The sequence below is a fragment of the Pinus tabuliformis genome, chromosome 1_2 (assembly GCF_031772625.1).
Source record: "Pinus tabuliformis cultivar Carrire ecotype Pingquan chromosome 1_2, CPIR1, whole genome shotgun sequence".
Classification (NCBI taxonomy): domain Eukaryota; kingdom Viridiplantae; phylum Streptophyta; class Pinopsida; order Pinales; family Pinaceae; genus Pinus; species Pinus tabuliformis.
The window spans coordinates 1,286,860,387-1,287,004,565 of record NC_142298.1 but is presented as its reverse complement, the minus strand read 5'-3'; positions in this window follow the sequence as shown (position 1 = coordinate 1,287,004,565).

The following is a 144,179-nucleotide window of genomic DNA, read 5'->3' as shown; positions in this document are numbered from 1 at the left end:
TTCCGTTTGAAGAGTTTTCCACTTCACGTAGTTCCAAACATCAAGGTGATGGCATAACCCATTTTTCACATAACAACATTCTAAACCAAGTTTTTAGTGATTTCAAGTACTTCCCTCGTAGTCCCTTGAAGAGCCTACACTCTGCTTCACTGTAGCTGATAGTTATATCGATTATGAACTTTGTCACAAATTCTTTGAGTGTTTTATCAATCTAGTGATCAACGGCCTGCCCGATGTTGTTTTTTGAAGCTTCCAAGTGCCTCACCAGTTCTGGAGTCCACACAATAGGGTCGCCAAGTCTCCATGTACCTTGACTGTCTGCTAATCTAGACTACCATTTGTGCAATTTGCTAGGGAAGAAACAAAAAAGTTTTCAGTTTCGTTTGAGTATAGGTATCTACTCAACCAATTCTCCTTGGATACCCACAAATGTCTATTCTCCTAAGCTGCAAAAGTGTGTTCCTTTTGATCGAGACACTTCTCAATTTCTTTCTTGGTAGGGAACTACTTATTCGACAATACACATTCCTTAGATTGATCTCAAGTCATGGAAACAAAACCATTTGTTGACTCAAGGGGGCCTGACCTAGGTTTAGAGTTATTCATGCCAACCAAAAAAACCCTAACTGCTGGCCCTTTTGGCAACAACCTACGTAGTGTAGGCTACAATCTCACCTGAAGCAGTATTGGGGGATGCTAAAACTAGGTTTCTACATCCAGAGGCTTGTGTGATCGTATTCCTGAAGATCTATAGCTTATATATTCCTTCACGCATATCTTGTTAGAAAATGATATATTACAGAGAAATGGAACACATAAAATATTTCAGAAATATAAACACAGAAAATGCATAAAACAAGAGAGACACAAATATACGTGGTTCACCCAGTTTGGGCTACATCCACGGAGAAACAACCAGTCCTTCTTTAATTATATTATCCAAAAATCAATGGAACACATAAAATATTTCAGAAATATAAACATAGAAAATGCGTAAAACAAGAGGGACACAGATATACGTGGTTCACCCAATTTTGGCTACGTCCACGGAGAAACAACCAGTCCTTCTTTTATTATATTATCCAACAAACTGAAGAGATACAACCTACAACAGATTCGTTGTAACACCCTCTTCGCTCTAATTCTCCTCTCTCTTCCTCACTTAGAATACAGAGATGCATAAACACAATACAATTCCCTCATATATAGTGAGGGGTTGCCTTCTAGGGAAAAAAAAACCCTAAATTAAACATAACTTCTACCATTAGATCATCTCCCTAATGAACGACCCAGATTGACTAGAAATTACTAGAATTTTACAAGGCAATTTTACATCTACTTTTAGCTTTGGGGGCATTTCCCCCGAACCCCCTTCAGCGGACCACTGGCCCCCAAACCCCCCAGCTGGGGGGGGATTATCCCCCCCGCACCCCCCTACGTGGAGGGGTGTACAATCTTCCTTGGGTATACATCCAGTTGAGACCTTTGAATACAGAAGATAATAAAGGTCCACACCCAACAATCTTCCACTTGGAGACTGATTATAGTAACTCCACCACTACTTCATTTGCTAGATAATGACTCCACTTTGGACCTAGTTATTTCTCATGTTCTTCATTGTACTTGAAGACCAATTGAAATCGAGCAGATTCTCAATTTCTCCCTGGTTACAACTTTTGTTAACATATCTGCAGGATGCTGGCTAATGTGTATCTTTTCCAGCTTCAACTATCCATCTTCCAATGCTAACCGTATGAAATGGTACTTGAGCTGTATATGTTTAGTCTTGGAGGGGTGTATAATCGCATGGTCTGCCCCACCACCCTGTGTGGAGGGGTGTACAATCTTCCTGGGGTATACATCCAGCTGAGACCTTTGAATACAGAAGATAATCAGGCTCCACACCCAACATATCTATTCCTTCCGGCTGTCAACTACTACAACTCTTCAGATCTTTGCGAAGGTACATGATTGTACTTAACTTGCATAAAAGGTACATATTCAATAATTTCGCGCAATAAATCATATCCCTAGACTTGCCTTCACACATATCTACTCTTTTCCAAACAATTAATTACAACAAATATATCTAATACTTCGTGAAGGTATTTACTTACCCTTATCATGCATAATTATTATAGATCCCACAGTTTCACACAGTAAATACACTTTAATTCATAGAAAACAGATTATTAAGCAAAGATTCATAAACTTAAACAAAAATATGGAACAAGGCACAAATGCAATAGATTTGATCCAAAACAATCTTTATTAGATTTATCATTCAATTACAGACTCTTTCTGCCTTGCGCAATCAGCTATAGGGGCCTGTGCACTCAGCTGCAGGGGCTCACGTACTTAGCTGTGGACTTACCAAGGTCTTCTCACACTCAACTGCAGGAGCCTTCCTCTTTCGCCTAAGTAGAAGAAACACAATTTTCTTGCCTTAGAACCTTGCCCTTACAACAATTATCTATCAAATGTTATTCTCCAAGACTCGCTAAAACTCAACTATATATAACCTTTTCATTACAATACCATGGCCCGCGGACCATGGGTGAGTCTCAAAACCAACCTATCACCTACCCATACAAGGGACTAATGCCCCTTTGACTCTTACTTAGCTTCACGCTCTGCTTCCTCATTTCGCGGAGACTTTACATTCTTTTACAAAAACTATTACAAAACTTGATGTCTATTGACAAAATTTGACCCTAGGGATCCCATCCCAACAGTAACTAACTTTGAAAGAATGAAAATTACAAGATCATTCTTATCATTGTGACACTTTTTATTTATTTTTGGTGAGTTGAATGTATAGTCGGGTAGCCACATAATTAGGCTTTTTTTTGTTGTATGATTAGTTTATTGTACCTTGACCTGGAGTAGACCATAGTTGGGTGAAATCATTAGGTCCGATGGTTTGAAAAAATGGAAATGCAGAGGTCGGTAGGTTGGCCAAAACTCCAACAATGTCGAGGTTGGCAGGTCCCCCGATTATTTAAAAAGAAAATTATGGCCAGTTTGAGTTCTTGGTTGTGTGGTTGGAAGGTCGGGTACTCGGGAGCTTGTATTTTTTTTACAAAATTTTCCTGAAGGTGATCTGCAACTTAAGTTTCCAAGGATTTTTTTATTTATTTAAGGCTTTTGTTTTTATTGATTTTGTGACACACAAAGGGAAAAAAATCTTGTTGTAAAAATGACAACAAGAATGCAAATTATTCAGTGAATATTTAGATTATAAGTTTCATACCAAATAATTATAGAACAAAGAAATATAGAAAACTGGATTTGCCTCTGTCCAAAATACTTTGAAAATACTTTAGTATGTGCACAATGGAAAGTGTTTTCTTGACTCTCAGCTGAGTTATTGATATCATAAGTCTATTTGGTATATGACAAAATAAAGTCTTTTTAGAATTTCAGTAACTAGTTCTTAAAGGCTATATTTCTTGTATGTTTGTGTGTACATTTATATCTCATTACAATTGTATTTAGAGAAAAACCCCTGAGACAATTGAATACAAAAGCATAGTATAGCCATGCCCAATCTATTTTAGGCCTCTTGTTGTTGGGAAAAGTATCCAATACGGAATGACCCTATCCCACTCTAAGGGTGATAGTACCTCAGCAACAACTGAATGCAAAACTATTCGAGATTACTTCTTTATGAGATGTAAGAGAGGGAAGAAAGAGATCCACTAACCGTTGTCTTCCGCTAATGATTGATCCAATCTTCTCTCTTTGCTGCTTGCTCCCAGCTCCTTGCTCTTTCACTGGCCCAGCTACACAAAGATCCTGCAAAATGGCAAGAGAAGGAAACTACAAGACGCATACATTCATAACTGATTCAAGGATTAGAATAAATCAAATATACAAGTATCAAAAAGCCATTAAGACACATGCATATAGAAGAACCTCAAATACTTTATTAATGGAAGAAGTAAAGTTCTGAGAGTGTTACAACCATAAGAGGCCCAATCCAGCAACACCTCCCAGCAGAAAGAAATATCCTCTTCACCTCCTTCAAGCAAATCACCCAATAGTTCTATACTCAAACCAACAGCACTTCTTTACATTCACTAGATTCCAGCCCCATTAGACCTCATGAGAGAGCTCTATATATAGGAGTTTTGGAGAAAGGATGAGTCAGCTTGAGCTTGGCATGGAGCTGACTAGTGTCCTCTCCCACTTCAGTTATTCTTCAGTTCTTGAGTCCACTTGGAGTTTCTTGCTTCCACTTGGAGATCTAGATCCTCTTACTCATCACAAGGCGAATTCCTTGATCCAAGTGTCATTTTAGAAGCTTCCTGGGCATTTGACACCTTGCAGAATGACTGTGCCACTTGGCCAATCTCGCCTAGCGCAGGTAGCCTTCATTAGAGTTGACATTCAGCGCAGGTACAGAGTGGAGCAGTTGACATTCAGTGCAGATGCACAGTGGAGCAGTTGACATGATCCAGAATTAGCTTGTTTTTGAGTGTTTTCAGGTGGAGAACTGATATTTAGTGCTGTGGTTTTCTGACCTTGTTCCTCTAGGGGTAGGAACAACATGTTTAGGGACTTTGGATCCCTTAGATTATTGACATTTCATGCTTCATGCTGTAAGGCACAAAAATGTCTATAACAGTTGCCCCCTAAAGTATGAGGTCGTTTATCGGGTGAAATGCTTTATCAGGAGGATCCGAAGTTCATTCAATCGCTGAGAGGTGTCCTGTAATAACATACAATACAATACATTATGATTCATTCTACTTTCATGATCTAGCTGAGGCGGGCATTCCCATGCTCAGCTTTATAAATTCATTTTGGTACATAAAACAGACGATCGTCTGATGATAGACTGATAACTCTCTGCTGAAATTATCATCCTTTGAGTAGGATGATCATCTGCTGCAATGATGTACATATCAAATGTCTTTATATTTCCTGAATATATATCGCAGCCCGGATGGATGAAACTAGATCCAGGGTCTTCAAAACTCGTTCGATCTTCACTCTAAGTACAAGTCGATCCATGTGAGAATTGCGCTGAAGTCGAACATGGAAAGACATCGCTTGATTACCGGTCAATAATGTAAACCGTTAACAAGCGCGAGAGGAATCACCGATAATGATAATGACCCTCAAGGTACTGCAGTACAATTCACGTGGTGTGAATAAAGGATTTGGCGTCGAACACCACGCAAAATCTTCTGGTCGAAGGTCATTGATGTATTCCTGTCGCCGGAAGTGAGAAACTTGCCATTGAGGCATGCAAGCTTCAAAGTACTGGGGGGGGTTGTTCCTAGATCAACTTCTTGGATAATGAGATGGAGTCGACAAGAAGCGATCCGTCAAAGGAGGGCCTTAATGAATCCGACATCAGTGACATGGAACGGAGCTAATTATTTTAGTGGAGGTGAAAACAATCTGTGAGATATGATTCAGGGTGGCGATCATGGGTGGATGAAGGATAATGTATGGCAGTGGATGGGACACGGTTGACTCTTTCTGAACAACATCTCTTGAACATCTAATGACACTGATGTGATGGATCGGTAGCATTACCCCAAATGTGGATGGTTTGGCGAGGACCATGGTGATGAGACCGGTGAATGAAACAACCCAACCCGATGTGATACGGAGGACAAAGTGTCATGTTCAAGAGCGACTTGCTACCATTAAAGCTTTGAGGTTCTCCCAATTTTTCCCCAGTCATTTCTGACCAGTACCTCTTTATTTTTGTCAAGCTTGAGGAGGATAACATATGCTTGTTCTATAACCTGCCCTTCGGGCAAGCCCATCGCTATGTTTTAACGAGCCTAGCGATAGGGAAACTCGTTCTCGTCTAAAGACAAGTTTGTCGCTATTTAATCATTTTAACGAGTGTAACGACAAGGAAAACTCGGTCCTTTTCATTTTTAGAGAGTCTGAAAAGGTACAGAAAGTCAACTCCAAAATTCCTTTTTCGTCATCTAATCCCTTAAGTCCGAAAAAGTATAAAACAATACAGAAGGGATGAGTTTTCGATAATTTTAACGAGCCGAATAAAACAAGCGCTCGACCTTTTTGTGCAATAATCCCTTAGGTCCAAAAAGATTAAAATCTAGAGGAGGGATAGCTCTTCCGGTCAATTTAACGAGCTGGAAGGCCAAAACTCGGCAAACTTTTCATATTTTATGAGTCAGGAGAAAAGAGCTCAAAGAAGACTCGTCTTTTGAGGAACGAGTGATAAACAGGGATAGCAGCAGATTCCAAGTACAGGTTGGAATTTTCCAATCACGGTAGTGTCACAAGGATGGCTAAATGAAATCACTCTTCGCAGCTGTTCCTCAAAATGGGTAAACAATCATATGGAGGTAAACGATCGGCCAAATGAACGGTGGAGGTGATGGCTGCAGCAAAACACGACCAAGGTCTTTTTACGGTTGATCAGGGTACATTCTTAATGGTTATTTACCGGGAAGTTCATTTTTTAACGAGCTTAAACTTGCTCAAAAGCTTATGTTTATTTTTTAACGAGCATGAACTATGACGCTAAAACTGCTCGGATCTCGCTTTTCTATTTTTTAACGAGCATAAATTCCGCGGTAAAACTGCTTGATAATACCAGTCATAAGATAAGAAATGTCTCTTGCAAGATTCCATTTTTTATAGAGCTCGCACCTCACATAAGCTATGCTCCAACTCCTCCTTTCTTTATGCAAGTTCGGAAACGGCTAATCCCAAAAACAGATAAATAACCGCTCTTAGCTTGCACTCCAAAAGGTTTGCATGCCCCCAGGTATAAAGTACAATTTCAAGGCTGCCCCTACTTATCCGATAAAACATTTGTTTTAAAGGGTGAGGCTTGCCTCTTCCTGGTCACCCAAAGATTGTTTTGTTAACACCATCAAACGAAAACATCTCCTCGGCACTGTCTACCGAAGTAGACAATGGTGAATGACCTTTGTCAAACAAGTAACCTTATCAAAAGAATCATGTTCTAGAACAACCCCTCTTCCATCCACGGACGGGGTACGAACTAGTCATATTCTTTCGCGAAAATTCTACCTTATACCCAAGGTTTCCTCTGCCCGAAGCAGACCAGGATGCATGCCCCCTGGGTTCCAGTCCCATCTTTCCGAATCACTCGCACTCATCGGGAAGGAGGACTGGGGGTGGAGACATTTCTTGGGTGAATAGACCATTGAGGGTTGGTATGTGACTATTTGCGATGCGTGATCCCGGAAATGAAAGTTGGTCTACGAGCTTGACCATTCTTCCTTCGTGTGGAAAACACATTACTCTAAAGAGTGAGGAGACTATAGCTCCCATGCAATATATATAGTCTCGTCCAAGGAGTAGGTTATAATCCAAGGGTCCTTGAACAACCATCACGTTCATTTGAACGGTCTTCCCTTTCAATGTAACAGGTACATTGGGGAGGATCCCTAATGGTCGACTAGTTCCTTTATCAAAACCCGAGAGATTTCTTATCTCAGGCAAAAGCGCCGGGGAACCCAGTGCTTTCCAAGAAATATAGGAAAGGATACTCACAGATGCCCCTTCATCAATGATAGTTCCAGCCATTACCATTCTATAAATTTGGACGATGATTCTGAATGGTATACTGGCTGGTAACCGGGGTCTTCCTAGTTGGTTCCAATCAAAGGACACAACCAGGTTGCTTGGTGGTGGGACCGAATATACGGCCGGATATGACCCTGACGATGTTCCTTCCTGCGATAAAGGAATGGGCGCATTGCCCTGATGCTCATCAGAGTCTGTGTTGATGAAAAGAATCTGGATGGTGTCATCCTTATCCTCTTCAGTGAGGGTGTCATTTGAAGATGAATCTTCAGTGACGGTGTCATTTGAGGATGAAACCTCTGAAGGAAGAACCGGGTCAACTGCCATATCGACCTTTAGACTTTCGTCTGGTCTAGATTCAGTGGGTTCATTTTCAATGACTAACTCTTTAGCTGACCACTTGAGCGGGCCAGCTGTATTTTCAACCAACGAAGGACTTGGCACGAGTTTTTTGTATCCAGGAGGAAGTATTACCGGTGAAACCGGACGATCTTCCAAAACTCTCTTCGCTTCGTCTAAGAAGGGACAACGGTGGATGGCGTGATCGCCTTTACACAGTTTGCAGGGGGATCTTGCTCCCCCTCTTTGTCTTGAACCTTCACTTTCGCTGGTTGACGGTAAGCATTCAACATGGCTATCAGAGGTTGATGCTCCCAAATTGTGCAACCGAGGGGACCAGTCCCTTAGTATCCGGGGAATACAGGGACAATCTCTACAGAAGTGGTCTCCCCTACATATGACACATTGCGATTTAGGCCCGGTCTGTGCTGTGTGTGGATTTTTGTCAGATGTCCTTTGCTTGCCCCCAGGCGCCTTAGGCTCCTTCTTCTTCTTCTCCTTCTTCTTCTTCTCCTTCTTCTCCATGGGAGCTTGGCTTTTGCCGGCTCTACCTTGCGAAGATGAAGGATTAGAGGAAGAGTTATAGGAAGTGGAAGGCTGGTGGGCAGCTCTAGACTCATCTAACTGTTGACTCGACTGTTCAGGAACCATGGTGGTTTGAACTACATTGGTTGAGAATAGCCAAATAGGCAGGCCAATTGTCAGTCCTGGAAGCGACAATGTGGCTATGTGGGGCGCACCAACTTCTCCCCAAGAGGAGAAAGGACTAGGATTTCCATCATGTGGAATTCCTTGGTTGGGGTGTTCCATGTTCTCAACCTAAGATCAACGCGGGAATAGGAGGTGATTATGTTCCGTTTAAAATAAATTTTATAATGACGCTTAGACACAACTTGCTTTTTCACTTTTTAAGAGTCGAGAAAAAGCTAAAGATGACTCTAGTCTCCTTCGATGTTTTAACGAGCCCGAAGTGACAAATGCTCGGATGGACTTTTTCAGTTATAGAGTTTGAAAAAGGCCAAAAGAAACTACTCTGGAGTTCTAGGCAGAGGGTGTGCCAAACTTTTCGCAAAACCACAGAATACGTTTTACGGTACGAGTGGTTGATCTTCGTGAATGCTGTGTTCACTGCATTGCGATCAGTAGGGCGGCCGACACGGTTTCCTATGGATAAAGGCTTTATTCCTATAGGGGTCTCCCAATATATACGCGACGGTACGCGGGAGCACAAGTCCGTATTGATACTTATCGCTTCACCGTGGAGGAATCACCCAACCACTCAACGCTAAGATATCACGTTTAACGACGCCGGAACACGTCTCTAGCTTAGACCTCTATGTGTTTGCGTTATGTTTCAATGCGTTGTTATGTAAATTCAATTTATTTTAAGGTTGATCTTGTTTAGCAGTTTGCCTTTATGGATCACCACGAGATGTATGATAACACTCCTAAATGCAGTCTAAGATGATAAGCAAGCTTTTCAATCTTTCAACTTTGAAAATCTTAACTACTGAGGGAAAAGAAAGACAACATCTTTTCACACAGATCATAGAGCACACACTAATGCACTTTTCCCTAAATCATCATACAAGCTGTCATAATGCACATGCACAATGCAAGTATTTCTTTTCTCTTTCTTAATGTTTGTGCGATACAAAAAGAAAGCTGTTGTATAACTTTGAATTCAATTTCAAGCGAAAGCAAACAAGCTTGTCCAAAATCAAAAGACACCTTAAGATTTACTTGTTTCGACACTAGAAATATATAAATTCAAACCATATGACGAAAGCAAAAGCTCAATCAACTATGAACAGCAAACAAACTAACTCTTAAGATCAAAACGACACTTTATCACAGGTCTAGATCTAAGAGGCCACAACAAGACTAGTTCACTTTCGTTATGGGAAACTGTAAATGATACAAGAAATACAAAAAGAACAAACACAATTTATTTATACAACCGAGGCGGAATAGTGGCAAGGAAATTTGGTTTCAGATAGGTACATTGACTGGTAACAGGCAGCAAAAACAAGAGTGAAAACAGGGCAAGAAACAGCAGGAAACCCCAGTAGCACAAGGCAAGACTGGTCCAGCGCAGGTGGTACACAGGCAGTTTTACCTTCAGCGCAGGTAGCCCCTTCGGGAACTGCGCTGAAATGCAGACAGCCTTCACACAGCCTGCACTGAAGAACGAAACTTTCGTTTCTCTTGGTTTCCGGGTCACAGATTGCTCAAAAATTCACAGTTTTTGGCCAAATCAGAAGCTATCAGTCAAGGACACACTAAGGGATGACAAGGAGGATGAAAAGCTATCACTAAGAGCTTATTAGAGTCCTTGTGGATCAGCTCTTCAAATCATAAACTTGCCCAGAAACTGAGCTAGAGTAGCTGCCCTTTACTTTGCATTTGAAAGATCCAAATGCAGTTCGATTCGGTACTCCCTGTGTTTATGAAATGAATAGCAAAAACACAAACAACCAACAAGATACGATCCCCAGTGGAGTCGCCAATTTGTTGTTGGGAAAAGTATCCAATACGGAATGACCCTATCCCACTCTAAGGGTGATAGTACCTCAGCAACAACTGAATGCAAAACTATTCGAGATTACTTCTTTATGAGATGTAAGAGAGGGAAGAAAGAGATCCACTAACCGTTGTCTTCTGCTAATGATTGATCCAATCTTCTCTCTTTGCTGCTTGCTCCCAACTCCTTGCTCTTTCACTGGCCCAGCTACACAAAGATCCTGCAAAATGGCAAGAGAAGGAAACTACAAGATGCATACATTCATAACTGATTCAAGGATTAGAATAAATCAAATATACAAGTATCAAAAAGCCATTGAGACACATGCATATAGAAGAACCTCAAATACTTTATTAATGGAAGAAGTAAAGTTATGAGAGTGTTACAACCATAAGAGGCCCAATCCAGCAACACCTCCCAGCAGAAAGAAATCTCCTCTTCACCTCCTTCAAGCAAATCACCCAATAGTTCTATACTCAAACCAACAACACTTCCTTACATTCACTAGATTCCAGCCCCATTAGACCTCATGAGAGAGCTCTATATATAGGAGTTTTGGAGAAAGGATGAGTCAGCTTGAGCTTGGCATGGAGCTGACTAGTGTCCTCTCCCACTTCAGTTATTCTTCAGTTCTTGAGTCCACTTGGAGTTTCTTGCTTCCACTTGGAGATCTAGATCCTCTTACTCATCACAAGGCGAATTCCTTGATCCAAGTGTCATTTGAGAAGCTTCCTGGGCATTTGACACCTTGCAGAATGACTGTGCCACTTGGCCAATCTCGCCCAGCGCAGGTAGCCTTCATTAGAGTTGACATTCAGCGCAGGTACAGAGTGGAGCAGTTGACATTCAGCACAGATGCTCAGTGGAGCAGTTGACATGATCTAGAATTAGCTTGTTTTTGAGTGTTTTCAGGTGGAGAACCGATATTTAGTGCTGTGGTTTGCTGACCTTGTTCCTCTAGGGGTAGGAACAACATGTTTAGGGACTTTGGATCCCTTAGATTATTGACATTTCATGCTTCATGCTGTAAGGCACAAAAATGTCTATAACACCTCTATCATGCAGTAACACATTCCATGCCTTATACAACAAAAATGGAATGATCCATTACAATTACATTTAAACAAATTTGGCAAAAAATTGTATGTCTTATCAAGCCAACAAAGTTAAATTTGTTCACAAACTTGGAAATAGATTACTAAATACACAACAAATGTCAAGTGGACAAGCAATGCACATAGTTTTGTGTTTGTCTTTGTATTCAACTTCTAGAAGAACAATTTTCATGAACACTGATCAATCTGAAGAAATAACATAGGTTCTCAAAAGACGTACTTTGTTAGAACAACAAGATGATAACTCTACCTTCTATAGTTGCAGTTGTACAGAACTAAGTACTTACTAAGTACTTGACACAAATGAATACAATAACATAGTAATTGACAAAGAAGTTTTTGACAAAATGTACAAGTATTTTCTCAATTCCTTTTGTTAGGTTTGTGTATAATAACTCTTTTGTTGTGACTCAGGGCATACTCAATGTGAAACCAAAGTTCAACATGGAATTGACTATCATGCTGTGGCATACCAATTTTCATGGACATATTGACACAAATACATAACAATAAAAAACAATGCAACGAGAACTACTGGAATGTATCTTGTTGAGGAGACATGTATAACAATGCTCAAACGAATGGTAAGTTTAATGTGCCATATACAATGACAAACATTTTAACAAGAAATATATGAGTTTGCTATATTATAAGCATTGTGAATGTAAAAAGTGATCAAGATACAATTATGACTAAATAATTAACATGCTTCCTTTCAATCTATAAAATAAATTGTTCATAGGTGGAAAAAATCCTCTTGGAACAAGTCAATATGTGCTCGATCAAAGTTTTTTTTTTTTGAAGTGTGGTTGCATAACACTTGCAACAAGGTCTTGTTGTTTATCTAAAACTAAAATTTAACTAATATCTATAGTTCAATCTAGCCATTGATGACCATGAATATAATATTTTGCAAGATAGTCAAAATTTTGTATGTGGAAAATTAGCGCCACTTTTGTTACACAACATAGTAGATATCATAACTTCAACAATTGAAGAAACTGGGCCATGCAAATGTGCATACGAGTTCTCACTTGTACACTTTGACATATTTTCAGTTGAGAAAATATTACTTGAACAAGGTTTGTAGATCTATGGACAAAATATCAATGACTATGGTGACTGTTTGTTTGAGTCTATTTGCACACCTGCACTATGTTTCAATATGTCTAATATGAAAAAAAAGCAATTGCACAAGTTTTTTTATAATTGTTTCATTTGTAGTAAGAATACTATTACCAATTGCTTAAAACATCTCGATAATAGAAACATTGAACAAGAGAAATGTATCAATGATTCACAAGCTTATACTATAAACTAATTACTGCCATATGCATATTGACATATAGAGGAAAAAGGTTTTGCAATACAAAGAATTTGTGAACTATTTGATGTTAACATATATATCTGTAATACAGAAACAAAATATATTTTCTTGAAATTATGTTCATCAAACACTTGCTCCAAAGTCCTGTACATTATGTATGTACCAATATCAACTACAATGTTCATCTAACAAATGATTTAACAAATCTAAATACCAACAATCAAAGGGTTTAAATGAGCATAACAGTACACATAATATCATGAAACATAAATTCCTAATTGGAATTGAATTCACAAGATTGAACAGATAAGTTTTCGCTGAACATTTAAATAAAAGCTCCAAAAATATTTTCAGATTTTGATACTATCCACCCAGTTTTTTTTTTAGTATTTTCTGGAATATCTACAAATGCATAATTTAAAGTAGATTAATAACAATTTCTATGTCATAGAGGAGAGAAAATTTGCCTATATTTGAGTATTGTACTCCAATGATAAACTAGGAATAATTCAATGTACAATTTTCTAATTTTTGATTATAAAAAGATGTAAATTGAAAATTTTTCATAAGGAATCTTAAACAAAGTCATCAAACACTCATTGGGAATCAAACAACACAAGTCATAGAATAAAATCAGAAACATTTATTAAGTAATTAAAACCATGCACTAACATAAATGCCACTATTCATTACACATGAGCATTGAAAATGGTATTGAAAAAAGATGGCATTTCAAAATTGATTAAAAACATTTAAGTCCGTAGTCTTCATTGATTCTGGGCCCTTTGCAACAATGCATAATTGTATATAAATACTGAAAACAATAAAACAAAATAGGTCTTGGAACATGTTATTCAATAGTTTTTGATGAAACTAAAGATTGAATTCTAAAATGTTGTTTTTTCAATTGAAATTTGGAAGGCAAGCAATTATTTTATCCTCATCTTCAGAGTCTTCGTAATTGATACTAAGTAGAAGGTCAGGTGCATTTACTTCGACATAAGCTTCCCATTGTGAATATATGTTGTACAATGCAGAGAAATAAATGGGAAGAAATTGATTGATGTTGATCTAACAGTTGGCAATTAATCCTTGTGCCTCTTTCTTCTTCCTCTAATATTTGACCTCAAACTTGGCAATAAGCCTAATTTTCTCAAAAGGCAGTTGCATAAATTTTTGGAAACTTTGTTGTGTCCAAACTGTAATGTTTTTTATTTCTACTCGGTCCTTGGCAACAAGATCTTCTGTAGGAAATTTTAATTCTCCTGGAACTTCTTCCTTTAAGGACTTGCTGCTTGATAGGTCAAATTCTTCTATAAAGTCCGTTCCCTTTTCCCAAATTGATAAACATTGCTCATATGCCATTTGTATACATGCTCTTATTTTATTTTTCTCTCTCCTTGCAACTTAGCGAAGAAAGTATCAACCTTTTGTCTCTCTTAGAAACTCTTGGAATTTCAGTAGATTGAAATTCATTTTCCAAGTCAAGTATAAATAGTAAATTTATTTTAATTGATTTGTCTTCTTCTACCAATGAATCAATTCTTTCACTTAAATATTTAATTTCTTGATAAACCATTGAGATTTTATCCATTTTTTATAGAACTTTTCTTGATTCTTCCTTAAAATTAGACAAATTTGTAAAGCTTGATCTTTGAAAATATTGAGACTCTATGTTGCCTATTGATTCTCATTCACTTGATATCTAAGAGATTCAATTTCCTATTTCAAAGATGCAACAATAATGGTAGAATTAATTTCTGCTTCTTTCTAGATGCAGATTTGATCTTCATGTAATTTTCTCAATTGCTGAATCTCTTGTTCATGTTTTGCGTTTACTTGTTCCAATTGTTTTTGTAAATTGTTTTGTAGGTTTTCTTTTTCTACAGTAAATCCTTGAATTAAATTAGCAAAATGCCATTGCCAATTTTCTTCACTAAACAATTCATTTTTCTTCAAATTTTCCTCCAAAACTTTAATTTTCTATAAACTGTCATCATATGAAGTTGCAAGCTCATTCAAATATTACAAATTGTAATTGACAGAAGCTCCTAAAGCTTGGGAAGGTTCCTAAGCTTTTTCTTTTATGTCTCCCCGATCCTGCCAGCTGAATTCAGATATAGTTTCCAGAGTATCATAATTTTGTTTCTTTGTTCTTTGGACAACTGATTTTTTCTGACTATTAAAATAATAATCTATCAAAGATGGAATAGTATCTACAATTGGCTCTAATTCAGAAACCAGTTTAAACAAGAATGATTCCCAAGGAATCTTAGTAGAAATAGGTGTTACTAATTCCTGAGGAGATACAGTAGCTATAATATCCACTTTGCTATATGATTCCATTTTTTGCTCATTTTCCTTGGCTCTGATTTCAGTAGATACCCGTTTTTCCTTGTCCTTAGGTACTTCCATTTCTTTGATTTTTGCACTTTCTGGCTTCTCTTGCTTTGTTCCATCAAGAGAACTAATGAAAATAATATCATGTTCAGTTGTTTCTTCCTTTTTTTGGAGACTTTTCTCTTCCTGTAGTTTCATGTTCCTCTTTCAAAATTTGTATTGATGTGGATTCAACTTCTTCACTTGTGACAACAAAACCTTATAATTTTTCAATTTCTATCTCTTTTCCCTCCTAAGAAACAATAGAAGCCTTTGAAGTGAGTTCATTGAAATTAAATTGCAAACATTGAGTAGACTTTGACTCTTTAATTGAAATGTTGAGGTGTAGAGCCTTTTCCTTTGTAAAATTTACATACATTTCCTCTCTATATTCTTGCAATTGTCTTATTGACTCGTGATGTAGAAGTTTGCCTCTTTGGACAACTTGCTGAAAATCATCAATTTTTGGCATTATGAATAATGTGTTTTCCTTGATGGCAACCTACTTGATGAAGATGTCAATATGATGTGTCTATATGTGACAGAAATATTGGATAAAGGAATATCACTTCAGAGATAGAGGAATGATAAAGATGAAGTTTGAAGAAGTATACGTGGGTTCTATGAAGAAAAGCTGCATACACATGCTATGAAGAAGAAAAGGCATGTACAATTTCTGCACCATGGTATTCTATACCAAGGGTCTTTACCATGGTATTGACCCATAATATTGAGCTCAACAACAAATATTTGATCGCGTCAAAGAATACCTTTAGCATTAGCGTGATTTTGACCTGTGGTATTGGATAAGGGCTAAGCTATATAAGGAGATGAAAATCAAAGTGTTTGGGTGTGAAAGTGATGAATATCTCATGAATAGTTAGATATGAAGCAAGTGTGGATGTATTGGGATATTAACGAATAATTTCATCTGAAACAAAGTACGCACCCAAGAATTTGATGATGGATCAAATCCAATAGATTTGAAATGACTATATTGATAATGGATTGATTTTATTTGTAATATTTATGTTTGAAGCATGTTTTATTATGAATGCTAAGAGATGGGCTTGTTTTGAAGGTCTGATGTGCAATGAAGCTATAAGTCAATAGTTGTAGATCTGTAAGGAAGATTGATAACCTAAAAGGCACGTACATACGCAGGTTTAATACTGGTAAGTCGCGTATCAATTTTTCACTTTGGACATATCTGTACACGGGTTTGATTCCTGAAAAGTGCGTATACACACAAAAATGTTTTATGGTAAGAACATATATAAGCTAAGGTTTTGCTGAATAAGATGTCTGATCAGTTTGAATAGTCTTACTGTGTTTCTAATGTCTGTCAATGAAATCTTACTTGATGATCTAGGTTTAATACTAATGATTGAAGTTGAATTGATTGATTGAAGAGTGATGATGCTGCTAGTTTTATGTAATTTAAGGTCTATGATGGTTCTGTGATTATTTTAGAGAAATTCAGTGGTTCAGGGTGTAACTCAGTGTTTATTTTAGAATGACAGTGATTCAGTTTTAGGGTTTAATGTTTTGAGATCTGTACGCAGGTATGCTTCAAGGAAGTCGCGTATACACACGTTTTTGCTAAAGTAAAGTAGCATATATATTCTAACATTTTATTGATTAGGGTTTTTTTAGTTGGTTCACTGAGTTGATGTAATGTTTGGGTTCAATATTGGTATTTTGATTAGAGAAATCTAACTTCTTTGGTTATTCAAGAATAAGTTGATTGACTTGGGTCTCAGTTGGTTCAATGATTGGTTGATTTAGTTGGTTCAATGATTGAGTGATTTGTTGTAGTGATCAATTTTAGTTTTGATACTTGATATTGGGCTTAAATGATGGTAGTGGGTTAGTCTAAAAATTTAATGAAACGTGGCCCACAATTGTGATGTTTTGTATCAGGTGGATCCAATGTGAAAATTTATGAAACCCGATCCATGGTAGTTCATGGGGTGGAGCTCCCTTCCTGTGGGTTCTGGAGAACGAGAGAAGGTTGTATCCTTCTACAAGTGGGTGCCTTCATGTTGGTATGAGCCTGTGCTAGTACAAGACTATAATAATTATTTCATCATAATAAAAAGAAGACAAAGACAACAATAAAAGTGATTTCTTCCCACATTGGGTTTCCACCTAAAAATTATGGTGTTCATATGTGTTGCTTATGCGTGATGCATTATTTTATTTTTACTGTAGATGGTTACTGTATATCTAATGCTGATGAAGTACTAACATACTAATTCAAGATAAAATTGACTAAAAAACTAATTTGACTAGATAGACGCTAGTTGTCTGCATAAAAGTTGCATACATATACAAGTTTACTTCAGAATAGTCACATACATAAATCAAAATAAGAAAATTAAATCTAGTTTTGTGTAAATACTGATTCACCCACCCTCTTAGTATTTTTCCTAACAATTGGTATGAGAGCAGGTCCTTTAGAAGAATATTGATTGCTTGAAGGACAATTCATCAAGAAGGGACAACATCTATCAGGCCACCATTGTTCAATGGAACTAATCTAGTTTTCTGGAAGGTAAGAACAAGAGCTTACTTACATTCACTTGGAGTAGATGTATGGGGAATCATTGAAGGAGGCTATCAATATCCATCCTCCATTCCCACAGATGAAGCAGAAGAGAAGAAATATGAGACCAATGCAAAGAATATCAATGCTCTATTAGGAAGCTTGGAAAAATAAAAAATTGTCAAAGTCATGCAGCTAAATACGACAAAGGCTATATGGGACAAGATCATCCAAAGCTATGAAGGGGACACCAAGGTAAAAGGTGTCAAACTTAAAACTCTTAGAATTCATTATGAAACTCTTAGAACGCACAATGATGAAAGTATCACAAGTTTCTTTCTTAGGGTAGATGAGATTGTGAATTCTATGAGAAATCTTTGTCAAGAAATAAAATAATCATCACTTGTTGAAAAAATATTAAGGTCTCTAACTCTCAAATTCGATTCAAAATTTTATTCCATAGAATAAATACAGGACTTGAAGAATCTTATTGTTGAAGAACTTCATGGGATTCTAAAAATATATAAAATGAGAAAAGTGGGCTCCTCAGATATCATAGAAGTTGCATTCAAAGTAACTGCAAAAGGAAAATAAAAGGAAGAATTAGGTTATGTATTAGAAAAAGAAGAGGAAAAATTTGTAAAGAAACTCCAAGTGGGTACAGGAAGATTCATAGGTAAGCTTCCCTTCAAGTGTTTTAATTGTGGTAGAGTTGGTCATTACGCTGCTAATTGTCCATATAGCGAAAATCATGAGAAAGGGAAAGAAGTTGCAAAAATAAATAGGAGAAGGTTTGAAAACAAGAGAAGTTTTTATACGCATGAAGATAGTGATGGTCTTTCAAATGGTGAATAAGTTGAGACTGATCAAGAATGTCAATTACTTATGGAATTTGAAAATAGAAGTAGTAATGAGTTTGATGATAATTTCATGGATGCCCTATAAGAAAAGGAATTTTTTATTGAAGAAATAACTCAACTTAAGATTTGTTTAGAATAAGCTAAATTAGTAGAGGAAACTTTGTAGAAATAAATCATAAAAAAGGAAGAGCACAATGAAATTCTAGAATGTGAAATAGTAAGTCTAAGGAAAGAACTTGAGAAAGAAAAAAATTATTAATCTTAGATTTGCTAAAGGATATGAAACCTTGGATGAAATCATAAAAGTTCAACACTCTCCTCTTATAAAGATAGGTCTTGGATACAGTGCATAAACATCAAAGACTGTAAATGCTTCTACAGAAATAGGAAGCTATCTCAATGCAGTAAAAAGAAGCAGTCAACAAAACTCCAACCTACATCAAAAGAATAAAGGACCAAATACTTTCCAGGTTAATTCTCCTCAGTTCAATCAAAAGGAAAACAACGCTAGAAGGTACTATACCACCAAAAACTTCTATTTAATGGAAAATGTTTCCCTTGTCACAATTTTGGTCATAAGGCTGCCCAATGTTTTGCTTAAAAAACTATCATGATGAGAGAAGCAAGAAAAAAAAAGAATTAGATTGGGGTAAAGAAATACTCTTACAATTATTTATCTCCTCTTCAATATGAAACTGAATGGTCCTTTTTCAATAAATTTGGGCATAAATATTCTGAATGTATGAGCAAAGGACAATCAACACCTCGGAATGAGAAATGGAAACAACATCTAAGGTATGGAAGAAGAAGACCATCGAATTAGATAAATGTGGTCTAGCTTTATATGCAGGAGATCAAGAAAAACTATAGTACATTGAGAGTGGATGCTCAAAACACATGACATGTGATAAAGATAAGTTTATGTCTTTTAATGAAATAAAGAAAGAAAAGAATGTAACCTTTGGAAATAATTCACCTACTGCTATCAAAGGAAAAGGAACTGTTTTGCTAAAAGAAAAAGTTAAAGCTAGAAATGTTTTATTTGTTGATGGGTTGAAGCATAAATTGTTAAGTGTTATCCAGATGTGTGACCAAGGGAATGAAGTTGTTTTCAGATCAAATAATTGTGTGGTTTGAAATCTCGATACAGGAAAAACCATAATAAAAGGAACAAGAACTCCAGGTAATGTCTATGTCTTGGAAGGCGGTCTAGAACAATGTTACTTAAGAAAAGCAGAAGAAAGCTGGTTGTGGCACAAAATATTGGGACATCTAAGCTTTACTCAAATACATAAGACAAGAAAGCTAGGAGCAGTTCATGATTTTCCCAACATCTCTCTACTAGAAAATACTATATGAAAATCATGTCAATTTGGTAAGAAAACTAGGGTACAATTCAATGCCAAAGAAGGTTCCACAAGTAAGCCACTTGAACTTATTCATACTAATTTGTGTGGGCCAATGAGGAAAAAGTCACCTAGAGGTGAACAATATTTCATCTTATTTATTGATGAATTTACTAGAATGTGTTGGATTGGTTTATTAAAACATAAAGATGAAGCATTTGATAAATTTAAGGTCTTCTAAAATTTATTAGAGAATGATTTAGGCTTAAAAAGCAAATGTCTTAGATCTGATAGAGGAGGATAACTCATATTAGATGACTTTTTTGACTTTTGTGAACAACATGGAATTAAGAGGTAGTGCTCTATAGCTAAGACTCCTCAACAAAATGGGGTAGCATAAAGAATGAAGATAACAATTCAACAAATGGCACGTGCCATGCTTGATGAGTCCAAGACACCTCATACCTTCTGGGGAAAAGCAACACATACAACGGTAACTATTCTCAACAAAGCTCTTACCCGTGTAAACAATGATAAAATTCCTTATGAACTTTGGTTCACTAAGCCTCCAACTGTCAAGAATTTTACAGTCTTTGGAAGTAAATGTTATATAAAGGATAATAATGATAATCTTAGAAAGTTCGAAGCTAGAGCAGATGAAGGAATTCTACTTGGTTATTCCTCTAGAAGTAAAGGATACAAATGCTACAATAAAAAACTTCAAAATATTGTTGAATGTATTGATGTTGTAATCGATGAAGCATGCACATGTTCCAAAAGTGAAACACCAGTAGATGATGAATGTATTTCCACAACAATCCAAAGGGATGTAAGGGAAGAAACCAGTGAAGCATCAAAAGAATGAATTAACAACACCGAAGCATCAGAAAAGACTCCATCCAGGTATGTTCAGAAAAATAATCTAGAATATCAAATCCTAGGTGAAAAGGAATTTGGAGTACAAACTAGAAGAACCCTTGTTGGAACTCCTAGTTATCTAGCCTTAATATCCACAATTGAACTGCAAAATGTGAATCAAGCAAGCAAAGATGAATGTTGTGTTAAGGCTATGAATGAAGAACTTGACCAAATAGAAAAGAATCATACATGGGAATTAGTACCTAGACCTCATGATAATAATATTATTGGGACAAAATGGGTATTCAAAAATAAATTGAACAAGAATGGAGAAGTAATTAGAAATAAAGCAAGACTCGTTTGCAGATGCTATGCTCAACAAGAAGGAATAGAATTTGAAGAAACATTTTCACCTGTAGCCAGACTTGAAGCCATAGGATGTTTCTTGCCTTTTCAAGTTTTGATCGTTTCCAAGTCTATCAAATGGATGTTAAATATTGATTTTTAAATGGTAACATAGAAGAAGAAGTCTATACTGATCAACCTAAAGGGTTCATTCTAGAAAATGATGAAACACTTGTTTACAAACTCAAGAAGGCATTGCATGGGCTAAAACAAGCCCCTCATGCATGGTATTATTGCCTTGATAGGTATCTTCAACAATAAGGCTTCACCAACGGGTCTGCAGATAACAACCTATATATAAAGGTGGATGATGGTAAATTTTTAGTTGTTGTTATTTAAGTGGATGACATCATATTTGGTAGCAATGAAGAATCCATGAGTCAAAGGTTTGCTTTTGTCATGCAACAAGAATTTGAAATGTCTTTACGTGGTGAACTAACATACTTCTTGATGTTGGTGGCCACCTGCCTATCCCACTTGGACCCCCAAAATACCTCTTTCAATTTTTCTGTTTCCTTAAATGTAGCACAATTTACTATTTTTAGCAGTTTTTCGGGTCCTAAACTTCTGGAGCCGTTTTGAGGCCCTAAACGATGTTTTTCGGGAAAAACGAGAGCAACATGGGTCCATGCATTAATGTTTCTCATCCCATAGTTTTACTCCTCAGATAGATCTTTCTAACGAGGTATTGCGCATGTTAGACGGAGATCGTATTTCAAAGTTATGACCCTGGGAAGTTGATGTACCAATTTACCCAAAACAAGGCCCATAGTTTGGCACTTCATCTCCTAGGGTTAGGTTTTTGGATGTTTAGGGTTTTCCATTGTTTCACAACAATAAATAGGCCTTCGAGCTTCATTGTAACACAGTTCAGAGGCATGTAGCCACCACATCTCTTCTCAGAGATAAGCTATCATTGTCCTAGCTGGTTTATTTCCATTTCTGTTTGTAAGCATATTTTAGTATTTTACATTAATGAAATGAACTATTATTTCTATTACATCTTTGTATTTATGGTTATATTTGTAATTTGTTGCATTCCTGTTTAAATATAGATCAGTCGTATTAGAGGGGTCTTCTTTTTTCTCTAATTTTCTTTGATATCTCCAACAAGATCAAGATATAAGGAGTTAGGGCTGGAACTAGTCGAACCTTCGCAAGACCAGCCCCGCAAAACCCAACGGCCTTCCATGGCAGAAGAAAATAAAGATGAGGGGGCAGGAGATCCTACCAAAATCTTGCTCGAAGAAGCCCTCGAGTGACAAAGGAACGCAATGATGGAAAACTTTGCCCAGATCCTTCAACGATTACCCATAGGCAATGTAGCTACTTCCAGTAGCTACTATGGAAACACCACACCATTTAAGGTACAAGTTAACTTTGAAATCCCCATATTCGAGGGTCAGATAGATGCAGATGTCATAGATAAATGGTTAAATCTATTAGAAGGTTATTTTTATGTCCATGAATTTTCCAGCCAGGAAAAGTTCACTTTTTCACTTCTCAAAGCAGCCCCCCACGTCAAGGACTCGTGGGAAACCTATTGTGAGCAGAAGGATGAAGGTATAGGCTCACTATTTTCAACTACACCCACTTGGAATTCATTCCAGGATGCCATCAAGGAGTAGTACTACCCTGCCAAGAGCTATGAGGACAAATACATAAAGTGGACCACACTACGGCAGGGAAGGGACCAAGATGTGCCGGAGCTCACAACTATTTTTCATACCCTTCACAAAAAGTTAGGTATTAAGGATTTTGAGTTGCATTTGGTACTCAAATACCGTGGCTACCTACATAGGTACATCCATGATGAGATGAAGTTCCTGAACATCTCCTCGCTCGGCATGACATATCGATACGCTGTCAAAATCGATCAAAAGTTTAAACAAAAGAAGCGAGACTTTGGATCTGCGAATCTGAAGAACAAAGGACAAAGCCAAGGTGGGGTGACCCAAGACAACCTGTCGAAGCTACAAGAAAAGAACAACACCATGAAGTCAAACAAGGACACAGGAAAGTGGTGTGAGTTCCATAAGAGCCCCACTCACAACACTAGTGAGTGTCGGACCAAGCAGTCGCTAGTGGTCGAGCTGAAGGCATTAGAATCAGATGTGTGTTCTAACCTTGAGTCATAACCTCACAAGGGGAATGGAAAAGGGAAGTAGATCATTGATGCGGAGCCCAATGCCATTGTTGCCATCACCAAGATCCAGAATAATGAGCCAAAAGATCCAAAGGAGGGGGAGCGTCTTTTCCACTCGTAGATGTGGGTGAAGGGTTCACCGCTACAATTCATTATTTATAGTGGGAGCCAAAAGAACCTCATTTTAGTAGAGGTCATGAAGTGGCTGGGACTACCGACCATACCACACCCACAACCATATAGCATCGGGTAGCTTCACCAAGGATGAGATCTCCGAGTTCACCAAAACTATCGCCTTCCCTACAACATCAAGCCCTTCATAGACAAGGTATTGTGTGATGTTGCACCCGTGGATGTTTGTGATGACATATTATTAGGCCAACCATACTTTTGCAGGTGACATGCTGTGTATGAATCAAGGCCTCACTATGTTATTATTTCTTTGTGTTATTCACTATATAGGATACCGGAGGTAGTTCCACCTACCACCACTCCTTTGATCTCTGCTAAGAAAGGCAGTAAGATCATCTCCCAGACTAGGAAATTTATTTCTGTCTAGTTCGCCCTCAAAGTAAGGGGAATATCGTAGCCACATCCATGGTCCCCGGGAAAGGTTCCTCCATACAGCAGAAGCATGTGGATATGGTCATGAAAGAAGGCAGGGACATCTTCTCCTCACCCATAGGGGTACCATTGCACTGTGAGGTCAAGCATTCGTTCAATCTGACTCTCAGATCACCTCTACCCAACATGTTGATATATCACCACTCGATTGTGGAAAATTCCAAGTATAAGCAGTGGCATGATCAACATCAGGTGCCATGCAAGTTTCAGGTGGGTGAAAAAACTTGGTTGCACCTGCAAAAATAACACCTTACAAGAGCCCATCAGAAGCTCAGACCACTTCGATATGGTCCTTACACCATTACCAAGGTTGTGGGAAATAATGCTTTAGAGCACAACATTCCCCCATTCCTTCACTTCCACTAAGTGTTCAATGTGGACTGCCCTCGCCCATGCTTCCCACCATTACTGGACACATCAGAGGTTGTAGAATAGCTCACTAGGGGCCAAGTTCAGTAGAAGTTTCCTCATATCATGGAGGAACTCAATGCCTGATCTGGAATTTATCCAGGATAAAGAATTAAAGGTATTACAGACTCATGTGCATGGATGTGCCTATGTTACTTATGCAACAGATTGATAAGATTGCTAGAATACATAGACACTAAGGTAATCAGAGAAAAACTTAATAGTCAAACATGTAAACAACACAAGTTTAATAAGGATTTCACCCAATTCTCCTGGGCTACGTCTCTTGGTCCAGCCTTTAGTGGTGGCCTCTCTATTATGTTTTCAAGTAGTGTTTTACGACAGTGAACTCAAATCGAGTCTCACTTAATAGATATAAGTCAGTAGGACTGGAGTACACAGACTCTCCTTACCAAACTCAACCTCTAAGGGTCACAATAGTATGACAAGCCTATGCTGAGGAGTTTTCTTGAACCTCTCAAGCCTTTTGGAGTACACATACTTTCTAACTCTCTCTAGCTCTTTCTGGCTCGATGCTGCCTTCAGGTCAACTCATATTCTATTCTCTGCTCTTAGCTAGCTTCGTATAACTAACTCTTGTCACTATCTCTCTATTTGTTTTCTCAGTTTCTGCCTCTGTCTGCTTCTGTCAGTTCATGGCTTTTAAAGTCAATCTGTTCTTTTTTACTATTCGCTTCCACTTCCCAGCCTTCTAGTTTCCCTATCCTCTGTCTATTCAAATTCCTCTGCTCTGTGTCATCATCATTGGGTAAGCCTCGCAGGGAGGTGTGTTATAGACATTTTTGTGCCTTACAGCATTGAGCATGAAATGTCCATAATCCAAGGGATCCAAAGTCCCTAAAAGAGTTGTTCCTGCCCCTAAAGGAACAAGGTCAACCAATGATAGCTTCTCCCAGAAGTTCTCCACCAAAAACCACTCAGAACTAGTCAAATCAGGATCAATTCAGATGCTCTACTAGCTACCTGCGTTGCAATGCACCCCAGTACACTAGCTAGGTGCGTTGCAACGCACCTAAATGCACTACCAGGGTGCACTGAGCGAGAAATTCCAAATGATAGTATCATTCCGCGAGGTGTACAGACACTGGAAGCTTCCAGAATCTTCCTCAATGACACTTGCCTCAATGAATTCGACCAGTGATGAGTAAGAGGCTCTCAGCCTCCAAGTGGAAGCAAGAATTGGCAGAGAGAAGCCACAAGTCAAAACATAAGCTGACTCATCCTCTCTGCTTACATCTATATATGGATCCCTCATCCAAGAGATCCAGAGGCTGGAATTTTGTACTTTGCAGAGAATTGCTGTTGGTTTGAGATTGAGATTAGTGCATTGGGTGATTTATGCTTTGTTGGAGGAGAGGAAGGGATTCCTTTGCTGGGAGGTAGATGCTAGATTGGGACTCACTTGGTTGTATCTCCTCTTGGACTTTCTTATTATATCAATAAAACTATTTGAGTTTCTCCTATATGCTTGTATATCAATGATGCTTTGTTATATTTGCATGTTTAGTTTCAATCTGATCCTAAACTAGTTATGAATGTAAATCTATGTCTTTTGTGTAGTTTCTCTCTTTTGTGATCTTGTAGGAACTTGGTGAAGCTGGACCAGTGAGGGAGCAGGCAGCGGGAAGCGAACAAAGAGGAGAACGAGTGGATCAACAAACTAGCGAAAGACACAAGTTAGTTACATCCTTCTTCTCCATTTACATTTCATAAAGAAGAATACGAAGATAGTTTTCCTTGTTTGTTGCTAAGGGACTATCACACCTTAGAGTGGGATAGGGGCATTCCAAATGGATAATTTTCCCAACAACAAATTGGCGACTCCGCTGGGGATCGTATCTAGTTAGTTTATTTGTGTTTCTATTGTTGTTCTTCTCATAAACTCAGGAGTGCCGAATCGAACTGCATTTGCCATTTACAAATGCAAAGTAGAGACCTGCTACTCTAGTCCATTCACTGGGCCTGTTTATGATCTGAACAGCTGATCCAAAAATGCTCTAATAGCCCTTTGTGATAGCTCTTAGTCCTCCTTTAAATCATCCCTCTAATTGTACCTAATTGATAGCTTTTATCCGGCCAAAAACCATAGATTAAACTGCAAACTGTGACCCAGAACCCAGAGACAATTCTCATTTCTGCTTCAGCGCAGGCTCTGTGAAGAGGTTCTACATTTCAACGCAGGTCCCGAGAGTTCCACCTGTGCTGCAATTCAGTTTCTCTGTGCAAGGGGTGCGCTGATCAGCCTTGGCCTTGTGCAACTGTGGTTCTCTGCTTCTTTTTGCTCAGTTTTATCTCTGTTTTTTGCAGCCTGTTATCAGTGTGTGTACCTATCTGAAAACCCCTTTTCTTTGCCTTAATTCCGCCTCAGTTGTATAAAAGAAACTGTATTTGTTTTTGTGTATTTGTTACATCATTTGCAGTTTCCCATTACAAAAGTAAACTAGTCATACTGTCGCCCTTAGATCTAGACCTGTCGTAAGTGTCGTTTTGATCTTAGGAGTGAGTTTGTTTGTTGTTCACAGTTGATTACGCTTTTACTTTTGTCTTTTGGTTTGAATTTATGAATTTCTAGTGTCGAAACAAGTATTTACTTCAAAATCATAAAGTGTCGTAATCGTCTTTTTGATTTCGAAAGAAGCTTGTTTGTGTTTTTCACTTGAAATCGAATTCAAATTTGTACAACAGCTTTCTTTTTAGGCATCAATATTAAGAAAGTGAAAACAAATACATGCATATGTGCATTTGCATTTTGACAGTTTGTATGGATTGATTTAGGAAAAGTGCATTTACAGTGTGCTCTATGCTCTTTGAGAAAAGATTGTGTCTTTCTTTTCCCCTTGTAGCTAGGATTTTCATTGTTGAAAAGATATAAAAGCTTGCTTATCATCTTTAGACTGCATTTAGGAATTGTATTATACATCTCGTGGTGATCCAAAAACGCAAACTTCTAAGAAATATCAACCTAAAATAAATTGAATGAACTTAACAACGCTTTGTAACTTAACGCACAACATAGAGGTCTAGGCTAGAGACGTGTTCCGGCGTCGTAAAACCTGGTCACTGGTCGCCTCACTGATGGTTGGGTGATTCCTCCTAAGAGACGATAAGTGCCAGTACGGATTGTGCTCCCACGTACCGTCGAGTATATATTGGGAGACCCCTATAGGCATAAAACCTTTATCCATAGGAAGCCGTGTCGGCCGCCCTACTGATCGCAATGCATTGAACACAGCATTCGGGAAGATTGACCGCCCGTACCCTAAAACGTATTCTACGGTTTTGCGAAAAGTTTGGCACACCCTCTACCTAGAACTCTAGAGTAGTCCCTTTCATTCCTTTTCAGACTCCCTAACGGAAAAGGTCCATCTGAGCACTTGTCACTTCAGGCTCATTAAAAATCGAAGGAGACTAGAGTCATCTTTTTCTTTTTCTCGACTCTTTAAAATTGAAAAAGAAAGTTGTGTCTAAAGCGTCTAAAAATTCATTTAATTTGGAAACAAACTTTCCCCTTTTGTATTTTAGTTGATCGAGTAATCCGCACTCGTGGAAGAAAGTCAATTGAAACCCCGTCGTTCACGGAGGCTTACGAGTCAACCGTCTTTGTCTCCGGAATCGAAAACAGTACGGACGAAGCGAACTCGTTTAACCGGTTCAAAATCTCCTATCAAAGTTAGAACAAGTGTTCCAATGACATCCGAGATTCCGGTTACTCCAAACATTTCTGGAAACCCTGCCTCTACAGAAGAAGTTCAACAGCCACAGAGGGACAGTGATACTGATCCTAGTCTGAGAGCAAACACTTGTGTTACCGAACCAGTTCTATCTGCAACCGGTTCGGAGAGTCTTGTTCCTCAAACATCTGTCGCTGTCGATTCAACCCCTTCTTCGGCACCAGAAATATTTTACGGACCTGACGGTCTTCCCCTTCCACCTGGTTTGATTGCGATAGAGGAAATTGTAGAAGATCTGCAAGCAAGTACTCCAACACATTTTGGAGTCGGGATCACTCTATTTCCTTCAACATCGGAAGTTAGTCTACCACCCGTGGAAGTTCCTGTAGAATCGCTAGGTAATCTTTTGGATAGACTAAAAATGTTTGAACAACCGTCAACATCTAGGACTGTGTCAACTGACACAGCGATAGCAGAACTCCCTGCCGTCACTCCAACAATGTTTTCCGGCGTACCATCTGTCCCGACTAGCTCACAACCGCTAGAAGGAGTCCATCCAGGGACTATTTCGACAGTATGGTCCGTTCCTGTTTGTTCCTCCGGAATAATATCCGGCAACTCTTATGTTGAAACTCGAAAAATTGATCCATTTGGAGGTCAATTTGGGCAATCTAGTCCCCAAGGGCAAACTATCCCCTTGAGTTCCGGATTACCACCGTATGGGGGGTAGTATGCCCTTTCATTACCCCCTCCAGGAGGATATCCATACGGGAGTTCACAACAGTATTCAGGTTATACTGGAGTTACGTCAAGTGGTTGGGTACCTATACTACCCCAACAACCAAGGGTTGTATATTCGATGCAACAATGTGTACCTATGTCGAACATCCCGACAACACCAGCTATTGTAACAGTGTCACAAGTTCAAACGCTGCCTGTTGTATGTCAACCTCAGATTTCTCAGGTTGTAATGCAACAGCCCCTTGACCCTGTGATTCAACCACAATCGCCAACTGGTGGGACAACACAGGTCCAAACGTGTACAATTACCCCACACCTTGGTCCAACGGTTAGTATAGCGCAACAGAACATGGCTTCACAACCGTGGCTGGTGCAATACCAACAACCACAATTCCAACAAGTATACCAAGGTTCTGAGCAGCAGATCTTTGCGAACAGTGGACAGTCGTACATTCAAAACAGTCAAAATCAACCACTTTACAATGGTCATGTCCACCAACCGTATCAGTCGTACCAGCATCAACTACATTATGTTGGTATGCAAAGACCAGCTACTCAGGCAATTCCATCGTACCCTGGGTATGCTTCACCTAACCTGAATCAACAGTTACCATTCGTGGCAACTTTAGAGTTACCTGATTTACACCGGTTAACAAACGATCCAATCTCTTACGCCCCTTGGTGGCCGGCGATTCCTCACAAACTTCCATCAGATATTCCTAAATTTAATGGAAATCCAGGTGAAGACCCATCGAATCATGTGATGACATTTCATCTATGGTGTTCATCAAACACCATAAACGATGATTCGATAAGGCTTCACCTTTTTCAGAGGACGTTAACAGGTCCAGTGGCAAAATGGTATATTGAATTTCCTAGAGCTTCGTGTGACAATTTCAGCACCTTAGCCACGACTTTCTTAACCCATTTTCAATTACCGATAAGGTATGAAATGGGAACGAAAATCTTAACCAACTTCAAACAGACAACGGCCACTCACATATCTGATCATATACATGAGTGGCGACGTCGTCGTAGGATGGTAAAAACGTACGTTCTCGATCAGCTATTAGCTGAATGGTTTATCAAGTCGTTACTTCCTGCCATAACGGAAGATGTGGCGAAGGGGGGAGTCGTAACGGAAGAGCAAGTTATCACTCGTGCGCAATATCTAGACTTGGTCTATACTCAGTCTAGCACTCTCTACGACAAAATACCTGACGCCCCTAGACTGGAATTCTCAATTCCTCCTCCTCCTAAATCAAACAATGACTCTCACGCCGGCGATGGCGTGATTGGCACGACAAACGCGAAATCGACAAAGGCTACATCCAAGAAAGCCCGTAAGATTTCAGATCAAAATGCAAAAGACGAAATTCTTTCTTCGAAAGTAAATTCCGTATCAGCAGATAAGGGCAAAGAAATCAAACAACCAAGAAGCAAGAAGAAACAAAGCAAAGGGAAGAAGAAGAAACAGGATGAATCATCTCCTGAAAAAACTTCTTCAAACCCTCCTGGAAATAGGAAACCGAAAAATCCATGTTATATATGCGATGAGGATCATTAGACAACAGATTGTCCATACAGAGCTGAGCTTAAGAAATTCTTTAAAAGTTCAAAAACCTCAGTAGTGTTAACTGATCCGTTTCCAAATCCGGGAACAAATCTGGTTGATAGTGGAAATGCTTCCCCATCGCAAGTGCTAATTTTGTCAATTTCGAAGCAGCAAAATGATGCTTTGATTTCGACAAGGAACAAAGATTACGGGAATCCGCAGCTGTCGAACGACAAGGATAAAGATCAACCAAGTAGTTCGACAACAACTTCGACGGAAGTTGTACCACCCATCATTCTTGAATTAAAAATAAAACAGCCAAAGGGAGTAGTACACAAGTCGACATTTAATCCCCGCGCTAGAGTGGCGCAACATTATAACATAGTGGAAGATTTGGCCCAATCGCCATCCGCTATGTCGACTCTTGAAGTACTACAAAATTGCCCATCCCAAAGGCAGGCTTTGTTATCAGCCATTGGTGGGGTTGATCCAAGAGATTCCAATCTTGTATCCTTTGACCATAAAGGATACGATCCTCAGTTACCAGCTCAACTAGCTTTCCTTATTCAAGTGAAAGCCCTCAACAAAACTGTTCACCGAACGATTATTGATGAGGGGGCATCTACATGTATTATGTCGATGAGTTGCTGGAAAACTTTAGGATCTCCAAACTTGTCGCGATCCTCAACAACATTAAAAGCATTCGACGGAAGGACATATACCCCATATGGTATCCTAAATAACTTGAAGGTTGAACTAGGGGGAAAAATAGTAGAAATAGATGTTGAAGTCATCGATGGGAATCTTGATTACAACATCCTACTAGGAAGACGGTGGATATATGCCATGGCAGCTGTTGTGTCGACCTATTTTAGAAAGATTGCATTTCCCTTTCAAGGAGGGATTACAATCGTCGACCAACAAAACTTCCTCCCCAATGGTTCACAAGTTACAAGAAGCATTACCATGATCCATGGAAGCCCCCATTCGCTTCAGAATATTGGAGTAGGCCTACTAAAAGATCCTATACTAATGGGAACTTTCGCTCTTCCACCTCCAATCAACTTGGCGGAAGTAGTGTCGATAGGAACCTGCAATATGATATCTTCCACGAAGATCTCAGAAGACAATATCAACATGGATCATGCAATGGTTTTTCCCCCAAGCCCAATAGAAATATTGTAGCAATCAATGTTTCTGGCATGGGAGGTGAACCCAAATCAATGCTCATCAAGCGTTTGGGTAGATAGGTCTAGAGAATATGGTACCCCTTCAGATCCTTAGTCGCGAGTGCATGGAACCGACGAAGGAATTATACAATCAATGTTGATTGAAGAGACACCATGGAATGATTGCCACCATCGTTCCCTTCTTCCGGATTATGAAGAAGATACCCAAGATGACCTTTATCATCCTTCAGTTTTTGAATTCCTATCAAACACTGTAAATACGGTGGATTCCGAGCGAAACTTATCCAATATTGAAGAGACTATAGCCATAAATATCTCGACTAAAACGAATGTTGTAGAGAATATTTATGTCGGCAAATGTTGTTCTCCTTCAGAACTAGAAATATATGACGCTCTTTTCACGAGTTCAGAGATGTCTTTGCTTGGTCATATGATGAAATGCCAGGCATTGACTCGAGTATTGTTGAACACGAAATTAAGATGTATCCAGATGTCAAACCAGTATGACAACGGCTCAGGCAGGTGCACCCCAAGAAAGCCGCTGCCATTAAAGCAGAAGTTGAAAAACTTCTCCATGCTGGTTTCATCTACCTGGTTCCTCTAACCGATTGGGTATCGAATATTGTCCCTGTTATGAAGAAACAAGGGACAATTAGAGTGTGTGTCGATTATAGGGATGTAAATCAAGATTGTCATAAAGACAACTACCCTACACCCTTCATCGACCAGATAATTAATGAATGCGCCGAATGCGAAATCTTTTCATTCATGGATGGATTTTCCGGGTATAATCAAATAAATATCCGCCCACAGGACTAGTCAAAGACTGCATTCATTTGTCCGTGGGGCACGTTCGCATATCGAAAATTACCCTTTGGTTTAAAGAACGCAGGGGCAACCTTTCAGAGGGCAATGAATTATGCCTTCCATGACATCAAGAACATTGTTCAACCATACCTCGATGACCTTCCGGCTCATTCGCGAAAGCGGACTGATCATCTGCAACATTTAAGAGCGATATTTCTACGTTGCCGACACTACAAGATACGACTCAATCCGCACAAATGTGTATTTTGCGTCGGTTCTTGTCGTTTACTTGGCTTTGTAGTCTCCAAGGATGCGATTCGTCTCGACCCTTGTAAGCTCCAGGCAATCATAAATTTGCCTCCACCTTCAAATTTGCTTCAGATTTAGAAACTCCAAGGGAAAGCAAACTTTTTGAGGAGGTTCATTCCAAATTATGCTGAACTTGCTAAAGGTTATACACGTCTTTTGAGAAAGGAGGTACCCTTTGTCTGGGATCAGGTTGCGCAAGCTTCCTTTGATGCTTTAAAAGATTCCTTAATAAAAGCATCATTAATGTACGCAAGAATTTAACCTATATCTGGCTGCAGCAGATACAACCATCGCAATGGTTTTAGTCCAAGAAGTCGATGGAATTGAACACCCTATATATTATTTAAGTAGAAACTTAAATGATACAGAAAGCAAATATTCTTATGTTGAAAAACTAGCGCTTGCAGCTGTTCAAGCGATACAAAGGTTTCGACACTATGTCCTCTTTCGGAAAACTACCATTCTGTCGGATTGCAACCCCATGACTTATATATTGTCACAACAGTTGCTGGGGGGCAAATATTCAAAATGGATAGCGATCCTTCAAGAGTTTGATCTGGAATTTGTAAAATCCAAGTCAAAGAAAGCTCTAGTTTTTGCAGAATTACTATGCGATTTCCCATCATCATCCAACGATGAAACATCCGAAGAATCAATCATGGATGAGAATTTGTTTCTGATATCTACAAGCAATGAGTGGTATGGAGATATAATAATTTATCTCCAAACCCAAAAATTTAGGCCTAACACCTCTCACTCTGAACAAAAACGTATACGATACCAAGCAAAAGACTACATGATCGTCGGTGATACGCTTTACCGTCGTGGTATCGATACAATTCTGAGAAGGAGCCTCACCCATGAGGAGGCCGAAAAAGCCCTGAATGAGTGTCATTCAGGCGCGTGTGGGGGGCATCAATCTGGATATGCTACAACACAAAAAATCTTATGAGCAGGATACTTCTGGCCAACCATGTTCAAAGATTGCATAACTGTAGTCAGAAGTTGCCATGCTTGTCAAATTTTTGATAGCAAAACCAGAAGACCTCCCGCACCTTTACAGCCAATAATTTCTATTGGGCCTTTTGCCAAATGGGGCATCGATTTCATGATATGTAACCCCACCTCGACCGGGGGGCATGGGTATATTATAGTCATCGTTGACTACTTTATCAAATGGGCCGAGGCGATGCCTACATTAGATAACACTGGTGAAACAACTGCCCTTTTCTTTTTCAATCATGTAGTCGCCAGATTTGGCGTACGAAAGGCTATAGTCACGGATCATGGATCGCATTTTCGCAATCACATGATGCTCAAATTAGCTGCCAAACTAGGATTGTCTCACGACAGCTCTACTCCGTATTATCCGCAAGCCAACAGACAAGTTGAAGCGATCAACAAAGTCCTGAAGCGTATGTTGCAAAGGATGATCAGAGTTCACAAAAGAAGATGGCACCTAATCCTGTACTCAGCCTTGTGGGCTTACCGAACATCGGTAAGGAATGTGATCGGGTTCACACCCTTCCAACTGGTATATGGCCTGGAAGCAGTCTTACCAGTCCAGTGCGAAATCTCGTCTCTTAAACTCGCAATCGATCTCCTCCCCGGAACTTCAGAAGAAGAGGCCCGTTTCTTGGAATTAATCCAATTGGATGAAACCCGTCGTGATGCCGCTTTGGCTAACGAAGCCCATAAGAAACAAGTCAAGGCGCAGTTCGACAAGAATGTCAAACCCCATGTCTTCTCAGAAGGTGACTTGGTCTTGCTTTACGACCAAGAATCCGATAAATTGGGAGCGGGTAAATTCAACTCTTTATGGATGGGCCCCTATATTGTTAAACGAGTGTTAGCAAAAGGAGCCTATGAGTTAATGGATTATGACGGAATTCCACTGGCGCAACCTCGCAATGGGTTGTACCTCAAGCGTTACTATGCTTAAATAGTAACCAGTATGCTTTTGTTGTATTTTGTTTTCGCTAAAGTGGTCGTTTTGGTCGAGTAATCCACCTTTTTACATTTATTGCAGATTTCAAACCTTTTGGAGGCATGTGTGGGATATGCCGACGGAGCGAGTCGTAGTTCGCGGAACCTGTCCTCCGCAGCCTGGGCCATTTTTTATCCAAGCGGTGAGTTAGTAAGTTTCAGAGGTGTATGTATTGGTCAATCAACGAATAACATCGCTGAGTATAGCGCGTTGATAGAACTTCTCTCTGATGCCATCACACATGGTATACGCCGACTAATCGTCAGGCTAGACTCACAACTCGTAATACTACAAATCAATGGTATATATTCCGTCCGAAACCCAGCTATTTATCGCATGTTCCTAAGGGTTAAGATTTTGGAAAGACAATTTGATTTGATTCAATACCAACATATTTCCAAAAACTTAAACACATTAACCGACTCATTAGCAATCTATGTGTTAGATAGACATTTGCGACATTTATAAAAAGAAACACATCATCAATGTTTTACATGTGGATCATATAACTCAACCAGAATAAAACCCCGAAAATCAAAATATATATATATATATATATATATATATATATATATATATATATATATATATATATATATAACTGTTTATGGTTTACATATAATGTTCTGTAACCAAGACAAAATCGGTTACATGACCCAAAAACTCAAAATGCTAGGGGGCACCCTAGTCTAATGATGCTCGTGATAGCAAGTCACAGCCTCTGCGATCATGCGTAAGAGACGAGTCCATCGTCTAGGCACACCAGTAGTATGCCACTGCAACTGTAAAGGTAACTCGTCGATCCTCACATCTGGGATACCGAGAGTTAGGCTCTCAACCTGCTCCTGCACAGCTGTAAGAGTCTCGGCCACATCATGGTCATGAAGGATAACCCTCCCAGCGGCCTCTCCTGCTGGGGCAACGGCTGGCACTCTCAGGCAAACTACTGGACGAACAGGACCAACATCTGCATGCACACATGAGTTTGATTAAAGTCTTGATAGAATAAAGCACAAGGACATTATAAATAAAAACAGTAAAAAATGATATGGTCGAAGATTTTACCAATAGCACCCCACTGCTTGCCATCCGGCAGTACTAAATCCGGATCACCCCGGAAGTCCATGCCAGCATATGGATACTCAGAATAGACCATCTCCTGACGATCAAACCACCTGAAGAAGGTATCAGAAAAAGAAATCTGAGATTGACCAGTATTCCTAGACATATGGTCAACCCATCTCTGCATGCGTGGTTCAGTAGGAGAAGGTAAGTCAAGAGCAATGTACTGCGGCTACATCAGTGGTATCTTCTCCAAGGCAAAGGCGGTCAAAATAGAACCGAACCCAAAGTTCTTCAACCTCCCGTCCTTTACCTTGGTCAACTGACTCTTCATCACAAGAAGTACTGCATCACACCAGTTGAATATTTTCGATTGGAGGCACTCCAAGGCATGCTGCATATAGGATCTGTTGGCTACATGAAGAGACGCACTTCCGGCCATCCTACCAAAAGTATACAGGATAGACCTAAGGGGCCTGTCAGTAACATCACGGATGACGATCTTGTCATCTTTACTCGGCTGAGATCCTTCCCTGCAATACTGGCGGACATAATCTCTCACAGAGTCACTCACCCGGGCCGATCCTGACAAAGAGATGGGGGCACCCCGCCTCGACAAGCCAGTCAAGAAGTAAATGTCTACTGCGGTCAAGGGGATAGATTTGCCCCTAATCTGGAAAACTTGATTGATAGGATCCCAAGCATCGAGCAAATACTGCAATAGGTTGATCTGCTGTCTCATGCTAGAGATGCGGAAGAACTTCAGCAGACCACAGTTCCGCAGCGCGTTCACCGTAACCGGATCATGTAGGGCAATCATGTCCTCTTCTTCATGTTCTCGTTCTCGCCATGTAAGGGTCATTTTGCTCCAAGATCTCTGAAAAACAAACATGAGAGGAGTTAGATCCTGGTTTTGATGAGAAACAGAAAAAAAAAATTCATCAAAAACTGTGCAACAAAATCCTTTTCTGCGCCCAGCGCACCTGCACAGTGTTCCACCTGCATTGAAGGTCAAACTGCCTTCATACTGATTGACATTCAACGCAGGTTTCGAGTGCCCAAGGTGTGCTGATGGCAGAACGACCCCATCAAACCCCAGGGGCTCAGAAAAGTAGGGAAGGAAGCACATAATGCAGAAAGGAAACCATGAAATGAAAGAGATCAGGTTTAGCTCCTACCTGGTCTAGACGGCGCCGAGAATCATCCACAGAATCTCCTGAAATCCACTGATGAAAATCAAGGGGGAAGAGGCACCTCCAAAGCTCCAACAAACCAAGTTCAAATGAAATGGTAAAATGAGAGGTAAAAACACTTTTTAATTGCTTTTTACGTAGTTCAAAGTGAAATATTAGCGTTTTAATCTCATTTTCAAGCAAATGTTATTCATTTCTAACTAGTTTGATGCAGCAATTGAGGGTACAGTACTATCTTTGAAAAGGAAAAGCTATTTATGGTAAAAAATCAAAACTAGACCATGTTATCGAGCAGTTTTAGCACATAGTTCATGCTCGTTAAAAAATAAACATAAGATCGAGCAAGTGTTTCAATCCACGTTTAAGCTCGTTAAAAAATGAACTATCCTCCGGTAAATAACCACCGTGAATGTAACATTGTCAGCCATTAAAGCCTTGGTCGTGTTTGCACCGTCACCTCCACTTTTCCATTGGCCGATCATTCACCTCCATTTGATTGTTTACCCATTTTGAGGAACAGCTGCGAAGAGTGATTTCACTAGCCTGCCGTGATTGGAAAATTCCAACCCTTACCTGGAATCAGTTGCTACCCGTTTTATCACTCGTTCCTCAAAAGATGAGTCTTCTTTAAGCTCTTTTCATCTGACTCATAAAATATGAAAAGATTGCCGAGTTTTGGCCTTCCAGCTCGTTAAAGCGACCGAAAGTGCTATCCCTCCTCTAGATTTTAATCTTTTTGGACCTGAGGGATTATTGCACAAAAATATCGAGCGCTTGTTTTGTTCGGCTCGTTAAAACTATTGAAAATTCATCCCTTCTATATTGTTTTATACTTTTTCAGACTTAAGGGATTAGATGACGAAAAAGGACTTCCGGAGTTATCTTTACGTACCTTTTCAGACTCTCTAAAAATGAAAAGGACCGAGTTATCTTTATCGTTAGACTCGTTAAAAAGATTAATAGTGACAAACTTGTCTTTAGACGAGAACGAGTTTCACTATCGCTAGGCTCGTTAAAACATAGCGATGGGTTTGCCCGAAGGGAAAATTATAGAACAAGCATATGTTATCCTCCTCAAACTTGACAAAAATAAAGAGGTACTGGTTAGCAATGACAGGGGAAAAATTTGGAAGAAACTCAAAGAACTTTTATTGGTAGCAAGTCGCTCTTGAACATGACACTTCCACTCCGTGCCTGAGTTGGGTTGGGTTGTTTCATTCACCGGTCACATCACCATGGTCTCGCCATACCATCCACCTTTGGGGTAAATGCTACCAATCCATCATATAAGTGTCGCTGATATGTTCAAGAGAAGTCATCCAGAGAAGTCAACCGTGTCCCATCCACTACCGTACATTATCCTTCATTCTTTCATGATTGCCACCCTGAACCATATATCATCGGATCGTTTTCACCTCCATAAAAATCATTTGCTCCGTTCTGTGTCACTGATGTGGGATACATTAAGGCCCTCCTTTGACGGATCACTTCTTGTCGACATCAGCTCATTATCCAAGAAGTTGATCTAGGAACACCCCCTTCAGTACTTTGAAGCTTGCATGCCTCAATGGCAAGTTTCTCACTTCCGGCGACAGGTATACATCAATGACCTTCGACCGAAATATTTTGCATGGTGTTCGACGCCAAGTCCTTTATTCACACCACGTGAATTGTACTGCAGTACCTTGAGGGTCATTTTCATTATCGGTGATTCCTCTCGCACTTGTTAACAGTTTACATCATTGACTGGTAATCAAGCGATGTCTTTCCATGTTCGACTTCAGAACATTTCTCACATGGATCGACTTGTATTTAGAGTGAAGATCGGACGAGATTGAAGACCCCGGATCTAGTTTCATCCATCCGGGCTGCGATATATATTCAGGAAAAATAAAGACATTTACATGTACAACATTGCAGCACAGATAATCATCCTACCAAAAGGATGATGATTTCATCAAAATCATCAGTCTACCATTAGACGATTGTCTGTTCTATGTACAGAAAAATGAATTTATAAAGCTGAGCATGGGAATGCCCGCCTCAGCTAGATCATGAAAAAAGTATGAAAAATAATGTATTGTATTGTATCTTATTACAGGTCTCCTCCCAGCATTGAAAGAACTTCGGATCCTCCTAATAAAGCATTTCACCCGATAAACGGCCTCATACTTTAGGGGGCAACTGTTATAGACATTTTTGTGCCTTACAACATTGAGCATGAAATGTCCATAATCCAAGGGATCCAAAGTCCCTAAAAGAGTTGTTCCTGCCCCTAAAGGAACAAGGTCAACCAATGACAGCTTCTCCCAGAAGTTCTCCACCAAAAACCACTCAGAACTAGTCAAATCAGGATCAATTCAGATGCTCTACTAGCTGCCTGCGTTGCAATGCACCCCAGTACACTATCTAGGTGCGTTGCAACGCACCTAAATGCACTACCAGGGTGCGCTGAACGAGAAATGCCAAATGGCAGTATCATTCCGCGAGGTGTACAGACACTAGAAGCTTCCAGAATCTTCCTCAATGACACTTGCCTCAATGAATTCGACCAGTGATGAGTAAGAGGCTCTCAGCCTCCAAGTGGAAGCAAGAACTGACAGAGAGAAGACACAAGTCAAAACATAAGCTGACTCATCCTCTCTGCTTACATCTATATATGGATCCCTCATCCAAGAGATCCAGAGGCTGGAATTTTGTACTTTGCAGAGAATTGCTGTTGGTTTGAGATTGAGATTAGTGCATTGGGTGATTTATGATTTGTTGGAGGAGAGGAAGGGATTCCTTTGCTAGGAGGTAGATGCTGGATCGGGACTCACTTGGTTGTATCTCCTCTTGGACTTTCTTATTATATCAATAAAACTATTTGAGTTTCTCCTATATGCTTGTATATCAATGATGCTTTGTTATATTTGCATGTTTAGTTTAAATCTGATCCTAAACTAGTTATGAATGTAAATCTATGTCTTTTGTGTAGTTTCTCTCTTCTATGATCTTGCAGGAACTTGGTGAAGCTGGACCAGTGAGGGAGCAGGCAGCGGGAAGCGAACAAAGAGGAGAACGAGTGGATCAACAAACTAGCGAAAGACACAGGTTAGTTACATCCTTCTTCTCCATTTACATTTCATAAAGAAGAATACGAAGATAGTTTTCCTTGTTTGTTGCTAAGGCACTATCACACCTTAGAGTGGGATAGGGGCATTCCGAATGGGTACTTTTCCCAACAACAAGGTGGCCACCTATTTGGTAACAAACTGGGTGTCAGATTCCTTGAATCATACTCGAATGGCCATTAATTCCATTTTCTTCAAGATCACCCGTGGACACGAATCATTTGCTAACTCATCGTCCACGCCAGAATCCAAATGCCCTTTAATCTTGCTTTTTGACTTGTCAAATCCGATCAGTCATTGGGACTCATCTCTGCCGTCGATTTGGGCCCCCAAGATCCTACGATCATCCTTCATATTGGGCAGACAAGTTGCCTGCCGTTTACCCGTCTGATGCAAGCCGCTTTTGCAGCTTACTCAAATTTTTGGTTTTCCCATACAAAATAGATTGATTATCCACTTCTCTCAAAGCAAGTATTTCTGAAATGTATCACGACAGAATATAGGGACCAACTTCATTGCCAAAAACTTTGATGTAGGAAAATAATTCTTCAACAAACCAGTGACCTATTGATTTTTAGATCTTCTTTTAGATTATCACTTATTATGGGAGGTATTGTTCCAAATAGGACTTGATGTAAAGGAATCAAAACATAGTGGAAAATATCATTAAAATGGTACTTAAAATTAGACTCCCATATAATAGGAGCATAATTTTGAATAGGTATATCCTGGTTAGATGGGTAATTCCATTTCATGAGGGGAAATGGGACTGAGGAAATAACAACATCTAACAAATAGGCATACATACAAAAAATATAATTGAACCCGGGGGAGATGACATTGACAACTTCACTGAATTTGTGATATTCTGTGACAATAGGTCAACCCAGTTTAAGCATTTCCCCTCATTCAAAATGCTATGGATTATTGCGATCCATTTAATTTTACAATGCTCAGGATCTTGTTCCCCATATAATCTTCTTAGCATTTTAATAAGAAATCTAACAAGATTCTTAAAAATAGCTATTGGATAGTCCTTTTTTCCTTTGAGCTTGAACCCTTCTGATTCTTCTCTCAACCATTCTTCAATTACTATATCATAATTCTCGTGAGCTTCCTTGAACATAGTACGTTGAAATTTATGAAAAAACTCATAATTAAGTGAGATTTGTGGAGCACTAAGCTTATATATGCTCGATAACACTTCATATTTCCAAGAGGTTATCACTAGTTCTTGATGGTCAGATATTGTTTGGGTTTTAATATCAGCTCGAGAGATAATCCACAAAATCATGTCATAGTAGGGACACATTCTGACCCTAGTTGCTACCTTATGTAACTTTGTTACTCTTATTATTTCAACCAATTTTTTCTTTGTTTCAGTATCTCTTGGACTTTTTAACCATTCCCTTTACTCAAAGTATTCAATGCCAGGTCATCGTATCTACTTTGTGTGTCTTGTAGGTTGTATCCAACATGATTAATGCATTGAAGTTCACTTTTTTTGTCGATCCAACATCCATGCTACTAATCTTTTCTTTAACTTGCTCTTTTTTTTGTTTTTTCTACTGCAAATTTCCCCTTATTTCTCATTGTATAACCTATAAACAACAACATAGAATATATAAATTTTGTTTATCTAAAATTTGAAATTGAATACAAGAATTTCTAAAAGAAATGTCGTTATGCTTACGCAAATTTTTTGAAATTCTTGTTGTGTTTCCTTAATTTAGTGGTTCTTGTAACAAGACTTAAGAAACGAGCATGCAACAAGAACACCCTAAAATCTTAAGTTTGTAATTTGAGATTTTGTGTTTTTTTGGAATTTTAAGAGCTATAAACATTAATAAAGCATATATAAGTTTTGACAACTCAAAATTTGGAATTTAATTCAAGAATTTGTAAAAAAAAAAACATTATGCTTACATAGAATTTGTTGAAACTGGTACTACATTGCCTCAATTTAGTTCTTCTTTGAACAAGAGTTAAAATAACAACATGTAGACAAAATAATTTAAAGTCTTAAATTTGACACTAAAGAATTTCCATTTTTTTTTCTATTTTATAACCTATAAATGTGGATACAATATACATAAGTTTTTCTAATTTAAAATTTGATATTGGACTAAGCAATCTCTAAAAAAATGAAACTATGCTTACAGAGATGATTTTCATAATGGTACTTAATATACTTACTTCAAATTTTCTTCGAACAATACTTCAGAAAAAGCATCTAGCCACAATAACCTAAAATCTTAAAATCTTGTTTAGAAAAATGTGGAAATGACGAATGAACGTGTGCATTAATTCCTTGTAAACAAGCCAATTGTTTTTTGTTTCTGGTAATCACTAAAGAATTAAAAAATGTATTATTTAATATTATCATTAATTTATTATATCCCGATTCTGACTATACCATAGTCAACTATGTTCTTTATTGCACAAATCATATAGTCGGGAGGTTAGACAGTCGGTAGTTTTCTTTGTTTTGTGATTCACTTGTTGTATCCCGACCCCGACTATACCATAGTCGAGTCATTTAATTAGGTCATTTAGTTTGAAGGTCGGGCAATGCTAGGGTTCGGAGGTCGCTTAGATTATTTATAATAAAATTCCTAGTCATCCTGACTTTCTAGTCGCATGGTTGGAAGGTCACGTAGTCCAGAGGTTAATTTGTTTAACTCTTTTTGTTTGTTTTGTTTTTTGATTTTGTGACATACAAAAGGAAAAAGGCTCCTTGTAAATTTGATAACAGGAATGAAAATTATTGCTTGGATTTTAAATTAGATCTTATGTATCAAAAAATTATAGAACATGCATCATGGAATGAGTTAGTATTTTCTTTTTATTTTGAATCACAAAGAACATTAGCAGTAACACAAAGGCTTTTTATTCCTCTTGTGCACAATTAATTTATGCTCATATTTTAACTACAATTGATAATGAAAAATGACTGACATATGCAATTCTACCTTTATCTCTTGTGTGCTATTTACTTAATATTAGCAATAAAGACTCGATTAGTAAATGTCTAAGATAAAAATTTTATTCTAGTTACTTGAAACTAGCGATCAAGGCTAGATTCAGTAATTTCTAAATAATTGTTTACATGTGTCATAGTTAAAGTTACTAATGTAGATTGTGTTTGATAATGACAAAGTAAATTGTTCAAGTACTTGAAAACATGTTATAGACTTGCTATACATAGAACTATTCCTACAACTAAAATACAAAACTGCTTTCATTTTTTTTTTTTTTTTTGCAAAGAAATCAAAGGTATTTTTGTAACAAAAATGCTTTAAATACACTTGTATCATGTGTAGCGATATTTCAATGAAAGCAATGAATAAGAACCATATCAAAATAGTACGGAAAAATGAGTGACAAACTTTATGGGTTTTGAATCTCTTAAAAAAGGAGAGTATACCTAAGATCATCACACATATCATAGCTATTATGTTTTTCACTGTTTTCCTCTCTGGTGGCACAAATTTACGACTATCCTGCACAATGCATAACTGCAGAATCAGCAAGAGTAAATCTATGAACATTGACCACATACATGAAAGGAAATGATAATGATAACATTTTTCTTTATTTCAATGAGATTCCTGAAAGAGGAGTAGGAAAATGGAATATTTCTCAATGATTGGAAGATGAATGCTATGTCCTTTGCTAACAAAAATATATTAATAAGCATTATGATTAGGTTTGCATAAAGATGCTATGTATGTCCAAGGATCCTTAAATTAACTTAATGTTAATCAATTTTTTTATTCATATCTCACTCACGAAATAACATTTCTATACCTCTAGTTAAATTGAATGAGAAAATACAAAGAGAGATATGAAAAACAAGGCAAACCTGAAACTTTTGTTATGCTAACAATGAGAGAAATAGAAGAACATCCATGACACACAATGGTTCTAGTATTTGAGAACCATGAAATTTCCTGCAAGGTTGGCAACTGAGACAACATAAGCACATATCAAACATAACCATGCATATATTGCTTAATATGTGACAAAGAGCATTTTTCCCTTGTACATGAAAGCATGTTTTCTTTTTTTATTGTTGCATTACAATAACAATAATTAGAATTCACTGGATATCAATATTGAGCCGAAGCACATAGGGAGACCTTGTAGAGGCCTAGTACAAAAATCAATATATCATAATTCATCTTGTGGAAAAGAGGCCTTATATAACTTGGTCTAGTGTAGAGTTAGGTAAAGTGTGTTTCTATGCTATGTAATTTTGTAAATTACAATTTGCAAGTCATGATATGTTCTAGACATGAAGTGATCCAACGGTTCATTCTCTCCCCGATATTACCGACACTCGATCAGTGGCTTAACACCCGATTGGTCCATGATCTCTATTTAAAGAGCATGGAGGGTCATTTGTAGGGTGACCGTTCATGAGAGAAGCTTATGTAAATTTTCTTTCTTCTATTAATAAATTTCCTGAAGTGGTTTTGTTGGCTCAGGCCATGGAATGTTTCCCTCTTTGAGGGTTTTAACCACGTCAAGAATACTGGTGTATTGATATGTGATCTGTTTGTGAACAGTGTCCTTTGGTGTTCTATCTGAGGAACTTACCTTGTAAATTCCTACAGTGTAATAGAGCTATTTGAGGGCCACGTCCATTGGTGATCCAAATCCAAAGCTGGTAAAACTACATCTGATTGTCGTTTCCTAGATCTACTATTTTTTATTGCGTTCGGGTCGAGCGGACTACTCTATTGTGTTAGGAGCATCTTTTCCACTGAGAAACCCCTTTCATTTCACACAAAAAGGTTTCCGGTAGCCCTAGCTACGTCATTTTTAAGATCTGGAGGTGTATAGTCTTTATTTGCAGTTTTAGTTATTTATCTCTGTATTTATTTCGTTTTATTTAGCTATCTATTTTTTATTACCGGATCTATAACTTTCATTTTACGTATGATCTTTGCCCCGCGGCTCTATGCGATTTAGGTGAATAAGAAACAAAAGTGAAGGATTTTTCTCATGCATATGCTCTTTTCCGTTGTGCCTTAGTGTGATTTCGGAAAATCAGAAACATTGAGGGAAAGATTTAGTTTTTGGCGAAAACTAATTTCAAGCCATAAGGTTTGGTTTTTTTTGTATGTCCATGTTGGGTTGTGTGGTTTTTTTTTTGTAGGAAAAAATGGATTTTTCAACTAAGCATACATCCCAAAGCTTCAGTGACTAAAAAATAAAAACCCCTTCCTCTTTTCCAAAAATTACTAACCTTTTAAACTAGCTCACTTGGTCCAAAGTTACTTTATGAGAATAGAGGTCTAGAGTTATTTTTGTTTAGTTACTTTTTCGAAAAGCACATGTAACTTATGTTTTAAAGTTACTTTATGTAAAAGTATTCTCACCCATTATAAAAAGTGAGTCACTTATAATTCTAAAGTATCTTTATCTTTTACTTAAGTTACAATTTAGTGGGTAGCTCATAAAGTACCATTGTAAAAGTGGCATTCACTTATTTATAAAAGTGGGTCACATAAAATATTTTTTTTAAGTGAGCTAATTTACATTAAGTTTGGAAAGGGGGGGATTTTTTTTAAAGATATAAAATTATCATTCAATTCCGCACATTCACACACGTCGACGACACCTTCAATAACTTTTCTTCAAAAAGCCATAACTTCTTCATCCAAAAGCCATTTTCAGAGCCGTTTTTTCTTTTAATCAGCCTATTTTTTCGGGATCTTTCCATTGAAACACTTAGTTTCATCATCTACAGCTCCAGTTTCTATTAAAATAGAAATTCCATGCCAAATTATTCTTGACAGCACCAACTACTTCCAATGATGGTCCTACATTGTGGATTTACTTAGAAGTAAAGATCTTTACAGAATAGTCTCATGCTAAGAAACTAAACGTAAAGATGAAGATAAGACAACCAAATGGGAAAATAGACAAGATCAAGCACATGGGTTGATAGGGATGTCTATTTCTCTAGACCTTAGATTCCATATTGCAGAACTTGATACCCCTAATGAAGCAATGAAACAACTCACTAAAGTTTTTGGAATTGAAAATGAAATTAGAGCGCATCAACTCAAAAATGAGTTGCTTACGTTGGACCCGAATAATTTTTCTGCCATTGAAGATTTTTTGTCCAAGTTCAAGACCCTTAGACTTCTCTTGGAAGGTGTTAAGGTTAAGAAAGAAGATGGTAGCCTTATCTATTCCATTCTTACTAAGTTGGGACCAGCCCACTCTGTGTTTGTTTCCACCTTCCATTCTATTAGAGAAACCTTTATTTCTCAAGGACAAGACTACAAGTCCCCCTCTTTGGATGCCTTTTATGATTCTTTAATAAGAGAACAAGAAAAACTCTTACATCTTGGTCTACTTAATATTGGAAACTCTTGTAGGAAAGCCTTAGCTACCCAACAACAACAAAATTCAAAGAATCCTAAGAAGCAGTATCCTAAAAAGAATGGTCCTAAACCAAACAAGGGTGCTAAGCAATTTTAGTCTCAAAATGAAAAATCAATTCAACAAAATGATAAGGCAAATAAAAACAAAGGGAAGAAGACTGATAGACGTTGCAACTTTTGTAATCGAGATGGCCACTTAGAATCCAAATGCTTTAAGAAGATGGAAGCCTCGGAAGCAGCAAGGGAGAAGCATAACATCCATTTGGAGCACTCTTCAACTTCAACCTCAGGAATTTCACATTTTGCATGTGGTTGTCAATCATTTTGGTCTAGTTATGCACTAAATATATCTTCTTCTTCTCATTCTCATGAGTGGCTCATTGATTCTGGAGCTTCTTATCACATGGCCAAAAACAAAGCCATGTTTTATTCTTTAAATGATTGTAACCCCAAAAACATATATGTTGGTGATGATAAATCTCTTAGTGTTGTAGTGACTGGAATTATTCATCTAGACAATGGTCAATTTAATGATGTATTATGTGTTCCAACCTTATCTTGCAACCTTCTATCTGTATATCATATAACTCATTCAGGTGAAGGTAAAATCGTTGAATTCTCACCTCATGATGTTGTAATTAAGGACCTAAGAAATCCTAGACAGATTTTAGCTACTGGCATTGTTGATGATTCTACAAGGTTGTATAAGTTTAACAAATTTGGGTTATCAACTCCTCCCTCGGTATTTGTTGCTCATAAAGATGGAGTGAGCAAACTTTAGCATGAGCGATTTGGTCGCTTAAACTATCGCTCCATTCAAAATCTATGTAAAGAAAACATGGTGACAAGTCTTCCTATGGTATCTTGTAGAGATGGTGTTTGTTCCGGATGTGTACTCAGAAAACATCATCGGGATAGTTTTGAAAAACGTGCCTCTTGTCACACCTCAACCCCTTTACATCTTGTGCATAGTGATTTACGTGGTCCACTTCCAGATGTTTCATTCTCTGGCTACAAGTATTTCTTAAATTTCATTGATGATTTCTCCATACGCACTTGGGTATACTTATTAAAACTCAAGAGTGAAGTATTTAACATGTTCTTGGCCTTTAAGGCCTTTGTTGAGAAATAATCTGGACATCAAATTCTTAAGCTAAGATTTGATAATGGCGGAGAATATGTTAACAACAAATTCATCGACTTTTGCACTGAACATGGAATTCATATGCAACATATTGCTCCATATACTCCACAAAAAAATGGTGTAGCTGAAAGGAAGAATCACACCTTAAAGGAAATGGCTAATTGTATGCTTCAATCTAAAGGACTTAGTCTTAATTTTTGGGCAGAAGAAATTAACTGTGCAGATTACATAGTAAATCGCACTCCTACTAAGGTTTTAAAGAATATCACTCCAAAAGAAGCATGGAGCTCAATTAAACTAGATGTCAGTGACTTTTGTGTTTTTGGAAGTGAAGCATGGGCCCATATTCTAGATGAGAAACATAAAGCCTTAGAACCTAAGAGTGAAAAATGTATTTTTGTTGGATATTTTGAAGATGTCAAAGGATATAGACTTTTTTGACCTAAGTACAAAAATGTTATCGTTAGAAGAGATGTAAACTTTTCTGAAAGTATATCGGCCTACGAGCCCAGTTCTTCGGATATGCCACCTCTCTCTGTCCCTTCTATTTCTAAAAATATTTCTTCTTTAGATGATGACAGTGAGGATGATAATCCCCCCCCCCCCCCTTCTTCTTTGGATCCTCCTTCATCTCCTTAGCTTCCAAAATGGGTCCTCATTACTCGAGATGCAGCAGGTACTCTTGCAGGTTATCCTACAGATCAATGTCACACTTGTTCTTAGTTTGATAGAACCTCTTATTTACTGGCTCAAGCTCCACCGAGTCATGATCCTGACAACTTTACAGAATCTTCAGGGCATCCAGTCTGGGATGCAACTATGAATGAAGAATATTGTTCATTATTGGCAAACGATACATGGGATCTTGTTCCTCTTCCAAAGGGACGAAAACTTGTTTGATGAAAATGGGTTTATAGAACCAAGTATGGACCAGATGGAAAAGTTGATAAACATAAAGCTCGTCTTGTTGCTAAGGGTTTTTCACAAGTTGAAGGCATTGACTATACTGAAACCTTCTCCCCTGTTAGCAAAATGAACTCTATCCACATTGTTCTTTCCCTTGCTGCCTCTTTCAAATGGGAAGTCCATCAAATGGATGTTAAAATATGCCTTTTTGGTCTCAAGCAAGCTCCTCGGGCTTGGTATGCCAAAATGGATAGCTTTCTTTTAGATACTGGCCTTTCTAGGTGTCATTCTGACAATACTGTTTACACAAAGAAAGTGGGTAAGTCTCTTCTCATTCTTTTTCTTTATGTTGATGATCTTATCCTTACTGATAGTGATCCCAACCTTATAAACCATTTGTAGTCCAGCCTTAAAAAGCAGTTTGAAATGACAGACTTAGGACACTTGCATTATTTTCTTGGTCTTCAAGTCTTGCAATCCAAGGAAGGTATTTCCCTTTCCCAGTCCAAGTATGCCTGTGATATTCTATGCCACTTTCACATGGAAGACTATAAGCCAACCCCTTATCCCTTTAAGTCTGGACCCAAAATTTCAGTCACTTGTACTTCCCGTGAAGTTGATGCTACCTTATACCATCAGCTTGTAGGAAAAATTTTATATCTAACCCATACTCATCCTAACCTTTCCTTTGTTGTTGGCCTTATTGCTCAGTTTATACAAAAGCCACATGAAAGTAATTGGAAAGCAACTAAAATAATACTTCAGTATGTTTGAGGTACAGTCCAGTTTGGGATTCATTACAATGCAAAAGCATCTCCTCTATTGGTCAGTTTCAATGATTCCGATTGGGTAGGTGACCCTGATGATTGGAAGTCTACTGCAGGTTATGTCTTCACTCTTGGTTCTAGACCTATTACATGGGCTTGAAAGAAACAAAGTGTCATTTCTCTTTCTTTAGTAGAGGCAGAGTATCGTGGCACTGTAGAAGCTAGTAAGGAAGCCCTGTGGCTTCGTCAGATCTTGTCAGAGTTTGGCTTTCAACAGCAGCATCCAACTAAACTTTGGTGTGATAATCAAAGTGCCATTCAACTATGCAGAGATTGAGTCCAACATCAGTGCAACAAACACATGCAATTCATCATAAATCTCATTCATGATCATGTTCTTGAAGTGCAATATTGTTCAACCGATGATCAAGTTGTAGACATCTTCACAAAGGATCTCACAGAGCCGAAGTTTACTAAACTTATATTTATGGTTGGGATTCAGAAATTTGTCACTAAGGGGGGATAGGCTCTAATGCTCCTTCCTTCTCCTATTGTGTCATATTTGTACATCCTTCAATCCTATCCCAAGTTTTTCTTATGTGGGGATGTTAGGATATTCTGACGCATAGGAAATAGTTAAGTATAACTTGTTCTAGTGTAGAGTTAGGTAAAGTGTTTTTCTTTACCATGTACTTTTGTAACTTACAATCCGATGGTCATGATATGTTCTAGACATGAAGTGATCTGAAAATTCATTCTCTCCTCGGTATTACCGACACTTGATCTGTGGCTTAACACCCGATTGGTCCATGATCTCTATTTATATAGCATGGAGGGTCATTTGTAGGGTGACCGTTCATGAGAGAAACTTATGTCAATTCTATTTCTTTTATTAATAAATTTCCTGAAGTGGTCGCGTTGGCTTAGGCCATGGATTTTTTTCCCTCTATAAGGGTTTTAACCACGTCAAGAATATTGGTGTATTGATCTATTATCTATTTGTGAATGATGTCCTTTGGTGTTCTATCTGAGGAACTTACCATGTAAATTCCTATAGGCCTTAGTATCAATGTAGAGAAAAAATTTCAAGAAGCATAAGAGTAAAAAATTCCATTTATGACTTCCCGCTTTCCCTAGAAATAAGTTTAACATCATTTTCGTTTTCATGGTTTTTGGATTTAGTGAGCTAGTGTAACAACTTATAGCACTTTGCAAACAAAAAAAAAATATAATACATAGCCCATAAGTGATCTGAATTTGAAACTACTTGAAATTTGTTTGCAAGGTATTCAATTCAGAATTATACATGTTTAAAAGATTTCCATGTCTTGCAGAAAGAAAACAAATGAAATTTTCAGCTGTTCATGACCCATTTAAGCATAGCAGATTTATTTCCTTTTACTGTTTAACACACTAAAACGAATTTGTTCTGCAAAATAACTCAACCACAGATGCAAAAGAAGTTGATAAAGTAGTTCACCCCTCCTGGGCTATGTCTGCTGGGTCCAAAGCTCCCAAATGGGCTTGTCCATGTTTTCAATAAATGATCAAATTGAAAATACAGCTGAATAGAAGCATCTATAGGTGAAATAGATGGTAAAAATGGATCCATATCACTTGAATCCTTCAGGATTGACTATTGGATCACCTCCAATGGATACCTACAACCCTATACAGTCTTCACAAAACCGGGCCCTGGTGGCTCCTAGAACTTTCACGGCTCCAAAACCTCTTCCAATGACCTCAGATTGCTGTAATACTTGCACCAATGGCTTCAGAAGGTTGAAAATACCCAAAAGCAAAAAACAAATCCTCCAAAACGGACTTTCCTAGCCAAAGTTATGGCCATTTACTCCCAACTGCCAGCTGCCCTACAAAAACTCCAGCTAACTTTAGTTAACTCTAGATAGACCCGCCAAATATGGCGGGTCCGCCAATTTTGGCACTCCACCAATTCCTCCGCCAGTCTGATCACATGTTATGGGTGATAGTTAGTGCATGTGACCACGTTGCAGTTATTCTTGGATTGTGCACTGGTGGTTAGATTTGGCCCACGGTTCTCGGCCCAAGGTCACATGAAATGGGGGGTTGGCCCTTAGGGGCTAGCCCCCTTTGGTTTCCGCCCAACGCAAATTTAAATTTTTTAAACACATAACCCCGCCTCATGACAAACACCGCCTCCATAGCCTAATGGTAAGGCGGAGGGCTTGTGGCAGGTAGGTCATGAGTTCGAACCTTGCCCATGCCAACCAAAATTTTTCACAACGCGCCCATGTCTGCTGATGTAATCTGGGGGCCACGTGGCGGCCTCCAGGCCTGCCACATGGCAGCCTGTGATTGGTTGCTGAAAAGAGAATATTCCCTAGATTATTCCAAGGAATATTCTACGGAATATTCCTTTTTAAATTTTTTTTAAAAAAAATTAAAATTTCCAATGTTATTGACAAATTCGTCTTTTTGTGATAACTTCCTCATACGGTGACCGTTTTTCGAACCGTTTGTGGCGCCAGAATCGGGAAGAGGAGCACTTTCCAGTCGTTCAACTTTGAACTAGTTTTGAGCACTTTAAATTTTGAGCATTTTACGACACTTAGGACATGAGCACCTGATCACGCCTCCCCATTGGGAAGCTTTTGGACCCCAAAAGCCTTCAACTACCTGTTAAAGAGGTGAGGGTACAACTCCCTCACTCTGTCCACCTCCATCCACTTTGCCTTGTTCTGTTTGCTGCCTTTGAAACCAACCCAAACATAATCTACACTGCCCCTTCTTGAAGTGCGTGTCCTTCTGTCAAGGATTGTATCTTCTTTCAGCTCATCTAAGAATTCTGGCAAGAAATCTTCTATAGATGGCAGCTGAACAAGTTTTTCATGATCAACAATCAAAGGAGGTTCATACAAGCGTAAGTTCTCCACATTGACAACAGAATACATTTGCATGTAGGAAGGCAAATCTAATTGAAAAGCATTATTTCCAACCTTCTTGAGGATTTTGAATGGACCATAATGAATAGGATTCAGCTTTTTACCTTCTCCTTGCATCCTTTCCTTACTAATGTACAGCCATACCTCATCCGCTTCTTGAAACTTGTGATCGACTCTATGCTTGTCGTGTCTTTCCTTGTACTTGCCTTGACTCTTCTCAAGCTGTTCTTGAATTTTCTGATGTATTTGCTGAATTCTTTCAATGAATGAACGAGCTTTGTCAATATCACTATGTCCCTCAATGGAAACATCTTTCTCAAGAATGAAATCAAGAGGTGATTTTGGCAAGTAACCAAAACAAGCTTCAAATGGTGAGGTGTTTGTGGAAGAGTGCTTGGCATGATTGTAAGCATGTTGTATGTAGTGCAAATGTTCATCCCAAAGCTTGGGATGCTTGCTGCAATAACCTCTCAAGAGGTGCACAATGGTTCTGTTCACAACTTCGGTTTGTCCATCTGTTTGTGGATGGAAAGCAATACTTTTCTTCAACTTTGTGTCCATCATCTCCCATAGGTTGGACCAAAAATTCCCCACAAATCTGGAATCCCTGTCACTAATAATGGAAGTAGGCAAACCAAAGTGAATCCATACATGATGAAAAATTAATTCAGCAGTTTGTTCAGTAGTTATAGTTTTCTTACAAGGCATAAGTATACACATTTTGCTGAAACAATCAACTACTACATATAAATAATCATGCTGCTTTCGAGATTTTGGCAAACCTCCTACAAAATCCATAGATATGCTCTCCCATGGTATAGAAGGTACCGGTAAAGGAGTATACAAACCAAGCTTCCTATTGCTAGGCTTGCTTCTAGCACATAATGAACAACCTCTTATGAACCTTGAAATAGAATCTACCATGCGAGGCCAATAGCAATACCTTTGTAGATGTGCAACTGTTTTGCTCACACCAAAATGGATAGCAATAAGAGAAGAATGAGCTTCTCTTATGACATTTATCCTCTCTCCCTGTGGTATACACAACTTGCCCAAATGAAACAGCAAATTGTTATGCATGTGATAGTCATTTTCCTCTACATGATTCCCTCTACTCAAGTTAGCATACACATCTTTAAAGTCATCATCAGATGCATATTGTTCTATGTAACTATCATGTACAATGAAATCATTCTTAAGTAAAGTAACAGCACCAATAATAGGCCTTGAAAGCATATCAGCAACCATATTCAAAGTACCTTTCCTGTACCTTATTACCAAATGGCACTATTGCAAGAAGCCCATCCATCTGAAGTGTCGTGACTGTTGTAACTTGCTTTGTGATTGCAAGTACTATAAGGGCTGATGGTCAGTATGTATAACAGTTTCTTTGCCCATCAAATAGTGTTTCCACTTTTTGACGCTTTGTACCAACGCATACAACTCCTTATCATATGTAGGATAATTTACAACAGCACCATTAAAAGTTTCAGAATGAAAAGCAATAGGCTTACCATGTTGTAGAAGAACTGCACCCATAGCATAATCACTAGCATCAGTTTGTATCTCAAATGGTTGTCTCAAATCCGGTAACGCAAGGACTGGAGCTGAACTAATCTTCTCTTTCAAAGATTCGAAAGCTTTTTGCTGCTTGCCTCCCCATTGGAAAGCATTCTTCACACTTTTCATTGCATGCATAGGAGCTGCTATAGAAGAGAAGTTAGAGATAAACTTCCTCCAATATTGAGCTGCACCCAAAAAACTTCTTACCTCTGTTATGGATTTGGGAGTAGGCCACTTCACAATAGCCTCAATCTTAGCAAGATCAATTCTCAAAGCACCTCATCCTACTATGTGTCCCAAATAAACCAAAGAAGTCTTTCCAAATTCACACTTTGACATTTTAAGAAATAACTGATTCTTCTTCAAAACATCAAGTACTTTCCTAACATGCATGACATGATCTTCTCTAGACTTGCTGAAAATTAAGATGTCATCTAAGTAGACAATAACGAAATCATCAAGAAAAGGACGCAAGACATCATCCATTACCTGCATGAAAGTTGCAGGTGCATTGCACAAACCAAACGGCATCACAAGCCACTCAAAGAGTCCTTGTTTGGTTTTAAATGCTGTCTTCCAAATGTCACTTTCTTCAATTCTTACTTGATGATATCCACTGCGCAAGTCTAGCTTAGTGAAATATCGAGCATCTTTCAGCTGATCTAGCAAATCATCTATCCTTGGGAGTGGGTAATGATTCTTTACCGTTATCTTGTTCAAGGCCCTGAAATCAACACACATACGCCAAGTGCCATCTTTCTTTGGAATCAATACAATCGGTGACCCACACGGCGAAGTACCTGGCCTTATGAAACCCTTGTCCAACAAGTCCTTGATTTGCTTCTTTATTTCAGCATTCTCCATAATAGACATGTGGTACATGCCTATGTTTGGAAGAGGACAATCTGGATGCAAATGGATTTCATGTTGAATCTCCCTCTTAAGAGGCAAACCTGTTGGCTCCTGAAACATCTCATGATATGCATCAACTACATCATATAGATCTGATTTAAGTTTTGGATCAAAATTGTCAAATGACTCATGATTCACATCAACCTTGGGCTTAATCATAAGAAGAACAAAATTGTTACTTGAATTGACCAGCCTTTTTACCTGTCCTGCATTCACCATCGCTATATTTGTCTTCTTGCGATGAGCTCTAACAATGAACTCCTTGCCATCTTTGAAAAGATGATATTTGTTTTCATGGCAATGAAAGATAGCTTTCCTGTCAAACAAGTAAGGACTTCCCAAAACAATTCCTGCTATATCAGAAGGTACCACATCAAGTTCAACTGTGTCAATAAAATGTGCAGTAATTGCAAAGCGCAATGTGCACTTTCTTGAAACTTGTAAATTTGCATCCTTGCAAATCCATCCAAGTGGATATGGCTTCGGATGTGGAACGGTCTCAAGTTTAAGCTGCTTGACCAAGTCCTCTGATATAAGGTTTGCTTGTGACCCACTATCAAAAAGTGTGTCAATTTTACTATGTTTTGAAATCACCCTCACATGAAATAGTTCAATTCTTTCTTCCTCATTAGGAGCTTGTACATGGCAGTTTGAGGTACTAGTGTTGGCTTGAGTTTCAATTTCTTTTCCCTTCAAGTTTTTCAAACCCATGGCTGCAATTTTGGTTTCATCACCTGAATCATCCCCTAAATCCTGTGGTGTAGATGTAGTAGCAGTAGTTTTCTGTTTCCCTTTGGATTTGTTAGATTGAGGTATTTTTTCAGGATGTAATTTCCAACAGTTTTTCTCCTCATGGCCTGGTTTAGAACAGTGTTTACAGATCACTTTCTCACTCTCCTGTTTGATAGATGCATTCTTTTTTCCTTTTCCCTTGGAGGTTTTCTCTTTGTTTTTTCCCTTGGGGGGCTTGTTTCTACCCTCTTCAAATGTGTTTTTTCCCCTTGCCTCTAAATGGGTAGCTTGGACACAAACCTCATCCAGGCTAGTAGGGTTAAACATCAAGATGGTGTGTCTAAGGTAGCTATGCAAGCCACCAATGTATTTCAGCAAGGTTTCCTAGGTCTGTAAATCTACCCCTAACAAGAGAGCTCTTCTCCTGAATTCTTGGGTGTAGTCTTGGACACTCTGACCCTTAAGTTGTCTGAAATTTTGCCAATTCATAATGGCTTTCTGCATGTGAGCAAGAGGATAAAACTGTTTTTTAATGGCTAACAGAAATTCAGGCCATGTTAAGGTAACCTTACCAAATTTCTTGATCTCCTCTTTAGTCTTGGCCTCCCACCAGACCAATGCTGCTCCATCCATTCTCAAAGAAGCCAACTGAATCTTTGTGGCATCATCATGCATATTTTGGATCCTCAAGTAAACTTCCAACTGCCTAATCCATTTGTCAAGCTTTTCTGCATTCACTTCACCATTAAACATAGGTAATTCAAATTTTACATCAAGCTTCAAAAAAGCACTTTTTCCAGAGGATCTATGCTTATGAACAGAAGAAGATGAGGATGAAGAGGAAGAAGGTGAAGATGGGGGTGGTGGATCACCATTTCCTCCATGTCCTTTCTTGGAATGATCATCATCCTTCTTACCTCCTGAAGAGCCCTCTCCTTCATGTGGATGTTTGGACCCTTCTCCAGCCAATTTCTCATTTCTTTCTTAGTACAATATCCTCACCATTTCAGTGAGGTCTAAGAAAGCCTTTCTGAAGACTCTTTCTTCTTCTCTTGGATCTGTCTCTGTAGGAATTTCTCCTTCATGTTTAGACATCCTTGAAGCTTCTGCTGAGACTCTTGAGGGTGAAATTGAAGGTGGAGGTGATGGCTCTCTGGCCTTCCTTGACTGAGGATTCTCTCGTTCTCTAGTCAACTGTCCTTCCCCTCTTTTAAGTTTCAACCTGGTAAGCATCAATACTTGCAAGACAGATAGAAGATATTTGCACAAAACCCTGGGCTCTGATACCAACTTGATCTGAATTTGAAACTACTTGAAATTTGTTTGCAAGGTATTCAATTCAGAATTATACATGTTTAAAATATTTCCATGTCTTGCAGAAAGAAAACAAATGAAATTTTCAGCTGTTCATGACCCACTTAAGCATAGCAAATTTATTTCCTTTTATTGTTTAACACACTAAAACGAATTTGTTCTACAAAATAACTCAACCACAGATGCAAAAGAATTTGATAAAGTAGTTCACCCCTCCTGGGCTACGTCTGCTGGGTCCAAAGCTCCCAAATGGGCTTGTCCTTGTTTTCATTAAATGCTCAAATTGAAAATACAGCTGAATAGAAGCATCTACAGGTGAAATAGATGGTAAAAATTGATTCAGAACACTTGAATCCTTCAGGATTGACTATTGGATCACCTCCAATGGATACCTGCAACCCTATACAGTCTTCACAAAACTGGGCCCTGGTGGCTCCTAGAACTTTCACGGCTCAAAAACCTCTGCAAATGACCTCAGATGGCTGTAATACCTGCACCAATGGCTTCAAAAGGTTGAAAATACCCAAAATCAAAAAAAAAAATTGTCCAAAACGGACTTTCCTAGCCAAAGTTATGGCCATTTACTCCCAACTGCCAGCTGCCCCTACAAAAACTCCAGCTAACTTTAGTTAACTCCAGATAGGCCTGCCAAATATGGCGGGTCCGCCAATTTTGGCACTCCGCCAATTCCTCCGCCAGTCTGACCGCATGTTACGGGTGACAGTTAGTGCATGTGACCACGTTGCAGTTATTCTTGGATTGCGCACTGGTGGTTAGATTTGGCCCACGGTTCTCGGCCTAAGGTCATATGAAATGGGGGGGTGGCCCTTAGGGGCTGGCCCCCTTTGGTTTCCGCCCAACGCAAATTTAAAGTTTTTAAATACATAACCCGGCCTCATGACAAACACCGCCTCCATAGCCAAACGGTAAGGCGGAGGGCTTGTGGCAGGCAGGCCATGAGTTCGAACCTTGCCCATGCCAACCAAAATTTTTCACAACGCGCCCATGTCTGCTGATGTCATCTAGGGGCCACGTGGCGGCCTCCGGGCCTGCCACGTGGTAGCCTATGATTGGTTGCTGAAAAGGGAATATTCCATTATTTTTTATTTTATTTTTTTTTTAAATTAAAATTTCCAATGTTATTGACAAATTCTTCTTTTTTCCATAACTTCCTCATGTGGCGACCGTTTTTCGAACCGTTTACGGTGAAGGAATAGGGAAGACGAGCACTTTCTATTCGTTCAACTTTGAACCAGTTCTTAGCACTTTAAATTTTGAGCATTTTATGACACTTAGGACATGAGCACCTGATCAATAAGAAAGGCAACATAATGAATTATTTGCAAAGGTACATGATGAAACAAACACTAAGATTGAAAATCAAAAAATTATAGGGAAAACTATGCATTGTGAGATTAATTATCATATTAACATTAAAATATTAAAATATGCAAAATGCAAACTAGTTTCAGTTTAAAAAATGAGTGCATTATTAACTGTATCATGATTATGTGGATGCACAATACTGCTATACTGATTATATCAAATGGAATATCAGTGTACTCAAAGATTATTTCATAACACTTCCCAACAATATTAAATAATAGGTAATAAGTGCTTAAAAAACACATATCTTTTTATCCATAAATTTTTGTTTTCCTGCTATCTCAGCCATTCCATTGTTTGAAGTGTGTGACTTGTGTTTTGGATCATCATTTACCTTAGTTAATTGATTCAATGACCATATTGGTATATTAAGAATAGGTGGCTCGAGAGCAATTGTAGACACATTTTCTGTTATACTCCGTAACTCTATTTTAACATGTTAATATGACATATGTTTTTGATTGGTGTATTAATGCAAATAATTTTTTTTGCCTCTAATTCAGTACTAAATGAAACTGAATTAACATTGAACATAGTTCTACTATGCTTAATAGATACAAGAATAAAAGCACTTGATTCAACGATTCAACAAATTTCAACATTTCAGAAGTAGGTGCATACAAAAATACAAGTTTAATGATATTTTTATCAATCATAATGAGTTCCATATTGTTACAGTGAAAACACAAACTCCCGAGTGACATGAGAAATAAAAAATAAAAAATCAAGGTACTAATGATTGAGATATTATTTTACACATTTCTCAATCTCTTGTTTACAATATATCTAGAGCACTAAATTGAATATGTTAAATAATAAACATAAAATACCTAAGGCAATATTGTTACGAAAAACACTTTTCTAGAGAGAAACTAAAATATGTCATAATTTCCAGGTAAGATTGATTACATAGGCCAATGAAAATTTATCATAAGAGTTCATAGTTCAAAATAACTAATATATTTATTATTCATAGCAATGACAGTGTGCTACAAAAAAGCGATCACTGATTTCAAATAGTACATATATCATTCACCATCCATCAAAGAACCATTATCATAGACCAAACATTTGAAACTATTAACATGTGCTATGGTAAACAATAAACTATTAGCTTGAAATTGAAAAACAAGTGGCTACAGAAATGATGAATGCATGTGACCATGCATCACTGATGACAAAGAGACAAAAAAATTATTCGACATTTTGTTAATTCATTAGATAATAAACTCATAATTATATATAACTGCAATGCAACACTGTATATCTTAGGAAATAAAAATCCCTGTGCAAGAAAGCCAATCAACAGAAGCACACAGTTTGCGAAAAAACACTTGTCCAAACATAAAAATAAGGATGATTTGATCTATGGAAAAATAAACTAAAAATACAGGTACCTCAATTCTCTTGTACTGCCTTCTTTTAACAAAGAACATTCAATTGTGCATATGCAGAAATGAACACATTGATACACATGCAAATGTTTTGTTTCCTTATTTTTTGTTTTTTTGTTTATTTTTTTTCCCTAACAAAACACAGTTCCAGAATTTATAGCAAATGAGAAACCAAGAAAGTATTTTAACAGTGGAGAGTAAAACATATGCAAATATATAATTCAGCATACTAAGTATTCTGGAGTTACATTATGTTACCATCACAGCTAAGATCTAATGTTCTTATTAACCAAACAATGAGACCATAGTCTTATAGAAAATTTGATATGACTGAAATATCATATTGCATAATGTGCATTTTTCTCTTTGTTTTCATGTGGAGCAAGAAAACTTACAAGAAAAAGAGAAACAATAACTAGTTATAAAAATAAAAAAAAAAAGCAAAAGAAAGTATTCTTGATTGAGATATTTCAACATATATCTAGAAAGCGCTTGACTAAATGTTTTTTTTTTGTGTTTTGTAATTCTACAACCTGCAATAAAAGCAAAAGTATTTATTTGTATTTCTACAAGTATTTTTCAATTATGAATTTGTGCCATACAAAAAATAAAAAATGAAAAGAGAAACAATAACTTAACTGTCAAACTGTATGGACTTGATATATGAAAGAATATTTTTGTCTGTTGGTCACAACTCTTTTATCTCAACAATGATGTTGTTAACTATTAAAGTAAAAATACCTCGAATACAAAGTTTTCTTAAACTGAAAATTGTAGATGATATGCTTTGCATGTATTCCTGAAACTTGTCTTAGCAATAACTATGCAACGCTATTTTAGTTGTGGCATATGTAACATATAATTAATTTTGCAGTTCTTTGTTTCTAGCGTGCATTCAACACTGTTCTCATACGTAAATGTTGTGCCATCTTTACAAATTGTTCATTTATCTATGGTTGGATGGACAAGTTGTTTGCATTTATCACAAATTTGCTGAAAAGGAGGAGAGAAAACATTTCTGGCTTTCAACACTCCTTGGATTTATGGTTTTTTTTTTTGCCACAAGGAAAATTGAATTGTTAGAACCAATATGTATTATCAAAATCCAAGATTTTTCACATCAAACTAAAACTATTGTTACTTGAACAAAGAAGCTATTGGTAAATATACTTGTGCTCTTGACATTACAAAAGACAATAAATGCGCTTTTGCACAATCATCATTCAATGGCTCAAGAAAAGTTGTTGATCCAGAGCGTAACTGTTGACTCCCTTTCACATCATTTATGATAATGTTTTTCAACAAATATAGTGGAGTCATTTTTTACGCTAATTCATACTGTATTTTGAAAAAATTCTCTCTATGACTATCATTCAATAACAACTGTAGTCAACCAGGCAACATATTTTTGGTTAAACAGTCTATGCAAAAAGAATAATGAGATAATTTCTACCTTGATAAGAATGCAAAACAAAGATACAATAACACAATTTTAAAGAAACTATTATATTTTTTGTTCAAAATGAAAGTATAGTTATTCTAGCAACAAACTTACAATTGCATTGTCCTCCGTAGCTTCACCATCTTTTATATTGAGTTCTAGTTGCTTGTTATTTTGGTGGCAGCCTATTACTATTTCTCCTATTGACCCAACTGCATATGCATCAGTTGAAACAACGAGACTGTGTATTTTTGTATTTGGAGTCAGTCTGCATTTTTTATAAACCTGTGCAATTGATTCAACCATGATTTTGTCCTGTAACACGATGCAACACTTTGCGTCTCCTCATTCATAAATACCCTTGTTTCTTATTGCAAAATCTGTAATTCAAACATTATTTCCAACAGTAAACATGTTTTTTAAACGCTCTATAAGATTATTTCCCATGTTCACTGTGATATTCAGTTGACTGTGGCTATCAACCAAATTAGCGTGGAGCAACTGCGCCTTTACAAGAGAGTTATGGCTTGTAGTTTGTGTTGGCCCATAAATAAGCCATATATCACCTTCAAAAGTTTTTACATGTGCTCCTAAGAACATTTTAATGATTGACGAGGACAATTCTTCCATTCTTTTTACTCTGCTTATATGCAAAATCAAAACAACATGCTTCAAAAAACAATGACATTGATTTAATGCAAAGATGTCATTTGACTATACAAACATTTAGTGCAACACAAATCTAACCTTTTTGGATTCTCATTTTACACCATTTTCTCTTCCAATATTTGTTTGCTAGAGCAAGATGTTTTAATGATATCGTTCCAAATGACTGAACCAATCATTTCCAGAAAATGAAAATGCAGGGCATCAGTGACAGTTGTACAAAGAACATTTAAAACAATGTATACTCCACAATAATAAATTATATATACATGAATTATGTTCTTATAGTACTATTAGCCATTGGTTCGTGGTTATATAGTAAATGTGCAGAAATCACAATAAAGAAAATATTTTATAGATTTCATTGGAAAATATACAAATAGTTCACTTATGGAAATGTGTTATCAAGAATTACCATGGGCTTCTTTTTTGCTTACTTTTTTATCTTAAGTAGTCACACAAGAAATAATGAAATATGAACTAAAATCTAAAGAAAATAATACTATTCAATATATGAAGCAAACTGCAACAAATTGGAAACTAAAATGCATAGATTGCATACCAAGCATTGCATTAAAATTTATAGTTATACAAGAGAAATAGAACAAATTTATGTTCATAGTTTAAAGACTTGCCAAAATTTGATATTTGCATGTTTTCGTTGTTTCCTTATTTTTTGTTGTGCAGAATTTCTTTGTTTTTCAATATTTGCAAATCAAGGCATATGTCAAAGGTGCATATTTGCAAATGTGACAAATATTGTGACAACTCAACAATGAAATTCTAGAGTACAAACATTGGAAAAATGACTCAAGGTGACAACAAAAATATGGTGAGACAAATTGTATGATGATCTGTCCAATAAGCATCAAAGACATGGAAAGAAACAACATTAGCTGAAAAGTTTGTCCAAAAGTGATCTAACATTGAGCTATAGTCAATTGTCATTTTTTTATATCAAGATTGAAGTCATTATTTTGAATAAATGAAAGTAGGTTTTTTTTTTTTTTGGCTAGTTTGCAACATGTCCATATTGAAATCACCAACAAGCACAATTGGCTAGTTGTTGCATGTGTGCTTTAAAATGAGTTTGATGAAATTAATTATCTCTTCAATTTTTGCATTTGGTGCAATATATAGATTTGCAACTATATTGGTTTTTTTTTTCAACATGGAATGTTGGAAATGTTGATTCAAATCCATCTTTTGTATAAGTGATATGATTCTCAATGAAATATTTTTTATATAGTATGTGAGAATTCCATGTAAATGGTATAAATGTAAGTAGTCATATTTTCTACACAATAATGGATTCGATGGAGATGATTTTTCTTTTGTTTCTTAAAACAAAAAATGTCAGCGCTCATTAGATCATACCTAGCAATGATATCTTTAAAATGCAAGGACAAATTACGAGTGTTCAATGAACATATTGTCAAATCGTCAAGTGTTTTATTTTGATATATGCTATATTCAAGCTCATATAAGGCATTATGTCTAAGCATATTTATCTTAATAACAACCTTTTCATTGAGATAAAAGTTACTATGTACCAATTTGTTTAAAAAATACAATAATTAATATCTTTGCCTAACTCCATTTGGGTCAAAAGCCAATTTGTCAATTTTTAACCCGTGTGATCAATGTATAGTTTATGCACATGCCAGTTGGACATGAATTTTTTCTCTTGTAAAACCAATTTTGTTGTTTGATTCGTTATTCCTATAAACTCTAGTAACAAGTGTCCACGCAAAAAATATTCCATCTTTGTACAAATGCACCATTTTTCCCATTGAATAGTGCCAACAACTAGATCAACACATTTGATTCAAATTGCACCATTTTCAAATGTTTTCGATTCTCTAAAAAATCCTTTAGCACCATTGACCAAGCTATCCTGAATATTGTAATTTCCACCAATTAGTTCAACAAGCATATTTTCTTTCAACACAGTAGAAGATGGAAATTGCAGTTTCATATGTTTATTGTGATTTATATTTGTTGAGTCAATTGTTCTATCATATGAATTTAGTATAATTTCTTCTTTGTTGATGAGAGACAACATTCTTTCATTATGTTCATTTACATTCTTGTTTAAATAAAATAGGTATGGAAAAGTTGGATCATTTGGTCCTGATCTATAACAATGCTTATTCAAGAATGCAAGATCAACACCAGTATGTGAACATGTCTTGATTTTGTTTAATATGTATACAAAATTTATATTGTTTTGTCACATTACATGTTTTAGTTCATATGTTTTCACATTTTCTTTCCAAAAATTGTAACGAGCATTGGTTCCTTTAAGATGTCATTATTCAAATATCCAACAATCACGTACAAGTTGTACTTGACATAACTTACAAAAAAATATTATGTCAAGACTTCCAAATGGGCAAACTGGAGTATGGATAATTTCATTGAGTCTCTTATCAATGCTATAAATAGATCGAGATCCAATTAATGAAGACTCATCTATCAATGGAAATTTAAGTTGTTCATATTCTTTGCTCAATACATCAATTGTGTTAGAACCCAATAGCACCATGTGACATGGTGAAAGTGGCAAATGCAAAGATGAGTGGAATATAACACCATGTGCAATATATGCAACTTTTCCAACAAATACAATTATTATATATATTTTTTTCAAAGTATTTGATAACATCAGTAGGGAAACTTTATCAAAAGAACAATGTAAGGAAGTTTAGTTCTTTAGAGAAATTCTCTTGAAGAATGCCTAGGGTACAAACGCTTTTAGAAGGTGAAATATGTATTATTCTTGTATCAAGATCATGGATAAGGTGGGCTTTTTAAGGTACAAGGTGAGTCTAGTTCCTTCATTTTTGGACTATCATTATAATGATCTTGTCTACTTTGATCAGAATGTTCTTTCAATACATAGTTAATTTCTATTTGTTTGCTTTTGTATAGAGATGTGTTGCACAAGTCATTTAATGAACACATCACTTTCTTGGGTCAAATATTTTGAGACAAATAGGCACTCTTGTATTCCAAGTTTCTTTTTAGCATATTTCCTGCTGCCATAGTGCCATCAATTTCTCTAGACAATGCTCTTTGAATTCCATCTAGACTAGAAGGAACATTTATGATTGTTCTTGTTAATCCAATTTGTGATGTTTTGTAGCCAAGTTGTCTTATTTGTGCAAAATCCATCTTTGGTGCCACTAACCTCTCTTCCAAATATGTCATTTGTGCAATGGACAACACTTTTAATTTTTGTTTCATTTTGTCGAATATAAAGAGGCGATGCAAGTGTAGGGACATTTTTCATTAAGTATTGCATTCTTACAATATTTTCATAGTTGTTCATTGAGTTTAATGGTTTTGAACTATGAAGGAAGAACGAGATAGAAAATAGTAGATAATCTGTCTTTGTTAATAGATTGCATGTCCTTTCCAAAGGACAATATATCACAAATGAAAAATTCATATGTAGACACGTCTTGGATTGATTGAAAATATGCCAAATTTGTTTTATTTGAATTTAAATGTTTCTTTTGTGCTTCTTTTCTTTTAACATGTTATGCTCCTATTTCATATTACAATTAAAGTAAGTGAGTGTACCACTTACTATATGCATTGGAAAAAGAAGTGGAGACTTATTTGTTATTTTGTGTCTTCATTCAAAAATGATTATTGTCATGTTGAAGGCTCAGAATGTCCTTGCCTCAACATTGGGGAAACCACCCAGTTGGGAACTTGAATATCATTCCTTTTCTATTTGGGATAGTGGTTCCGACTGGGGATATAGGGACCAGTTTCCCATTCAAATATATAATGGAGTTTGGGGTGTGATATAGATGGGGTGAAAACTATTTGATAGAGTAAATATGAATGCAAATAAATAAATCTATATCTATCTATCTAATTCCCAGGATATAACTAACTTTTCATATGCGATTTCATAAAGATTTCTTTATAAATGAAAGACAATATAGATCATCAAACATTTAAAAGAGTTAAAACAAATTAAAGATAATTAAATTGATTAAATAGTTAATCAATTTAATTATTAAGCACATATCGCATAAAAATTATACCATTTCATACATACAACTAAAGATAACAATTAATACACTTTTCAATAGTGAAACAATGCTTAATTGAGTTGTGATATTGTATATAATAAAACAGTGATAAAACTTAACTGAATTTTAAACATAAAACATAGCATTAATAAAATATAATAGTACCACATATATCAATGCTCCACTTATGGAAGAAGATAGTCTCTGGCCCAGCCTTTCTATTAAAATTATCAAAGAAATACAAAAGTGCAAGTTCCTTGAGTCTTCTTACAAAAATTCTGAACCCCTTCTCTAAAAACATGAGGGTATTTATAAATAAAAGTCATACTATCAAAATAGAAAATTCATATTTTTCTGAGGAGGTTGAAACAAACACTCCTCAAAATAGGGAACAAAAAGATAAAAATAGCTTCCATTTTAACAAGAAACTAAAGATGGGAAGTTGACTGCTCTCCCATTTTCTCTCGTAACCTGTAAATAGCTTCCATCGGCTTCAATTCTGGGGGATGAGCTGGCCTGATCCACATATGTCCTACAAATAAGGCATCTAAAAGAGGTGGGAGCATGTATTTAGTTGCATTAACAAGGTTGTGAAGAACTAACCATTGTCCATAGGGCTTTACCAAAAATTGTTGATGATATTCAAGATTTAACTTAGATAATTTCTTGATGCTATTTTCCTTATCCTTTGATTTGTTATGCCAATACTATATGAGTGTTTGAGTATCTAGAAAGAATTATCATGGGCAGTCAGTAATAATATTAACATCTATTAGAATTTCTATAATAGTTTTGGTAATTTGGCCTACTAGGTCTCTTGCTCTGTAAATTGGTTCTTCTGCCTACTTTATTCTAATATCACAATCTCTGAAAATAAGATCTTTGTATGATTCTTTAATTTTGGGAAATTTTTCTTTTATTCCATTTGAACTATCTTGTCAAGTGATGAAATTAGAAATCTTGTTGTTGATATCTTCATAGTATGTTCTTAATTCAGACATTTGATCACTCAATGAGTCACTGCTTTTGCAGAGGTCATTGCTGATATTTAATTTCTTACAAAAGTTTACTTGATGTTATGCGAGGAGAGCATTGATCTCTCCAACTTATTTTCTGAATCCTTTAATATCAATGTCCTTTTGTATCTGAGTTATTCTAAGTTGATGCTAGTTAATCTGCGCATTTTAGCTCTGAATATTAGATTCGTTTTGAAATTTCAGTTGATCAAACTCAGTTTGTAATTTTGAAAACTTGAGTTGCCATTCCTGCTCCATATCATGTCTTGAATTAAGGTAATAATTTTTCATATTTTTCTTTTACTAGTTGTTGAACTTCAGTAGCTTTGAAAATGGTGGTTGTAGCATAGGCTCCTGCATATTGCGAAAGATTAGCTAAATCATCAGATGAATTAGCTTGGTAATCTTTCCATAACACATATAATAGAACACTTCCAGGAAGAAGTTCTTGATAATGATCCATTCTTCTTTTCTTCTTTTGTCAACTAACAACAACACAATGTTCAGGACTGTAAAAAATATCAAGAGGAGAAAGATATTCTACTCTGAGGACGATCTCGGAGGTGGGGACTACCAGGATAACTTCTTTATCCATTATTTTACTTGATGACTCATTTACATGAGACTTTATCTTACTGGCTACAAGAGTCTTATCTATCTCCATTGAAGCTAAATCCTGCACTTCCTTCTCCTATGTGCTATCTAGTTCTGTGTTGAACTAATCCCAAATTTTATCGAGCTCACTAGTAGATAAGAGCTATTCTATTTGTTTCTCTAAGAGTGCAATAGTGGGTGTCTTTTTTGTTTCCTTTGTAGACAACGACAAAGATTTTCCTGTAGGCAATTCTGGTTGTAAAGAAATTAGGCATTCAGAAGGCAGTTTCTATAGCCTTTTATTTTTGTACTCTTGGAATAAGACAAAATCCTCAGGGCCCAGTCGAATTTTTGCTAAATGTTCCACTTGTCTATATGACTCACATGTCTCAAAAAAATCATCAAAATCATCAGGTTCATGAACAAATGGCCTTATTTTAACCTGAGTAGTGAAATCATGAATGACCTTTTTGGAGTTGTACTATCTAGGAGGAATAGTGGGGAGTTGCATGCCTTCGATTTGTTTGATTTCTAGGACAAAATGATTGTAATTATTGAGAACATATACTCCACATTGAATAGGAAATTGTGGCCAAATAGTATTTTTGGAGTCTTTCAAGACTTTAGTTATACCATGACCTATGGTCTGATAGGAAACTTCCTGGGCCAGAAGCTTATCGAGAACATAAATAGGAAGAACATGTGGGGTTGCAAGACTCCCAAATACTCTAACATAAGTGAAATTTTCTTTAGTAAACCAACTACCAATAACAGTGAAGTATGTTGTGGCTTCTTGAGACAACCTGGGGGCATTTTGATAAAAAATGGCTTTGTACAAAGGCAATATTACCTTATTCAAAATTCTGTAAAAATGAGGTTGGAACTTAGATTGCCATAGGATATCATGATATAAGTGAATTGGTGTAGGGCCTTCGAGTGTCCATTTCCATCCCATCGAAAGAAAATCAAAAGAGAAACAAATGGCATCCATAATATAGGTACTCATATAAAAGGTTGGCATGATTCTTTCTGAGACTGTGATTTTTCCTACATTATAAGATTTTGAATGCAATATTTCTAGAAATGATAGTAGCCCAATCCATTACTTTAGAATTAGAAGCAGCTTGAATCAAGGGAACTCATTCAATTGTAAATTTATGTGTGTTTGAAGCACCAAACAATCTACATATCATAGCAACATCATAATAGAACATACTGACAAGAGAAGCTAACGAATACGTACCCTTACTATCACGCTTGTGCTTACTTGGGTCTTGTCTCCATTGTCTAATGGGCTCTGATTCCAATTTGTTCTTCTCTGCAAATTTCTTGAGAAACTGCTTGTCGTAAATCTTCTGAGGGTTTACCAAATGATACATCCTCTTCAAATCTGCATCTTTGAAGGATCCTACTATCATTTTCCTTGATGTCAAGAACATCCTATCTTCAATATTCACATTATGAATCATCCACTTAATCATATCTTCATAGGGTAAGATTTTAGGTCGCGCAATAATTCAATGAAGAAAGGAATTGGTGACATCAGATAAGTTAGCCTTGAATGATGATGAGATGTCAACTGTTGCTTGCTTAACCACTACTACTCTGGGATTTTCTTCTTCAAATATATTGTACATTGACTCCAAAGAAGACGTACTAGAGTTCGAAATGCATGTGGTGTCTATGAAAATGGAGCCATGCATGTTACTTTTGGCTTGAATTGAGTTACTTCTGTTTGAATAAACGACCCTTTTCCTTTCTTTTGTGCTTTGGAAATTTCAACAGAATGTCATTTATTAGTATTAGCCTGCAGAAAGGAAATACATAGGAATTTTTTATATTTCTAAGGATGAAAGGACACGCGGGACAAATACATACATTTCAAATAACAACTTTCCAATTAACACAATTTGATCAACCAAGGAACATTAAACCGTTAGGTTTGAAATTTAATGAAAATCTAAGTACATACAGATCCTCATTAACTAGAGCTTTGTTGGATTAGGGGGTCCTGACCTAGGTTTAGAGTTTGTTGTGCCAACTAACTACACTACTGGCCCTTTTGGCAACAACTCGTGTACCACAGGCTGCAGTCCCACCCAAAGCAGTGTTGGGGGATGCAAGAACCAAGTTTCTGCATCTAGAGACTAGTTTGATGTCTTCCAATGCCTTAGATACGCCCTCGCATAGATCAATACACTCCTAGGGCTCACTGTTGCAACTTTGTAAAAATGGTCTTTAGACCTTCACGAAGGTCTATGATTGGACTCTGTTGACCTCTAACAATTGATATATCTACTTATGTGCATCAGAGAGCAGTCCTAAATTAGGGTTCATGCAGAATTACTTAAGTTATTAGTAAACATCAGAGAATTCATTAGAGTCTTTGCCAAATTACTTAAACATGCATTGTGTATGTTATCACAAAATCAGTACTAAGGGCTGCTACCTAGCAAGATCTCATGTAACTATTTCAACCAGGCTTTAGACTAAGGCTTAGCCTCCTTAGTCAGAGAGGGCTCTCTCACAAATTTTTGATAAGATTTAATTACAAGAACAGATGGCTAACTCTTCATACAGTTCATGAAAATAAAGCTGGTTGGAACAACAAAATAACACTTCTTCCATTGGGCTCATGGAGTCAAACACTTCTGCAGTAAATATTAACCACTCAATCATGGAAGCCAAGGCATATAATGTTTAACACTCAAAACATTTCTCAAAAGAACCACAACTCATAAATATACACAGGAAGTCTGAGCACTAGGTGAATTCAGAGTGATTGCATATTTAGTGAGCTGTAAAATATATAAAGGATAATGACAAAACCACACATATTCTGAGCATTGAACACATGATGAATCTTGGGAAGAAAAAGTAATCTTTATATTACTGTCAAAGTCTTTTACATGAGCTGATAAAAACTCTGTTTTTTTCATAAATCTCCAACCCTACTTACATCAGAGTTTTCACTATATATAGGAAAACCAAAACTAAACTACCTTGAGTCTCCTCCTCAAGCATGAGGGGAGAGCTCGATGATCATTAACTAACCTTATCTACTTTCAAACAAACTTATTAAATACATAAGGTATTGTGCTGTAAATACACAGAGTCGTAATTACATTGAAAATCCAATTCTATCTCCTCGTATGCATGATGCCTTTCTCGGATCCTTGACAGCTATACATTTTATGTTGTGGCTGAGATATGTTGGAGGAACATTCACTGAACGAGCTGGTCTCGGGTGCTAGCTATGTAGATGACTCATTAACTAGTAAAGATGAGTACCCTATCTTCACGGTCCCTGTCTTCCATTCTTCTTCACTTATTTAAAGACCACGCTCCAAGCTCTTTAATCGTTCAATAACAACGCATAACACCATATGCCTCATGATCTGGATGCCTTATGGACTGAACAGGTGTACAAAACAAAAATCCCGGTAACCCTACCAGAACCCTAGTAATTCGGTCATAAAGTGCCTTTAGGAAGACTTTAGCAAAAAACAAAAATATTTCACTTTTTCTTCAAAACTTACACCTGTCACTATTTGCATTGTTTATGATAGCCTTGTATGATTTCCCTCCTATCCTCGAGGCATTCCTTTCAAAATTCGCTGACCTCATCATCAAATTTCATTGTTTTCTTATAAAACAACATCTACAGTAGTTTCGTAGCGCGCTACGAAACTACTGTTTTTGTCAAAACAAAACATACTTATCTTGCAGCGCTTTCTGCTTAAACTCATGATTTCTTCAAACATTTTATCCAGGTGTTAGGGACCTAAATAACTTCAAAATGATGGAAGTTGAACCAAAATTTATCAAAACTTTGAAAAGTACTTTTCCTCTTAAGTCAGTGAGCTAGTTTACCTAGCTTCTTCTTCAAACTGCTAACCTCTTCTTTCAAAGCCTTATTTTCTGATCTCAGACACATGTTCAGCTTTCTTACGTGTTTTGCTTGCTTAAGTGCTGGTACCATCCACGAAAATACATCAGACCCTGAGCCAGCTTGCCTCAGTAGACTTGTGCTGCCTTTTAATACAACCCTTCTATAACTAGCATATCTCATTGCATGTTCTCTAGAAAAACTTTTTATCTGAGCCACCTCTTCCTGGGTTTTTCCTGCCTGGTTCTTGATAGCTATGACATTCCCTCCTTGGCTAATAATAACCTTTTTACTCTTGTCTTTATTCTTGGCTACATGCACTGCTTTAGTCAAAACTTCAAGAAACTCTGTACTAGGCATTTTTACAGCTGCCTCCTCTTTATGCACTTTCTCGGCCTCTTTCATTTGTCTTCTTGTAATTGGCCTCCGTGGCTTGAACACATATTCTTCACTTGGCTCCTCAAACCGTAACCTTTTCGAAGCCTTTGATTTCTTCATGCTCTCTGGTGAGGATTGGGTTAAGTCAATGTGCATTGGTTGCACTGGCTGGTCCTGCTCAAGCTCCATTGGCTCAATCTGCACTGACTGATCTTGTTCAAGTTCAATTGCTTCAAGTAAATCAGTTAAACTAGCTTTTGACACAGGACTTTCTTCCACAGCAATTGACTTACCCTTCTCCTTGCTTAACTGACCTCTGGTTTTTACTCTTGATACCTTTTCAACTCCACTTGATGCAGGTGCATCCTTCTTCTGTTTGACCTTCTCTTTTGATGATGATTGAGGTGTCTCCTTGATCACCAAAGGCTTCACTGGTTTCTTCAACTTGGTTTTGGACTTCTTCTGATCTTTCACCTCCTTTCTGAGCTCAGCAAGAGTAGGCTCTTCAATTGCTTTTTCTCTTTCCTTAACAGGCAATGGAGTAAGGCCTGTCTTGCTCTGAAAGCCAGCCATAAAAATAAAGGAGTCCCAATCCTTACCAATCTTCTGCAAACCATCTAACACTAACAACTTCACCAAACCATGATGGAACAGTGATGTTTCACAGTCATCTTTTTTCAGCTGAATTTTATCACACATTTTACTTAGGCTTCTGAACAAGTAGAAAGGGATATCTATTGATGCTTTGCCTGTGAAATGTAACAAAAGTTTAAAATGATATGAGTAAACTTTGTTATACCTCCCTTCGCATGTTAAATATTTTTGGATGCATGTGAGGAGCAGGGAAAAATGTTCCTTCACGTAACTCCTTGGCACAGATTTTGTGAGATCCTCGTTTACATAAGGCTCCTTCAAAAATTCCTTACAGGGGCTCATGTCGAATTTAAAATTTTTGAACCATTCATGTCCACCTCTAGGAATCTCAGTCACATTAGAAATGGCTTCTGGGGATACAGGGAATTCTAGCATTGACACCTTAGAGTTTAAACCAGTAAAATTCAATGCAAAAGCTTTTGTTACCTCTGCGTGCCCTCCTTGCAACTTCTCACAAAACCTCCAGCAACCAGCACTTTTAAAAGCTCTTGCCACACCTTCATCTTTTAACGTAATATCAAGCCCCTCCGGTTCTGTTCTTTGGCACCTACCGGATCGATGTTCCCTTTTCTCCATTTTTCTTTGAAAACTTTCGGACAGAGAACTAACAGCAGCTTCAACTCAGAATGCAACTTCAAACTTTGGAATGCAGGCTCGCTTGCAATCAGGTCCTTTTAAAAGAAAACTCGGGCTCCCTTTGCGCTTCAACAGTCTTGTCATACAAGCAAATCAGTTTACGCACAAATAACAAATATCATGACACTACCATACATCATAAAATCACTTTGAATGATGTTTATGTGCGTGGTTCTGAACCTCATGGCGGAATGATGACCCATAATGACCTGGAGAGGACATCAACTGACAACATATGGACGGACCTAATGACTCATCCCCCCAGACTTGACATTTCAAGAAAACGCGCTGCAAAATCCCCGAATCCCCGATTTAGTAGCGCAGACAGTTTAAAATTAACGAAATGCGCTACGAAATGGCTGATAGATGACACGCTACGAAAAAACAGAAACATCATTGCGCTGCCAAATTGGCCAATCAGACTGCGCTGCGAAACTGCGCAAAGGACCAATGACGCAAACAAGACAAGACATGCCTTAAAGAATTATGATGGAGGATGACTAACGGTTTTTGAAAATGATTCACATCAATACCTTTTTAAAACATAACCCCTAAGTAACACACATAAGACCATAACCATTTGACACATTTTTTGAAAATGAAATTTTTTGGACAACATTACATACATTGACTGTAATTCTAAGTGATAACAGTGTACATCATTGACAGTTATTCAATAGAATCACACAAAATTCAATCAATATTCCATAAAACAAATTATTCATAAAAAACATATAACATTAGTGGAGACAGAGATAGAGTAGATATACACAATAATTCTTCGGTAACTTTCTTTATTCATCTTCAATTCAGGATTATAGACTCAAAATTACCCTATGTACTCAACTGCAGGGGTCCGCGCACTCAGTTGCAGACTCTAACTAGGCCTCTACGAACTTAGCTGCAGAGCCTCTCTTCTCCTATCTGACCGACTTCTCTTCACTAACACTTCTTAGCCATCATCAATTATTAACAAAAAATATCTTAGACTCCCTAAGACACACCTATTTATAGCCTTTTTCCATACAATGCTATGGTTCACGGACCATGGGTGGATCTCATAACTGACTCAAACTTTACATAAAACAAGGGGCTAAACCCCTTTGACTCCTAATCCTCTATGCACTCCGCATCCACAAATCGTAGAGAATTTACATTATTTACAAAAATTGATCAAAACTTGGGTTATTTTAACCCTAAAACTGACCCAGGGGACCCGATCACTTGGCTGGTGCTACAATCTTACTGCGAAGATCCCCTAGCTCCACCTGGATCACTGCGACTTCGGAAATAATCTGAGTTGATGCCTGCTTGACTTCTTCGATCAATTGTTCCATGGCTGGTCCTTCTACGACTAGCCTCATCGTCTCTTATTTCTACTGCAAGCCTTTAAGCTTATCCTGAATAGTAGTTGTGACTTGATAAGCTTCTTCCAACCATGGCTGCAACCTGGCCTTCAACAAGGCCTCCTTTTTTTGTGCTTCTTGCACCCATGCTAGGATTTTCTTTCCTTCCTGTAGTTTAGCAAGGTGTTGCGTTGGTGCTATGCAGTGTATAGTTGCCCTGACTTCATCATATTGCCGTTGCAGCTCCCTGACCCCTGTGTTTAGCGTCTGTAGGTTTGGATCCTCCTACAGTAGTCACTAACTCCATTGCTTGCTCAAACAATGTCGTACAGTCAATGACTATGGCGTCCAGGGTGGCCATTCCTTCCTTTATCGTGGCTTCGCACTGCTCCCAAACCTTAGGCGGAGTCGTGGGCTACAACTTTAATTACAACCCTATGATCTTCATGTTGAGCTCAATCTAGATTCAGCCAACCTCTGCTTTAGCTTTGCACAAACCAATGGCTAGTTTTCTAATCTTTTCTTCTGGTTGTGCATCCTCTAAGACGTGAAGCTCAAGCATTGTCTTGCATGCCTCTGCGACTGTTGATTCTAGTCATGAACTATATGCCTATAGTGTCTCCTTTTCCCTTAGAGCATGTGTCTTTTCAGTGAACAACTACTCATTTTTCACTCTATACTCGTTGATGAGGTTGAGGGTGTGATACCCTTAAGCTATTAATTCATCAACCACCCCAGCATGCAGGATGTGGATGGTATCGTTGGAGAGCACCACTATATTTAGTCTGATGTTTATGATAGTACTCAAGATAATGCGATCACCGACAGACTCTGCCTGAAAGGACCCATTTGGAAATGCTATGGTTTTGAGGTTAAGGGTCCTTACTAACTCGGCTTCTTGGCTCGTCCTAGGTGCCAGACTCGCTTGCTCTGCGCTCACTTTTCTGGTGCCCACCTATATCCTTCTTGATTGGATCTGCAGGTCATGTTGATAATTTTGGATGCTATCTAATGTATGCATGTATTGCTGCTCAAACTGCTGTAACACTTTTTATCCCCGATCTCATCAAGATCGCCTTCTACTAACACCATGGGATCCACCGACGATTTATCCAATTTTTTCTTTTCCTTGTACCTTCCTACTGCTCCTTGCCACATTTTTCAGAATGAATGGTGTGCTCTACCCCTCATATACTCCGCCACCTTACCCTGAAATTTATTCTTCCTCTGTCTCTGGCGAAGGGGACTTCTCACGTTTTTGTGACTCACACTGTTCCTGTTTTGCCTACTCCTTGGCAGCACGTTCTTGCTCCACACAAGCCTTTTTAGCAGCTTCCTTATTTTTATGGGCTACCAAGTTACGCACAACCCTAGCTGCCTCCTTCCTTTTCTAAGCAATAGAACTCTCCCACAACTAAGTCTGATGGGACACCCGATTTTGTAGGCCACTTCACAAAGACCTCTTGCACATCTGTTTCTGTGACCAAATATGGCAAGTCATGCCATTTCTGCTCTGGATCCTTCTGCGCTTGAATGTACACTCTATGGAAGTCAGCCTTGAATGTCACATAGGCTGACAGTTTCGTGAACAAGGTTTGGGACAACCTTGGACATTGGTCAATGGCCATGCGGAGACTCATTTCCATAAGGACCCAAAATATCTTTGTTTCTGTAATTAACGCGAGATCCTTTGTAGCCCATAAGGAAGCGAATTGTGCTGCCTTCGACAATCCTTCCTCAAGCAGAGGAAATTGGTTGTCCTCTAGCAATTCCCATGTAACTAACACAATGGATAACAACAACCAAGCGTAGTGAAATGACTTGGTTTCATCTTGGGCCTCTAGGCAGTTCAATAGAACTGCTGGCAAAGGTATCTTGACCAATTAAATTGTACGCCCTTTATGCACTGTGCAGCCAGGGAAACTACAGGCACCAGAACTTCATCCGCACAACATTTCCTCATCACCTTCCCTGCTAAGATCTAGGTGGCTAATTGAACTGTTGGGTCTGTTATAGATAGAATTGAATACCCTCGCGACTTCTTCACGAGGCTGTAATCTCTCTTCATTCTTTCTGCAAGGTCCTTCTCCCCCGTCTTTCCACCAAACTCCTTGACCGGGCTCACGCCCTTATAAGGCAGGTGCGTAATCCTTTGAATAATGATATATGTGATGGGTATAGGCCCTCCTAGCCATAGACACCCATCGTGCACCAATGTGAGCAGTTGGTGCACACAGATTGTGTTAATGGGGGTGCGGTGATAATGGGGTACCCACAGCAGATTGAGTAACCCCGAGTGCTCCACACTGTGGACTAATTTCTCCATCTCTAATGCTATCACACCTAATTATGCATAATAAACCCTTCTCATATACTTATATTTTTCCAAGTGGGGAAGCCTAGCATGATTTTTGAGCTCCCAATCCTCCATTTTCAATAGTGGGATCCACGCGAGCTGCAGACCTTCAAAAGGGATCTTCTCAGGTAGCAGGGGTGTGGAAATGGTGAACTTCTCAGAATCTAGGTCCTTCGTGACCTTCGCCTTTCTCTTCCTCAGAGGGATATACTCGGGTAGCCTAGTTATGGGTTGTATACCTTCAACATCAATGTCTTCTGTTCCATGGCCTTCTTCCACCTCCAAGTCGACTACCTGCTCTGATTGTGTTAGGCCCCTATACTACTAGTGTAACCCCTTATTGTTATTAGTACAACCCCCTTATTATATTGTTGTGCCCATGTGGTGCCCATATTGTTATTATTGTGCCCTATAGAAGCCCACTATTTTTATTATTGTTCCCTTACGTTATTATTGTTATGTCAGCTCTAAGTATATTATGACCCCTTAGAATCCTATATATAGAAAGGAGGTCTTGTCATTTGTATCATCAAATAATTGTTCATTTGTGTAATGTAAAGGAGGTTTCCCCCTCGAAGAGGCTGAATTCTAAGGTGTTCAACTATCTTTTCTACCATTTTGTGAGCTAGTTTCATAACATTTGGTATCAGAGCTTTGGATTCTAGGGTTTCGCTGCTCCAAATAGGTCATCGTGGCATTTTCGTTGTAACTCTTTTTCTGCGATGTTTCAGAAGCGAAAAAAAAAACCCATTTGATATGAAATCATGTTGAACCTCGAGTCCAAATTTTAGAGCTTTTCGCACTATATTTACGGAGATATGATCTGAGAAAGTTGGTCTTTTTGCAGACTCGTGAATTACTTTCCAAACAGGTGACCTTGGGAAAATCGTCATAACTTTTGATTTGAGAATCAGATTGAAATTTCGCAAGAATTACAGAAAGAGGATGGACTGTAGTTTCCTGAATATATATTTTAGACCCGAAGGTCAAAACAGTGACACATGACACTTCATACAAGTTCACTCTTCTAAAAAGGTATATAATCAGGTCATCTTGGAATATTGTGCATAACTCTTTCTTGGAGAATCAAACTTTTATCAGATTGGAAAGAGGACATAGAGGGATATTGCAGGTCGCAATTTCAGAGCTGGAAGAACCAAAATTATAGAGTTATAGTCGTTTCAAGATCGAGCTCCTAAAATCAAGAAAAGGCGATATGAGGAAGTTTGATGGCAAGGATCTGATAAATTGGATACTTCAGATGGAGCAATATTTTCATCTACATGGTGTACCACTGTTACAAAATGTATGTATTGCATCTTCATATTTAGAACCAGATCAATTTTTATGGTATAAAGGGCTTTGTTCTCGTAAACAACTTGTTATGTGGTCAATTTTCACGGAGGAAATGATAGCACATTATGAGGATACAAAGAGCAACACCTTCTTTAGAGCAACACCACAACAATTGGAAAGAGTAAAAGAGCTTTGTTACATAATGGAAAGTAAAATTATGGAAACAAGGATGTCTACCCCTCACAACTATAATAATGGAATTGTTGTTTCTCCTAGCCTTCCACAACCTACAAGGGTTACACCACAACAATTGGAAGAGAAAAGAGAAAAGGGGCTTTGTTACAATTGTGATAGCAAATGCACTAAAGGTCATAAGTGTGCTAAGAATAAATTATTTTACATAGAGTATGAAGAGGAGGAAGAACAGGATCAAGAAACATCAAAAGAAGAGGATATATGCCAGGACCCAACCCCAGAGAAAGAAAAAATGAATCCGACCATATCTTGTAAAGCATTGGCAAGAATTACCACTCAAACTCTCAAGATAGAAGGACATATCAAGAAGAAAAAGGTTCAAGAAGTGAAATATCACATCGAGAAAGAAGAAATGAACCCAACCATATCTCGTAATGCATTGGCCGGAATTACTACTCCTCAAACTATCAAGATAGAAGGACACATCAAGAAGAAAAATGTTCAAGAAGTGAAAGATCACATCGAGCATCAAAAAGTGAATCCGACCATATCTTGTAAAGCATTGGAAGAAATTACCACTCCTCAAACCCTCAAGATAGAAGGAAATATCAAGAAGAAAAGGGTTCAAGCAGTGAAAGATCACATCGAGCATCAACAACAAGTTCTCCAACTTTTAAAAGATAGTGCCACTTTGGTGTAGAATTGAATGAAAAAACAAGTAGATCAACATCACAGTGAAAAATGTTTTGATGTAGGTGATTGGGTATTTTTACAGTTACATCTCAAGGAAGCTATTTATGAGAAGGAAATGTTGGAAATACTACATGCACTTAAGAAATGACGACCTTACCCAATGGGAAGACACTTGAAGGTAAAAATGGATCATGATAGTCTTAAATACTTTTTAGAACAAATATTACCTTTAGAAGAATAGAAAAAATGGGTCAAAAATATGTTGGGTTATGACTTTGACATCATCTATAGAAATGGGAAGAAAATTTTTGTTGCAGATGCACTCTCAAGAAAGGATGAGGATGTGGACGCATTGTTTTGTGCTATTTCTATTGTCCAACCAGGTTGGATAAACAAAGCAAGGGATGAATGGAAGAAGGACAAAGAAGTGTGGCCACTCATTCAAAAGTTGCAGAATATCCCAATTCAAACAATATTTCTAGAACTTGAAGAGGAAGGAAAAATCATATTGGAACCTGGAGAAGTCACACAAACAAGAACCCGACAACTACAAAATCGATCAATTTCAGAGTATCTCATCAAGTGGAAGAACTTACCTGCTGAAGATTCCACATTGGAGGATAAGAATTTTATACAGAAGCATCAAGAACTACTCAAGCATTGAGGACAACACTTTTTGAAGGAGAGGGGCATGTTAGGCCCCTATACTACTACTCTAACCCCTTATTGTTATTAGTACAACCCCCTTATTATATTTTTGTGCCCATGTAGTCCCCATATTGTTATTATTGTGCCCCATAGAAGCCCACTATTATTATTATTGTGCCCTTACATTATTATTGTTATGTCGGCTCTAAGTATATTATGACCCCTTAGACTCCTAGATATAGAAAGGAGGTCTTTTCATTTGTATCATCAAAGAATTGTTCATTTGTGTAATGTAAAGGAGGTTGCCCCCTCGAAGAGGGTGAATTCTAAGGCGTTCAACTATATTTTCTACCTTTTTGTGATTTGGTTTCATAACATATTGCTTATCTTTCTTCGGCTTTGGTGTTCAAGAATGGTTTCTTGGGGAGGCGTGCACCGTCACCAGTTTCTTCTACTTGCCCTTCTTCAATTTGGTTGGTTGGGTTTCTTTGGTAGGTGTAGGATTTAGCCTAGGTGATCTTGACACCGTAGGCATATGAGAAGGAGCTTCCATACTTAAAACTTCTGGGGTGACTGCATCAGAGGTAACATCGCCAGCACTCATAGTTTCTGTAGGACTGGGGACAAGCATTTTCTCTAGAATAAACTTCTGGTTCAGCTCAGACAACTTAGCAAATGTAGGGCTCATGACTAAATCTTCCCAAGCTGATTAGTTGATAGGCAACAAACAACACATTTCACTAACAATTCTAAGAGAGAAAAGTGTTCTCTATTGGACCGACACACGTAATTTATAGGGAGCTTTGAATTAAAATCTAATCGTTCCCTTAAAATTCTGACAATAAATGTTGTTATGGCGGCCAATCCTCAAGGATTTTCACTTTAAATGCCTCCATCCCGCTCCTCTTAACCATATTATGGCCATCAAGTCATGAACACTAATTCCAACGGTCACTTTTCTGCTGTGCTATGTGGCACTTCCCTCCATGGTGCAACTTCATAGGTTTCAACTTCGTCACTTTCTGCATAGCCTACTCGTCGCGTTGTCCTCTAAACCTGGTAGTGTATTTTATAGTCTAGTGCTCCCTTGCAACTACCTGGAGCACTAAGACTATCTCATCGCCATATAGTCATTACGTACGATCCCTTTTATACAAATTCAATCTACTCCCATTTACTCTTCCCGGAAAAGGTTTCCTATTCAACGTCGTGAGCTGAACTACGCCTCCATATATAGTTTATTTGATAATATATGGCCCTAGCTAATGCATCTAGAATTTCCTCAGAAACTTAGTGAATTTACTATCATATAACATGAAAAGCTCATTTACCTTGAACATTCGAAGCTTGATGTGGCGATTGTGCCATCATTTTTCATGTTCCTTTTGTACTTTCTGATGAAATCCTACCAAAAATCGACCCTCGTCGAGCTCCATTAGCTGCACAAGCCGCTCCTCCAAGGCATCGCGATCCACCATACCTGTGAGAGTTTCCATGCACAGACTAGTCACAATATACTCCATTGATATTACCACTTCTACACTATATACTAGTCTAAACAACGTTTGCCTTGTCATCTTCTTGAAATTAGTCCTATAAGCCCATAGTACTACAGGTACCTGCACATCGCAGTGTTTGAAATAATACTGAGAGGGGGGGTGAATCAATATTATTATTTCAATAATTTTTCATTTCCCAAACAGATTTATATACACTAATTCAATGAAGTGAACTTGCATGTGCACGCTACTATGATTAGGGAAACCAACATATACCAAGTTTATGATATAGTCAATTTATCATGTGTTGATTTTTAATCAGTGCATCAATAACTTATTATATAGTAACTATGTGCAGTAATAACATAATAAACCATCACAGGCAGGAAACACACATGAACACCAAGATTTAGGGTGGAAAACCAATGCGGGAGGAAAACCTCCCGTTGTTGTCGTCTCTGTCTTGTTTTAATATAAAGAAAATCTATTTACAATATTGTACTTGTGCAGACTCATAACAGTATGCAGGCACCCACCTGCAGAAGGCTACAACCTTCTCTCATTTTACAGCTTCTTCTGGAAGGGAGAAACAACCCCCTAGCTCTTGTACTAGCTGATATGTTTACTAGTACATAGGCATCGACCTACAGAAGGCTATGAACTTCTCTCTTCCTCTAGGGACCACATTTCATTAGTTTTCACACTGGATGCTCTTGGTACAAAAAAATACAACATGAAGGCCTTGTTTCATCAAATTTTCACAATGGACCCATCAGAAACTTAGAAACTCAAACTGCATCAACCAACAATCAGTTAATCTGAACAATTATATCACTGTGTTGAACCCATAAACCTGCATCATCATTCAAAACCAACTGCAACCTCAAGAATCATACATCAGAATGTATATGCTACTTTAATGAACCCAACCTGTGTGTATATGGCACTTCCTACAACAAAACTTGCGTATACCTCCAAAACTACTGAATCATAAAAACTTCTGAATCAGATATGTACCAATCAGTAATATTCTTGTCCAAGTGTTGTTATCAATTACTGCTTTATATTCATCAACCATAGCTTGTTGCCATTCTTTATGTTTTACTGCCTCTTTGTATGTGGAAGGTTCAGTAAAATCATTTGCTATCAAGGCAAAATTGCCTTCACTTCTATGTGCCCTTCTGGTGCCAGTTTTATTCTGTTCATCAGGCTTTACATCTTACAAAAGTTGAACTGCCCATTTCGGAAGTTGGTGCTCACTTGTTTGTGCTTCTGTAAAGTCCCCATCATTGTAAAGAGGATTAATATAAACTGATGTTCGTCGTTCAGGTGAAGAATGTGGAGACTCACTGTCTGAAGAACTGCTGCTGCTTGGAGATGCGGATGAACTGCTAGAAGATCCTGATGATGTTGGTGATGTAGATGGACTCGATGACTCGTCTTCAGAGGAAGGAAAATCAAGTTCATACCAATTTGGTGAAGTTGGTTGACTTTGTATTTTTCCATTTCTTTTACTTCCCTTAGTTTCTAATTTGTGAAGAAGATTTTCAATTTCTTCAGCACTCTTACTCTCTGTTTCATCAAAAATGACATCCCTGCTCACAATGAATTTTCCATTGGTCAAAAGACGTTACCCTTTCTTCTCATCAGAATAGCTAATCATTGTGCATTTTAAACTTCTTGAGTCAAGCTTAGTTCGTTTTTCTTTCGGAACTAAGGCATAACACATTGACCCAAAAACTCTAAGATGTTTAACTCGAGGTTTGAAACCAAACCAAGCTTCATAAGGTGTGGTTCCGTCTAAAGAAGCAGTTGGAGATCTGTTTCTTAAGTAGACAACTGTATGTATTGCTTCCGCCCAATATGTTGGACTTAACCTCTTAAAGGTTAACATGGATCTCGCCATTCCTAACAAAGTGCGATTCATTCTTTCAACTACTCCATTTTGTTGTGGAGTGTAAACATTAGTGAGATGTCGTCTTATGCCATTTTCACTGCAATAATTTTTGAATTCATTTGAAGTGAATTCTCCCCCATTATCCGTCCTGAGAGTACCTATCTTTTCTTTGACTCAATTTTCAACAAGTTGACGAAAAAGTTAAAACTTATCAAATGCTTCTGACTTGTTCTTCAAGAAGTAAACCCAAGTCATTCTGCTGAAATCATCAACGAATAGTAAGAAATACTTGCAACCACCAAATGAGGTTTGTAGTGGACCACAAACATCACTGTGAATTAGTTGAAGCCGCCTGTTTTCTCGCCATGAACTTGTTGGAAAACTTTCTCGGTTTTGTTTGCCATAAATGCAAGCTTCACATTTTGCATTTTCCCTTTTGAATGTGGGAAGGCCTTTAACCATTCCTTGTTTCTGCAATTGTGAAAGACTCTCAAAATTCAAATGTCCATATCTTACATGCCATAGTCTGATAGGTGAAATACCTGTAGTCACTGCCCCTGCAAAATCAGAATGCCTTGGAATAACTGTCCCTTTCATCCGTAACAGTTTTCCATCTTCATAACCTGTCATGACTGTTTTCAAATTCTGTTTCACTGAATTAATCTTCACTAAACCATCTTCCATAATTACCTGATGTCCTTCTTGTCGAATCGTGACTAAAGAGAGCAAATTTTTCTTGAAACTAGGTACATACCATACATTGGAAATCAATTTTTCTCCAATGTCAGGGAGAAAAACTTTCACTACTCCTTTTCCATAAGGAGTATGTTTTGTATCATCAGCAAGAAAAATTGAATTAAGTTGGCATTCTTGAAAATTCCAGAAAAAATCACGTCGACATGTCATGTGCTGAGTTGCCCCGGAATCCAAGATCCAGGCATATTCATAGTCACTTCTAAGATGAGATGAAATTTGTGATGCTGGTGAGGAAGTAAAAACATATTCTGAGCTGTCTTCATCTTGATCATTTGCAAATTGTGCTGAATGCTGCTGAAACTTGGGAATTCTACTAAGTGAAGTTCGACAATCTTCAGCATAATGACCAACTTTGTTACATCTTCGACATACAATTTGACTTAAGTCTCTTCCTCATCCTCAAGATTGTCCTCTGCCTCTGCTTTGACCTCGATTTGGAGATTGTCCTCTACCTTGACTATTATATCCTTGTCCTTGAAAATTGCCTCTTCCTGGGTTGTTTCCTCTACCTTGAAAATTATTTCTTCCTCCTCTGTTAAAATTGTTGCCTCTACTTTGGCTTCGACCTCGATTATGTGTTGCTTGATTCTGATTCCATCGGCCTCTTCCTTGAGAACTATCTGCTGAAGACTTACTTGTGCTGGCTTCTGTGAGAAAAACATCTTCACCAACTTTCTTCTTCTTCCCAAAAGTTTTATCATGTTGACTTAACATTTCACAAAGTTCATCAAACTTTAGTTTTTCTAATTTCCCAGTTACTTGTAAAGTTTCTAAAAAATGCGTATAGGAAGAAGGAAGCCCAGAAATTACAATTGTGACCATAAAGCTATCATCAATTGCGGGAAAACCAGCATTAATAATTTCCTGCTTAATATTCTTAAGTCTGGAGAGATATTCAAGAATATCACCATCTTCAGTTAATTTTTGTTGCGACAATTTTAACTGTAGATCAACCTTCTTTGATTCTGGCTGAGTATCAAAGAGGTCTTTAAAAGTTTTCAAGGCATTCCATGCATCTGTGGCATTCTCTATATGTACATACATTTCATCATTCACAGACGATTTAATAAGAGCTAAGGCTTTAGCATTCTTGATTTCCCATTTTGCCAGTGGATCTGCATCTGTGGGTTTATTCAGCTTAACATCGCCATCACATATTCCTTGCCATAATTCATTGTAAATAAGTGTGCTTTCAATAAGACGATGCCACGTTTTATAATATTTGGTGCCTTCTAGTTTGTCGGAATCAGAAAATAAGTTAATCAACTTAGACATTTTTAGCGATGAAGAGACGCACCAAGAAGCAGAACAGAAAGGACAAGATAGTCAGCACAACACACCACGCAAAAAAACACGATCTATCGGGGCTTGGCCTTGACCCTCGAATAGTCGTCAAAACAGGAGAATATTGACTGAGCTTTGCACTTGGCTCTAGTCAATTTCTCAAATTTTTACAAGGCAACTTTCAAAATTTGACTTTTTACAGTGGTGCTTTTTCACAATCTGGTAAAAAAAATTACCCCCCCTCAAAGTAAAATTACTTTGAGTTACATTTATCTCCTTCCAAAAATTACAAAAAAAAACTCCTTATTGCTCCAAAAGTTACAAATTGCTATTGCACCTTATTTCTCCACTAAAATACAAAATTTCAAAATATAATTACACCTTATCACTCCATTAAAAAAAACAAAACTCCACTTATCACTTCATTACAAAGCTTTTAAAGCTCACCTTATTTCTCCCAAAAAAAACACTTATTACACAAGTAAAATATGCCTTCCAAATTACATATAAATTGTCACAAAGCCAAAGCACTATTCGGAGAACTGAAGGCAGGAGTCCAAGACTGCTCAGTTACCCTGGGAACATGGCAGAGGATCAAAAGCAAGTAAATTTAAGTGAAGTACCAAGACTTTTTCATGAAATGGACTTGTTACTTGCTGAGATTTTGAAAAAAGGAAATGGAGAATCGTCAAAGAAACCGGACTTGAGTTCTAAATTGGATCCCCTTCTTATCCGGGCAATTGTTGATCTGCAGCAAATTAAATCGAAGTGATCGGGGAAAAAGCTTTAAAGCAAACCGGCACAGTGTAAATGTAAACGCCCCGGTGTTCTGCAATCAGTTGAGACTGTAAAATAGCGTCCTCTCTGCAACAAAAAATGCCAGCACTCGAAAACGCAACAGCACTCGAAAACGCAACCAAATAGCGTCCTTTCTGCAACAAAAAAATGCTAGCAATTTGCGTGGAACTCTGGCTCAAATGAAACAGAAGTTTTAAATCAAAGGAATGAACCTGTCCAACTGAAAACGGTGGTAAAGGAACAAAACGATCCCCTGCAATTGTTTAACCAATACCTTTCTGTACATACGTTTATATAAACACGATGACCCATTCTTTGTGCCAGATTTATAATCATTCAAATTTGGAACCCTCTGTCTCATTAAAACTCACATAGCACTCTCATTACAGAAATGTCATTATCTAATTGGGATATAGAGAACGATTCACAGGGTGCTCTCATCAGCTAGGGTTGTTTTCGTCGGATGGCATTTGGGAGCTCTTGCCCTGTAAACATTGACACCTGATGATCTGTTCTATCAGTCTCAAATTCTAGGGAAATTTCTTTTCAACACATATGGCGATCCCGTGTTGACACAAAACAGATAAGTTGGATTTCTCTCCACGCTGTTCACGCTATCCCAACCAGTCAACAGAGCAACACGAGTTTGGATTCAAATAGTTTGCAGCTCTCCACGCTGTTCAAACTAAATCAATGCTATTTGAAACATAACAATTTTCAATTGAATTCCAACGGAGATTTAAAACATAGCTCTGTGCCCTCTTACATTCAACTTACAAATTTGAATTGGTTTTCAATAGCCTCAAAAAAAAATTGATTTACAGATTTGAAAAATCTAAAATCAATAAAAATTTTCTCTTTTGAACAAAATTTTGACAAATTTCATACCAATTGCTGAGCACTTCAACGGAGTTGAGTTTTTCCAGGATCTGATAGAGCTGGAATCTCCTCCTCAAATCAACTGCTGGAATCTCCTTCTCAAATCAACTGCAGCATTACCATAGCTCTGATACCACAATAATGGCAGAAGTGTCCTCAGACACGTAATTTTATTAATCAGAAAAAAAAACAATTACATAATTGATTTGCAAGAGCTTACACCCGAACAACCAAACACTCTTGCAATGAGCTATTTATAAGCTCCATGTCCTAACTACCTCTAATTATGGATCACTTACAAGTGTCCATTTACAATAAATGCTATTCAAACCAACTAGCTAACTAATCTCCTATAATAGATCCTAAGATACGACTCATTTGGAGAGTCATATCTTGTTACAACAATATACTAATTCTAATTGTCTCTAAAATAATTAATCATTCTAGAATAATTATTAATTTAATTTCTTAAATTAATAATTATTTTATTTAAATTTTATAACCTATGATAATAAAGTATTTTTGGATCATCTAACAGTGTATACACTGCTTTGTCAAGATGAACCTACGTATATAGCTTAAACTATCTGAAAACATCATTTTCCTTCAACTTCTTGATTCTGATCAGTAGAACTTTGTTCCAACTTCCTGTTCTTATGTACCAATGCCCTGTTACCTCTTAATTTACCTATCACATTGTGAGTTTCCTTTTATCAAATCTGAGATGACCTATGCGTCAGTTGCCATCAAGGACAATACCTGTATCATAATGCCAACAATCTCCCCCTTTGGACTTGATGGCAACCATATTGGTGTTGATTATTGCAAGCTGTAGAAACCGTTAGAGATATCAAGCAACACCAAAATACTCTCCCCCTTTGACATCAAGGGAAAAGGGCAGACCAAGATATTCTCCCCCTTTGAGATACACATGATTTCCATGCTCCCCCTGAGTACATGTAGAGTCTGCAGAGATATGTTTCAAAAGAATAACATGACTCTATAACTCAACTAAGAGAGTATGACCTCCCTAAGACCAATGAATCATACATACATCAATCACCCAACCAAGTGGGGATACACCAAATTTGACTCATCCACCCAAACAAGTGGGGATATACCAATTATTTATACATGACTGAAATATCAATTATTACATCATCCTTCCCATGCATAGTGGGGATACAAATTACATCATATGTCCAAGAGGACTTATTCAAAAATAGACTATGATAGAAAGAGAAATATTACACCCTAGATCTCTACATTACCTATGAAACAATTGATATGAATATCTGGAACCAAGCTGAAATCAGGAACCATGATCCAAAATGTATCCAGCATGGCCTCTAAATCTAAAGTCTTCAAATATAGGTGAAAATGGAACAAGGTTGAAAATCTCATTGAAACGAAGCTAATGGTGCAAACCGCATGCAAATCTGAGTTTAGATAGGGAAACTAGAGATAATTAAAGATTCAAGTCAAAAGGTCAAAGCCTAAGTTAGCAGGACATGTAGCAACCCAGGAAAGAGTTGTAGGTACCTGATGATGTAAGCGTAGTAGATGATGTGGCATTCTACAATTAGTTCATATTTTAGGCAATGAGGAACAACGGTCAAGGGCGGAGATTGTCTGATCAAAGGAGATCAACGCATATCGCATCGAAACATGCAAGCATGTTATATGGAAAAACGAACACAATATATTTATACAAAAGGAGCTAAACTTTTTGAGTTTCAAAAGAAGGGTGGTAAATGGTTTATTGTGTACCATCAAGGTAGGAAGTAGTTTTGGACCGAGAGCATGTGATTCCACTCAGCGAGTGACACGTAGCCTCCCAAAAAACCACTTTATTGCATAGCTTTGAAGAAATAGTGAATGTGCTCGTTGGAATGTGAAACCACGCGACATCCGTCAAATGGGTTGTTCTCGAGATCAGCACCAGGGGAAGGCATGATGGTCGGGGTCCACCTGCACCCGCTGGTCCTTTTGTTTTATCCTGTCTCTACTATAGATGTATTGTTTCCATTTTTAATGGAAGTTGTAAATAAAACGTGTTATAAAAAACAACTAATACAGAAAGTTGACAGGAGGGGGTATTGTGAACCATTCTCAGGGGTCTAGAGGTCAAAGTGACTAGTTCGATCGTGGTTATACTCATTTCGACTCGAGGATTTGAGTGGAACCCAGTGGTGAGATCCATTTCTATGTTGAGACTCTGTTTTTGAGCTCAAACCTGTAACAACCATTTTGAATACATAATATAGAGGTCAGAACTGGAAGCTAGGACCAGGAGACGTAGCCTGGAAGTTTGGTGAACTCCTTAATCATTTTGGTTGTGTTGATGTGTTATTATTATGTTTTTTTATTATTTAATTGTTTGTATTATTCTCAATCTTTTCTATCCATTGCACTAAGTAATATAGACAGCTCCACACATAAGTTTGTAATACCTTTATCAATTTCAAATCAAGTGGTATCAGAGCTCAAGGTTTTTAAGGTTTGACAAGTTTGAGTGGAGATTTGAATGCTGACTAGGTTAAGGCTCGAATGAGGTGAAGGAGAACTTGTTGAGGCAAATTCAAAGATTGGAAGGGTCTTTTCATGAAGAAGAATGGCAAATGAAAATCCACTTGGGTCAGAATCCCGTTTTTTGGATAGCTTCATGATGATACATGTCATGGTGGAAGAAATGTATCATGAGTTTAAAAATGGTAGATTTGAAGGAACTTCATCACCTAGACCAGAGAAAGGAGCAGAGGAACCTTTCTTTTTCTCCCTCCAGAAGATAAAGGAGATAAAGGAAAAGGAGAAAAGCCTCCTCCATCTCCTCCATCATCACCATCATCATCATCATCATTGTATTCTCATAAAGCTAGTTCTTCTAAGAAGAAGAAAAAGAAAACCTCTTTGATTAAATTAGATGTAAAATTTGATTTTCCAATTTATGATGGAGAACTCAATGCTGAGAAGCTTGATAATTGGATAAGGCAAATTTATGTATATTGCGGGGTGTAGAAATTTGATTCATAAAGGAAGAATATTTAGTTGGCTAGCCTTCATCTTAGAGGAATCGCACTTGTGTGGTGGGAAGGCAAGACACAAGGAGATCTTCAAAAACATGGTAAAATCATTTCAACTTGGAATGAATTTGTTTCTGCCATTAAAAAAAAATTTAATCCTTTATCTTACATGTAGTAGGCAATAATGAGTTGGTAGAAACTATGCCAATTGAAGGGTCAAAGTGTACAGAGTTATACTCAGGAATTTCGAAAAAGAGCTTTAACATTAGGTATTTCATTGGACTTACCAGAGACATTATTAAAATATATAAGTTGTCTTCATAGTTATTTGAAGCATACTATACTTATGTTCAATCTCACTAGCTTAGACGATGTTTCAGTCCAAGCGACTCATCTAGGGGCTAGAGGTAAAAATGTAAACCCAGATGTTGGGAAGTCATCCAAATATTTTGAGAACAAGAATAAAGGAAAGAGTAAACTGAAATGGAAGGAGAGGAAAACAAACACTGTAAAGAAGGATAAACCTTCATGCACTCATTATAATAAAGAAGGACACAATGAGGCACACTGTTGGTATTTGCATCCAGAACTAAAGCCTAAGAAGTTTGGGGGTAAAGAGCGAAAGAATGCAGCTACTATACAAAAGGACTTGGGGTTAGACTTAGGTGATGAAAAAACAGTTACAACCACAATTATAAAAGGTAAATATTCTGAAGCATCTACAAGTAATTCTTCACATTCTATTGATAATGAAAGTAATGAGAGGAAAATAAATGAGCTATTTCATATTAGAGTCATTTCCAAGCACACTAAAATTGATACTTTATTTGATAGTGGGTCAAAAGTAAAATTGATTTCTGAAACAATTGTAAAGAAGTTGGGTCTAGAAACAAAACCTCATAAGAAGCCATATCCATTAGGTTGGGTGTGTGATAAAACAAAGCTACAAGTTACGAGACAATGTAAACTTCGTTTTGCTATTGGGTCAACATTTGTAGATGAGGTTGAGTTAGATATGGTCCCGTTGGACATATGTGGAATTGTTTTAGGAGTCCATACTTGTACGATAGAAAGGTTATCTTTTATCGAGCTAAAAATAAGTATCAACTCACTAAGGATGGAATTGAGTATATTGTAAGGGCTCATAAAATTAAAGATAACGTCTCTCTCATAAATTCAGGATAGATGAAAAGAATAGTGAATTCGAGTAAGAAATTTTTACTAATGATTGTAAAGGCAAAGGTTGGATCTGATGCATTCCAAGGTTGTAACCCTAGACAAAAAGAAGATTTAGTTAAACTTGTCTCTAATTATGATATTTTGTTTAAGGAGCCTCAGGGGCTTCCACCCAAGTGAGAAATAGAACATGATATTTATTTACAACAAGATTCTCCACTACCTAACATTGGAATGTACAGCTTATCAACTTTAGGGAATGCAGAGATAAAGGAGCAGGTACATGAGTTATTTGATAAAGGGTTTATACGACCAAGAACATCATCGTGCGGATCACCAATTGCATATGTCCAAAAGAAAGATGGTTCATGGAGAATGTGCATTGATCTTAGAGCACTAAATAAAATTATGATCAAGAATTGTTATCCTCTTCCTCATATTGATGATTTATTAGATCAATTAAAAGATGCAGTTTACTTTTCTAAGTTAGAATTGCAAAGCGAATACCATTAGATTAGAGTTGCAGAACAAGATATATGGAAAACCACTTTTAAGATGAAGCAAGGACTTTATGAGTGGTTGGCTATGCCTTTCAACTTAACTAATGCTCCTACTACGTTTATGCGAGTCATGAATGATGTATTTATACCATTTATTGATGATTTTGTAATATTCTATTTAGATGATATTCTTGTTTTTAGTAAGACTTGGGATGAACATGTAAAGCATGTAAAGCGGGTTTTAGATGTTTTAAAGAGAGAAAATCTCTATGTGAAGCTATCAAAATGTGAATTTGGTAGGACATATTTAAATTATGTGGGTTATATTTTAGGGGGTGGTGAATTGAAGATAGATCCCTCTAAGGTTGAAGTCATTGTGAACTAGCCTAAACCCAAATATACTACAGAAGTTAGAAGTTTCTTAGGGGCAGGGCAATATTGGAGAAAGTTTATTGCTAACTTTTCTTTGATTACGAGTCCTTTACATGCTTTGATAAGTGTGAAATAGGTGTTTTAGAATATCAGTACAACACTAGTACTAGCACGGCCAGATCTTCAGCATCCACTTGAGATTGAGGCCAATGCAAGTGATTATGCCATGGGAGTAGTGTTGATGCAACATAGAAAGCCTATATGCTTTCATTCTAAGACATTTACTTTTGCAGTAGTTAACTATCCTACATATGATAAAGAATTGTATGCATTATTACAGAGTGTTAAAAAGTGGAAACACTATATAATGGGTAAAGAAACAATCATACACACAGATCATCAACCACTTCAATATTTACACTCACAAACTAAATTGCAACAATCAAGACATTACAGATGGATGGATTTCTACATCCACCTCCTGGCAATAAGGTGGTCAATCTATCTAGCTTTTCCTTTCCCCCGTCTGTTTTCAGTCTCTTAGGTAGGGGTCTTAATTTTGCCTTAGCTCCTAAGAAAATTCCGGTTGAAGACATCATCTGCGACGTGGAATTCGGTATTAAGAGCCTTCCTGATAAAACTAAGGACACGATTAGGCAAGATTGTGTCGTGGCCATGACGAAGGCAAAACCTCCTCGAAGTAATATCAGCAAAGCGGAGTTTGAGGCTCTCAAAACCTTAAACCAGAATCACGATGTCGTAGTCTTGAAAGTTGATAAAGGAGGGGCGGCTGTCATCCTTGACAGAGAATATTACTGCAACAAGATGTTAGATCATCTTTGCAATAGTGGAAGCTATAAAACGCTTTCCAAGAATCCTCTTAAGAAAATTTCTAGAGTCGTAGCTCTTCCGATCAAGTCTTGTAATTCCACTAATCCTATATCCCAGAAACTCATAGAGAGCAACCCCATCACACCTAGGATCTACGACCTTCCAAAGATCCATAAAGAGGGGGTTCCCTTGAGACCTATTGTCAATACCATAGGTGGTCCTACTTACCTCCTTGCCAAATTCCTCGCCTTGAAGCTTAAACCCTTGGTTGGCCGCATAGAGTCTTTCGTCAAGGACTCTACGTCGCTTGTTGATGATCTTAAGAGAATTAAGCTTGACCCCGAGGACATTCTGGTGAGTTTCGACATGGTCTCCCTTTACACTTGTATTCCCATCAATGAGGCCATGGAGGTTATCAACAAGCTCACTGACCCGGATACCGCTCGGTTAGTTGAGTTGTGCCTTACTTCCACCTTTTTCAGCTTTGAAGGAGAGTTCTATGAGCAAACCTGTGGGGTTGCCATGGGCTCCCCCCTATCCCCTGTTGTCGCTAATATTTTTATGGAGGATTTTGAGTCCAAATCTTTGGCCTCCGCCCATCTCTTACCGAAGCTATGGAAGAGATTCGTAGATGACACAGGTGTCATTTGGTCTCATGGTCATGATGAGTTGGATCTTTTCTTTCATCATCTCAATAATCAATCCTCCGCCATTAAATTCACTATGGAAAAGGAAGTCAATGGTTGTCTTCCATTCCTTGATGTTCTCATCTCTAAGAATAATGATGGTTCCTTTTCCCACCAGGTATTTCGGAAAAAGACTCATACTAATCAATATCTCCATGCTAGCTCCCATCATTTCCCTGCTCAGAAGTTGGGTGTTTTCAACACGCTTGCTACCCGTGAATTAAGAATCTCTGATGAAAAGAGCTTGGAAAAGGAGAAGGCACATCTCCTAGATGTCTTTGTTAAAAATGGTTATAGTAGGCACTTGGGTCAAAAATCCTTCCTCAAGGCCCAGAAGGAGCCTTCAGTCCAAAAAGATCCTAAAGACTGGGTCCTGGGGGTGCACCTCCCTTACATCCAAGGGACCACTGATAGGATTTCCAGGATTCTTAAGAAGCACAATGTTCCCTCGACCTTTAGACCTCTTAATACCATCCGTAGCTCCCTGCGATCTGTTAAAGATCCTGTCGACCCTAAAGACATGAAAGGTGTCTATGTCATTCCCTGTTCTTGTGGGACACCATACATTGGTGAGACTAGTCGTTCCATTAATCAAAGGATTAGTGAGCACTCGGCAGACTTAAAGCATGGTAGGGCCAAGTCCTCTGCCCTTGCAGAGCATGCCGAGAAGACTAGACATCATGTTTGTATCGAAGAAGCTAGTGTTATTGCGAAAGTTGCGCAGTTTCACCATCAAAAATTTAGGGAAGCCCTTGAAATCGAGAAAAGGCCTAATAATCTCAATAGGGATGACGGCTGGAAGATTAGTAGTTGCTGGATCCTAGCCCTTTCTTCCTAGCCTTTCATCCCGTTCATCGTTTTTCCTTTCCTTGGCCTTTTGGTTTCTTAAGCTTTCCTTTTGCCTTCATTATCTTTTATCTTCCCTTGATCAGGTTTTTATTATTTTTAATTAATCTTTAATAAAATATCATTAAAATCGGTAAAAAAATAAAATAAAAACAAAATAAAAAAATAAAAATAGAAAATTTCAACCTAGACCATTATATTAGTATTCTCTTATTAATATAACATTAGGTCACTTTTGTTTTTAGAAATAAATTTACCATTATAATAAGCATTATAACTATATCACTATGATTAAAAAATAAAAATAAAAATAAAAGAAAAATAATAATAATAAATGATAATAATAATAATTAAATAAATAAATAAATAAAATAGTTAATATTAATAATATTAGTAGAATTATTCACATTATAAGTTAGTAATATTGGATTATTTACCCTAGACTAGTAATATTAACTTGAAGTTAATAATAGCAATAATATTTATTAACATCTATATAAAACAATGGTCACTTAAAAAATATGGGATTTACCCTGATATTAGGAATTATAATATCTGTATATTATTCTTAACAGGATTATTCCATAATATTGATACTTTTTAATATTATTCAAATTATTAATATTATTAATAATATAAATTTATTTTAATAATTTATTTAAAAGATTTTTTAACAACCTTGACCCCTCCCCCTGGGCCTTGGTCAAATATAGCCGTTAGAAGTCTTTTTATCCGTTGCCCGGTCAAATATAGCTGTTGGAATAACCTGCATTACCTATTTAACGCATCGCTCAGGTTTGATCTTCAACTTGTCCTGACGATGAACCACTCTAGTTGGTTCGAAACGCGTCAACAAATGATTTTTTATGTGATTTTGCTGAAATTATTCTCTCAAACAATTTCATCTTGTCATCAGATATAAGAAGGGCATACATAATAAGGTTGTAGACATGTTATCAAGACAAATGCATCCACTATACTTAAGCATAATTCAGTAGTCCATGAAAGTTACATTGAACAATATGCTCAAGATATAGATTTTAAGGATGTATATGCAACTTTAAGTCATGGCAAGCAGGTAGAAGAATTGGATTATTATATAAAGGACAAACTCTTATATCATTTGGGAAAATTATGCATTCCACAAACTCAAAGAGTTAACATAATTCGAGAAACACATACTTCTCTCATATAAGGTCATTTTGGTGTAAGTAAGACAGTTGCACAATTGCAAAGGTTTTGTTATTGGCCACAAATGCATGAGACAGTTTCTAGATATATCAAAGGATGTACTATGTGTGCTACAAGCAAGCCAAGTAATAGAAAATTAGGCTTGTATACTCCACTTCCAATTCCTTCTCGTCCTTGGGAAAGTGTTTCCATGGATTTTGTTGCGGGATTGCCAAAGTATAGAAAAGGTCATGATTGTTTGTATGTAATTGTTGATAGGTTTAGTAAAATGTGTATTTTGATACCATGTAATAAACAAGTCATAGCTGAACAAACTGCAAAGTTGTTCTTTTAAAATGTATGGGTTCATTTTGGGTTACCCACTTCTATTGTATCTGATTGAGATTCTTGATTTGTTGGGAAATTTTGGTCAAGTCTATGGGAGTTAATGGACACCAGGTTAAAGAAGAGCACAACATTTCATCCACAAATAGATGGTTAGAGAGAAGTGGTCAACAAGACAATGATACAGTTGCTTAGAGGATATTGAAGCAAGCATCCCAAGATTTTGGATGAGAATTTGTGTTATGTGCAACATGCTTTCAACCATGCTAAGCATTCTTCTACTCAGAGGTCTCCTTTTAAGACTTATTTTGGTTTTATACCAAAGTCTCCCTTGGATTTTTTCTTTGGTAAAGACATAGTAGTTGATGGACATAGTGATGTGGACAAAGAAACTAAGTTCATTGAACAAATCTAGGAAATTCACCAGGCAGTACATGAACAAGTCGAAAGAAGTCAAGCCAAGTATAAGGCACACAAGAAAAGCATCGAGTGAGCATAGTTTTCAAGTTGGTGATCAAGTCTGGTTATACATCGGCAAAGAAAGACTGCAAGGGGAAGGTAAGAAGTTGAAACAAATTAGATATGGCCCTTTCAAAATACTTGATAAAATTGGTGAAAATGCTTTCCACCTTGATCTACCAGCTTATATGCAAGTCAATTCAGTTGTTAATGTTGAAAACTTGAGATTGTATGAACCTTCAATGATTGAAGATCCTGAAGAGCAAGGTCAGTTACCTTACATAGTTCTTGACAGGAGGATAAGAACATCACAACGAGGGGATGTTGAGTACCTGAGAGTTGGGCTCAAAGGTACAAATCCAAGTAAAGCACGATGGATAGAAATTGGACAAGTGAAGGAACTTTATCCTCACTTACTTGATAGATAAAACGAACTTGTGTTGGACCAAAAGCTTCCAGTGGGGAGGAGTGATCCAAAATGGATCCAGTATGGCCTCTAAATTTAAAGTCTTCAAATATAGGTGAAAATGGAACAAGGTTTAAAATCTCATTGAAATGAAGCTAATGGTGGAAATTGCATGCAAATCCGAGTTTAGATAGGGAAACTAGAGCTAATTAAAGATTCAAGTCAAAAGGTCAAAACCTACGTCAGTAGGACATGTGGCAACTCGGGAAAGAGTTGCAAATACCTGATGATGTAAGCATAACAAATGATGTGGCAGTCTATGGTTGGTTCAAACCTTAGGTGATGAGGAAGAACGGTCAAGGGAAAATATCATCCGATCAAAGGAGATCGACGCATATGACATCGAAACATGCAAGCATGTTATCTGGAAAAATGGACGTGATATATTTATACAAAAGGGGCTAAACTTTTTGAGTTCCGAAAGAAGGGTGGTAAATGGTTTATCACGTTCCCTCAAGGTAGGAAGGAGTTTTGGACTAGGAGCATGCAATTCCACTCAGCGAGTGACACGTAGCCTCCCAAAAAACCAATTTATCGCATACCTTCAAAGAAATAGTGAATGTACCTGTTGCAGTGTGAAACCACACGAAAATTTTCAGATGGGTTGTTCTTGAGATTAGCGCTGGGGAAAGGCTGGATGGTCGGGGTCCAACCGTGCCCACCGGTCCTTTTGTTTTAGCTTGTTTTTATTATAGACGTATTGTTTCCACGTTTAATGGAAGTTGTAACTAAAACGTGTTATAAGAAACATTGTAATATAGAAAGTTGACAGGAGGGGGTATTGTGAACCATTCTAGGGGGTCTGGAGGTCAGAGTGACTAGTTCGAACGTGGTTATACTCATTTCGACTCGAGGATTCGAGAAAAACCCAGTGGTGAGATCCATTTCTATGTTGAGACTCTGTTTTTTATCTCACACCTGTAACAACCATTTTGAAGACATAATATAGAGGTCAGCACTAGAAGCTAGGACCAGGAGATGTAGCCAAGAAGTTTGGTGAACTCCTTAATCATTTTGGTTGTGTTGATGTGTTATTATTGTGTTTTCTGATTATTTAATTGTCTGTATTATTCACAATCTTTTCAATCCATTGCACTAATTAATATAGATAACTCCACACATAAGTCTGTAATACCTTTATGAATTTTAGATCAAACCATAATGCCAACAATGCAAAATGTTTTATAAGGCTAATGCTCCCCCTGAACCTATGCTACATGTGCATTGTCGACAAATCATTCATCAAGGAATATGCATCAGTCAGATAAAAATCAATGAACAAAGCATAAGAACGGACTGTAATAATCAATATTATACTGAGCACCCATATCAGAGTCTGACCCACTATTTTTCTATTAGAAAAGCATATACGCTTCTTCAGCCACATAAACTCGCATATATACGTGACTATCCTTCATGAAACACATGTATAGGAAGATTCCTTTGAAAAACTAGATTTAATAGCGTGATGATGCAGAAACTACTCCCAATTTTTGTTTAAGATATTCAAATGTTTGTCTGGGAAGCCTTTTGGTGAATATATCAACAACCTATTCTTTTGAGGGAACATACTCGAATTTCACCTTTTGTTCAAGCACTTGTTCTTGTAGAAAATGGTACTTAATGGGTATGTGCTTGGTCTTGGAGTGCATGACTGGATTTTTTCAAATACTGATGGCACTTGTATTATCACATAGAATGGATATGGGTGGAGTACATGTGATTTTAATATCTTGAAATGTTTGCATCATCTAGAGTAGTTGTGTGAAGCAAGATGAAGCAGCCATGTATTCTGCTTCATCTGTAGATAAGGTAATCAAACTTTGTTTCTTGCTGAACCAAGACACTAACCATGATCCCATATAGAATGTAACTCCACTAGTGCTTTTTCGATCATCAACATTTCCTACCCTATCCACATCTGTATATGCATGAAGAGTGATATTTTTATCTTTAGGATACCATAGAGCAAAGTCTTGAGTTCCTTGAAGATATTTGAATAATCTTTTTACAACCTGGCGATGTGATTCCTTTGGATTTTCTTGGAACCTTCCAACAATTCCTACTGCATGCATGATATCAGGTCTGGTACCTGTTAGATAAAGCAAACTTCCAATCATAGATCTATATTTCAGTTGCTTCACTGCAGGTGATTCATCATTAGAATTGAGACTGCATCCTATTACCATTGGAGTACATACTAGTTTAGAATCTTCCATTCCGTACTTCTTCAGAATTTTCTTGAGATATTTAGTTTGTGAAAGAAAAATACCATCTTTTGTTTGCTGTACTGAGGAAAACTGAGGCAAAGTTTTGACTCATAGATTCTTCATCACTACCAAAGATGATATCATCAACATAAACAACAATAATTAGCAGTTTATCATTTCTAATCTTTGTATATAAGTTTCTATCCGCAAAACCTTTTGTGAAGCCTTGTTGTTGTATATATTTGTCAAGATGATAATACTAGGCCCTTGGAGCTTGTTTTAGACCATATAGAGCCTTTTTGAGCTTACATACAAGATTTTCATCATTTCCTAGAATAAATACTTCCCGCTGCTCAATATAAACTTCTTCTTCTAAATCCCCATTAATAAAATATGATTTTACATCCATTTGATATACTTTGAATTTTCTAAAAAATTGAAAGAGCAAGAAACATTCTTATGGCTTCAAGTCTGCAAATAGGTGCAAAAGCTTCTTCAAATTCAATACCTTCTTGTTGAGCATACCCTTTACAAACAATTCTTGCTTTGTTTCTAATAACCTCTCCATTTTCATTCAACTTATTCTTAAATATCAATTTTGTTCCTATAATGTTTTTATCATGAGGTCTAGGAACTAATTCCCAAGTATTATTCTTTTCAATTTGGTCAAGTTCGTCATCCATGGCCTTAACCTAGCATTCATCTTTTCTGGATTTATTTACATTATGTGGTTCTATGGAGGATTGTTGGGTAGCAGTAGTCCCACGTAACGGTCATGGGGCACAAAATCCTGAAATTTTGGGTAAAAGTAGGGTAAACACTCTGTGGGATGCACGGAGCGCGAATTGTAACTAGTCAAGTCAACGGGTTATTCGCCCAAAGACAATGTAAAGGAATGAAAGTTGAGTCAGCCCACCCATGGTCCGCAAACCATGGAAAGTTATAAATAGGCGAGACTCCATGGGTAGGAGATAGTTAGTTTTTGAGGAAGAAAGGATTTGAATTGTAATGGGTTCATGAGCTAATTGATGCATCTCTAAGTCTGAGTCGAGGGTATTGGGTGGTAGATAGAGGCTCTACAGCTATGTGCACAGAGGCCTAGTAAATTCTGCAGTTGTGTGCATGGACCCCTATAGCTGAGTGTGCAGGGTAGATCTGGATGTAAGGGTGATAAAGTAGGAATAAAGATAATTTGATTTTGAAACTCTGTTTTAAATCCAGACTATTATGGATCTGATTGATTTATAATTAGTATCTTTGTTGAATCTATATGCGTGTGCTTATGTTTTGGGTTAATGAAAATCTATATCTCTTTTGAATGTGCGCACTGTTATCTTGATTAAATGTTTGCTTAAAGACCATCCGAAATAAGATCTAATCTATAAAAGCTCATTAAGTAACTAAGTACTAAGGAATCAATCTGCGCAGAAGCAGAGTAGCGCAAGGGCACTAAATGGTGTGAGAAACCTCCAGATCACATCAAGACATCCCAAGGGTGTCGAACCTTGGTTCCAGCACCCTCCCCTACTACCTCGGGTAAGACCTCAGTCCACGCTCTGTGGGTTGTTACCGAAAGGGCCGGTAGCTACGGGATTTGTTTGGCTAAATAATTCTTCTGAACCTGGGACAGGCCCATACAAGCCAACAAATGGTTCTATTTCCAAGACCAGGATTTGCCTAAAGGGTGTATAATGTTGGAACACTGGAATCCTACAAAGAAAGAACTTGAAGAGTGGTTGGATTTGAAGCTCCACGAGTTCGTGGTTTAGGAAAACACAAACTCGCGCATATCAGAGGAAGATTGGTTGGACTGCTATATATATACAGGTATCCACGAGATCTTCTTCGCAACATTTCTGGTAGAGTTGTATGAGTAGATCGCCAGGCTAGCTGATAGTGTGGGAAGGTGTAGACTAGATTGGCCTATTGTGTGGACTCCAGACCTAGTACACATACTAGAAGCCACCGAAGATAAAATCGCACATGCCGTAGATCATTGGCTGGATCGGGTAATAGGAGGATTTATCACTGAGTTCACAATAGATACAACTGTGAGCTATAGTGAGGCGAAAAGGCAATTTCTCCAAGGACCGCGGGGTAAGTATATCAAATCATTAAATACTTGGATTAAAATGTTGTTGTGCGAAAAATAGATTATGCACATCTATTGATGTCTGGAGTAATGCGAAGTGGAAGAGGTTACCGAGGAACATGAGGGGTAGAGAGTAGTCCTCTTATCTCTATTTCGCGGGAGAGCGAGGAGGAACTCGTGAATTTCTCACCAAGAAGTGCAGTTCAAATGATTAAGGAATGCATCCCACTGATACCACCTCCGTCCACGCCACCGTCTGCTTCACCTACATCCAATCCATCTACAGTGACACCATCCCCACCCACTCCACCACCAAGAGTTGGGATGGCAAGCGCAGTAAAGCTGCCAATATTTAAAGGCGTAGGAAGTGAAGAACCATATCAGTTCTAGTTTGTGATAAGGTCTGCATGGGACGCTCAGGGCATAACAAATGAAAACATAAAAAATGCTACCCTAGTTAGTGCACTACAGGACCGCGTACATAAAATATTCAAGCGACCATCTGAATGTGGGAATAGCAAAAATCTAGGACACATTAAACAAGGAATTTGATCGACCAAAGTCAGAAGCACAATCAGTTATTGGGTTCAAGGAAATCGAAATGTTGCTCAGTGAAACCCTGTGGGACCTGGATCAAAGATCGAAAAGCAACATCCGTGAGGAAAACATGACACTATCAGATGTGCACCACTTCACTTGGTTTGTGGCGTCATTGACACCACATCTGAGAATGGCTCTATCACAACAAAAGATCTCAACCCAGGCTGAAGCATTGGAAACAACAATCAGGTTACATGAAACCCCAATACAGGATCCCAGGTTGGGAGTACAACAGATCCAAGTGCAACTAAAAAACCTGAGTTTAGAGATGCAAAGCTTGAAGAAAGAAAGGATGCCCCGACTGGAGGCGTGTACAGAGGAGGGCTACATCAAATGTAAGAGTCAAGCACATGACAAGGACCACTGCCCCATTTTCGCGAACTATTTGGCGGGGGGGTGATTCCATTAAAACTGGAGATACAGGTGGCACCAAGTGCGACACTTCAGCTCTGGTGTGCGGTTTGTCAAGTAAGTGGGAAACACACAACAAATAACTTCCATTTATTACATAAGTATACCCAAACCCCGCAATAGTTGTATTGCAACTTTTATCGATATGTGGGTCATGATGAGTGAATGTGTTGAAGTTATGACTTAATGATGGAAAGGACCCCAACCTATCAAATGCAGATTGAAGGGTGAGGCCTCGACCAAAACATAGGTCCATATGGAGGATTTCAAGGACGTGGCTGAGTAAGAGGAATGGGGCCTGAGAGAGGCCATGGATGACTGATCTATTATAATTGTGGAGGATCAGGTCACTATGCTCGCAACTGCACTAACCCAACCAGGATCTCTTGTCCATATTGTGAGAAATTTGATCATGAAATGGTAGATTGTCTGACGTTAATTGCCCAGATGCAGGAGAAGGTAGTGTTACAACCCAAACCTATGCAAAAGGTCCAAATGATGCGATCGAAACCACGTGAAGTAGATCCTGACATAAACATGGTATTGAGGAGTGACGCAACCATAGGAGGCAATGAGCGGAAAGAGATTGTGGAAGACGTAAAAAGTTACGAAGTTCCTACCAAGGAACTTGACTCTGAGCCAAAACAAGGGAAGATCATGCCTACGAAAGCTCAGAAGAGCTTCACAGAAGTTTCTACTCTAGGTAGGAGGGACCAAATGGAGCTGGGAATGGATCCATCCATGATTACTGCCTTTCTAGAAACCTGCATAAAACTACTACACGATAATAAAGCTATTAAAGGACTACAGGAGCTAATTACTAAGTGCGGAGGGTTGAGTGAACCGCACGTAGTTCAGAAACTGGGAATACATGCTCTGCTCACTGGGTGAAAGATGAGAATGATGGTGCAAATCGGCGAATATGAGATGGACTAGGTCATTATGGACTTAGGCTCGGATGTGAATGTGCTACCTAAGAAAACCTGGGAACGTATGGGTAAGCCCGCACTACAGTGGTCCCCAATTCAATTAAGGATGGCCAACAAGCAAAAGATCTTGCCATTGGGTCGATTGCAAGGTGTGACAGTAGACATTGAAGGCATAAGTATGCAGACCGACTTTGAGGTAATAGAAATTGTTAACGACAATAATCCTTACCCGGTGTTGCTCAGAATTGATTGGACCATTGACATGAACGGGGTCATCAACTTGAAAAGATGGACAATGATGTTCGAAAAGAAGTCATTGCGAGTTATAGTTCCATTTGACCCAGCTGAAGGAGAGCGCTACACCGAACCAGCGCCCGATGACGAGAGTGACAATGCACTGGATTGCATATATCAGATAACAACACAAGACTAGGATTAGGTAAATCCCATAGATGGTGGAAGAATCCCATGGGAACACGATAGCTCCTACACATCGGATTCCGATGAGGAGACTGACCAATGGCAGAACCGGTTGTATAAAGTTATGACACTTAACTGTAATATGATGATTAAATCTTTGCGAAATGTGACCATGGAAGAAATACAACGGATAGCAGATACCGGTTCCGAGAATTGTTACAGGGAAAAGTGTCTATATAGAACTGCTCTATCCCACTAAGGTGTGACAGCTGCCTTAGAAACAAACAGAGTAAAGCTACTTTCATTTTTCCTTTATGAATTATAAATAGAGAGGAACAAGAAGACCAACCTCTGTCTTGCGCTAATCTCCTGATTTGATTCCTCTCTTCTTTGATAGTCTTTCTCTACCTGCTCTCTTGCATGCCTAGCTTCACAAAGTACCTGTAAGATCACAGTAGCATAACACTATACAAAGACATGGATCTATAATCATAAACAATCTAGGATAAAATGTAAATTGACCATACAAATGCAACAAATATCAGTGACACAAGAGTATGGAGGAAAATTAGAATAGCTTTTATTGATAAACAAGAAAGAGCCAAGAGGAGTTACAACCAGTTGTTCTGACCCAGCATCAACCTCTCAGCAAAGAAGCCCCTCTTCACCTCATACAAAGCTTAGATCACCCAACAATTTGATGTTTGTCTCAAGAACCGACAGCAATTCCTTACAATATGCAAAATTCCAGCCCCTGGATCTCTGGGATGAGGGATCCATATATAGATATCTGTAATGGAGATGAGTCAGCTCATTATTTGATTAGTGTCTTCCCTCTGATAGTTCTTTCTTCCACTTGGAGATTGATGATCTCTTACTCATCCTTGGTCGAATTCAGAGAGGCAAGTGTCACAGGAGAAGTTTCTGGAAGCTTCCATTGCCTCTCCACCTCGCGGAATGACACTGCCATTTGTCATTTCTCGCCCATCGCACCCCATATAAGGGATTTTTGAAATGAAACGCACCCACACAGTGTATTTAGGTGAGATGCAATGCACCTGGCCAGTGGAGCAGCTGAAATGATCCTGTTTTGACCAATTCTGAGCAGTTTTTCATGGAGAACTTTTGGGAGAAGCTGTAATCTGTTGACCTTGTTCCTTTAGGGGTTAGAACAACACTTTTAGGGACTTAGGAGCCCTTGGTTTATGGACATTTCATGCTTGGGGTTGTAGTGCCCAAAAATGTCTATAACAGTTGCCCCCTAAAGCATGAGGTCGTTAATCTTTTGATGTCGGGTGAAATGCTTTATTATGAGGATCTGAAGTTCTTTCAATGTTGGGAGGATACCTGTAATAAGATACAATACAATACATTATCTTCATAATATTTTCATGATCTAGCTGAGGCGGGCATTCCCATGCTCAACTTTATAAATTCATTTTCATGTACATAGGACAGACAATCGTCTGAGCGAAGACTGATGATTCTGATAGAGCCATCATCCCTTTGATTGGATGATTATCTGTGCAGCCATGATGTACATTTGATGTTTTTATTTTCCTAAATGTATATCGCAGCCCGGATGGATGAAACTAGATCCGGGGTCTTCAATCTCGTTCGATCTTCACTCGAAGTACAAGCCTATCCATGTGAGAAATGTTCTGAAGTCGAACATGGAAAGACATCGCTTGATTACCAGCCAAGGATGTAAGCTATTAACAAGCGCGAGAGGAATCACCGATAATGATAATGACCCTCAAGGTACTGCAGTACAATTCACGTGGTGTGAATAAAGGACTTGGCGCCAAACACCACGTAAAATCTTTTGGTCGAAGGTCATTGATGTAAACCTGTCGCCGGAAGTGAGAAACTTGCCATTGAGGCATGCAAGCTTCAAAGTACTGAATGGGGTGTTCCTAGATCAACTTCTTGGATAATGAGCTGATGTTGACAAGAAGTGATCCATCATAGGAAGGCCTTAATGAATCCCACATCAATGACATGGAACGGAGCAAATGATTTTAATGGAGGTGAAAACGACCTGGTGACATAAGGTTCAGGGTGGCGGTCATGAAAGAATGGAGTATAAATGTATTGTAGTGGGTGAGACACAGGTGAATTCTCTAAATGACTTCTCTTGAACATATTGGCGACACTGACAAGATAGATTGGTAGCATTACCCCAAATGTGGATGGTATGATGGGACCATGGTGATGTGGCCGGTGAATGAAACAACCTAACCTGACTTGGATGCGGAGTGAAAGTGTCATGTTCAAGAGCGACTTGCTACCAACAAAGTTTCTTCAAGTTTTCTTCCCAATTTTCCCCAGTCATTACTGACCAGTACCTCTTTATTTTTATCAAGCTTGAGGAGGATAACATATGCTTGTTCTATAATTTGCCCTTCGGGCAAACCCATCGCTATGTTTTAACGAGCCTAGCGATAGTGAAACTCGTTCTCGTATATAGACAAGTTTGTCGCTATTAAAATTTTAACGAGTTTAACGACAAAGATAACTCGGTCCTTTTCAATTTTAGAGAGTCTGAAAAGGAACGTAAAGGGAACTCCAAAATTCCTTTTTCATCATCTAATCCCTTAAGTCCAAAAAAGCATAAAACAATACAGAAGGGATGAATTTTCAATAGTTTTAACGCGCCGAACAAAACAAGCGCTCGATCTTTTTGTGTAATAATCCCTCAGGTCCAAAAAGATTAAAATTTAGAGGGATAGCACTTCCGGTCCCTTTAACGAGCTGGAGAGGCCAATGGCTCGGCAATCTTTTCATATTTTACGAGTCAGTTGAAAAGAGCTTAAAGGAGACTCATCTTTTGAGGAACGAGTGATAAAATGGGTAGCAACTGATTCCAGGTAAGGTTTGGAATTTTCCAATCATGGCAGTGTTACAAGGATGGCTACTGAGATCACTCTTCACAGCTGTTCCTCAAAATGGGTAAACAATCAAATGGAGGTGAATGATCGGCCAATGCAAAAGTCGAGGTGACGGTGCAAACACGACCAAGGCTTTAAAGGCTGAAGTATTACATTCACGATGGTTATTTACCGGAAATTGGTTCATTTTTTTAATGAGCATAACTCTAGGGGAACATGTGCTCATTGCTTATGTTTATTATTTAACGAGCATGAAGTCCGCGCTAAAACTGCTCGATTAATCCAGTCGTGTGATAAGAATGTCTCATATAAAAATGGCAACTTTTAGAGTTTTGCCCCACATCCTTTCTTTATGCAAGTTAGGAAACGACCAATCCAAAAAATGGATAAATGATCGCTCTTTGCTTGCACTACAAAAGGTTTGCATGCCCCCAGGTATAAAACAGAGTTTCAAGGTTACCCCTTCTTTCTTCTGTTAAAACATTTGTTTTACCGGGAGAGGCCTACCTCTTACAGGTTACCAAAGATTGTTCTATTTACGGTGTAAATTAAACACCTCTTCGGCGACGTCTATCGAGATAAACAAAGGTGAGCGGCGATGCCTGCCAACTCACATAACTTTGACAAGAGGATCTTATTCCAGTCCAACTCCCTCTTCCAATCACGGACGGGAGTACGGAGGTCATATACTCTCGCGGAAACCTACCCTATACCCGAATTTTTCCTACCGAAGCAGACCAGGGTGCATGCCCCCTAGGTTTCAGTCATGTCCCCCGTATCACTTGCGCTCAACAAGCGGGCAGACTGGATATTGAGACATTTCTTGCATGAAAAGACCATTTAGGGATGGTATATGACTATTTGCTATGCGTGATCCAAGGAATGAAAGCTGGTCCACGAGCTTGAACACTCTTCCTTCGTGCGGAAAACACATTACTCTAAAGAGTGAGGAGACAATCGCTCCCATGCAATAAATATAGTCTCATCCAAGGAGTAGATTATAATCCAGGGGTCCTTGAACTACCATTACGTTCATGTGAACGGTTTTTCCTCTCAATGTTATGGGCACATTGGGAAGGATCCCTAATGGTCAACTCGTTCCTTTATCAAAGCCTGTTAGATTTCTCATCTCAGGAAAAAGCGATGGCGAACCAAGCGCTTTCCAAGCAGTTGAGGAAAGGATACTCACAGAAGCCCCTTCATCTATGATGGTATCGACCATAACCATTCTATATATTTGAACAATGATTCGGAATGGTATACTAGCTGGTAAATGGGGTCTACCTAGTTGATTCCAGTCGAAGGAGACAACTAGGTTGCTTGGAGGTGGGACCAAATAGACGGTCGGGTACGACTCTGATGCACTTCTTTCCTACGGTAAAGGAACGGGTAAATTCCCCCCATGTTCGTTGGAGTTTGTGCTTATGAAAATAATTTGGACGGTATCATCCTTGTTCTCTTCGGTGACTGTATCATCTGAAGATGGAACCTCTGAAGGCAAGACCGAGTCAACTGCCACCTCGACCTTTTGACTTTCGTCTGGTATGTGTTCAGATGGTTTGTCTTCAATGATAGATGCTTCAGCCGACCACCTGAGCGGGCCAGCCGGATTTTCAACTAGCGACGGACTCGGCAAGAGTTTTTTATATCCAGGAGGAAGTCGTAACGGTGAAACCGGACGATCGTCCAAAACTCTTTTAGCCTCGTCTAAGAAGGGACAATGGTGGACGGCATGATCACCTTCGCACAGTTTACAAGGAAACCTATATTTTCCTTTTTGTCCTGGGGCTTCAGTTTCACTAGTTGACGGTGTGTTTTCAACATGGTCATCAGAGGTTGACGACACTGGGTTGTGCAAACGAGGAGACCAATCCCTTAAGATCCAAGGGATACAAGGACAATCTCTATGATAGTGGTCTCCTTTGCAAATGACACATGGCAATTTAGGCCTGGTCGGTGCAGTGTGTGGATTTTCGCTAGACGACACTCGTTTGCCCCCATTCGCTTTTGGCTCCTTCTTCTTCTTCTCTTTCTTCTTCTTTTCCTTCTTCTTCTCAGGTACTTGACTTTTGGCTTTACCAGCCCCATCAAGCGAAGAGGAAGGAGGAGAGGAAGAATTAGAGGAAGTAGAAGGTTGGTGGGTAACTCTGGACTCGTCTAGCTGCTGATTCGATTGTTCAGGAATTATGGTGTTCTGAACGACAGAGGTTGAGAAGAGCCATACAGGCAAGCCAATTGTCAGTCCTGGAAGCGACAATGTGGCCATATGGGGTGCACCAACATCTCCCCAAGAGGAGAAAGGACTAGGATTTCCTTGAAGGGGAAGTCCTTGGTTGGTGGATTCCATTTTCTCAACCCAAGATCAACGTAGGAAAGGGTAATGAATATTCCGTTTAAAATAAATTTTAGACGTTTTGACACAACTTTTTTTTCAATTTTTAAGAGTCGAGAAAAAACAAAAGATGACTCTAGTTTCCTTCGATTTTTAATGAGCCTGAAGTGACAAGTGCTCAGATGGACCTTTTCTGTTAAAGAGACTGAAAAGGAATGAAAGGGACTGCTCTGGAAATCTAGGTAGAGGGATTACCAAACCAATCACAAAACTGCAGAATACTTTTTACAATAAGACAGTCAATCTTCCCGAATGATGTGTTCAGTTCATTGCGATCGATAGGGCGACAGACACAACTTCCTATGGATAAAGGATTAAGCCTATTGGGGTCTCCCAAAATATACTCGACGGTACGTGGAAGCGCATGTCCATACTGGCACTTATCGTCTCAAAGTGGAGGAATCACCCAACCATTAGTGAGAACAATAGTTACCATGCTTTACGACGTCGGAATACGTCTCTAGCCTAGACTTCTAAATGTTGTGCGTTAAGTTCAAAAGCGTTGTTAGATTCATTGAATTTATTTTATAGTTGATCTTGTTTATGAAGTTTTCCTTTCAGGTTCACCGCGAGATGTAGATGTAATTCCTAAAATGCAATCTAAGATGATAAACAATCTTTTTATCTTCTTTGTGCAATGAAAATCCTAGCTACTAAGGAAAGAAAGACATAATCGTTTCACAAAGAGCAAAGAGCACACTCTAAACACACTTTCCTAAATCAAACCAATCAAACTGTCTATATGCAAATGCACATGCATGTATTTGTTTTCGAATTTTTTAGTATGTGAATGATAAGAAGAAAGTTGATGCACAAATCTGAATTTCTTTTCAAGCGACAAATATCGACAAGTTTCTTTTCGAAATCAAAAATGGAGACGATCACAACACATTATGATTTTGAAATGAATAATCATTTTCGACACTGGAAAAATTACAAATTCAGACCAAAAACAATAGTAACAGGATAATCGACCATCTACAGCAATCAAACTCTTTCCTACGATTGAAATCGACACTTGCGACAATTTCAAATCAAAGGACGACAATACGATTATGATGCTTTTGCAAAGGAGAATTGAAAATGACTCAACAAACACACAAAAACATTTACAGTTCTTTTGTACAAAGGAGGCGGAATAAAAACAAGGAAAAGGGGTTTCAAACAGACATATACTAATCATAGGCAGCAAAATTCCGGAATAGAACTGGAAAGAATGAATCACAGAAACCAACGCTGCACAAAGCCTAGTCTGATCAGCGCAATTGCAACACAGAGAATTCGAAATGCAACGCACCTTCTCCACTCGGGAAGTGCACTGAAGTTCCGATTCTCTGAATAGTACCTGCGTTGGGCCAGAAACGAGACTCTGTTTGGGTTCCCGGTCACAATTTGTAGTTCAGTTCATGGGTTTTGGCCGAGCAAAAGGTAATGAGTAATGCAACAATCAGGGGTAGATCTAAGGAGGATCTAAGAGCTATCACAAGGGCAATCAGAGAGTTTGTGAATCAGTTGTTTAAATCATAAACAGATCCAGTAGATGGACTGAAGTAGCATTTATCTACTTTGCATTTGCTATGGCAAATGCAGTTCGAATGCTACCTGTACGTTTATGAAATAGACAACAAAGAATGATAAACAAACAAACTAATTTCTCCCCAGCGGAGTCGCCATTTTGTTACAGGGAAAAGTGTCTATATAAAACTGCTCTATCCCACTAAGGTGTGACAGCTACCTTAGAAACAAACAGAGTAAAGCTACTTTTGTTTTTCCTTTATGGATTATAAATAGAGAGGAACAAGAAGACCAACCTCTGTCTTGCGCTAATCTCCTGATTTGATTCCTCTCTTCTTTGATAGTCTTTCGCTCCCTGCTCCCTTGCACGCCCATCTTCAAAAAGTACCTGTAAGATCACAGTAGCATAGCACTATACAAAGACATGGATCTATAATCATAAACAATCTAGGATCATATGTAAATTGACCATACAAATGCAACAAATATCAGTGACACAAGAGTATGGAGGAAAACTAGAATAGCTTTTATTGATAAACAAGAAAGAGCCAAGAGGAGTTACAACCAGTTGTTATGACCCAGCATCAACCTCTTAGAAAATAAGCCCCTCTTCACCTCATACAAATCTTAGATCACCCAACAATCTAATGTTTGTCTCAAGAACCGACAACAATTCCTTACAATATGCAAAATTCCAGCCTCTGGATCTCTGGGATGAGGGATCCATATATAGATATCTATAATGGAGATGAGTCAGCTTATGATTTGATTAGTGTCTTCCCTATGATAGTTCTTTCTTCCACTTGGAGATTGATGATCTCTTACTCATCCTTGGTCGAATTCAGAGAGGCAAGTGTCACAGGAGAAGTTTCGGGAAGCTTCCGTTGCCTCTCCACCTCGCGGAATGACACTGCCATTTGTCATTTATCGCCCATCGAACCCCATAGAAGGGCTTTTTGAAATGAAACTCACCCACACAGTGTATTTAGGTGAGATGCAATGCACTTGGCCAGTGGAGCAGCTGAAATGATCCCGTTTTGACCAATTCTGAGCAGTTTTTCATGGAGAACTTCTGGGAGAAGCTGTAATCTGTTGACCTTGTTCCTTTAGGGGTTAGAACAACACTTTTAGGGACTTAGGAGCCCTTGGTTTATGGACATTTCATGGTTGGGGTTGTAGTGCCCAAAAATGTCTATAACAGTTTCCCCCTAAAGCATGAGGTCGTTAATCTTTTGATGTCGGGTGAAATGCTTTATTATGAGGATCCGAAGTTCTTTCAATGCTAGGAGGAGACCTGTAATAAGATACAATACAATACATTATCTTCATAATATTTTCATGACTTAGCTGAGGCGGGCATTCCCATGCTCAACTTTATAAATTCATTTTCATGTACATAGGACAGACAATCGTCTTAGTGAAGACTGATGATTCTGATAGAGCCATCATCCCTTTGATTGGATGATTATCTGTGCAGCCATGATGTACATTTAATGTTTTTATTTTCCTGAATGTATATCGCAGCCCAGATGGATGAAACTAGATCCGGGGTCTTCAATCTCGTTCGATCTTCACTCGAAGTACAAGCCTATCCATGTGAGAAATGTTCTGAAGTCGAACATGGAAAGACATCGCTTGATTACCAGCCAATGATGTAAGCTGTTAACAAGCGCGAGAGTAATCACCGATAATGATAATTACCCTCAAGGTATTGTAGTACAATTAACGTGCTGTGAATAAAGGACTTGGTGTCGAACACCACGCAAAATATTTCGGTCGAAGGTCATTGATGTAAACTTGTCACCGGAAGTGAGAAACTTTCCATTGAGGCATGCAAGCTTCAAAGTACTGAATGGGGTGTTCCTAGATCAACTTCTTGGATAATGAGCTGATGTCGACAAGAAGTGATCCGTCATAGGAGGGACTTAATGAATCCCACATCAATGACATGGAACGGAGCAAATGATTTTAATGGAGGTGAAAATGATCTGGTGACATAAGGTTCAGGGTGGCGGTCATGAAAGAATGGAGTATAAATGTTCTGAAGTCGAACATGGAGTTGCCATTTTGTTACAGGGAAAAGTGTCTATATAGAACTGATCTATCCCACTAAGGTGTGACAGCTACCTTAGAAACAAATAGAGTAAAGCTACTTTCGTTTTTCCTTTATGAATTATAAATAGAGAGGAAAAAGAAGACCAACCTCCGTCTGGCGCTAATCTCCTGATTTGATTCCTCTCTTCTTTGATAGTCTTTCACTACCTGCTCCATTGCACGCCCAGCTTCACAAAGTACCTGTAAGATCACAGTAGCATAGCACTATACAAATACATGGATCTATAATCATAAACAATCTAGGATTAGATGTAAATTGACCATACAAATGTAGCAAATATCAGTGACACAAGAGTATGGAGGGAAAGTAGAATAGATTTTATTGATAAACAAGAAAGAGCCAAGAGGAGTTACAACTAGTTGTTTTGACCCAGTATCAACCTCTCAGCAAAGAAGCCCCTCTTCACCTCATACAAATCTTAGATCACCCAACAATCTGATGTTTGTCTCAAGAAACCAGCAGCAATTCCTTACGATATGCAAAATTCTAGCATCTAGATCTCTGGGATGAGGGATCCATATATAGATATCTGTAATGGAGATGAGTCAGCTTATGATTTGATTAGTGTCTTCCCTCTGATAGTTCTTGCTTCCACTTGGAGATTGATGATCTCTTACTCATCCTTGGTCGAATTCAGAGAGGCAAGTGTCACAGGAGAAGTTACTGGAAGCTTCCATTGCCTCTCCACCTCACGGAATGACACTGCCATTTGTCATTTCTCGCCCATCGCACCCCATAGAAGGGCTTTTTGAAATGCAACGCACCCACACAATGTATTTAGGTGAGATGCAACGCACCTGGCCAGTGGAGCAGCTGAAATGATCCTATTTTGACCAATTCTGGGCAGTTTTTCATGGAGAACTTCTGGGAGAAGCTGTAATCTGTTGACCTTGTTCCTTTAGGGGTTAGAACAACACTTTTAGGGACTTAGGAGCCCTTGGTTTATGGAAATTTTATGCTTGGGGTTGCAGTGCCCAAAAACTACTCTATCCCACTAAGGTGTGATAGCTGCCTTAGTAACAAACAGAGTAAAGCTACTTTCGTTTTTCCTTTATGAATTATAAATAGAGAGGAACAAGAAGACCAACCTCTGTCTTGCGCTAATCTCCTAATTTGATTCCTCTCTTTTTTGATAGTCTTTCGCTACCTACTCCCTTGCACATCCAGCTTCACAAAGTACCTGTAAGATCACACTAGCATAGAACTATACAAAGACATGGATCTATAATCATAAACAATCGAGGATCAGATGTAAATTGACCATACAAATGCAGCAAATATTAGTGACACAATAGTATGGAGGAAAACTAGAATAGCTTTTATTGATAAACAAGAAAGAGCCAAGAGTAGTTACAACCAGTTGTTCGGACCCAGCATCAACCTCTCAGCAAAGAACCCCCTCTTCACCTCATACAAATCTTAGATCACCAAACAATCTGATGTTTGTCTCAAGAAACCAACAACAATTCCTTACAATATGAAAAATTCCAGCCTCTGGATCTCTGGGATGAGGGATCCATATATAGATATCTGTAATGGAGATGAGTCAGCTTATGTTTTGATTAGTGTCTTCCCTCTGATAGTTCTTGCTTCCACTTGGAGATTGATGATCTCTTACTCATCCTTGGTCGAATTCAGAGAGGCAAGTGTCACAGGAGAAGTTTCTAGAAGCTTCCATTGCTTCTCCACCTAGCGAAATGACACTGCCATTTGTCATTTCTCGCCCATCGCACCCCATAAAAGGGCTTTTTGAAATGCAACGCACCCACACTGTGTATTTAGGTGAGATGCAATGCACCTGGCCAGTGGAGCAGCTGAAATGATCCTGTTTTGACCAATTCTGAGCAGTTTTTCATGGAGAACTTCTGGGAGAAGCTGTAATCTGTTGACCTTGTTCCTTTAGGGGTTAGAACAACACTTTTAGGGACTTAGGAGCCCTTAGTTTATGGACATTTCATGCTTGGGGTTGTAGTGCCCAAAAATGTCTATAATAGTTGCCCCCTAAAGCATGAGGTCGTTAATCTTTTGATGTCGGGTGAAATGCTTTATTATGAGGATCTGAAGTTCTTTCAATGCTGGGAGGATACATGTAACAAGATACAATACAATACATTATATTCATAATATTTTCATGATCTAGATGAGGAGGGCATTCCCATGCTCAGCTTTATAAATTCATTTTCATGTACATAGGACAGACAATCGTCTGAGTGAAGATTGATGATTTTGATAGAGCCATCATCCCTTTGGTTGGATGATTATCTGTGTAGCCATGATGTACATTTGATGTTTTTATTTTCCTAAATGTATATCGCAGCCCAGATGGATGAAACTAGATCCGGGGTCTTCAATCTCGTTCGATCTTCACTCGAACTACAAGCCTATCCATGTGAGAAATGTTCTAAAGTCGAACATGGAAAGACATCACTTGATTACCAGCCAATGATGTAAGCTGTTAACAAGCACGAGAGGAATCACCGATAACGATAATGACCCTCAAGGTACTGCAATACAATTCACATGGTGTGAATAAAGGACTTGGCATCGAACACCACGCAAAATCTTTTGGTCGAAGGTCATTGATGTAAACCTGTCGCCGGAAGTGAGAAACTTGCCATTGAGTCATGCAAGCTTCAAAGTACTGAATGGGGTGTTCCTAGATCAACTTCTCGGATAATGAGCTGATGTCGACAAGAAGTGATCCATCATAGGAGGGCCTTAATGAATCCCACATCAATGACACGAAACGAAGCAAATGATTTTAATGGAGGTGAAAATGATCTGGTCACATAAGGTTCAGGGTGGCGGTCATGAAAGAATGGAGTATAAATGTATTGTAGTGGGTGGGACACAGGTGAATTCTTTGAATGACTTCTCTTGAAAATATCGGCGACACTAACATGATGGATTGGTAGCATTACCCCAAACGTGGATGGTATGATGGGACCATGGTGATGTGACCAGTGAATGAAACAACCCAACCCGTCTTGGATGCAGAGTGAAAGTGTCATGTTCAAGAGCGACTTGCTACCAACAAAGTTTCTTCAAGTTTTCTTCCCAATTTTCCCCAGTCATTGCTGACCAGTACCTCTTTATTTTTATCAAGCTTGAGGAGGATAACATATGCTTGTTCTATAATTTTCCCTTCGGGCAAACCCATCGCTATGTTTTAACGAGCCTAGCGATAGTGAAACTCGTTCTCATCTATAGACAAGTTTGTAGCTATTAAAATTTTAACGAGTTTAACGACAAAGATAACTCGGTCCTTTTCAATTTTAGAGAGTCTGAAAAGGAACGTAAAGGGAACTCCAAAATTCCTTTTTCGTCATCTAATCCCTTAAGTCCGAAAAAGTGTAAAACAATACAGAAGGGATGAATTTTTGATAGTTTTAACGAGCCGAACAAAACAAGTGCTCGATCTTTTTGTGTAATAATCCCTCAGGTCCAAAAAGATTAAAATTTAGAGGAGGGATAGCACTTCCGGTCCCTTTAACGAGTTGGAGAGGCCAATGGCTCGGTAATCTTTTCATATTTTATGAGTCAGTTGAAAAGAGCTTAAAGGAGACTCGTCTTTTGAGGAACGAGTGATAAAATGGGTAGCAACTGATTCCAGGTAACGTTTGGAATTTTCCAATCATGGCAGTGTTACAAGGATGGCTACTGAGATCACTCTTCGCAGCTGTTCCTCAAAATGGGTAAGCAAACAAATGGAGGTGAATGATCGGCCAATGCAAAAGTGGAGGTGACGGTGCAAACACTACCAAGGCTTTAAAGGCTGAAGTATTACATTCACGATGGTTATTTACTAGAAATTGGTTCATTTTTTTAATGAGCTTAAACTCTGGGGGAACATGTGCTCATTGCTTATGTTTATTTTTTAACGAGCATGAAGTCTACGCTAAAACTTCTCGATTAATCCAGTCGTGTGATAAGAATGTCCCATATAAAAATGGCAACTTTTAGAGTTTTGCCCCACATCCTTTCTTTATGCAAGTTAGGAAACGACCAATCCAAAAAATGGACAAATGATCGTTCTTTGCTTGCACTACAAAAGGTTTGCATGCCCGCAGGTATAAAACAGAGTTTGAAGGTTACCCCTTCTTTCTTCCATTAAAACATTTGTTTTACCAAGAGAGGCCTACCTCTTACAGGTTACCAAAGATTGTTCTATTTATGGCGTAAACAAAACACCTCTTCGGAGATGTCTATCGAGATAAACAAAGGTGAGCGACGATGTCCGCCAACTCACATAACTTTGACAAGAGGATCTTATTCCAGTCCAACTCCCTCTTCCAATCATGGACGGGAGTACAGAGGTCATATACTCTCGCGGAAACCTACCCTATACCCGAAGTTTTCCTGCCGAAGCAGACCAGGGTGCATGCCCCCTAGGTTTCAGTCATGTCCCCTGAATCACTCATGCTCATAAGGTGGGCGGACTGGAGATTGAGACATTTCTTGTGTGAAAAGACCATTTAGGGATGGTATATGACTATTTGCTATGCGTGATCCGGGGAATGAAAGCTGGTCTATGAGCTTGACCACTCTTCCTTCGTGCGGAAAACACATTACTCTTAAGAGTGAGGATACAATCGCTCCCATGCAATAGATATAGTCCCGTCCAAGGAGTAGATTATAATCCAAGGGTCCTTGAACTACCATTACGTTCATTTGAACGGTTTTCCCTCTCAATGTTATGGGAAGATTGGGAAGGATCCCTAATGTTCGACTGGTTCCTTTATAAAAGCCTGTTTGATTTCTCATCTCAGGAAAAAGCAATGGCGAACCAAGCGCTTTCCAAGCAGTTGAGGAAAGGATTCTCACAGAAGCCCCTTCATCTATGATGGTACCAGCCATAACCATTCTATATATTTGAACAATGATTCGGAATGGCATACTAGCTGGTAAACGGGGTCTTCCTAGTTGATTCCAGTCGAAGGAGACAACTAGGTTGCTTGGAGGTGGGACTGAATAGACAGCCGGGTACGACTCTGACGAAATTCCTTCCCACGGTAAAGGAATGGGTAAATTTCCCCCATGTTCGTTGGAGTCTGTTCTTATGAAAAGAATTTGGACGGTGTCATCCTTGTTCTCTTCAGTGACTGTATCATCTGAAGATGGAACCTCTGAAGGCAAGACCGGGTCAACTTCCGCCTCGACCTTTTGACTTTCGTCTGGTATGGGTTCAGATGGTTTGTCTTCAATGATAGATGCTTCAGCCGACCACCTAAGCTGGCTAGCCGGATTTTCAACTAGCGACGAACTCGGCAAGAGTTTTTTATATCCAGGAGGAAGTCGTAACAGTGAAATCGGACGATCGTCCAAAACTCTTTTAGCCTCGTTTAAAAAGGGACAACGGTGGACGGCATGATCGCCTTTGCACTGTTTACAAGGAAATCTATATTTTTCTTTTTGTCCTGGGGCTTCACTTTCACTAGTTGACAGTGTGTTTTCAACATGATCATCAGAGGTTGACGACACCGGGTTTTGCAAACGAGGAGACCCGTCCCTTAAGATCCGAGGGATACAAGGACAATCTCTATGATAGTGGTCTCCTTTGCGAATGACACATGGCGATTTAGGCCTGGTCGGTGCAGTGTGTGGATTTTCGCTAGACGACACTCGTTTGCCCCCATTCACTTTTGGCTCCTTCTTCTTCTCTTTCTTCTTCTTTTCCCTCTTCTTCTCAGGTACTTGACTTTTGGCTTTACCAGCCCCATCAATCGAAGAGGAATGAGGAGAGGAAGAATTAGAGGAAGTAGAAGGTTGGTGGGTAACTCTGGACTTGTCTAGTTGCTGATTTGATTGTTCAGGAATTGTGGTGTTCTGAACGACAGAGGTTGAGAAGAGCCATACAGGCAAGCCGATTGTCAGTCCTGGAAGCGACAATGTGGCCATATGGGGTGCACCAACATCTCCCCAAGAGGAGAAGGGACTATGATTTCTTCCAAGGGGAATTCCTTGGTTGGTGGATTCCATTTTCTCAACCCAAGATAAACGTAGGAAAGGGGTAATGAATATTCCGTTTAAAATAAATTTTAGACGCTTTGACACAACTTGTTTTTTTAATTTTTAAGAGTCGAGAAAAAACAAAAGATGACTCTAGTCTCCTTCGATTTTTAATGAGACTGAAGTGACAAGTGCTCAGATGGACCTTTTCTGTTAAAGAGTCTGAAAAGGAACGAAAGGGACTACTCTAGAAATCTAGGTAGAGAGATTACCAAACCAATCGCAAAACTGCAGAATACTTTTTACGGTACGGTAGTCAATCTTCCCGAATGTTGTGTTCAGTGCACTGCGATCGATAGGGCGGCAGACACGGCTTCCTATGGATAAAGGATTAAACCTATTGGGGTCTCCCAAAATATACTCGACGGTACGTGGGAGCACAAGTCCGTACTGGCACTTATCGTCTCAAAGTGGAGGAATCACCCAACCATCAGTGAGAACAACAGTTACCAGGCTTTACGACGCCGGAATACGTCTCTAGCCTAGACTTCTAAATGTTGTGCGTTAAGTTCCAAAGCGTTGTTAGATTCATTGAATTTATTTTATAGTTGATATTGTTTATGAAGTTTGCCTTTCAGGTTCACCGCGAGATGTAGATGTAATTCCTAAAATGCAATCTAAGATGATAAACAATCTTTTTATCTTCTTTGTGTAATGAAATCCTAGCTACTAAGGAAAGAAAGACAGAATCTTTTCACAAAGAGCAAAGAGCGCACTCTAAATGCACTTTCCTAAATCAAATCAATCAGACTGTCTATATGCAAATGCACATGCATGTATTTGTTTTCGACTTTCTTAGTATATGAATGATAAGAAGAAAGTTGATGCACAAATCTGAATTTCTTTTCAAGCGACAAATATCAATAAGTTTCTTTTCGAAATAAAAAATGGAGACGATCACAACACTTTACGATTTTGAAATGAATACTTGTTCTTGACACAAGAAAATTACAAATTCAGACCAAAAACAATAGTAACAGGATAATCGACCATCAAAAGCAATCAAACTCTTTCCTACGATTGAAATCGACACTTGCGACAATTTCAAATCAAAGGACGATAGTACAATTATGCTACTTTTGCAAAGGAGAACTGAAAATGACTCAACGAACACATAAAAAAATTTACAGTTCTCTTGTACAAGGGAGGCGGAATAACAACAAGGAAAAGGGGTTTCAAGCAGACATATATTGATCACAGGCAGCAAAATTCAGGAATAGAACTAGAAAGAATGAATCACAGAAACCAACACTGCACAAAGCCTAATCTGATCAGCGCACCTGCAACACAGAGAATTTGAAATGCAGTGCACCTTCTCCACTCGGGAAGTGCGTTGAAGTTCAGATTCTCTGAACAGTACCTGTTCTGGGCCAGAAACGAGACTCTGTTTGGGTTTCGGGTCATATTTTGCAGTTCAGTTCATGGGTTTTGGCTGAGCAAAAGGTAATCAGTAATGTAACAATCAGGGGTAGATCTAAGGAGGATCTAAGAGCTATCACAAGGGCAATCAGAGAGTTTGTGAATCAGTTGTTTAAATCATAAACAGATCCAGTAGATGGACTAAAGTAGCATTTATCTACTTTGCGTTTTCTATGGCAAATGCAGTTCGAATGCTACCTGTAAGTTTATGAAATAGACAAAAAGGAATGATAAACAAACAAACTAATTTCTCCCCAGCGGAGTCGCCATTTTGTTACAGGGAAATGTGTCTATATAGAACTTCTCTATCCCACTAAGGTGTGACAGCTGCCTTAGAAACAAACAGAGTAAAGCTACTGTCGTTTTTCCTTTATGAACTATAAATAGAGAGGAACAAGAGGACCAACCTCTGTCTTGCGCTAATCTGCTGATTTGATTCCTCTCTTCTTTGATAGTCTTTCACTACCTGCTCCCTTACACGCCCAGCTTCACAAAGTACCTGTAAGATCACAATAGCATAGCACTATACAAAGACATGGATCTATAATCATAAACAATCTAGGATCAGATGTAAATTAACCATACAAATGCAACAAATATCAGTGACACAAGAGTATGGAGGAAAACTAGAATAGCTTTTATTGATAAACAAGAAAGAGCCAAGAGGAGTTACAACCAGTTGTTCTAACCCAGCATCAACCTCTCAGCAAAGAAACAACCCCAAGCATGAAATGTCCATAAACCAAGGGATCCTAAGTCCCTAAAAGTGTTGTTCTAACCCCTAAAGGAACAAGGTCAACAGATGACAGCTTCTCCCAGAAGTTCTCCATCAAAAACTGCTCAGAATTGGTCAAAACAGGATCATTTCAGCTGCTCCACTGGCCAGGTGCATTGCATCTCACCTAAATACACTGTGTGGGTGCGTTTCATTTCAAAAAGCCCTTCTATGGGGTGCGATGGGCGAGAAATGACAAATGGCAGTGTCATTCCGCGAGGTGGAGAGTCAATGGAAGCTTCTAGTAACTTCTCCTGTGACACTTGCCTCTCTGAATTCGACCAAGGATGAGTAAGAGATCATCAATCTCCAAGTGGAAGCAAGAACTATCAGAGGGAAGACACTAATCAAATCATAAGCTGACTCATCTCCATTACAGATATCTATATATGGATCCCTCATCCCAGAGATGCAGAGGCTGGAATTTTGCATATTGTAAGGAATTGTTGTTGGTTTCTTGAGACAAACATCAGATTGTTGGGTGATCTAAGCTTTGTATGAGGTGAAGACTGTAAATTAATTATCATTTGATGTTTTACCAGCATCAAATGCATTATTCCGGTATGCAAAGACCAACTGCTCAGGCAATCCCATCTTATCCTGGGTATGCTTCACCTAACCTGAATCAACAATTACCCTTTGTGGTGACTTTAGAGTTACCTGATTTAAATCGGTTAACAAAAGATCCAATCACTTACGCCCCTTGCTGGCTAGCGATTCCGCATAAACTTCCATCAGATATTCCTAAATTTAATGGAAATCCGATTGAAGATCCGTCGAATCATGTGATGACCATTCATCTGTGGTGTTCATCAAACACCCTGAATGATGATTCGATAAGGCTTCGCCTTTTTCAGAGGACGTTAACTTGTCCGGCGCAAAAATGGTATATGGATAGGTTTATTCTGATGTTTGTCTCAAGAAACCAATAGCAATTCCTTACAATATTTTGTTACAGGGAAAAGTGTCTATATAAAACTGCTCTATCCCACTAAGGTGTGACAGCTGCCTTAGAAACAAACAGAGTAAAGCTACTTTCATTTTTCCTTTATTAATTATAAATAGAGAGGAACAAGAAGACCAACCTCTGTCTTGCACTAATCTCCTGATTTGATTCCTCTCTTCTTTGATAGTCTTTCGCTACCTACTCCCTTGCACACCTAACTTCACAAAGTACCTGTAAGATCACAGTAGCATAACACTATACAAAGACATGGATCTATAATCATAAACAATCTAGGATCAGATGTAAATTGACCATACAAATGTAATAAATATCAGTGACACAAGAGTATGGAGGAAAACTAGAATAGCTTTTATTGATAAACAAGAAAGAGCTAAGAGGAGTTACAACCAGTTGTTCTGACCCAACATCAACCTCTCAGCAAAGAAGCCCCTCTTCACCTCATACAAAGCTTAGATCACCCAACAATCTGATGTTTGTCTCAAGAAACCAACAACAATTCCTTACAGTATGCAAAATTCCAGCCTCTGGATCTCTTGGATGAGGGATCCATATATAGATATCTGTAATGGAGATGAGTCAGCTTATGATTTGATTAGTGTCTTCCCTCTGATAGTTCTTGCTTCCACTTGGAGATTGATGATCTCTTACTCATCCTTGGTTGAATTCAGAGAGGCAAGTGTCACAGGAGAAGTTACTGGAAGCTTCCATTGCCTCTCCACCTCGTGGAATGACACTGCCATTTGTCATTTCTCACCCATCGCACCCCATAGAAGGGATTTTTGAAATGCAATGCACCCACACAGTGTATTTAGGTGAGATGCAATGCACCTGGCCAGTGGAGCAGCTGAAATGATCCTGTTTTGACCAATTCTGAGCAGTTTTTCATGGAGAACTTCTGGGAGAAGCTGTAATCTGTTGACCTTGTTCCTTTATGGGTTAGAACAACACTTTTAGGGACTTAGAAGCCCTTGGTTTATGGACATTTCATGCTTGGGGTTGTAGTGCCCAAGTATGTTTATCGACAAGGAACAAAGATTATGGGAATCCACAGCTGTCGAACAACAAGGATAAAGATCACCCTAGTAGTTCGACAGCAACTTCAACAGAAGTTGTGCCGCCAATCATTCCTGAATTGACAATAAAACCGCCAAAGGGAGTAGTACACAAGTCGACGTTTAATCCCCGCGCCAGAGCGGCACAACATTATAATATAGTGGAAGATTTGGCCCAATCGCCATCCGCTATGTCAACTCTTGAAGTACTACAAAATTGCCCATCCCAAAAGCAGGCTTTATTATCAACCATTGGTGGGATAGACCCAAAGGATTCCAATCTTGTATCCTTCGATCATAAAGGATACAATCCTCAATTACCAGCTCAACTATCTTTCCTTGTTCAAGTGAAAGCCCTCAACAAAACTGTTCATCGAACAATTATCGATGAGGGGGCATCTACATGCATTATGTCGATGAGTTGCTGGAAAACTTTAGGATCTCCAATGTTGTCAAGATCTTCGACGACATTAAAAGCATTTGACGAAAGGACATATACCCCATATGTTATTTTAAGTAACTTGAAGGTTGAACTAGGAGGGAAAACAGTAGAAATAGATGTTGAAGTAATCGATGGAAATCTTGATTACAACATCCTACTAGGAAGACCATGGATATATGCTATAGCTGCCGTTGTGTCAACCTATTTTAGGAAGATTGCATTTCCCTTCCAAGGAGGGATTACAATCGTCGATCAACAAAACTTCCTCCCCAATGGTTCTCAAGTTACGGGAAGCATTCCTATGATCCATGGAAGCCCCCATTCGCTTCAAAATATCGGAGTAGGCCTACTAAAAGATCCTATATTAATGGGAACTTTCGCCCTTCCACCTCCAATCAACCTGGCGGAAGTAGCGTCGGTAGGAACCTGCAATATGATATCTTCTAAAAGATCTCAGAAAACGACATTGACATGGATCATGCAATGGTTTTGCCTCCAAGCCCAACGAAAATATTGTAGCAATCAATGTTCCTAGCATGGGAGGCAAACCCAAATCAACGCTCATCAAGCATTTGGATAGACAGGTTTGAGGAATATGGTACCCCTTCAGATCCTTGGTCGCGAGTGCATATCACCGACGAAGGAATTGTTCAATCAATGGTGATTGAAGGAGAACCATGGAATGATTCCCACCATCGTTCCCTTCTTCCAGATTATGGAGAAGATACCCCGGATGACCTTTATCATCCTTCAGTTTTTGATTTTCTATCAAATACTGTAAACACGGTGGATTCCGAGCGAAACTTGTCCAACATTGAAGAGACTATCGCCATAAATATCTTGACCAAAACAGATGTTGTAGAGAATATTTATGTTGGTAAATGTTGTTCTCCTTCAGAACTGGAAATATATGATGCTCTTTTTTGCGAATTCAGAGATGTCTTTGCTTGGTCATATAGTGAAATGCCAGGCATTGACTCGAGTATCGTTGAACACGAAATTAAGATGTATCCGGATGTCAAACCAATACGACAACGGCTATGGCAGGTGCACCCCAAGAAAGCCGCTGCCATTAAGGCAGAAGTTGAGAAACTTCTCCATGTTGGTTTCATTTACCCGGTTCCTCTAACTGATTGGGTATCGAATATTGTCCCTGTTATGAAAAAACAAGGAACAATTAGAGTGTGCGTTGATTATAGGGATGTAAATCAAGCTTGTCCAAAAGACAACTACCCTACACCCTTCATCGACCAGATAATTGATGAATGCACCGGATGCGAAATATTTTCATTCATGGATGGATTCTCCGGGTATAATCAAATAAATATCCGCCCACAGGACCAGTCAAAGACTACATTTATTTGTCCATGGGGCACATTTTCATATCGAAAATTACCCTTTGGTTTAAAGAATGCAGGGGCGACGTTTCAGAGGGCAATGAATTATGCCTTCCATGACATCAAAAACATCATTCAACCATACATCGACGACCTTCCGGCTCATTCGCGAAAGCGGATTGATCACCCACAACATTTAACAGCGATATTTCTACATTGCTGACACTACAAGATACGACTCAATCCACACAAATGTGTATTTTGCGTCAGTTCTAGTCGTTTACTTGGCTTTGTAGTCTCAAAGGATGGGATTCGTCTCAACCCATGTAAGGTTCAGGCAATCATAAATTTGCCTCCACCTTCGAATTTGCTTCAGATTCAGAAACTCCAAGGGAAAGAAAACTTTCTAAGGAGGTTCATTCCAAATTACGCCAAACTTGCTAAAGGATATATGTGTATTTTGAAAAAGGAAGTACCCTTTGTCTGGGATCAGGTTGCGCAAGCTTCCTTTAATGCTTTAAAAGATTCCCTAATGAAAGCATCATTAATGTACACCCCCGATTATCAAAAAGACTTTAACCTGTATCTAGCTGCAGCGGATACGACCATCGCAATGGTTTTAGTTCAAGAAGACAACGGAATCGAACATCCTATATATTGTTTAAGTAAAAACTTAAATGATACAGAAAGAAAATATTCTTATGTTGAAAAGCTAGCGCTCGCAGCTGTTCAAGCGATACAGAGATTTCGACACTATGTCCTCTTTCGAAAAACTACCATTCTGTCAGATTGCAACCCCATGACTTATATATTGTCGCGACAGTTACTGGGGGGAAAATATTCAAAATGGATAGAAATCCTACAAGAGTTTCATCTGGAATTTGTAAAATCCAAGTCAAAGAAAGCTCTGGTTTTCGCAGAATTATTATGCGATCTCCCATCATCGTCCAACGATGAAACATCCGAAGAAACAATCGTGGAAGAAAGTTTGTTTCTGATATCTTCAAGCAATGAGTGGTATGGAGATATAATAATTTATCTCCAAACCCAAAAATATAGGCCAAACACCTCCCACTCTAAACAAAAATGTATTCGATACCAAGCAAAAGACTACATGATCTTCGGTAATACACTTTATCGTCGCAGTATCGATACAGTTCTGAGAAGGTGCCTCACGCATGAAGAGGCCGAAAAAGTCCTGAATGATTGCCATTCAGGCACGTGTGGGGGGAATCAATCCGGTTATGCTACAGCGCAGAAAATCTTACGAGCAGGATACTTCTGGCCAACAATGTTTAAAGATTGCATAAACGCAGTCAGAAGTTGCCATGCTTGTCAAATTTTCGATAGCAAAACTAGAAGACCACCCTCACCTCTGTAGCCAATAGTTGTTGTCGAGCCATTCGCCAAATGGGGCATCGATTTCATGACATGTAACCCCACCTCGACCGGGGGGCATGGGTATATCATAGTCGCCGTTGACTATTTTACCAAATGGGCCGAGGCGATGCCTACATTAGATAATACTGGTGAAACAGCTGCCCTCTTCTTTTTCAATCATTTAGTCGCCAGATTCGGCATACCACAAGCTATATTCACAGATCATGGATCGCATTTTCACAATCACATGATGATCGAGTTAGCTACCAAACTAGGGTTGTCTCACGACAGCTCTACTCTATATTATCCGCAAGCCAACGGACAAGTTCAAGCAATCAACAAGGTCCTGAAATGCATGCTACAAAGGATGATTGGAGTTCACAAAAGAAGATGGCACCTAATCCTGTACTCAGCTTTGTGGGCTTACCGAACATCGGTAAGGAATGCAACCGGGTTTACACCTTTCCAACTGGTATATGGCCTGGAAGCAGTCTTACCAATCTAGTGCGAAATCTCGTCTCTCAAACTCGCAATTGATCTCCTCCCCGGAACTTCAAAAGAAGAAGCTCGTTTCTTGGAACTAATCCAATCGGATGAAACCCATCGTGATGCCGCTTTGGCTAACGAAGCCCATAAGAAACGAGTCAAAGCGCAGTTAGACAAAAATGTCAAACCCCGTGTCTTCTCAGAAGGTGACTTGGTCTTGCTTTATGACCAAGAATCCGATAAATTGGGAGCAGGTAAATTTAAGTCTTTATGGATGGGCCCCTATATTGTTAAATGAGTGTTAGCAAAAGGAGCCTACGAGTTAATGGATTATGACATAATTCCACTAGCGCAACCTCATAACGGGTTGTACCTCAAGCATTACTTTGCGTAATGGTAACTTGTATGCTTTTGTTATGTTTTTGTTTTCGCTAAAGTGTTTATTTTGGTCAAGTAATCCACTTTTTACATTTATTGTAGATGTCAAACCTATTGGAGTCATGTGTTGGATATGCCGGCGGAGCGAGTCGTAGTTTGCGGAACCTATCTTCCGCGGCCTGGGCCATTTTTGATCCAAGCGGCTAGTTAGTAAGTTTCAGAGGGGTATGTATTGGTCGATCAACAAATAACATTGTTGAATATAGCACGTTGATAGAACTTCTCTCTGATGCCATCACACATGGTATACGCCGACTGATTATCAGGCTAGACTCACAACTCGTCATACTACAACTCATTGGTATCTATTCTGTCCGAAATCCAGCTATTTATCACATGTTCCTAAGGGTTAAGATTTTGGAAAGACAATTTGATTTTATTCAATATCAACATATTTCCGGAAACTTTAACACATTAACTGACTCATTGGAAAATTATGTGTTAGATAGAAATTTGCAACATTTATAAAAAGAAGCATACCATCAATGTTTGCATTTGGATCATGTAACTTAACTAAAATAAAACTCCGAAAATCAAAAATATATATAACTCTTTATGGTTTACACATAATGTTCTGTAACCAAGACAAAATTGGTCAAGTAACCAAAAACTCAAAATGCTAGGGGGCACCCTAGTCTAATGATGCTCGTGATAGCAAGTCATAGCTTGTGCGATCATGCATAAGAGACGAGTCCATCGTCTTGGCACACCAATAGTATGTCGCTGCAACCTCAAGGGTAGCTCGTCAGTCCTCACATCTGGAATACCAAGAGTGAGGCCCTCAACCTACTCCTGTAACGTTGTGAGAGTCTCGGCCACATCGAGGTCGCGAACGATAGCCCTTCCAACAACCTCTCCTGCTGGGGCGGCAGCTGGCACTCTCAGGCGTACTACTGGCTGAACAGGACCAACATCTGCATGAACACATGAGTTTGATTAAAGTCTTGATAGAATAAAGCACAAGGACATTATAAATGAAAAACGATAAACAGGAATATGGTCAAAGATTTTACCAATGGAGCCCCACTATTCGCCATCCGACAGTACTAAATCTGGATCACCCCGGAATTCCATGCCAGCATATGGATACTCAGAATAAACCATCTCTTGACGATCAAACCACCTAAAGAAGGTATCAGAAAATGAAATCTGAGACTGACCAGCATGCCTAGACATATGTTCAACCCATCTCTGCATACGTGGTTCAGTAGGTGAAGGTAAATCGAGTGCAATATACTACGGCTGCATCAGTGGTATCTTCTCCACGACAAAGGCGGTCAAAATAGAACCATACCCAAAGTTCTTCAACCTCCCACTCTTTATCTTGGTCAACTGTTCTTTCATCACAAGAAGTACTGCGTCGCACCAGTTGAAAACCTTCGGTTGGAGGCATTCCAAGGCATACTGCATATAAGATCAGTTGGCTACATGAAGAGCCGCACCACCAGCCATCCTACCAAAAGTAAATAGAATAGTCCTGAGGGACCTATCAATGACATCACGGATGATGATCTTGCCGTCTTTACTTAGCTGAGATCCCTCTCTGCAATACCAGCGAACATAATCTCTCACAGATTCACCTCCTCGGGCCGAACCTGATAAAGACATGGGGGCACCCCGCCTCGACAAGCCAGTCAAGAAATAGATGTCTACTACAGTCAAGGGGATAGATTTGCCCCTGATCTAGAACACCTGGTTGGTAGGATCCCAAGCATTGAGCAAATACTGCAGTAAGTTGATCTGTTGTCTCATGCTAGAAATGCGGAAAAACTTCAACAAGCCACAGTTCCGCAGTGCGTTTACCGTAACCGGATCATGTAGGGCAAGCATGTCCTCTTCTTCATGCTCATGTTCTCGCCGTGCAATGGTCATCTTACTCCAAAGATCTCTGAAAGACAAACAAGAGAAGAGTTAGATCCTGATTTTGGTAAGAAACAGGCAAAATTTCCATCAAAAACTGTGCATAAAATTCCTTCTCTGCACCCATCGCACCTACAGTAGTGCTCTGGGTGCGTTGCATGTCAGATGGCCATTAGACAAGCCAACATCCAATGCACCTTTCGATACACAGAGGGTGCGCTGAAGGCAGAACGAGTTTTTCAAAACCCAGAGGCTCAAAAAAACTAGGAATCAAGCTCAGAATGCAAAATGGAAAGCATGAAATGAAAGAGCTCAGGTTTAGCTCCTACCTGGTCCAGACGGCGCCGAGAATCGTCCACAGAATCTCCCGAAATCAGCTGATGAAAATCAAAGGGGGAAAGCACCTCCAAAGCTCCAACAAACCAAAGTTCAAATGAAATGGTAAAATGAGAGGTAAAAACACTTTTCATTACTTTTTACGTAGTTCGAAGTAAAATATTAGTGTTCTAACTCATTTTTCAAGCATATACGGTTCATTTCTGACTAGTTTGATGAAGCATTTGAAAATACAGTACAATATTTGAAAGAACAAAGCTATTTATGGTAAAGTCAAAAAGAGACCATTCAATCGAGCAGTTTTAGCACGGACTTCATGCTCGTTAAAAAGTAAACATAAGCAATGAGCACATGTTCCCCCATAGTTTAAGCTCATTAAAAAATGAACCAATTTCCGGTAAATAACCATCGTGAATGTAACACTTCAGCCTTTAAAGCCTTGGTCGTGTTTGCACCGTCACCTCCACTTTTGCATTGGCCGATCATTCACCTCCATTTGATTGTTTACCCATTTTGAGGAACAGCTGCGAAGAGTGATCTCACTAGCCATCCTTGTAACACTGTCGTGATTAGAAAATTCCAAACCTTACCTGGAATCAGTTGCTACCCATTTTATCACTCGTTCCTCAAAAGACGAGTCTTCTTTAAGCTCTTTTGAACTGACTCGTAAAATATGAAAAGATTGTCAAGCCATTGGCCTCTCTAGCTCGTTAAAGGGATCGAAAGTTCTATCCCTCCTCTAAATTTTAATCTTTTTGGACCTGAGGGATTATTACACAAAAATATCGAGTGCTTGTTTTGTTCGGCTTGTTAAAACTATCGAAAATTCATCCCTTCTGTATTGTTTTATACTTTTTCGGACTTAAGGGATTAGATGACGAAAAAGGAATTTTGGAGTTTCCTTTACGTTCCTTTTCAGAATCTGTAAAATTGAAAAGGACCGAGTTATCTTTGTCGTTAAACTCGTTAAAATTTTAATAGCGACAAACTTGTCTATAGACGAGAATGAGTTTCACTGTCGCTAGGCTCGTTAAAACATAACGATGGGTTTGCCCGAAGGGAAAATTATAGAAAAAGCATATGTTATCCTCCTCAAGCTTGATAAAAATAAAGAGGTACTGGTCAGCAATGACTGGGGAAAATTGGGAAGAAAACTTGAAGAAACTTTGTTGGTAGCAAGTTGCTCTTGAACATGACACTTTCATTCCGCATCCAAGTCGGGTTGGGTTGTTTCATTCACCGGTCACATCACCATGGTCCCATCATACCATCCACATTTGGGTTAATGCTATCAATCCATCATGTCAGTGTCGCCGATATGTTCAAGGGAAGTGATTTAGAGAATTCACCTGTGTCTCACCCACTACAATACATTTATACTCCATTCTTTCATGACCGCCACCCTGAACCTTATGTCACCAGATCGTTTTCACCTCCATTAAAATCATTTGCTCTGTTCTGTGTCATTGATGTGGGATTCATTAAGGCCCTCCTATGACGGATCACTTCTTGTCGACATCAGCTCATTATCCAAGAAGTTGATCTAGGAACACCCCATTCATTACTTTGAAGCTTGCATGCCTCAATGGCAAGTTTCTCACTTCCGGCGACAGGTTTACATCAATGACCTTCGACCGAAAGATTTTGCATGGTTTTCAACGCCATGTCCTTTATTCACACCATGTGAATTGTACTGCAGTACCTTGAGGGTCATTATCATTATCGGTGATTCCTCTCGCGCTTGTTAACAGCTTACATCATTGGCTGGTAATCAAGCGATGTCTTTCCATGTTCGACTTCAGAACATTTCTCACATGGATAGGCTTGTACTTCGAGTGAAGATCGAATGTGATTGAAGACCCTGGATCTAGTTTCATCCATCTGGGCTACGATATATATTCAGGAAAATAAAAAACATCAAATGTACATCATGGCTGCACAGATAATCATCCATTCAAAGGGATGATGGCTCTATCAGAATCATCAGTCTTCACTCAGACGATTATCTGTCCTATGTACATGAAAATGAATTTATAAAGCTGAGCATGGGAATGCCCGCCTCAGCTAGATCATGAAAATATTATGAAGATAATGTATTGTATTGTATCTTATTACAGGTCTCCTCCCAGCATTGAAAGAACTTCAGATCCTCATAATAAAGAATTTCACCCGACATCAAAAGATTAATGACCTCATGCTTTAGGGGGCAACTGTAATAGACATTTTTGGGCACTACAACCCCAAGCATGAAATTTCCATAAACCAAGGGCTCCTAAGTCCCTAAAAGTGTTGTTCTAACCCCTAAAGGAACAAGGTCAACAAATTACAACTTCTCCCAGAAGTTCTCCATGAAAAACTGCTCAGAATTGGTCAAAACAGGATCATTTCAACTGCTCCACTGGCCAGGTGTGTTGCATCTCACCTAAATACACTGTGTGGGTGTGTTTCATTTCAAAAAGCCCTTCTATGGGGTGCGATGGGCGAGAAATGACAAATGGCAGTGTCATTACGAGGTGGAGAGGCAATGGAAGCTTCCAGAAACTTCTCCTGTGACACTTGCCTCTCTGAATTCAACCAAGGATGAGTAAGAGATCATCAATCTCCAAGTGGAAGCAAGAACTATCAGAGTGAAGACACTAATCAAATCATAAGCTGACTCATCTCCATTACAGATATCTATATATGGATCCCTCATCCGAGAGATCCACAGGCTGGAATTTTGCATATTGTAAGGAATTGTTGTTGGTTTCTTGAGACAAACATCAGATTGTTGGGTGATGTAAGCTTTGTATGAGGTGAAGAGGGGCTTCTTTGCTGAGAGGTTGATGCTGGGTCAGAACAACTAGTTTTAACTCCTCTTGGCTCTTTCTTGTTTATCAATAAAATCTATTCTAGTTTTCCTCCATACTCTTGTGTCACTGATATTTGTTGCATTTGTATGGTCAATTTACATCTGATCCTAGATTGTTTATGATTATAGATCCATGTATTTTTATAGTGCTATGCTACTGTGATCTTACAGGTACTTTGTGAAGCTGGGCATGCAAGGGAGCAGGTAGCGAAAGACTATCAAAGAAGAGAGGAATCAAATCGGGAGATTAGCGCAAGACAGAGGTTGGTCTTCTTGTTCCTCTCTATTTATAATTCATAAAGGAAAAACGAAAGTAGCTTTACTCTATTTGTTTCTAAGGCAGCTGTCACACCTTAGTGGGATAGAGCAGTTCTATATAGACACTTTTCCCTGTAACAAAAATATCCATATGCTGGCATGGACTTCCGGGGTGATCCAGATTTAGTACTGCCGCATGGCGAACAGTGGGGCGCCATTGGTGAAATCTTTGACCATATTCATGTTTATCTTTTTTCATTTATAATGTCCTTGTGCTTTATTCTATCAAGAGTTTAATCAAACTCATGTGTTAATACAGATGTTGGTCCTGTTCGGCCAGTAGTACGCCTAAGAGTGCCAGCTGCCACCCCAGCAGGAGAGGCTGTTGGAAGGGCTATCCTTCGCGACCTCGATGTGGCCGAGACTCTCACAACGTTACAGGAGCAGGTTGAGGGCCTCACTCTTGGTATTCCAGATGTGAGGACTGACGAGCTACCCTTGAGGTTGCAGCGGCATACTACTGGTGTGCCAAGACGATGGACTTGTCTCTTACGCATGATCGCACAAGTTGTGACTTGCTATCACGAGCATCATTAGACTAGGGTGCCCCCTAGCATTTTGAGTTTTTGGTCACTTGACCGATTTTGTCTTGGTTATAGAACATTATGTGTAAACCATAAATAGTTATATATATTTTTTATTTTCGGAGTTTTATTTTGGTTAAGTTACATGATCCAAATGCAAACATTGATGGTATGCTTCTTTTTATAAATGTTGCAAATGTCTATCTAACACATAATTTTCCAATGAGTCAGTTAATGTGTTTAAGTTTCTGGAAATATGTTGATATTGAATAAAATCAAATTGTCTTTCCAAAATCTTAACCCTTAGGAACATGCGATAAATAGTTGGATTTCAAACAGAATAGATACCAGTGAGTTGTAGTATGACGAGTTGTGAGTCTAGCCTGACAATCAGTCGGCGTATACCATGTGTGATGGCATCAGAGAGAAGTTCTATCAACGCGCTAACAGGAGAATTTTCTGGAAGCTTCCATTGCCTCTCCACCTCGTGGAATGACACTGCCATTTGTCATTTCTCGCCCATCGCACCCCATAGAAGGGCTTTTTGAAATGCAACGCACCCACACAGTGTATTTAGGTGAGATGCAATGCACCTAGCCAGTGGAGTAGCTAAAATGATCCTGTTTTGACCAATTTTGAGCAGTTTTTCATGGAGAACTTCTGGGAGAAGCTGTAATCTGTTGACCTTGTTCCTTTAGGGGTTAGAACAACACTTTTAGGGACTTAGGAGCCCTTGGTTTATGGAAATTTCATGCTTGGGGTTGTAGTGCCCAAAAATGTCTATAACAAGAATGAGAGCTAGTTCGACAACTTTGGCACCATAGTCATAGCATTGGAACAACCTAGAGCGGTGGATGAAGCACTATGCGCACCTGGATGGAGTGCGGAGAAGCCGAGATGTAGGAAGTGATTCTAGGCATGGATTGGAGGATGAACGCGGCAACGACGTTGGTGGAGAACAACCATTCATCAACCCCAAATGATACGATTGAATGTTGCATGACCATCAACACCACTAGATCTGCGAGGGACGAGGGCTTGAGAGGCCGAAGAGGGAACTCTCTCCATGACTACATGAACTGTCACCTCTACAGCTCATCCTGCCTACGGAAACCTACGTGAAAGCATTCAGCAACTCTGGGTAGTCGTTTGGCATGGAAAAGTACTACTTTGCAAATGAGAAGAAACAAGGGCTAGACTCTCAGAAATAAGTGTAAGGTTGGATGCAAAAATTAGTAAACTACAATCAGAGGTTTCACACACGGGCCACGTGAAGGAACTAGTGAAGGGTCCAGACATGACTGGCTCCCCTACACTATTAAGACAAGCTGCAACCCTTCTAGCATGGTTGCGATTACACTTTAGGGCACAAGGAAACATAGCCCTCAATCTGCTATCATACTAAAGGGGACGCGAAGGGTGCCCACAACCCAAGCTAGTTGGGAAACGGAAGACCAGCACGATGGGTGCGCCCACCTAACTATCCATAGGAGGCCCAGTCCTAGCGCCTCACACAGTTGAAAGAGGGCGCGAGACTATAAAATAGGTTGCAGCGAAGCTACACGACCAGGCCGCAACACACATACAGAAAACGCACATGCATATGAGGTGCGCTGCTACTGCAGAGAAAGGCTGGACGGTGACTGTCGTAGGCACTATTCATGACAAGATGTCCCAGTTATGACATGAAAGAATGGGTGGCAGGCAATTAAGGCATAGGGGTAACCGCCAAAACCACATTAATGAGCCACGAGGAGGATGAATGACCGATTTCAAATTTGAAATCGTATATAACATGCAAGAAAAGGGACATAATACCACGTTTGCTCAGTTAAATATTAGAACACTTGGGTTCCAGCTAAGAAGAACCAGATGAATGAAAAACAAATGGAGGAAAGCCTGTGGTTTCAGGCACTACCAAAGGAGTACTAGGATTCATTCCTCAGGTCAACAAACCCTATCGAAGAGCATCCACAAGATTCCCCACCATAGGCAACCGAACTCCCTAAGTCACCAAGGACACCGCGGACCAAGAGGGACCACCAGTTACTAGATCTAGTAAGACGGTTGCCGTGCACTTGGCGATTCAGCAAGCTCACAATGGAAGAAAAGGGCAAAGCTGTTACAATCAAAAGCAACGAAGAGGAAGCAGGCTCTCCCACATATGTCGAAGAAATAAACCCCACCGAGGATATTTTCTAGCTGATACGATGACCTAAGTATATACCCCGGAGAAAAGGTAAGGCTAAGGTTCCTCCCAATCTGGATGAAGTCGATACTGTCCTTGTCACCCAGTCCCTTCTAAAAGGAGTTACCATTAAAAGCTCGGTGATTGGTCCCATTGCGACAATGAAATTTGAATGCTGGTATCTTGCAGATACAACAAAATTTCTCCATTTAGCGACTAATGAGCTAATGGAGCAGAGTGCAGAAGGAATGGTTATGACCCTTCAACCGAAGGATTGGCTGCGGAAGGTGGAAAAAGTCGGGTTACTCTATCTATTGTGCATTCCCCACTTTCTCCGGCCCCCTATCACAATGTTGGTCATCTGGCAGCTACTCTGTTTGATACATGATGATACCTTATGGATTAGCAAACCTGTTCGCATCACAACTGAACTTGTTCATAGGATCTCACAGCTTCCCTGCGATGGAAGAGATCCTCGGGAAATTGTGGATAAGAGCAGCAATGTAACAATGACAGAAACCCTAAAAAAGAAATATAAGATCGAGAAGGGGCAGCGAGGATACGTTATTGATAGCATTTCAGAGAAAGCAGTCTGCATCACTACCTAGTTGCTGGAAGGGAAAGTGATGCGAAAATGTTGTGGCACTGAGGTTCTTACAGTAGTCATTGTGCTCACTGAGGAATGCGCAGCTGGAGAATGGTTCAATTGTGTGCAGTTTCTTTGTGAATAGTTCCTGACCAACTATCGGGAGGTCCAGGAGGAGGGAAAGACCTTCCATTATGCATGGTTGTTGCTGTCCATTATGCTGGTTACCACTGACTTACCCGAAGACAACCAGTTTCCTGTCTTGGACCAAGATTAGCTAGAAGTCGCCCGATACGCATCACTTTGGGCAACAAGGGATCCTACACACATCCTGGGCATCAAGATCTTTTGGCTACTAATGGATGTGAATGTGTGGCAATGGATTAACGTGCAACCCTGCTTGTCCACCGAAATTTATGAAAGCGTGAAGCACATTGCTGAGTTTAAAGTAGACATGCACTATGTCTACATCCGAGTGTCCAAGGACCCTGACCATACATGGACCATAATGCCACTCATTGCTATTGAAGACATTGTTGATGCGGTACTGGATACTTGGCCACCATAATGGCTTGGACCAGAGGTAGTAGGGCATAATGATGTCGCTATCCAGAAACATAAGGATGAAGCTAAGCGAGCCGCAAAACAAAAGCAGAACGAACAACACGTTGCGGAGGTGTAGGCGGCCTGAGAGGTCGTGCAGACTTCAATAACAAAGGCACTGGCATGAGGAGCTGCGTCGACAAAGAAAAAAGGTAGTCTGAAGGTGCCCACCGAGAAGGTTGTAGAAGAACTACCATCAACCACCATGGGTGCACCTTTGAAATGACCGGCGCCAACACAATGGATGAAGTCGTGGAAGAAGGCCAAGGCATCTAAATGGGACAACGACTTGACAACCTTAACTGAAGGCAACCAAGGAGACATAGGGGATACATTTCGAGATGCCACGCAAGATGTCACCAATGAAGCCATGTTAAAGCATCAAATTGTGTTGGGGGAGCTCCGTACATAGCTACAGGAACTTGGGGTCCAGGTAGCGCCAACAGGCACCAACACTACTCAAGGGATTCCAGGGAAGTCAATTAATGAGCCACTGCTGAAGGCCCAAATGGCTCATACCATCATGATTCTAGCAGGAGCACTAATTATTGAAAATGCAGAGGATCGAGTTGTGCTAGGATGGCTTATAGGGCTGGGACTAAACTTGGCTACCCTACTGCGAGAAATCTTGCACTAGCTCTAGGATAGCACCACACTGGAGCTCCGCGCCCAGGAAGGACAAGTGAAATAGGTACTTTGTGAGCAGAAAATTAATATATAACAGCTAAGTCTCCAATAGGATGAAGCAATCTCACAAAATTAGCAAATGGAGCAACTAGTAATGGAAGCCTGCTCGAGAACCCCTGAGCTGCAGATTGAGGCTAAGCTGCCTCTTGGCACACGAATCCACAAGTTGGTTGTTGGGTTCTGTAACGCAAAGGAGGAGGCCACGAGGATCTAGCTGGAACTCAGTTTGCAAATTGCAGAATTAAAACTGTAGGTTTAGCCTTTGATGCCACTAGAGGTCACCGAGCAACGCAAAAACATCATTACCTCCAAGCGTGAGACACTCACACGTTTAATGAAGGAATGTACCAACCTGTTAACGTAGTTGATTGTTACGCTCACCTCACTCCAGGAAGATCCAACACTTTAGCAACTAGAAGCCGAGGCAAGGGATCTCCAACAAGCCTATGATAATATCAAAGGTACTATGTAGACCGTTCCTATTACGTAGCACTTGGCTAAAATAAGGGAGGCCCAGGACCTGAAAATCCAAGCTAATGTGACCAAACAAAAGGAAGCAGTGGTTAAAGCTCATCTCCAGCCATGGCTGGATGAGGTATTTTCATTTTTTACCACCATAGAGCGCAAGGTAGCACACATGCAGACAAAATATGCAACCATGGAGATAGCAGAGATAGAGATTGATGTGTCAGCGACATGTGTAGAACTGATACAACGGATGACAAAAGAGTTTGCTGCCGGTATAAGCAAAGAACAGAAGCGGCTAACTGACCTCCACATGAAGATTACTACACCAGCTGAGTGACTTAGGATGATTCATGATGATTGTGTTGGGGGACTGTTGGGTAGCAAAAGCACCGCGTAACAGTCATGGGGCACAAAAGCCTGAAATTTTGGGTAAAAGTAGGGTAAAGACTCCGCGGGATGCGCGGAGCACGAATTGTAACAAGTCAAGTCAACAGGTTGTTCACCCAAAGACAATGTAAAGGAATGAAAGTTGAGTCAGCCCGCCCATGGTCCGCGAACCATAGAAAGGTATAAATAGAGCGAGACTCTATGGGTAAGAGATAGTTATTTTTTGGGGAAGAAAGGATCTGAATTGTAATGGGTTCATGAGCTAAGACGTTTTGATGCATCTATAAGTCTGATTCAAGGGTATTGGGTGGTAGATAGAGGCTTTGTAGCTGTGTGTGCATAGGCTTGGTAGAGTCTGCAGCTGTGTGTGCGAACCAATAAAGCTGAGTGCGCAAGGTAGATCTGGATGTATCAGTGATAAAGTAGGAATAAAGGTAAGTTGATTCTGAAACTCTGTGTTAAATCTGAACTATTATGGATCTTATTGATTTATAATTAGTATATTTATTGAATCTATATGCATATGCTTATGTTCTGGGTTAATGCAAATCTGTATCTCTTCTGAATGCATGCACTGTTATCTTGATTAAATGTTTGCTTAAAGACCCTCCTAAATAAGATCTAATATATAAAATCTCATTAAGTAACTAAGTACTAAGGAATCAATCTGCGCGGAAGTAGAGCAACGCAAGGCCACTGAATAGTGCGTGAAACCTCTAGATCACATCAAGACATCCCAAGGGTGTGGAAACCTGGTTCCAACACCCTCCCATGCTACCTTGGGTGAGACCGCAGTTTGCGCTCCGTGAGCTGTTGCCGAAAGGGCCAATAGCTGTGGGATTTGTTTGGCTAAATAACTCTTCCAAACCTGGGTCAGGCCCATACAAGCCAACAAGGATAGTAATTCTAGATAACTTGAGGTTCCTGTAAGGGTTCTTCTTGTCTGTGCTTCATACCCTTTTTCTCCTAGAATTTGAGATTCTGGGTGATTCTTTTGAACATACCTAGATGGAGACTTTTCCCTATCTATTATATCTTCTTATGATGCTTATTGGTTTCTTCCTCTATATCATTCTGATTTGATATGAGAAAGCATTCACCATCTTCGTCATTGTCATATTCCTTTGTTGAGTTCATCTGTTTTGGATTTCTGCATGCTTAATCAATTACTACATCAATGCATTCAACAATTTTTTGAAGTATTTTATTATAAAATTTGTATCCTTTGCTTCTAGATGAATAACCAAGAAGAATTCCTTCGTCTGCTTCGGGTTCAAACTTACCAAGTTTTTCAACAGTGTTTTTAATGAAACATTTGCTTCCAAAAACTCTAAAGTGTTTTACAATAGGAGGCTTACCATACCAAAGTTCACATGGAGTTTGATCACTATTTACCCAAACATTATCTTTGTTGAGAATAGTCACAACAGTAAATGCAACTTCACCCCAGAAGGTGGAAGGAGTTCCAGATTCATCAAACATAGCTTGAGCCATTTACTGAACTATTCTGTTCATTCTTTCTACTATGCCACTTTGTTGAGGAGTTCTGGCAACAAAGAACTGCCTTTTTTTTCCGTGTTGTTCAAAAAAATCAAAGAATTAATTTGATATGAATTCTCCCCCTCAATCAGATTTGAGACATTTGATTTTTCAATCTGATTCATTTTAAACTAAGGCTTTGAAGGCTTTGAACTTTTCAAATGCTTCATCTTTATGCTTTAGTAGACCTATCCAACACATTCCAGAAAAATCATCAATGAATAAAATAAAGTATTCTTGTCCACAAGGTGACTTTTTCCTTGTTGCTCCACATAAATCAGTATGGATGAGTTTAAGAGGCTTACTTGCTAATCCTTATTTTTCACTAAAATGAAATCTGGTTTGCTTACCGACTTGACATGGTTTTCATATGGTATGTTCTAGAATGTTGATATCTGGAAGATCATGGACTGCCTTGAGCTTGCATGCTTTTCTTATTTGAGAAAAGCTTAGATGCCCCAACCTTTTGTTCCATAACCAAATTTCATCTGTTTTTCTTAGATAACATTGTTTTTCTCCTCCTTTGATTATGTATAAATTGTTTGGAGTTCTTGTACATTTGATTACGGTCATTCTTATATCAATCTCATGAACCACACATCCATTTGATCGAAACACAACTTCATTTCCTTGATCACACATTTGACTGAAACTCAACAAGTTGTGCTTTAAACCATCTACATACATGACATTTCCAGCTTTAACCTTTTCTTTCAAATAAACAGAACCTTTACCTTTAATGATAGCTAGTGTGTCATTTCCAAATGCGACAATCTTTTCTTTTTCCAAAGCATTATATGAATGAAGTTTCTCTTTATCACCTACCATGTGTTTGGAGCATTCGCTGTCAATTTACCACTTATTTTCTTGTCCTTCTACAAACAAAGCTATGCCACATATTTTTGATTGAACTTCCTTCTTTCTCCATACCTTGGAATTTGATGATGATTGCTTCTTTTGAAGTATTGGCCAAAATTATCTCCTACATTTAGATTCTTCATGACAAAAGTTATTACAAAACGAACATTCAATTTCATCTTCAATAGGAGAGAAGTTATTATAGGAACTTTTCTTGATTCCTATTATTCTCCTTTGATTTTGTGCTTCTCTAGTCATGATAGTTTTGTAAGAAACACATTGAATAGCCTTATGCCCAAAGTTATCGCATGAAAATCATTGTCCATTAAAGAAGTTTCGGTGATCATAGAATCTTTTGGCATTGTTTACCTTTTGGTTGATGCTTCTATTAGTGTTCATCCTTGGATTAAATTGAGCATGATTTACCTTATGAGTAATTTTAGGCTTTTGCTGACGATTGACATACTATTCACTGGTCTTTGCTGCATCAAGGTAGATTCTAGTGGAGGCTGACAACTTTTGTGATTGGGATGATTCTTCAGTATATCCAAGACTTGTCTTTATAAGAGGGGAACGTTGAACTTTGATGATTTCATTTAAAGTTTCTGATCCTTTAGAAAATCTAAGATTAAGAGATTTTGTCTTCTCAAGTTCTTTTCTTAAACCCACAACTTCACATTCTAGTTTTTCATTGTTCTTTTCTCTTTTAGTGAGTTGTTGTGTGAACGTGTCTATGATCATATTATTTTCTTCCAAATAGATTTTAAGTTTTGTGATTTCTTCAAGAACGTCTTCCTCTTCTAAGGCATCCAAAAAACCATCATTGTCATAAGCCATGAGTTTTATAAACTTGTTCGGTTTCATCTTCATCACTATTAGATAATCCATCACTATTTTCATGGGTATAGAAACTTCTTCTATTGACAATTTGTTTGTTATTGCCTTTTTCATATTCCTTTCCTTTTTTATATTTATCTTTATGAGGACACTTGGTAGCATAATGACTGACTCTACCACAAGCAAATCATTTGAATGGTAGCTTACCTCTGAATCTTTTGGAACCTGTTAAAGCTTCTTGACTAAGTTTACCTCGTCTTCTTCTTCTGAAGCATATCCTAATTCATTGTGTTCTTCCTTTTCTTTTCCCCTTGTTGAAGCTTTGAAATCAGCGTCTCTCACATCTGATGGACCTCCTTTCCTCATTTCAAAGGTAGTTATGAATCCACAAATTTGAACCATAGTAATAGAGTTAAAATCCTGCTTTTCTTCTATGGCAGATACTTTTGACTCAAATTTAGAAGAAAAAGATCTCAAAATTTTCTCTACAAAAGTAGCCTCCTTTCCCTCTTCACCCAGATTCTTCATACAATTAACAATATCATCTACACGTAAAAAGTAACTAGCAATAATTTCATCACTATGCATCTTAAGAGGTTTATACCAAATTTTGAGAGTTTGAATCTTAACATGTTTTACCTGGGAGTCTCCTTCATAGCTCTGAATGATTTTGTCCCATATCTCTTTGGTTGTATTGAACTGCATGACTTTAACGAATTCTGATTCTGAGAGACTTCCTAATAAAGTATTGGTTGCTTTGGCATTTGTTGTGTCTAACTTCTTACTAGTTGTATCTGTAGGTATTGCTGCTAGAAATTGATATCCTCCTTCCACAATTTCCCAAGAATCAGCTCTAAGTGATTGAAGGTAGGCTCTTGTTCTATTTTCCAATATACCAAGTTGTTCCCATTGAAGATTGGTGGTCTGATAGATCCATGCCTTCGTTATTGTTCATATTGAAAGATCTCCCTTCAAGCGATCAAGCTTCTTCTAAAGGACCTACTTTGATGCCAATTATTGGAAATGGTACTGAGGGGGGGGTGAATTAGTATTATTAATTCAATAATTTTTCATTTCCAAAACATATTTATATACGCTACTTCAGTGAAGTCAACTTGCGTGTGCATGCTAATGTGATTAGAGAAACCAACATATACCTAGAGACTTTATGATATAGTCAATTTATCATGTGTTGAGTTTTCATCAGTGCATTAATAACTTATTATACATTAACTATGTGTAGTAATAACATAATAAACCATAAAACATAAGAAACACACATAAACACCAAGATTTAAGGTGGAAACCCAATGTGGGAGAAAAACCACATGTTGTTGTCGTCTTTGTCTTATTTTAATATGAAGAACATTTGTTTACAATATTGTACTGGTGTAGACTCATACCAGTACACATGCACCTACCCGCAGAAGGCTACAACCTTCTCTCATTTTCTAGCTTCTTCTGGAAGGGAGAAAAAAACCCCTAGCTCTTGCACTAGCTGATATGTTTACTAGTACGTAGGCATCGACCTACAGAAGGCTACGGCCTTCTCCATTCCTCTAGGGACCACATTTCATTAATTTTTAGACTGGATGCTCCTAGTACACAATAATACAATATGAAGGCCTTGTTTCATCAAATTTTCAAACTGGACCCATCAAAAACTCAAAAACTCAAACTGCATCAACCAACAATCAGTTAATCTGAACAATCAAATCACTGCCACCAGAACACTATGTTGAACCCAAAAACCTGCATCATCATTTAGAACCAGATGTAACCTCAAGAATCACACATCATAATGTATATGCTACTTTAATGAACCCAACCTGCATGTATACGCCACTTCCTGCAACAAAACTTATGTATACCTTTAAAACTATTGAATCATAAAAACTTCTGAATCAGATATGTACCAATCAGTAATATTTTGAAAATCTACTGTCAATTTACAAATCTAGTCAGTGAGAAGCAAAGATAACCCTTCCCACTTAATCAATCAATCAATCAATCAATCGAACACAAACTCCTTATGAATTCAGTTTTACTTTCAGATCTACGAAGAATTCATTGATAGACAATAGTAAAACCACAACACTGATTAGATAGGTCAGTCATTTCTGAACAATAGGCTTTTCTTTTGCATATGCTACTTGGAGGAGTCGAACCTGCATGTATGTGTGCCTTTACCAAGGTAAACCAACGTATAGATATGCAAATATTAAATCACAACTTCGTTGCTATTCCAGACTTTAGACATACGTAGATTATGATATTTAAAGAATAAAACATGTGTAAGCAATCAGATCTAGCCCAACCAACATCAGATCATACATTGATAAGTCATTTCAGGTCTCATGGTCTTGGTCCAACATTGTATACAAGGTGCACAAAATATTTCAGATTATATCATAATCATAACCCCTACAACATAAAATATACTTCATATAGAATTATTCCTAAGAAACACTTTTTACTTGCACACATGGCCCTTTGATCTTCTCCTCCTTATATAGTTTTTTCCTTCCTCAATACCTCAGACCAAAACAACACTTAGAGCCTGTATTATTCTTGGATGGGATCAAATAACCATTACTCCGCTCAATATTGTTGGCTAATACAATGGTATTGACCCTTTGTATTCTTTACTCTTTGATTTTCTTTATTTTCCAGCCATACACACTTTTCCTCTTGTGAAAGTGAGTGCATACATATATGCTCTTTTTGTTCTGTGAAGCTGTGTGTATATGCTGCTTTGTCAAGCCGAACCTGTGTATACAACTTAAACTATCTGAAAATATCCTTTTCCTTCAAATTCTTGATTCTAATCAATAGACCTTTGTTCCAACTTCCTGTTCTTCTATACCAATACCCTGTTACCTCTAAGTTGCCCTGTTACACTGTGAGTTTCCTTTTATCAATCTAAGATGACTTGTGAGTGAGTTTCCATCAAGGAAAACACTTGTATCATAATGCCAAAACCCAGTAATTTCGGTGTGCATTGCAAGTATTCATCAACTCATTCTCCAAAATCTTGTTGAAGGCTTTAGCAGTTCCATTGGCTTGTGGGTGATACGGTATACTCTTCGAATGGTAGACTTGGAATTCTTCAGTTAGGGCGTTGATCGTTTCATTCAGAAAGTGCATACCTCTGTCACTCATCATCACTTTCAGGCAACCAAATCTGGTTAAGACATATTCAAACAAAAACTTTGCTATCGTAGCCCCTGTACAATCCTTGACCGAATGTGCTTCTGCCCATCTGGGGAGATATTCCTTCGTAGTGATGATATAACGCGCATGTGTTTTCTTTCTTGGGGGATGAATAGACCCAATGAAATCAATTGCCCATTTTTCAAATGGCTGCAAAGATACTTGAGGATGTAATGCTAGTTCATCCCTTCGCGATGGTCTACCCATTCTCTGACATGCATCGCATGCCTTACAATATGCCTTGGAATCATTGTGCAAGGTAGGCCAACATATACCTTTGTGCAAAATATTTTTTGCGGCTACCTTGCCTACAAATTTACCTCCTGTAGCTCCCCTATGAGCTTCAGTGATAATTCCATCCCTCTTAGAATCCAGCACATATCTTCACAATATTTCATCTGCACCCATCTTATACAGATGTCCTACAATAACTGAAAAATATGTTGTGTGCACTACTAATTCATTTTTCTGCTTACTTGTATATCCTTCTGTTGTGGCCAAAAACAACCCCCTTCTTATTTAGTGTTATTACTAATACTAAATAAGTGGGGACCCTTAGTCAAAAAAAAATTTAAAAAATCAATTAGTGCTTGAATTTCCTTTTTCAATAAAACTTACCTTCATAAAATTAGGACAATACCCTTGAAAAATCTAAAAAAGCTTAAGTTTTA